Here is a 137,144-nt window from a genome sequence, read left to right as displayed (position 1 = left end):
CATATGGGAATGCTGAATAGGGCTTTTAGGATGAAAAATCTCCTTTTTTTTTTTCTAGAGATTACAACATATGGCATTGAAAAAAAGAAAGAAAGAAAGAAAGAACATTAATTATTGTCTTTTTAAAAGTCTTCTTTTCCATCTAATCTAACTAGAGGAGAAAAAAAAAAAAAAAGATCTAAAGACTTCATTAAATGGAAAAATCCGAGATCAAACCATGAGATAGAGTCCAGAGTAATCAATTAATAATGAAAGACTTAGCTCACCATACACTCAGGAGGGGCCCTTAGTAAAATCTTCCACTAGTTGGAAAGTTTCACACATTTTCCATGACAATGACAATGGATTTATTAGGGACCACGTTCCGGTCTTAGTTCACAAAGGGAATAATTTAATCACTAAACGGAAAAACAAATAATCTAATCCAAGATTGATTAAGCTTAATTGACCCGCAATCCATCCCATCTGTGAAAGTTTTTAAGATTTGGGATTGGTAAGCTGATAATGACAAGTGCTCTTATATCTATCATACCAACATTGTAAATCGTCATTAAGTAATGCTGCTAAAAATTGAATACCACTACAACCACTTTTTTTAATATCTGGGACATCCCACAATGAGTCAAGATGATACCGCATTTTCTTGATGATTTTACAATGAATGGCTGTGGTGGCGATCTCTTTTTTTGTTTTTTGTTTTTTGGTCTCTTTAATTTCAATACGAGGGAATTCATCTTGTCTTTTAATTATTTAATATGAGAATTTTTTTTTATAACATATAGTGCATAGATATTTCAACCTATCATTTTCAATTACGAAAAAGAACCAGACCCTGCTTTATTTATGATTCCTGAATCGTGGAAAGAGTTTCATCTTTCCAACTAAGGCAAAAAAAAAAAATAGAGGAAAAAAGAATCCAAAAAAAGTAGAGTTTGGTAAGCATATGGCTCAGATTAATTAAATCCCACTATAAAACAAGAATAGTAAATGAAAAATTAAGTGGCAAAAAAGTAGAAACCATCGGAATCTGCATAAATGCTCCCGCCACATGAGAACAAGTTTGATGGGGAAATATGGATACCTAATGTTGTGACATGTGATAGGTAATAACACCAAAATGCCGGTCCATTTTCTAGAGTTTCCAAGCCAGTCGCCAGATGGACACAATTAGGAGGAAAGGAAAAAAATTGAAATTCTACCCATGATTTTCCAATACCAACTGCTGTCACAACAGAGACTGCTTGACTATTTGATTGTCAAATTCTGCGGTAATCCGAAGGCCTTGTTTGAACCACCGAGCTTTGAAGCCTGTCTTTCGACCGTAGGTCGTCGAGGATTCGAATCTCACCTACAATAAAAAAAATTTAAAATAGTTGTCATAACACCTCTTTGATTTAATCGAATTCATAAACCTAGTTGAATTGGTAAACCTGATAGCCCCTTATACAGCATTTTTAGGCTCCCCTCATTGTAGAATACGATAAATTAGGTTATACAAATGTTATTGTTGCACTTTTTAAAAAAAAAAAGAAAAAAAAAAGAAGGCCTTGTTTGGATTATCATTTTCCTTCAAAAAAACTTATTTTTTTATCTCATATATACCAAATCGTTAGAGTATTTTTCTTTTTACAAAAACCTTAGAAAATATCAATCCAAACGGGTTCAAATCTCTATAATCAACGGAAAGCATGGTCTAGAAGGCAGATCTTTTCTTTTTTCTAAAGTGACTTTTGATTTATGATCTTTTAAATTTTCTCGACATACACGAAGAGATTTAGTAATTCAACCCATTGTACAGGCATTGTTTACAATAAAAATAATATAATGATGAATTAAAAAAGAATAATAATATTCGTTAGTCAATTAGAGGTTTCACACAAACTCCATGTTATTATCGGCATTGACCGTGTTTGTTACATCTTTGAAAATGTGAAAATTACACTTTTAAGAAAGTCTTAGCTCCAAAGCAAAAAAATCAAACCAGTTTGGCCCATCAGACATATGCACTCCCTTTCCAGTATTCCCCAGAATCTTTTAGTCAATCATTCAGAGTTGCACAAGTCACCTAGTAAATAGTTTGGAAAATGGGCACAATTGACCGCGGGTAAATTTAATTTGCGCAACCAATTGGGCCAAGTATTTATTTATTTTTAAATTTTTTTCACGTGACACCATATACATAAGCAGGTTCGGTTTAGATGCGTGCCACGTATATAATATTTAGAGTTCAAATTCAAAATTTATACATATATCTCACAGGCTCGATAGTATATACATTATGACTGTACGAAAGATTGCTTTATTTTCTGTCGTCAATAAATAAACTTCATTGGCTTATAAACTCATACCGCATTCAATTCATACGCACAAAGCAAGAATATTACATTTACTTCTTTCACAGGCCCATCCAAAGAAACCCCCCCTTTTTTTTTTTTCTACATTTCCCCTGTGAAATTAATGCGCCAAAACTTTTCTTTCTTCCCCAGAAAAGTAATTAATTTAGGTTAAATACTTTTGCAATAGTCCGTCTCCTTTGTGCAGCAGGTTGTATTTGGAGATGAATTGTGGTTTGGGTTAAATTCCCTCTCACTTGGTACCCGACCCGTTTCCCCATATCACTGTCTGGACACAGCTAGACTGGCCCAGGCCCCAAGCCAAATATCATAAGCAGTTTCCCCATCTGTTCCTCGAAAAATAAAAAGAGATAGGGAGTAAATCATTGCCTAAAAGAAGCAAATTGGACAAAAGCCAATTGAATCAAAACACTTGTTACCCCAATAAAGTGCAATTATTGGAGCAAACATATGAAGGTCTGCCATAAATTAATGAAAAAAGCAGTTACTTTTTTGGCGTAATTTGTAAATTTTGAGTTCTTAACATTTTTTAATTTCCTCACGAGACAAGTTAAAGTTAAAGACGTTATGTACACCTGCCCTACTTTTTGTCAGCTGTTGTGGGAATATCTTCTATCTATCTCTAATTAGGTAAAGGCATCAAAGAAAAACTTGAATTATGGCCAACGTTTTTATAGCAATCTCTATATGTGGAAAACAAACAAACTTAACTATTCAAATAATTTGTGGCAGAGACATGCGAATTATTGACACAAATTTATCTGCTTGCATTATAAACACAATTTTCAACTATTTTTTTTATCTCACGTACATCACATAAAAAAAAATGTTTTTCATAGTGTACGCAAGGAATGAGGGAGACAAGGGTTGTTGGTTGGGTGAATGATGAAGTCATTGGCTGAAGCAACAATGGAAGCGCCTTTTGGAGAGATAATTCTCGTTGGAGCTGAAATTTAAGGAACAAACAACCTTGTTAGATCTTTCCATACAGGAGCTTCAGTTCCTGTTACTTGACCAAAAATATCAAGATCTAATTTAATCGCCACAATTTTCCATTCTTGACCTTTTGTAAGCTTCCTCTTTTCGGTCTTGGATTTCATGAGAATTTAGAAAGGGAATTTGAACTTATAGGGATTCAATTAAAAAAAAGAAGAAGAAGAAGCATTTGTTGAGATGTATTCACATATGAGTTTCTTTTGCCCATCATTTGTTTGCAAATTTCTAGAAGATGACCCCAAAAGTAAAATGTGTTTGAGCTTGATTAATGTTGATAGATAGCTACTATAAATGAAATTCTCTCTTTGTAGTTAGAAGATAAAGGTGGCAAATAAAACCGGAGAGAGAGAGCATGGTGGATAAGTGTTTGAAATAGGACAAAACAGTAGAGCTAATTATCGATGCAAGAAGTTTTTTTTAGTGTATTTCCTAGTTCCTATCATAACTGCACAAATTCCAGATTTATCTACCCCACACTCGCACGCGATCATCCGTCCCACGAATTTCGACCAAGGAATTTCGAGATCCAAATGTTGAATATCCTTTCCCACGCCCGGCGGGACACTTGCTAAGATAGATTTAGGAATTAATTTTTTTTCTTAAAAATGTGAAAACCACTTAGGGACGGTTTTCAAATACAAGGGACGAATAAATGCGAACGTGCATTCACATAATAATAAGTTAAGTATAATTTAAACAGTTTATGTATTAGGCACGTCATTCACACGCGCTGCCGCGATAAGACAGAGATGGCTCATGTGTTCATTTTTTTAGAAAGAGTTTTTTTAATGGGTGCTCTTAGGACACTCACTCGTAAAACATAATTAATAATAATAAAATATTCACCTAATCTACTATATATAGTAACAATTATTATTGTTTCATGTATTTATATACTTTCCTTATTTAATCTTGCCTATCGTCCATTATATTTATTTCCTTTTCCTAATTAACCTGATATTTTCAAAACTATACTTAACACCTAAAATATATTTTAACTTGTGCCTTACAGACACCTACAATTAAATTAATATGAGTACCTGTGTATATTTATATATATATATGGTAATTTAGGTGTGATTTACTCTTTCACTAACTAAACATATTATTAATGATGTGTGATAGTACTAATAAAAAGAAATGTGATTGCAATGAATCGGTTGTCCCATGTAAAAGTTGGAGAGTGGTACTAATTGGAAGTCATACGTACTGCAGAACTGATACAAAGGGGAAAGGATGCAAAGTTTTAATGAGCCGCACTAACACTAAAAACGTATGTGGTGTTGATGCGCTGCAGAGGAAGCCACGTGTACCCTAGAGTCTATCTGATGATAATAGGTAAGTAAGTAAGTGAGTAAGTAGGAGGGAGTATCTCATACTATTATGCTTTTTGCACAGTTGTGTACAAACATCAAATCTGCACAAATTACACACTTTTTCCTCTGTACGAAACAGAGCCATTAGCCAATCCCAAATTGGGCAATCAACAATGGAGTCAGAAGCGGCATCTTTCCGGTCCCATTCTTGTAAATTTAACCAACTCAAAGACTTGTCCCGTAAGCCTAACAACCCTAAAATTTCGACCAAAATAAACCTCATCATCATCCTTCATTACACATGCGGGGCCAACATTTTTTCTGTCTGAGGTATTTTTAGCCAGTAAAACACACACACATGTAAGTAAGCCCGTATGATAGACTTTTTTTTTTTTTTTTTTTGTCGAAACGATAGATGTCCTATAATCTAATCTAGCCTAGTCTAAGGGGAAGGGAAGGGGGTTCGATGTGAGTACAGACTCCATCGATGAAGGTCAATTAAGACCGCCACAATTTGTGACAAATTTGTGGGAGGCAGGGATTGAACTCCTGACCTTCAGCATCACCTTTAATGGTGATGACCACTGGACCAAATGGCCAGTGGCAGCCCGTATGATAGACTTGATAGTGCTACATTTTTATTACTGTACTTATTATCTATCTATTATTATTGTATTTTCACTACTACAGTCTAGTTTTCAAGATCAACAAGAAAAAAAGAAGAAAATATTTAGGTAAGATTCGTCTATTATTTATCCATAAGACTTGTAGGAGTAGTATCCCAAAACAGGAAAAAGAAAGGCCATTTACGCGGTACTCCATAAAAACAGAAGGCTGCAAGAAGTTTTTCCTTTTTTTTTTTTCTTCTTATCTAGAAAGGAAAGGACAAAGAGGGAAACTCGAGAAATGTCATGAGTATCAACCGTTGATTCTGAAAAAGCATACAGTAGTGATAGCAGTAGTGGTGTATTCTGCCTATATTTAGCAAAAGTTAGAAGGCATTGAAAACAATTATTATTGCTTTTCAGGTTATAAAAAATTCGCAAGTGAAAAAAAAAAAAGATTCTGCTTAAGTGAAAAAAATTCTTGTGGATAAACAGCTAAATGCTGGGAAGATTGCCAAGTTGGTTGCTAACAGAGGGAGGGATGCAGGCGTGTTGCCACTTGCTGCCAGTGGAGTGAATGAATTTCCATTTAGATACATATAATTATACTATAATACTAGTATATTAGTTGGAGGGGACAGTTTTATGTTAAGATAATAAATTATCATTAATATCCTGAGTACAAAAAGCAAGGAAGGTGGAGAGAATCTAGAAATGCCCCCATCTCTTTGCGAGTTTTTCCATTTTCCTCAAAAACCCAGAAAAGAAAATGAATTTAATATCCAGCAAAGAAATCATCACAGTAAGAGAGAGAAAGACGGAGGGGGGAGAGAGAGAGAGAGAGTAGTGTGTGTGTGAGGAGTGAAGAAGTGAAGAAAAAGCAGAGAATAAAAAGAGACCGGATGTTGACAAATTTCATGTCACTGTTCTTAGAAGGTCGTTTGTTTGTGTGAAGATTTCTTATCTGGGATCTCTCTCTTTCTCTCTCTTTCTTTCTCGTAAAAAAATAACACCAATAAATTATATTGCACTTGCTGCTAAAATCTTTTCTTTTTCATTCATTCTTTCTTTCTCTTTCTATCTCTATTAGGACTAGTAGGACTGGGAGGAGAGGAAAAAAAGTTTCTTTCTTTTCTTTCTTTGCTTTCTTTCTTTCTTTCTTTGAGGAAGGTCTGGGGAGAGTGGCCCAGCAGATCGAAATCTGCAATCTTTTGTTGAGTTTGATGAGGATCTGAGCTGCTTCTTCAATGGAGTCACTTAATAACCCCCACTTTTTAGTTTATTTATTTTGACTTAATTATTGTTAGTTTTGTTATTGGGTTTTGTTGTTTCTATTTTTTTTTCCCTTTTTGGGTCTTGCTAGTGCCAGCCTGAATTTCCCATGATTCTGAGATTTTGAGGTTGGTACTTGAGAGAAGAAAGCAGTAATAGTTGTACTAATTCAATGATTCAATCCTAGAGGGCTGCTTGAAAGGTGGTTCCAGGATGTGGGTCTGAGGTAAACTCTACATCTTTTTCTTTTTTTATTTAACCTCTACTATTTGGGAATTGGGATTTATTAGTATTTGACCAAGACCCTTCTCAAAACTAGGAAACAGAAATGGAAAATAAAAAGTTCTTGTTTTCGTGAATTTAGTAACTTATAATTGACTTATCTTTGTAATAGAATTTGAGTTGTTTGTTTGGTTTTTTGGGTGATTTATATTGAATTTCTGCATTGGCTATTGTATGCATATTAGGCCAATTACTTAAAGTTTTTTCTTTTGTCTTAATGGGATGATTTGATTATTGCCTGGATTTAGTATGTGATCCTTTTTGTACAGGATCTATTATGGCTTCTGGTTGTTTTGAGTTTTCCCTTGTTAACTCTTGAAAAAAGGTAAAGATTGTAACTTTCTGTGTTTGCTCTTTTTGTTCTCTCATTTACTCTTTAAATGCAAAATTAAATTCTTGTTTTGGCTTGTAGATATTTATTTATACTCTGCTGCCGGTCAACTGAATCTGTATTTGGATATTGCATCTAAATTTAAATAATTAGTCAATTGCATTTGTTAAAATCAGTAAGTTGTTCAATCACAACCCGATGTTTTTCTTGTCAAATGCATGTTGTTTTAGTGTCCAACAGCTGAACTTGGAAGAGCAATTTTTCTTCTTGTGCCTTTCAAAACTTTTTGGAATTCAATTTTTGAATCTAGTGTATACGTGATTTCTCTCTGCCGTTCTTTCAGTTTTACCTACACTGCAGCATCAAACTTCTTATTAACAATTTTTATGGGATAGTTTTTTCTTTTGAAAATCAACATAATTTTGCCAAGGGGACAATGAAAAGGAGTTTTCTTGATATCTTTAAGAATGGCATGGAGTTTTAGCAGAAAAATATGCAGTGTGACTGAAACGGGTAAGGTTGTGACCAACTTTATGTTCAGCATAGAAATCAATCAGCTTCATGGGTCAATATGACATTCTAGAAGTCAGTGATCACAAATTTGACATGATGACCAATATTTCCTTTGGTGGTACTGTGAGACTTCATTTTCACTATCGAGCATGGTAATGCTATGCTGATAACATTTTAATTTGGTGAAAGAGTACCTATTTGAATTATTTATGCAGAACAAGTTGCCTCTACCTGACCTAGATGATATTTCTCCTCCTTATTTTTCTGTGCTGCTTTCAGAGTTTCATTTGAAAAAATTTTTATTTTGCTTGTTACTTTACAAAGCCATGTGCGTGTGTTTTCCTTTACAGTGCCAAACTATTTTAGTTTTGTCTTGTTGATTACTTGAATTGTTTGTATGACTCTGAATTTGTGTCTTCAATGCGGTGAATGTATATGATTCATGGCACTTCTTCGCATAATTGATTTGGGTTTCTTGGAGAGTACATTATTGCAGTATTTTTATGTAAAGCAAGCGGTTGTGTATTTATTGTTGCAAAAAGATCAGAAAGAACCAGCAGGAAATCTGGGTGTCTTCTTGTATTGTTTTGTTGTTATCAAGGGACTGGTAACATTCTATATTGGGTGGAAAGTGGTAAATGCTGGTCTTAGCTTTCTTGTAGGAACCATTCAAGAGTGGCCTTCAATTTTGTCTTTTCTTACTCCAAGTTTGCATATACATACATGTCCATCAACAGAAATCTCACCGTTGAATTTCAATGAACTCCTGACTTTTGCTTACATATGTTTAGTTCCTTATTTGTTACTGCTAAACTTTCTAATTTCTGGTAATGTCAAGATCAAGTGATCTCATTTTATCCACGTCACCCCATTGAAGGTATTTTAAACCAACACCTTATTTTGAGAAATAGTGTCTTGGGCTCCAAATTTTCTGAAAACCTAATTATGTTACTGATAAACAAAATCGATCTTTGCATTTTTTTCCATTTACCTTTTTGTTTGTGGGTAAGAAAGGGTATCAAGTTCAACTGCTTTGCTGATTGGTTTGATAGATGCATCAAACAACTATGCTGCTAACTTGCGGGAGTATCTCTGTCTATCCTCATTTTGTCACATAAAAATGCAGCCTCGTTGACATGAGTTTAGTATTCTGATATGACATGAGTTTAGTATTCTTATGGTCTACACTCCCATAACATGTAATCAGATGCTACTTTAACATATTTTACTGTTTGCATGGTCTTTTTGCGGGGTGCATTAGAATTTCCTAATCTAGCAGCTGGAGCTTCTGCACCAGTATTGCCCTGTTCTGTGGATGGGATGTTCCTGCTTTTGCGTTTCATGTGTTTTTTTATCTGTCTATGGAATTTAATGTGGGGATAGATTACCACTCTCATAGGACAAAGAAGCTTTTGAGCAAAGGTTTCTGGTTCATAAACAAGTAATATGTGACTTTGCCTTCTTATTGTTACATCTGGATTTCCAGGGCTGTAAAATGCATATTGTAAAGTACTGCATCAGTTGCTGTACGTTTACCATACTACTCCACTAATCGTATAGTTATCACTAAAATTGATGCAGAATAAGACTTTTGGCTTTAGGATGAAAAATGTGATTTCATGCTTTATTGTTTGCAGGAATGGGAACGCAAGTACATTGCAAAAGCTACTTGCCAGGTTATTATTCCATGAGGGACCTTAATGACGATTCTAACAGTAGTAGCTGGCCTCTGTTTTATGGAGACAAGACCTTAACAAGTGCACAATACTATAATGGATACATTCCAAGGACTATAACAGATGCATATCTAGGGTATGATAAGGATCAATTAAAACAGAAAATGCTTGAGCATGAGGCCGTATTCAAGAAGCAGGTAAACTGCTTTGGTTTACATGTTGGAGTATGTGTACCTCTTCTATTTCATTTGGCTGTTTAGTCACTTATGACCTTCAAATTGAATATCCACAATTCTTTGTTGATGTATTTTGGAATGATGTCAGACACTGGAAAAACGATTCTCATTTTTTATCAACATAAAAGTTTTTGGGTCCAACTATTTTAACTTTACTATGTATAGAAAACAAGAAGTAGATTAGGTTCCTAGCTGGTCCTTATTTCACTCAGTTTGTACACTATCTTGCATATTTCTTTCTCAAATAACTCTCTCCCTTTAATTTGGAAAATAAGATGACTTGTTGTTATTGTGCTTAAGTGATGGATTTCGCAGATGCCTGATTATTGCTTTCTCTTTCTGTTTTTCTTTTCCCTAGGTTTATGAGCTCCACCGGCTTTACAGAATTCAAAGGGACATGATGGATGAATTCAGAAGGAAGGAACTAAATAAGCGTCAGATGTCTATGGAACCGTCATCTTCATCAAGCCTCCTAGGTTCCCAAAGGCCATCTGAAGATGCTGGGAAATGGCATATAGCTAGTTTTCCTTTGGCAAATTCTGGCTATCCAAGACCTTCTGTGTCAGGTGCTGAAATCGTTAATTCACCTTTGAGTTGTACAAAAGGGAACACCGTGCCAGCTGGTCGAGTTAATGGTTGTGCGTCAAAGGACTGCGAAGTGCTAGAGGCTAGGCCCTCCAAGGTGAGGAAAAAGTTGTTTGATCTTCAACTCCCTGCTGATGAATATATTGATACTGAAGATGGGGAACAGTTAAATGACGGTAAGATAATTGAGGTGTCAAGTTCTCTACCTAATGGGAATCACAGAAAAGCCCCTGAGAATCATGACAAATTTTTTCCTAATGGTGGTGTTGGTGAGAAATTGGGTTATCAAAGCAATGCTTCAGCATCGGACTCATGTACTAGAGGCACCGTCAGATTGGCTGATCTGAATGAGCCTGTTCAGCTCGAAGACATAGCTGTTGCCTCTTCTGTTGAATTTCTTGGTAAATCTGCTAATCATGGAGAGAGCAGAGGCCTAAATCTGTCTGCTAAACCAAGTTCAGGAATTCATGGCCTGCAAAAAGAAATAATGAATAATGCGTATTCTGGAAATCATAATGTAACTATGACTTCTGTTGGAAGTAGAGGCAATGAGAGAGACTGGCTTTCTGGAGTGTATGAATCAGGTAGTGTTTTCATAAATATTTGTTAAATTTAGACTTAAAGGTCTTCTTTCTCTCAACCTCTTTCTTCTTTGATATTCTTGCAAATTCCAAGATTGTGTGATGATGCAATTCTTCTCAAGCTCATGCAGTGCTTCATCTTATATATTAAGCACTAGATAAGCATAAGATTTCTGAGATTATTGGCAGGAAAATCAACAGTTACAATTATGTCAATAAAAACTTTAGCATCTTGTTGATTTTCTGTCCTTATCTTCAATATTAATGCTTATTTTTAGTGTCTTGTTGGTTACTTGTGAGGCCAATCTTCCTTATTATTTTTGGACTTAATAATTTTTATCACCTCTTTTGTATAATAAATGATATGGTCAAACCATATTTTTTGTTCAAATGTAGTTTATGAGTTGTTGGTTGTCATATTTTCAGGTGATGGTTGCTATTCTGTTGCAGGTCAGAGAAAGAATAACTCGATACCTCAAGGGTTCCAGAAAGATAAGTTGCCCATGCCTTCCCAACCAGCACAATTGAGGGTTAACAACACTTGCCAACCTGTGGGAATTCTTCCAATTGACTGTGAAAGGGAAGAAAGGTGGAAAGAGAGAGCTACCTGTGGTTTGGAAAACCTTGACAGGGTTCACAATAACTCGGATTATAACCATCTTGAATCAGTTATGACTTCCCAGGTGCCCAAACCATACACCTTTGGTAATTCCTCAGATTTTGCCAGTTCCTGGTCGCACTCTGCATTATCATGGGGAAAGCCAACAAGTAGCTTCCCTCAGAAGCTAAATTCTTTTCATCCATACCCATCAATACAGGCATCGTCAATTTTGAGTAAGAGTTCACAGTCATCTGCTCAAAGTCATGGTGGTTTGGTGGACAAGTGGCACAATAATGAGCGTTCTTGTTTGACTCCAGGCATGAGAAGTGATGTACCGACCATAAATGGGTTTTATCACGGGTCTTCCTCAGGGTCTAAGGAGGTGCTGGCTCGTTACCCTTCAGTTAACATTAGTCATCTGGACTGCAATAAAAGTGATAACATGGCATCTATATGCTGCTTAGATCATGGACCTGGGGAGTTATCAAACGGCTGTACAAAGCCTGCAAAAGACATGGACTTGAATGCGGTCCAAACAAAGTGTTCTTCCAGTGAAGATGTTGTGATTATAAATGATAAAAGTAAGCCTGGAGACCATCTAGCAGCATTGCCTTGGCTTCGAGCTAAGCCATGTGGCAAGAGTGAGACTGCCAATGTCAGGAGAGATTCAAACTCAGAGAGCTTCAGCTTCTTTCAGTCTTCTCCAAGTATATTATTTTGTGAGGGTGAACCATTAAAAGATCTCAATGAAATGTTGACTCAGAAAGAGAGAGCAAATTCAAGTGACTGTGAGGTCGGTATAAAGAAAGAGAGTAGGGAGACCCAGGGTATAAAAAAGATTCTTGGGGTTCCCATTTTTGAAAAACCTTCAAATTTGAAAAATGAGTCATCCTCATCTCTCTCAACTTCAGTTAGCCTTCCTCGCACTCTTTCAGGAGAAAAAGTGGAAATGGAAGCGAAAAATAGACTGATTGATATTAATTTGGCTTTTGATGAGCAGCTTGCTTCAGAAGATTTGGCTGTTGAGAAGGTAATGGACACAAAGGTTGCTCGTGTTAGGAATGTCATTGATTTGAACTCCTGTGTCACTGAGGATGAAGAGCTATTGGCACCCTCTGGCGTGAGCAACAGTGAGAGTGTGAAGATTGCTGTGGAGATAGATCTGGAAGCTCCAGTTCTGGAGACTGAGGATGATGTTCTGGCTGGGGAAGACGATAAGCTGTGCGAGGCATCTCTTCAACCACCAGAACCAGAAGTGGAGGAAGCAAATGATGAAGTTATCAGGATAGCTGCAGAAGCTATAGTTTCTCTTTCTTCTTCTAATCATCTGCTTCCTATTGAAGAGAACACGTGCCAACCAACTGAAGATCCTTTGGCAGAATGCCTGTTATGGTTCGCTGATGCAGTGTCTTCTTGTGCAGATAAACACAATGGCCCTGTGAGCAAAGAAATAAGAGGCCCTGATAGTTTAGTAATTGGCAATTACTCTTCTGATGAGATGGATGATTTTGAGGTCATGACTTTGCAGCTGCAGGAAACTAAAGAAGAAGATTACATGCCTAAACCTTTTGTTCCAGAAGTTCAAAAAATTGAAGAATCTGGACCAAATTCAGTACCAAATCGATCTAGGAAGGGACAGACAAGGAGAGGCAGGCAGCGGAGGGACTTTCAAAGGGATATCCTTCCTGGCCTGGCTTCTTTGTCGAGGCATGAGGTAACTGAAGACCTTCAGACATTTGGAGGGCTAATGAGAGCTACAGGCCATCCTTGGAGTTCGGGGTTGACAAGGAGGAACGGTACAAGGAATGGAGGTGGCAGGGGAAGACGACGAGCAGTGGTTGTTGAAGCTGTATCCACTGTTGTTGCGACTGCAACCTGCACTCCTCTGATGCAGCAGCTTAACAATATTGAAGCTGGTTTGGAGGACCGAAGTCTAACAGGGTGGGGCAAGACAACCAGACGCCCCCGCCGTCAAAGATGCCCTGCTGGTAATCCTACTCCTGCGACGTTAACGTAATAATGGCAAGAGGCTCTATTACGAATTAAAGAAATTATACAGAGAAGCCATACGAAGGCATCTGTTTGATGACTCTCCTGGGTTGAGGTTGTTCTAGCTGGGGATTTGTCTTTGTACATGTCTTGTAGCCCATAATTTGGACCCCCCTGGTTATTGTGTCTTTGAGCTACCAACTTTGTAATGTTAAAAAATAATGGCACCTGATTTCTTGGCTATATAAGTCATTCCTTCAAATCAGATCAATATTTTTGTTAAATCCCGCATTTGAATCTTGGAACCTTTACTGGTAATGAGCATGATAGGCTACCTTTTGTGAGGCTAGTGGAGCAAGGGTACTTTTCTCTGTTGACTCTAGAATATGGTAAAAATTTCTCATTTTCCATGAAAGAAAGGAAATTAGTTTATCCGGCTGTTCTCAAGAAAGGTGGAAACTAATCTCAATAATCGTCCAACGGGTGAATAGCTAATTATCTAGACATCTAGCTCTGCAAATCCCTGGAAGCATGTTAAATCACCAGAAACAAAGGAAAAAGGAAGAGAGAAAGAAGAAAGGTCATCTGTCAGTGTCAAACGCAAACTAATATCCCCAAAGGCGGCTAATTGTTGAACTTCTTCTCAAAGGTAATTATGGGAGTAATAATTCTCACAATTGTCGAGTCAAAATATAAAACATTTCTACTAGTTAAAATAAGTGAAATTTATACCAGTGCACGCCCAAAAAAGTTGCTATGTGGAGTATTATTTTTATGGTTGGGTTCGTTTAATCTACTGTCTATCTATTACTACATTATATTATATTATTACCCTGCTAAAAGTATGATGAGTCTTGGCATTTTAGAGTGTAAGCACTTTTTTTTTGTCTTAATTTTGTTGTGCCTATATTATTCTCTTGTCTTTCAATTAGAGCTATTGCACTTTAATTGTGGTAGTAATTAAAAATATAAAACATTTCAAATGATTAAATTTCAATAATCTTGGTAATTAAAATGAAAAACTCCCTATTAAAACTATTTAGTGACCCTTGCACTCTATCTCCAATTCTTATGTGTGTCAAAGTTAATCACCCAAATCAATTTGTTACTGACAATAGTGTGACCAATTGCATTAGCCATTAGTTTTAAGATAGTAAAAAATATTAGTATCGAAAAATAGATGCTCTTAGAACAAAAGAGAAATATATAAAAAGAAAAGAACCCATATTCATTTAGACAATCTTGATAACTGAGTAGCCAATTTAAGATAATTGAGCGGTATAAATCATTTACATTCTTTATTAGCCTTAACAACACTTAGAAAAGATATGAAAACTCAATAATGATTCATAAAAAGAATTTTGAAAAGTTCAACTGGAATGATATAAAGTAGAATAATTAAATGTTCATGCGAAATTTGATACGAGTATGGTTCATATATTTTATTGTTAAATAAATAATTCATTCTAATTGTACAATTGCATTTTGTTTTTCTTAGCAAGAAAAAAAAAACACTCAAAACGTTGTGGCAATTGTAAAGAAGAATTTCTGGGTTAGCCATACAAAGAAAAAGTATACTTATTTACAATTCTTTTAACTTCAAAGCCTAAAAAAAAAAAAAAAAGAACTGACTAACTAGAAAATTAAAAATTAGTCCTACCCTGCAATGAGAATAAAAAAACGATAAGAAACTTGTACGACTTCCCGGAAAGCCGTGAAGTTTTACTTTTATTCGTAGCAATCTGTGCCTCGAAAGATAACTTATTATGTGGAGGCTTGCATGGTTGAAGATGCACTTTTGAGCCTGCTATGCTGGGGATTGGTGGTCCTCGTATTTATTTATTTATATTCATTGGGGAAAACATGACCTCTAACTCTAATGCTCTAACACTAGAGAACGGTAAAAGTTACTACTGCAATATTATATTCAAGCCATTCTTATCGCCAAGAGAAAAGAAAATGAAGGAAAAACCTTTGTGAATATAAATTTACTTGTTGGTTTTGTGCCATTATTGGTTCTTGAAAAACAATGGAATCCAGATTAAGCTATTAGATTGCAGTTTTACCTTTTTTTAATAACTTGAAATATTGCTTGCCCTTCTAAAAGAAATGATTAATTGTGGACAGAATGAAAGAATTTATCCTCTTGAAAAATAATGCAAAAGAGATTTTATAAATTACATGAGCATTAGTCACGTAATCGTGAAGTTGCTGATTCGAATTTCGAACTTTCCCCTTTTCCTTCCTTCTCTCCGCTCATAAGGCTTGGAGTCCCCTCTTGGTCAAAAAATAAAATAGTTAACCATTATGTTGAAGCTGAAATTTCATATAATTTGATACTATAATGTGTTTGGAGGAAGTAAGATGAGAGGGATTACTGAACAATATAATGGAAAAAAAAAAAAAAAAGAGGAAAAGAGTAGGGGAGAGGCACGCACGCGGTTAGAAGGCGCGTGGGAGAGTGAGGAATTGGGACAAGTGACTTAAGAATGAGAGAAAAGATACCGAGTGAGTGTCCTTGATGAGTACGCCTGTCTGGATGATGACATGCGTCTGCTGTCGGTTGTCTCTCTGACTTTGGATCTTCTTTATTTTGTGTACAATATTCGGCTCGCCTTAGATACTGAACCCACCAATCACAGCCCCGGGAAGCTACACCCAACAAAAAAGGCTTCTTAGGAAGGGAACCTTAGGACATTTTTTATTTTTGTTTTTGTTTTTTGAGGTTTGTTTGTTTTTCTTACTATTTTAAATAAAAATAAAAAGCAGAACTAGAGCAGTACCTTTTTTTTTCGCTTTTTTTCCTTGTGCTATTAGTCAATCATGGAGGGCCACATCGGGCAGCACAGTGCAGTACCTAAGTGTTTCATCCAACTTTTGTGTGCACTGTCTTTTTCCCCATCATTCGACATTTTGGACTGGTGGCCCCTTTTCACTTTTCACTATCTTTTCCCCTCTTGACTTCTTTATCTTTTCACCACTGTTCTTGCGAAGAAATTTTTTTTTTTGATGAGCAAAAAAGACCTCCATTTACGGTGCTAAAAAAAAAAAAAAATCTATTATGCATTGAGATTGAGAGAGGGATAAATCTTTTATACATATTGACAATGTATATATTAGCGACTCTAATGTATGATATATATGCAAAATTTAGTATCTAAATTCAAAATAAAATGATAGACATGCTTCAAGGTCGATTGGTGTATGCATTTGATAGCGTAGAAAAGATTAATTTTTGAGGGAGAGATCATTTTTTTTTAAATCTATTTTTATCCTAACTGTATGGTAGAAGTAAGTTTCCAGGGAATGAACTTTGCTACTCATAAATCACATAATTCATTTCATTATTCTCTAAATATATTTTCTATTTTATCTTTTCATATTTTCAATTCACACGTATCTATACTAACTGTTAAAATGAATAACACCAAAGTTTGTTTCCAAATAATTCAATTTGGATTGCAAATTTCTAAAGAAAAATTGCTATATTTTTCATGAATATATTTTTCAATCACCTTTTTACCTCACGTTTATCAAATCACTACAATAACTTTTCGACAAAAAATCCAGAAAAATGCAATCCAAGCACTACTGATCGAATGGATAATTTTGACTGTATTTCTTCAGCAACATTTTATGATTTTTTCAGCAAGGTTTTATCCCACGTACATAAATATCATACTATTTGATTACTTCTTGAATCCTAAATATGTAGCTTTTTTTTTTTTAAGAAAAAAAAAAAAAGATTCATCAAAAGGCTGTGAGAGAGTGGTCAATTCAAATGTATAGTAGCATTTGGAGTACTACTTTTGTGTTGGTTGGAGAACGGAGGTCACGTCAACATAAGTCTGAAAGTTGGTCCAAAATTGCTTTTGTTGATAATTGATAAAGCTACCTCACAAGAAATTTGTTAAATAAGCACAATATACTGATATACTACGGTAATTGTGTATTTCTCCCAAAAAATATATAAATTATTAGTACCATAGTCCAATTTTAATTTTTTTTAATTTAGTGTGTGTGTGTATATATATATGTATGTAAGTATGTATATTCCCGTTTCCCTTTTTACCCCTACAGCAACTTCCTTAACGGTCAACAAACCACCTCCCTGGCTCCTTCACATCAATTTGGCGGGAGCCATTTTCCTTGGATTTCTCTCCAGCAATGGCAAATTTATAACAACCCAGATGAAGGAAACAGAATGAAACTTTTCTCTTTACCAAACTTAAACATCAAATCCTCTCGTTTACTTATCTCAAAAACCCATCTAAAAGCCAGAACCGTAACGTCAACACCAACCTACAGACAGATTGAATCAAATTTTGCTTCTTTAAATTCCATCTATTCAGATCCTTTTTTTCCTCTTCTGGGCTTCTGCAAAACCATCTCTTCACTCAAAAAAATCCATGCCCTCGTGATAACTTACGGCCAAACCAATAATATTTTGGTTAAAACCAAATTACTTGGTTTATATGGCTTATTTGGGCAGGTGACAACCGCCCGTGTACTGTTCGATGATATTCCCAACCCGGATCTTTCTTCCTGTAAAGTGATGATTAGATGGTACTTTATGAATGATAAGTATGCGGATGTTATTGGGTTCTTTAATTGTTTTAGGAAAACTGTAAATATATTTGACAATGTTGTGTTCTCGATAGTGTTGAAGGCGTGTAGTGGACTGCACGATTTTGTTGAAGGCAGGAAAGTGCATTGTCATATAGTTAAGGTTGGTAATGCTGATAGCTTTGTTCTAACTGGACTCGTGGATATGTATGCTAAGTGTGGGGAGGTTGAATCTTCATGTGAAGTGTTTGAGGGGATTGCCCAGAGGAATGTAGTTTGCTGGACCTCGATGATTGTTGGGTACATGCAGAATGGTTGTGCTGAAGAAGCGCTCGTTTTGTTTAATAGGATGAGAGATGGAGCAGTTGAAGGCAATGAGTACACTTTGGGGAGTATAGTGACTGCATGTGCTAAATTGGCGGCTTTGCATCAGGGGAAATGGATTCATGGATATATCATCAAGAAGCAGGGAGAATTTAACTCCTACTTGGTTTCCGCTCTTGTGGATATGTATGTAAAGTGCGGGGATTTGACCGATGCTCGTTCAATTTTATTTGAGTTCTCCGAAGCGGATCTTGTGTCATGGACAGCAATGATTGTTGGGTATACACAGAATGGCTACCCAGATGAGGCATTAGATTTATTTGTACACAAGAAATGGGAAGCTGTTTTGCCCAATTCAGTTACTGTTTCAAGTGTGGTTTCTGCATGTGCTCAATTGGATAATTTGAACTTGGGTACATCAATTCATGGGCTTGGTATTAAACTTAGATTAGATGATGCTGCTGTGATAAATGCTCTGGTACATATGTATGGAAAGTGTGGTATGAAGAGAGATGCCCGTTATCTATTTGAGAATGTTTCACATAAGGATGTGATTGCTTGGAATTCAATTATATCTGGATATTCTTCGAATGATTCTGCACATGATGCAATTGCATTATTTCACCAAATGAGATCAGAATGTTTGCAGCCAGATGCAACTACAATGGTGTCTGTGCTCACAGCTTGTGCATCCCATGGAGCTCTGATAATTGGTTATTCCCTTCATGCTTACTGTATCAAAGGAGGACTCTTGTCATCTACCTATATTGGCACTGCACTCCTAAATTTTTATGCTAAATGTGGCGATGCAAAATCTGCACGTGCAATTTTTGACAGGATGGTAGAAAAGAGCAGAGTTACATGGAGCGCGATGATCGGTGGTTATGGAATGCAGGGCGACTTCAACAATTCGTTGGCAATTTTGAATGATATGATGGGAGAAAATCTGGAACCAAATGACATAATATTCACAGCAATATTGTCAGCTTGCAGCCATACTGGGATGATACTTGAAGGGTGGAGCTTTTTTGCTAATATGTGTGAGAATTATAAGTTTGTTCCCACAATTAAGCATTATGCATGCATGATTGACCTGTTGGCTCGTGCAGGCAGGCTTGAGGAAGCCTTTGATTTCATGAACAAAATGCCTATTCAACCTGATGTTTCTCTGTTTGGAGCTTTTCTCAATGGATGTAGTATTTACTCTAGGTTTGATCTGGGGGAGTTGGCAGTAAGGAGAATGCTAGAGTTGCATCCTCGTGATGCTTGCTACTATGTACTTATGGCCAATCTGTATGCTTCTGATGGGAGGTGGAATCAGGCTCATCAGATGAGAAACATGATGAGGATAAAGGGTGTGAAGAAATCCCCTGGGTTTAGCAACTTCAATGTGAATTTTGATAGTGACTTCTATACTCCGCAGGTGGCATCTCTTCCTTAGTTGCAGATTTGAAGGAACATTAATAGTATTCCCGGAACCCCCAGATAAATGACATTCTTTTTCTTTGAGTATTACCTAGAATGGTACAGTTTGTGGTGAAAGACTACATGAGAGTCTCTTGGTACAGCTTCATCTGAGTCCTTCAAGATGGCAAAGCACTTGATTTGAGTGAAGGGTTTAGACAAATATACGCTGCGACTTTGAAGTACAAAAGATTTCAGGATAACGATTTGCTGACTTAGGTAGACATTTGACAAAGTTGTTTAGTATCAAATGTTGTCTGCTATTTTATGGCTTTAGATTTAAAATCCACATTCAAGATAAGTAGAATGCTGACCCTAGCCTTTTTAGTCTTCTGCAGGCATCTATGGAGCGGAAGTCAATTTCCTAGGGAATGATATTCAGTGAGCAGGCAGAAACTAGAAAGAGATGACAGGTCCAACTCTACAGACTCCGTTTGAATTGGATGGCCAAAACTCTCGGGGTTTGCTCTCAAGCCTTGAAAGTACCTGAAATTATGCAGGATCTAATGTGAACATAGTTGGGATAAATCTTCATCATTGTTCGAATTTGGGAACATTTAGCAGAAATTTTGGCATGAAACAAACTCGCATGTATTGAAAAGTACTTGTACAATGTGATGAATGTACATCACTCATTTTGATAATGAAGATGTTTATCAGCCCGCAAGGTTTCTGCAAGACCCAGGACTTAGCTATTCAGAACTTGTGACGTCATTCCTTTGCGCCTTGTACTTTCTAATTTCTCCAATTAATAAACATGATATATGGCTTACCTTGCTCAGAGCAGGTGCAATCAATCTTTGCAGCACATTTACAACTTACGAAAATCTTATTGGGTCGTTGATTTGTCATGATATGGCATGCAAGTGATGGTATCCCAAGTCTACTTCCATCTGCACATGCTAACATGCACAGTATAAGAGATGCACTGATAAACAGAGTTTAACTTTGGTGTCCAACTCGATTACTTACAGATTGTCAATCATCTCTGTCACTGTCTCAGCTCACGGAGATTGTAGCTCACACACAATTTATTGTATCTCCACCTCCTATTGATGATACCCTTATTCAAACAGGCCCCAGGTACAAGTGCACTATATCCAGTTATCCGCGGAGGGCTGGATGACTAATCAAGAAGGCTAAACCAAAGACATTAAAGCAGTCAATGATTATCAGCCAGTTTCCCCTGAATTTGTTGACCACGCCAATTATGTAGTTGTCTGGACAGCATCAAAGTTCCCAGAACTGAGAACCAGATTTCAAATCTTGCTGGTGATTCATTTAGTATTATACTTGCTGCACCCTGCTTGAATCAAGTAACAGAAGCATCTAATTCAACAATCTTACTGAAACCCGAACTTAGAAAATTGGCTAACAAGTTGCAACCCTTTATCTGCAAATGCGACTTGTCATTTGCTCCAAATTTATGTATTTTCTTATCAATCTCAATCATACTGCAACCTTGGACCTTTTCTAGACCTATCCTTTTCATGGTTGACCTTATCATCCTAAATTTACCCCATTCTCCTCCTTCTGCATATAAGTTGGACAATAAAGTATAGTATCCAGTATCATCTGTCCTTATATTTAAAAGACTTTCTCTGATACTATTTATGACATCCATTCGTTGGTGGATTCTACAGCCATTCACTAGTGCAGCCCAAATACTTGCATCTACAGGGGATGGCATTGAAAGGATGACACTGTATGCTCCATTTAGATCACCAGCGCGACTTAGAAGATCAACTAGACAAGCATAGTGTTCAGAGTTAGGTTCAATGCCAAAATCATTTCTCATTGAATTAAAGAACTTCTTCCCTTCTTCCAAATTACCAGCATGGCTGCAAGCAGACAAGATATTCATGAATGTAATAGTATTTGGTCTTATTCCTGATTCTACCATTTCTTTGAATACTAAAATGGCCGCATCAACTTGACCATGCATCCCATAAGCTCCTAGTAAGGTACTCCATGACACCACACTCCTTTCCAGCATGCTATCAAAAACTTTTCTGGCTATCTGAAGGTCTCCACATTTTGCATACATGTCTATTAGAGCTGTATCAATATACATATCCTTTCTCATACCAGATGTAATCATCTTATGGTGAATCCATTTTCCTTTCCTTATATATCCTAGATTTGAGCAGGCTTGGATTGTACTCAGGAAGGTGACTTCATCCATTTCAAGAGCATATGCATACATTTCACTAAAAAGAGCTATGGCTTCTTCAGATTTACCATTTTGCAAAAGTCCAGTTATAAGAGTATTCCATGTTACAACACCTCTTTGTTTGGTGTCATCAAATGTCATGTGTGCTGAACCAAGCAGTCCACATTTACCGTACATGTCAATTAGTGAATTCTGGACAAACTCACTTGAGAATCCTGTCTTTAGAATACTACTATGTATCTGACATCCAAGCAGAGAAAATCCTATATCACCACATGCTGATATTACAGTTGATAGAGTAAATGAATCTGGCTGAATTCCTTCTACAAGCATTTGCTTAAAGAGCTTAATAGCCTCAATAGTCATTCCTTCCTGAGCATAATTTGATATGAGCAGGTTCCATGACACTACACGCCTGTCTTGAGTTACTTCAAAAACCTTGTGGCATTCCTTTAACTTTCCACAATTAGCATATAGATCTATCAATGCTGGTCCCATAAGATCATTCTCAGTGTCAACAGCAGTTCTAATGACAAAACCATGAATTGATTTTCCTTCTTTTAGCCGACCTAACCTAGAACAGGAACATACAGTAGACATCAAAGTGACTGCATTGGGTTCCACATTTGATCCTTGCATCTCAATAAACGTTCTTAAAGCCTCATGGTAGCATCTATTTTGATGATAGCACGAAATCATTGCTGTCCATAGAGATGTATTCTTGAAAGCAGCCTGGGTAAAAAGTCCCTCTGAACTACACATATCACCACATTTTCCATACATTGCAACAAGAGAAGTACCCAACGCCCCAACAATTTGAATATTTCTTCTAAGAACAAAACCATGAAGTGACCTTGCCAGTCTCCACAAACCCAACTCACCACAAGCCTCAGCTGCACTGAGCATGGTGACTTCATCAATTTCTGAACTTTCCATCATCATTTGACCAAAAATATGCAGCCCTTGACTAGCCCTTCCATTCTGCACGTAGCTAGATATGATCGAACTCCAGGAAACAACATCTCTCACAGACATATAATCAAACACTTTCCTTGCACTATCTAAACGTCCCATTTCACCATACATGTTCAACAAAGAGGTGTCAGTGACAAAATCAGACACAAACCCACTTTTAATAATCCTCCCGTGAACCTTTTGGCCAAAACCCAAATCACCAATTGCAGAGCAAGCCCTTAAAACTGATGGATATATAAAGCTGCTAATTTGTGCCGATTTGTATATCATGCGGTGATACAAAGAAATAGATTCTTGAAAGAAGCCATTCCAAACATGGCATTTGACAATTACCCCCCACATGAAAGAATCTGGATTTTGAAAGTGATCAAAGACAAGTCTTGAAGATTCAAAAGGGCCCATTTGTGCATAGGACTCTATAAGCTTGGTGGAAGCAAGAGGGTCCATGTACAGTCCAGTGACTATGAGGTGTGCATGTATTTGGGTGAGCGTCGTGGAGGTTGAGCAAGCTCTAAACAGTCTCATGTACAATGTCATCTTTTTTAATACTGTATATGAACTGCCTAAAAATCCCAGCCTAAGTCATATATACAAGTTTCAATCTCTCATTGTGGTACCCAAGCTAGAGGATAGAGCAGAGGCAAGGTTTCTTGTTTTAAACTAGACTCGAAGGGGTAAAGCAATCGGGATTCAAGAGCACAGAGCGTCTTGCTATGAAGAACAACTTTCACCGCTCTGCAGTTTTTATATGAAGCAAGAATTACAAGCTTTCATCAGGAAGGTGATTAACCATATTAAACTCAGAGCTTTTGGAGCCATGTTTTGCGTTCATCAAAATTGGGATCACATATAAGTTATGTTTGATAAAATTCAATAATCCAGTTTTTAGAGAATCATGTTTGACAAAAGTTGGAACTAACCTGATAAAAGTTAAGAGCTACGTTGTATAGATTAACATAAAAGATAGGAAATGGCTAAATACATGTTCTTCAATCCTGAAATTCACACTCCAAATATCAATATGTTATTGAAGCCCTTGTCATTTATGTGTTTCCCTCTAATTTTTCTTTATTCCAAATTTATGCTTTCGCTCAATAGAAATAATTTCCAATTTTATACTCCCGTAATTCATAAACGCCATTTAATGACAGTAAACTTCATAGAAAAAAAAAAGTTTAATGTGATTAAAAATTTTTAGGCCAATCTAATGCGTGGTGTACGCGATTTGATTTTTCATTATGTAATGATAAACTTTTTCCAAACTATGAAAATGTTTTGACATCCGCATAAATCCTACTCAGGTCTTGATTATTACTACATAGTATTAGTACTATATACAAAAGAAAGAAGTAGGGAAAAGAAAAGAAAAGAAGTAGGTCTTGATTATTTCTATTCTTTTAGAAAAGAAAGAAGTAGGGAATAATTGAAAGAATAAGTAAAATGATTGCTTTTGTGTGAAAGAATAAGTTGAAAACATGCTAGAAATGACTAATTCGTTGATTACATATTAGGGACTTTAATCTCGTATTGGTGCCCAAGATGTTACGTCAAATGGGGTGAATCAAACCCATCAATAAATTTTGCTATACAATTAAAATAAGAGGTGTGGTTCGCTACCTAGTCCCAAGTGATGGACATTCTTGCACAACGAAAAATTTAAGGGAGCATTCCCTAAGAAGCTGTACAACCTTCTTGATTTGGATGTCTTGAGCATAAAACTGGAACATGTTAGCAGCGACAGTACATTTACCACGAGCATCTCCTTTGCGGCCTCAATTTTTTCAGGGGCGGTTTCAGGATGCTCTGCCTTTAAGCTTGCGTTAGTTTTTTCATGATTTATAGGATAACATATCCGCATACTAAATCTCTGAACAAAGCCAACATGCTAAATTATTCCAGTAGCAAATCCTACAGTCCAACAAAGAATCAGGACATCTGTTTCTGTACAGTAAAACAAACTACTCGAGTTTACAAAAGCAGCATTGAATTTGGCCCTCAAGATCTCCACTGACTACTTTTCCTTGTGTTACACGCATTAATCAGAGGTAATGTACAACTCATGGTTAAAGATGCTCCAGACGAGCTGCTCAAGAGCGTTTCATACTGAAGAAGTTGTGTCAATATCTATTGCAAAATGGTACAAAAAAATGGTTTCTGCCTCTCCTGAAGCTCCTTGACTCCCATCTAGCACTATGCCATTCAGATGTCATCTCCATTCTGCTCATTGTCCGGATCATAGGGAATCTCATGCCGTGGCCTGTTGCATTTTTCCCTCAGCTGCTTGATTGGGATGAAGTCTCCAGCAGCATCCGTCCCATAAAACAAGAACGACGCATAGGGATGGTCAAATCTTTCCTACACATAGGCAAGCAGGATTTTATCAAAGCAAGTTACAAGATGAACATAACCCTCTTTTATTAGGAGGTGATTATTATCCTCACCATGTCTGGTTTATCTGGAGCACATAAATTCTCCTCCGGAACTGCAGAATAAGACAAAATATGCAAAATCAATTAGAGAAACAGAAATTGGACATAAAAGAGATAGAAACCTAAGAAGTGGACTAGTAAGATTTTGTTGAACGATAAACAGGAAAAAAGTCAACCGTCAGGGATGAGAACTTACCATATGCAACTAACAGATTGGGGTCCATGTACACATCAACCAAAACCTGTGGAACAATAGACGAGCTTGAATAGAAAATCTCATGTTCGTAAAAGCAAATCTTGCTATCATACACAAATAAAGACTGCCAAATCAACTAGAACTCTGATCTTTGTGTGCCATTTAATATGATAAAAGAACTCTGCCACGTTTCTTCAATAAGGGAACTTTTCTGATTATCAGGTACAAGTTTCTCAACTCTTGGAATGAGAAAGATATCCCCATGAGCCATTAATAAAACTACATTCAGAAAATCTCATGTTTTTCAACAACATAGTCAGTTAGGATGTGAGAAAAAAGATATGGCAACCTCCGGTGGAAGAAGAAAGTATTCTGTAGAAATTTCCCACAGCATGCTATACAGCTAAAAGTCCAATCAATTGTAAAACCTGGTAAAATGGTTGATCTGGACCACGAGTCAACTTATAAACATTTGCGGTCTCCATCCATGATTTTGTTTCACAGCAGACTGGATCCATACCACAGATTACTGCTCGATATTCTGTCATTTGTAAAGCAGGTTCAAAACAGAAAAGATCAATTTCCCATCTAAAACCAAATGAACCACAGATTCCTGAGAAGCTAAACACGTGCATTTTTTCCTTCATGCCAAACAGAAAATTTAATTCCCAGTTCGATATAGCTTACAACTAGCATAAAAGACAATTACTACACACTCCCCCACCAAATGCATCACCCTATCGTCTTGTTTACCATGTCAACATGTTTTCTCCACACTTATCAATAGTCCAGCCTAGCTCCCTGCTTTAGTTGACAAAAGTTTTTGGACAAATTATGCTACAAGATACTGTATTAGGCTGACATGAATACATATCATTATAATAATTTTTTAGCTATATCAAGTAGAGAAATTAGATAAATTTGTCTCTACATCCTGATATTTTGTAAAGCCATCTCGCTGGTGGATAACCTATGATAGTTTGCTCCTGAACTAAACCGTCTGCTTTTTGGAATGTGTTGTGTCATCAAAACCCAGCATTTTGTTGAAGTTGCTGATAAGATGAAGAGAGTGATATCGATTTCTTGAGATTGTCAAATATCTAAGGAAGAAAGAATGAAATGAATAAAAAAGCCAGGTCACATTTTTACCAAATGTCTTATGCCTGACTTTCTGCCCCAAACGAAATGCATACTGAGCATTCTGATATGCTTGCGCTTTCACCGATGCAGCTAAGGACTCTGACTCAAATTTTGAAATTTCATCTCTTAATTCAGCTGCCAAACTGTAGTTTTCACTTTCAATTGCATTCTGCAGATCTGCTCTGGAGGAACAAGAGAGACAGATTGACATATGAAATAAAGAATATTAGAAATTAGCAAATTAGGAAGGCAAAGCACAAGATTCATAACTGGACTTGAAGGCGCAGTTATGAAAAGCATAAGCCTATAACAGGGAAACACTATAAGAGACGCACTTTAGGCGTAAGATGCTTATAGCCATGTCTTGAACTTCACTTTTTGAGGTTGTACCCTTTCTTGTTTCTTGCTGTCTGATGACCTCTTCTTCAACCTTCAGAAAATCAGATGGAGATGCAGAGGTTTCAGTTACCACACCAATTTTCAAATTCATACATGGTCAAAAGAAATGCTTGCACTAAAGATTTTCTTTTTTTCCCTTTCACTGTTGTAATGGTTGCAGCCTGCAGGAATCAGGTACACTGGCAAGAGAACTTGCTTTCACAGTATTAAATTCCATAATTAGGTGTTGCAAAGTTGTGACGTCCTTGTTTGCAATCCAAGAAGAAGTCAACAGCAGAGATGTAAAATTTACCTCATTAAGCTTGTCTCTCAATTGTTTCGCAATGTCATACTGCTCCAAGTTCAAAGCATACTGCAGATACATACAACAAGAAATTCATTTGTGCAATTTTTCTTAGTCAGATGGGAGTACAATAAATGAACTATAAATATCAGCTGGAGAAAAGAGGCGTTAAAAACCTGTACTCGAGTTGCCAAGTCCAGTTGGAAAAAGAACATCAATATATCCTCATTGGCGCTATCACTACGCTCAGAAGCTGCATTCAGCCCCTGATTATTTCCTTTAAACGGCCACCCAACATTAACCCTCACATTTCGGCACCCTCCTAAGTCTGACTGACCAATAAACAGTAAGCTTTGGCTGAAATGATGCCAAAGATTCTGTTTTTCAACACCAAAACTCATCTGGGATTCTTTCATTAGCCCAAAAGGTTTCCTCCAAACAGGGAAGGAACCAAAACAACCACCATATCTGGAGGTAGCCAAGGTGTTTGCCGGCATACTTTGCACCATTGCTTGAAAAAGTAAACACACAGCAGCTACACAAATACGGCCCTTTTGTTAGTCTTCCCTCCATAAATATTACATAAAAGATATCGCCAAAAAAAAAGCACTTAAAAATCATGTTTTTTTTGGGGTAATTTGTACGCATTTCATTTAATTCATCTGTCCACCATAATTTTCTACAACTATATTGAACACTTGCTGAAATCATTATCAGTAATCTGGCCCAAGAGAACCCCCGAAGTAAAATGAAGCAGAAATTCACCAAACCAAAAACACAAAAATTCACAGCTGATCCAGCAAAAACACAAGACAAGAAAGAAACAAAATATAGCTTCTGTGTTGGGCCTTACCTTAATTGATAATTGAGCAAAGTCGTAAATGAATGCAGCCCTTTTCAAGTTCACTTTGATATTTCTCTTTCTGGGACTTTCTTCGATACTCGAAACATATTGGATTTAAAAAGTCATGAACAAATACACTTCAGTTATCAGAGTCCCAGAAAAAAATGATTTTTTTTTCTTTTTACCCTCCGTAGATTAATACATTTGATAGTGATAGTAGAATAGGGGTGATTTAGGATATTTGAAAACTCTAGTGTTAAAGATTCAAAACAATTGTGCCTACAAGAGGTGCAAAGTGAAAATGACTATTGGCAAAGTGCAAAGTGAAATTGTGGAGGACATGGCTATTGGCAGTTGTAAAATTTGTTATTGACACTCCAATTATTGTTTAGTTAATTAATTCACCCTAAAAGGCTAACAGGCTAAAAGATACCCCCTGCTCATTATTTAGACACCCCGTACACTGCAAAGATGGGCAATAGGATTAGATTTATGGGTAAAAGATTATTGTTACTGCGATTATTTAATAAACGGTGTTACCATATTGTTAATAAATTATAATTTATTGTTAACTACTTGTACAGCAGTGAATTACAAGTGTTGTTATACCACATAAACAAAATTACTTTTTACACTTACGATCGTTTTTTGCCACTTTCCCTTATATATGTATGACCATTTCTGTTAGCAAGAATAGGAAGAATGACAATAAAAGTATCAATAATAATATTCACCCTTTTCAAAATAAACTTTTACAATTCTAGAATAAAAGTTCAAATTCAGGTAAAAGCGTTCCACTAGATAAGATTGGCTGTGCATGTAGAATGGATAGAGGTGAGCGTATTTTAAGAAATTGTGGACATGTTTCGATAGCAATTAAATGATGAGTGAAAAATATATTAACGACACAGGCAGATAAATTTTTGCAAGTAAGTAACTAAAGCCTTCCTTGGTCATCTTCTCAATAACAAAAGGCAGTTAGGCAGATATAAATTTCTGGCCAAGTGCTTCTAGCGTGGGTTGATTATTGGACGGTGTGAATTCACGAGCGATTTAAGCGTATTTTGACCACCCCATTTTAGATTTTTCCGAGTCTGCATATTCAATGGTACGATGGATTTGGAATTGGATGTTTTGAGAAGGACTCGCTACAAACATACAAGCAGAAAAACTCTTTTGAGTAGCAGCAGCAGAAGTGGCCCAAAACCAGGCAGGATGAAAGGCAAACTTCCAAGGGGGCAAATTGAGCGTTTTTACAAATGTGGTATCCACAGAATATCAAATTACAACACGACAAGAAAAATTGTCAGTGTTTGCATACACAAAGAACTCTCAATTTTCTCAAAAAGGATAAATACATGGATATGGGACAAGAAGTGAATTTGAAACAAAAAAAAAAAAGGTACACTCAAAATCTGAAAAAATGAAAAAGAATACAGATTCACAGACTTTCTGGACACTTGATCAAAAACTGTATATGACGGAAGTGTGCAAGTACAATGCTCATGGACGCTGATATACATATTTGGTGCGTGGATCGACAATGACGCCCTTCCCACCATTCACTTCTAGATCGTGCCTGCATCAGCAAAGTGATTGAAAAGTTAAAAGAAAGGCTGAAAACTTTTGCCTCTGATAAAACTATAAAGCATGGCCACTAAAAGAGGGGAAATGACTAATGGAATGCCTCCGTGATAAAAATCACTTGCTTCTCTAGCACCTATCCCAACTTCATGAAAACAATGAACAAGATATCAAAAGGGTATCAAAACTCAACTGGAACACAAAATCCGGAATTGTAAGCTGCTCTCGGGGGACATATCTAAATAGCTGAAGAAGCCGATCTACATATACCACCTTTTTCCACACCTGAGATGATTTCCGCAGAGTAATCAGCTCTCTAATGTTACAAAACAAGATCGAGGAGCTGAGGATTTAGCTCCTTTTGATGACATATTTCCTCAATAACTACAATGAAAAAGCTTTCACACTCAACCTTGAGAGACCCACTTCGTTATAATAGCTAACTAGGGCCATCATGGAGTATACATCCTTAAAGAAACTGAGCAAGCAAGCGGAATAAAAATAACCAATTATTGAAGAAAGAATAATAGAGTAGATACCAGATTGATTAGTCCTTGTTCCTGGGCTAGTGGGATGGGGTATAAAGAGCATCAGTTCTTAGTAATACATACCACATTATCAACAAATAATTGCATTGCGAAAATAGCTGCTTTCAAGCCAAAGGTGGGGTGTAGGACATATATAGCCTGCAAAATGAAAATTTCAAACCAAATGTCTTCTCATGGATAAGAGAACAGTAAATATCACCTATGGTGGCTGCTCAAACGAAAATGCCAAGAGGGGAACAACACATACATGAAGATTACGCTGGTGTTTTCGACCAAGTATTTGCTGTAGTCTTCTCATCCATCCCAGGTCTGGTTGCCTATTTGTACAATAATACAGTTCCACATGTGAGAAACCACAAGCCAGTTTGAGCGGGTGCATTTCATGTAAAACCTACTAACTCAACCATCATAAAACTTCCAACTTTTTGTTTTGACACTGTAGTCTTACTCGTTTCCAGTTGGGTATCTAAGCTTCAATAAATAAAATAAAATAAAATTCGAGCATACGTTGTACCTCTAACTGGACAACATTGAAATGGGCCAAATTCAGCAACAAGCTAGGCCCCTTGAAAACAGACTTTTGCATCTTTCTCTAAGGTGTACTAGTGCCTTGATGCAAAGTACACACTGCTAAAGTACAATAAGGACTCATAAACACGTTCTTTTTGTTTTCTTAAAGACATTTTACCCACTTGCACAAGTCAACAGAAAGAAGATCAACTAAGTTGATGACAGGTTGATAAAGGAATACTCACGCTTGTAAAGATGCAGCAGAATGGAAGTAAACAATGGAGTAAGGCTTCTGTATCAAGGGCTCAAACTCCTGAAATGCATATAAATTCTCTTACAGTCAAGTTATTACTAGAAATTTGGAAATATTACATTTGAAAAGTCCAGAAGGATCAAATACCCAGGAACAGTGAGTCATATTGCAAACATGATGCAGGAGTTAATTTATCATATACCTGAGGAAAATATAATGAAGAAAGCAAGCAATAATTATTTACCTTAACCACATAAAGTATAAAACGCTCTAGATCAAGACAGCGTAAAAGGAAATGTGCACCCACAATGACCATAACTGGTCTACCCTCACTATCAACCCCACCTCGATAGCTGAAATATAAGCAATAAATCAGATGTCAGTTTGCAATTATCGCAATAACCCACTCCAATAGCAGAACTCAAGTCCATTTTCCCATAAAGTTGATCAATAGTGGCAAGCACAACAGTGGTTTATCTCTCTCTCTCTCTCTCTCTCTCTCTCTCACACACACACACAAAACCAATGCTGAGACAGAGTCACTAACATATGAAAGTATGAAATGACACTTTCAATCTGTATATTAGAAAGTATGAAATGCGAAATGGGAGAAAAGGAAGAAAGCAAAACACTAAAAATAAAAAAGAAACAGCTTCACAAAAGACTACAGCAAGATGAGCATTGTGAGACTTTCCGGGTGTGTGTGTGATTAATATTTGTTGAAAGACGAACATTGTGAGACTTGGTAAATGGTACGAACCAAAAGGGGTAAAAAGAAGAAATATCATGTAGTTTGCAGTCAAATGCCTCCATTACTTTAAATGAAACAAACTTCAACAGCAAATCTTGGTATGTACCAAAGGCATTAGGATCCATTACCAGCATGAATGGGACTTTGTGGAACATGAGGCACTCTAGAAGACTATACAAAAATGAACTGAATGCAATAATGACAATACGAAAGTGATGGAAAAAGTGAATGGACTGTTAACACCCCCAACAAAAGCCAATAATTGCTTACACAATTTTCATTTCTGCAATTTCAGAAAGATTGAGAGAATTTGCTTTTGCAAGGTATCGGGAATGGAGAGAATATTCTTCTGCAGCAGATAAAGGAGGTCCCCCGAGGTCACCATATCCAAGCATTTTACAACAGTTCCAACCACTCTGAGCTTGAGCAGTTTTTTCCCACTGTTCTTTACGTCGCTGGTCTGGGTCCTTTATCAACGACATAAAGGCAGGATCCAAGTATGAATCCAAATATGAAGAACTCCTATTGAAGGAACAGCAAAAAGGAGTATTAGATAAGACAGATAAATGCAGCATCCACACCAAGGTACCAGGAGTGAGAAAATTCAAAATGCAAATACAGTATTATCCTGCCAGCACAAGATGTTCATTGAGCTCATCTTAGCTTAGAGACTGACATGGGGGGAAAAAGTAAAGAAAAAGAAGAGCAAGGAGAAGAAGAAGAATGACATAGTAAGCCAACCTCCTTGTCAACCCAAGATCACTGACAGGGAGATCATTGGAAGGTTGTGGAGGTTTTGGAATACTCTTCTTCACATTGGGCAGAGACTTTATTCTGATTTTTCGCTCATCTATAACTGTCTCACCATTTTCATCGCCAACATCTGCAGGTAGTTTTGAAATAGCTATCTCCTCTTCCTGTTTGTCACGTGGAAAATAAAGTGGAAGCAATCTGCGTGCAAATGGTAGAAGGGTTTAAAATTCCCAATATTCGGAACATGAATAGGACATGCCAATTGACCACAGCAAGCATTGCCAGTACACTGCATTACACAATGTCAACAAAGTTAGTAACAACACTATCTAAAGACAGGTCTCTAAGAATACCTTTTATATATCTCAGTATCAGTTGATGTAGCTGTACAGAATACAACGGCGTTGATTTTATCTTTCTGCTTCTCAAGAAACCGTCTCACAGTTCCTAATGAAAAAAGCAAACAAAAAATTGAAGGAACAGTAATAAGTTCATCCCAATCACCCTGACGTCAAGCAAATTCAGTAATACGATCCGTAAACAAATTTATTAATTTCATTTGTTTTCCAGCTGCTGAGGAATGAGGATAGAACTCTTAAAACATGGGGTATTCCACGCATGTGATTCAAATGCCACTCCAAGAAAATCTCTGCACTTAAGGTATTAAAATGCCTGAATAATGAAATCTGAATGGTGTAAAAAGTATCTTACTTATTGCAACATGTGCAGCTGGTTCTCGTGGATAATTTTTGGCTTCTGTATATATACAGCCCACAGCAATACTGCACTCACATTTTAATGCAGATAGATAAGTTCCACATAAATGAATAACACCCAATAGATAAGCTAGAAAAGAAAGTGAAAATAACTATGCTACCAACCTTTGCAGTCCATTTTCAATGAGAAGTTCAAGACAAGACCTGTAGCAGTGACTCAGCGCATTCTCTGCAGCAGTGTGATACTTTACTGCATACTTGGGACCAACAGTATGTATAATCCTCCTGTGAAGTGTCACAATAAAAACAATTAGCGACTGAAGCATTAGTGGCACAAGGCTTTCCTCTTTGCAGCTATACAGAAGTACATTGATTTGTTCTAGTGAAACAACTGATAACCCCACCTTGCAGGAAGATCGTATGCATTGGTAACTTTTGCCATTCCTGTTCGACAGCCACCCTAGAATGAGGCAGATAAATTTATTTACAAAAAATGAAAAAAATTTGTACTAAAAGATCTGCATAATAGACCATCAAAAAGAACCAATAACATGCTTATGCAGCACAAAAAATTAATGCACACAGAGACATGTATACAAGTAAAACTCACCAAAGTTGCACATTCTTCTGCAAGACCAGGTCCAGCTGCAGCATGCAACCCTGGGCTGCTATGTGCTTCATCCAAGTTCTGCCAACCACATATGAGCACATGATGTCAGATGCAACATAACCATAGTAATGTGCTTAAGTAGTTACTCTCAAATGTTGCAATGAATAATTTTCACATCTTCTTTGATGCAATATAACATGACAAGAGCAATAATGGATTCGCACTCCCCAGGTTACAGCAGCAGAATAGCCTTGGGTATCCATTCCAGAGGAAACAAAATCACATTGCCCAAGGTTTTACTTGAATGATGGATACATGAGTCCAAGATGTATCTTGAATCATTACTTTGTAAATTAATATACGTGTTATGAGTTTTGGCAGGTATGAATTCAACAGCATGTGTGGGGTCAAAGATCTCGTTAACAGAAACTCCAACAACAATGCAAAAGCCATGGCAATAGTACCCAGAAGAATATCCATTCTTGCAACATCTAGTAAAAAGAAACCAGCAAAATTTATACACAAGCTAATAGTAAGAGACAACAAATTTCCAAAATTTATTTATGTGAGAAAATTAAATTTCCAAAACCCAATTCAAACTTCAGCAACAAAAACAGAAACAAGCGAGTGCAACATTTTCGATCAGATAAAGGATTAATAAAGCTGGAAAATGAAGGAGACATTCACAATATGCTTTAGGTACAAAAAAAAGCCAGGACTCAAACCTAAAAATTGGATTGATAATTTCCTGGTCCCTATATGATGAGAATGAACAGTGTTTTTTCCATCCTTTAATTGATAGATCATACAAAGCAATATGCACCAAAAATCTTTTATCATAACACAATGATAGGAATCATTCATCGTGCCACAGAAAAAGTACCTGGGCAAGTAATCAAAGTTTACCTCGTTAGTCGAGTTTACAACTGCATCCACCTCAAGATTCCAAGGATTCCCTCTCCACAAATATATCTTTGAGTTAATTTCATGATCGACAGGAAACCTAGAAACCATTCCATTTCCACTACTCCCAGCCTCAGATGCAGATGTCAAAGGGTCAGCAAAATAAGAATTTGGAAAAGGCCCATCTTCATTCTCATATGCATATCTATACTCCCCATCACTCCAACGGGGAACTTGATCCAATGTCACCACAGAATCTCCACTATCCATAGGCAGTCCACCACGATTTGGGGTTGCAGCCCCAGGCCTATACATACTTTACAGCTCCCCAACAAACTTCTTCCTTTTGTATCCCACAAGTTACACCTAAATTCTCACCAACACACAAAACACATAAGGAAGCTTCAAAATTCCCACATGAATTTTCACCAGGAGAAAAAAAGATCCTCCTGCAAAAACCAGGAAATAAGAGAAGCTATACATCAAAATTAAACTAATCTTTTACCATCTAATAAACGTACTTGACCTCATACATATAGGTATACCAACAACAACATCAACATAAAGATTGAAACTTTCATGCAAAAAAAAAAAATCTTAAAGTAACTGATTAATCAATGGGCCTGAAAAACGCAAAAGAATATTAAAAAAAATCCTTAGCTTAATTAGGATTGAACAAAATAATGCAGGCATCGACTAGTAATTTCATGCGTGTAAACCTCTATTGGAGACTTTATATGAATGAAATCAAATTTAAGGTTTCTGCAAACAAGAAATTTACCTTGTTCTCCGTAAAATTGTCAAACATATGACAGGGAAGCATGTTAATAACAATGATTTGCTTATGTACCTGAATAATATGGACTTCAGATTTGGGAAGCGAGGCAATTGACTTGCATGATTGAGAGAAATAGCAGAAAACAATAATATAATTAAATATTTCGGAAATCTTTTAAAAGTTTACCTGATGAGGTCGGGGCGGGTCGGGTGACGAAACGGAGCTCAGTTGGACAAGCTGAAGACGTTGAGAAGGTTGAGGCTGGGCAGTACCGTTATCTGTTGTTTTGGCTGCTGCGCCTGCGGGATCTTACGGAAATTTTCTTTTCTTTTCCCATTTTTTCTTCCTGCTTTTGGGGTTAAATGATTACGGTTGGATTTTGTAATTTTTTTCTGTGGTTTAGGAAGAGTTGAAGACTCGTTGACACATTCACGCCTTTAGGGACACAGAAGAACAGATTTCTCGTCCCATCCTTCCTTCAGTCATAGACGGTGCGGACAAAATTCTAAGTACTATCTGACAATTTTTTGGCTTTAGACAACGATTTTGCCCTTTGCAAATTCAATATATTGTTTGGTGCCGTCCTTATAAAGCAAGAGATCCCGTTGAACCACGGATTCTTTCAACCAATAATTCTGTTTGTTTGGATTGTTAATTTTAAGAGTTTTTGTAATTTAAAAAAATATTGTGACGATTTGATGAGGTAAAAAAATGATTGAAAAATGTATTTACGAAAAACGTAAAAATTTTTCATCGAAAAGCACATTCCAAACAAGTTAGGGTAAACGAATATAATCAAGTCGAACACTTTAATGTTCAAATTTGTTTGATTATTTTAACGAATTTGAAATTTTGTTCAAACTTAACTTGTTTATCTATCGAACTGAGGTTGAACGAGTTTTTTTTTTTTTTTTTTTTATCGAATTTGAATGTTATTGAATATAAAATACTGTTCAAATTCGACTCAACTAGCTGGCGAACCACCAAGGTTGAAGGAGTTCTTATCGATCCGAACTCGATTCGAGTATCAAGTACTTTGATTTATCTTTTAGCTCGAAATATATTGTCTACCTAAACTAGCCAAAAAAAGAAAAAGAAAAATGATAGACAGTCTAATACTATATTAAGTTTTCTACTGCATGTGGTATAAAACTATAAGTTTTCAATGCCGCAATCAACTACTATTATAAAAAGGATATATATTTTAGTAGTGAAGCCAATGATGAATACGTCATTTGCTAAATGTGCATTAGCATTTAGCAACATCTGTTTGTATCATGTTCTGATAAAAGGTAAAGAAACTGCACTCAGGGAGAATGCAGCTTGATCCATGACCACAGGTGAGCATTTTTTTCTTACTAGTTTCAAGAGAAACTACTCGTAGATAATACATTTTACGACTAATAAAGAAGTTTCTTGAAGCATTATTAAACTTCATCATGAAGACGTATACAATCTGAGCCCTTGTGTTCCAGTCTCCAGATCGAAAACTAGTAGTAGTTTCTTTTGCATACCTTTTCTAAAATCTGTTTTTTTTTTTTTTTAAAAAAAAGAAAATAAAAAGCCAAATATCATATTAATTAGGACAGAAACAAAAATCTCATTCTTACTGTCATGTGCATTGGGCTTTGAAAAATGAAGTATGAAGGATCTCTTACGACAACAACCTGGCTCCAGAAGCATAACGTGCTGCAAGCACAAGCACCTGAATCAAAGGAAGAAATCTAGTTGATGTACTAATTAAGGATTAGAAAGTAGAGCCAATTCACCACCACTAATGACTCTGCAACCACCATCTGTCTGCCTAAAGATTGCTTTATCAGCATTTTTCAGGTTCCAGAATCTAATCTTCATTTTAAGATAGGAGGAGCTCATGGGCTTCTCTATTTATTGCTCTCCTCTAGCTCTAAGTCTCTAACCAAGTGGATCTTCATGCTGCTCAATTATTGAACTTACCAGCCCGCTTTCGATCCTAACATCATTGTTTACCTTCAGGAAAGAGCAAAGGAGATATCAAATGTGTCAAAACATGCAAAGCAATTGTTACTACTAGGAATCAAGACAGTGTTTTTTGCCATCAGGACCACATCTGATCCAAGAAAAAGGTACGTACCGTCCCAGGTAGGTTAACGTACGTACCTGATTATAAATCTTCTTACAGACTTGATCGAACCAGAAGGTCTCTCTGGCTCCTTTCTTCATTCTTCTATCCCAGCCTTTTTCTTCAGCATGGAGATGAAGTTATCCCTGTCTTGAGGTGACATTCCATCCGCTGAACAATCTCCTACACCCCATTCAGCTCCTCGGATGCAATACTTGTCTAAAGTAGCTTGTCGATTTCTGAAGGTGCACATGAATGAATATACTGTAAGCGGTGGCAAGTTGTTTGTCTTGGGGAAAGTAGTTGTCATATTTTGTTCTGGAGCTCATATTTTTTACAACACAGCCTCCACATTAATAGACGTACGAACTAACAGTCAATTACTTGGAACAAGTAAAGAAAGGCAGGCAAAGTCACAAATAAAATGTCACTGCATCTTGACGTCTGGTCCCTGGTAAGCCCAAATTCTAATTACTTCTCATCTTTCATTTTTTTTTTCTGTTAAATAAGCAGGTTATCAAGACATTTTAAGAACAAATAGTTTATGCAAAGCCTCCAAATCTGATCAAGATGATCAATTTGACTCCACTTTGATAGATATATAGCAAGGAAAGTCATAAAAAGCTCAATTCACTTTTCTGACGCCCAGGGCGTTGAATGGCAACTCTTCCTACAAGACTATGAATAGTTAGAGAAGGAAAAACGTACTTCTCTTTGTTTAACCTAGTTTGCTCAAGCAACTTTTTGAGCAGGGGGGACTCCTTGAATTTTGCATCAGCTTCAGCATACTTCTTCTGGTTTTCTTCTGAAAATTCCAACATGTATCATTTCTTTTTTTTTCCTTAGACTTTTGACGTTAGTTAATTAAACCTAATCCCAGATTTAACCCTAAAAGCCGGCAACATGTATCATTTCTGAGTTAACAAATTTTAAGGAGAGATCAGCAGAATTATATAATTCAGTTGCTAACATACCATTCCAGCGTGACAGAAAGTCAATCTGAGGTAACTCAGGACCAGGAACTGACTCTATCCCAGAGAAGCCCGAGAAAAATCCAGCATTAGCTACCCCAAAGGAAAAAAAAAAAGGGATTCAGATATTTTACCCAAAAATAACACCTCGTATCAAATCTGTAAATGCGTATTTCATTACTGATTAGCACTAGTAATTACTACAAGAATTCAGAAAATAAAAACATTTCAGAAGCAACCACCAAAATACACTGAGATGATAAGGTGCTTAGTCAATTACCGGGACTGGAGCATAGCAAGAGGGCAGCAGAGGCAGCGAAAGAAACTAGTTGAACTTTTCTGATGGAAGCCGCAGCAGCTTCTTTTACTCTATTATTCCTAAAACCAACTACTGCTTCTGATTGCTGAAACTGTTTGGAAGGTAGAGATGGAACTTTAGAAGGAAAAAGTGATCTTGGCTTGATGGCAGATGGGTCCAGTGAAGCCCAGATTAAAGATGAGGCCATGATGATTGGTTATGTTTCTATCTCGTACTTCCTCTCTATCTTTCTGCCAAGCTCAACCAGAACTAGAACAAGACTTGCCCTTGCAGCATGTGTAAAGGTAGACGATGATGGGATCCTAGGAACCAGGCAGTCGCCAGTTACAAGAATTAACGGTTGTTATTTATTTCTACCAAGCAAACCCCCATCCTCTCCTCAGTCCTGCCTCTGCAGTGTTTTGCTGACTTCAGTGTGTCGTGGCAATCAGGTAGACAAGTACTCGGATTTCAGGGTCCTATGGTTAATAATTAAACATCAATTTTTTTCGGCAAATTGTTAATCCTTCAGCTCCATTGATTATTGATTTCCGTTATCTTGCAGAAGACAAACATGTATTTTCACATTTTTTTTCTCTCTCTTGAAAGGGAAGAAGATTAGGAAGCCCGTAATAGATGAAAGACAAATGAGAACCAATTTTTAGTTTCACAAGTCCAAGCACAAGCACACTTATAGCTAGTTTGGGAGTTGAGGATAGAAAAGAAAAGAAGAGAAGTTAAGTTATGAGAGAAAAGAAATGAGGAGATTTTAATGTTGTTTGGAAGTTTATGAAAGGAAAGAAATTATTTTGGATATATTGGTTAATAAAAATTTTATTCAATAACTTTTTAAGGATAAGATAGAATGGATAATTTTTAAATTTTTTGTAGACCCTCCTCAACTTTCCTTTGCTTTCTGCCCAATTTGGGATGGAAAATTTTTTTAACGGTGTATTTTTTTTCAAATCAGTTGCTTTCTTTTCTTTTCTATTTCACTAATAGCTAGTTTGGGAGTTTAGGAAAGAAAAGAAAAGAACAGAAACCTTAAGTTAGAAAAGAAAAGAAAAGATTATAATATCTTTTCATGTTATTTGGGAGTTTTGGAGAAGAAAGGAGATGAAATAACTTTCCTTTGTTTGGAAGGGAGAGAATTGAAAAGACAAGATTCAATTTTACGTAAAAACCCTTAAATCTTAAGATACCATGAGAATTTTATTAGGTTATATAGTTATATTTTAATCTTTTAAGGGTAAAAATGACATATGGTATAATTCATTTAACTCACTCCACTTTCTCACGTTTTCCGCCGATTTTGGGCAGAAAGTTTTTCTGACGTGGAAGGGAGCTGACATCCTTCCGTTTCTTTTCAATTCTTTCCTATCCAAAGTCCCAAATGTGAGAAAGATTCAACTTTCCTTTGTAATCTTTTCTTTTCTCACCAAATCTGCTCTTCCAAACTAGCTATAAATCTCCCAAACATTGGAAACATCTATCTTTCTCTTCCCTTTTTTTCTTTTCTGCTCAAATCTTATGTCCCAAACTAGCTATTAGTTTCTGAGTTTTGATAGGAACTAATTATTAGGTTTAAAGTTCTGATAGGATCCGATGCATTAGTATTGATATGATCGCACTTATGTCTAGGTTTTATTATGTCACTCATGCCTAGAAAATCCAATCCCTATGTTCTCTCTCTTTTTTTTTCCCCTTTCTCAATTCCTCTCATTTATGAACATATTTTTTTTGCCCAACAGACGCTTTCTTTGTAAGGAGTACGGACAGTCTCGAGCTAGAGCGGATGCGGTTGGGAGATCTTCTATACCAAGTAGTTAGTTTAATTTCAATTTAATCTGTATTGCCACGATAACCCCGTTCTAGGGCTCTCGATTGACAGCGAGATCAATGAGGCACCCAAAGTTAAAAGTCATCTGTTTTCACCATTTACAAAAACAAACTAATACATGTTGGAAGACAATTGGGGCCCGAATAAATAAATTCTCATATGCCATCGAATTCTTTTCATCTAAGAGAGATCCTATCACAGTTAAGGACTTTAAAACCCTGCACTAAGACCGTAAGGCGATCGAGTCCTCCAACATCTTATCCCCATCTGCTAATGCAAAAAGTTGGAGGGGAAAAATGCTCGAGCGTTACCATCCCAAATCCAGGAATCAAACAAACTGAGAAAAATAAGCAATTTAAATGAAACTGATCAAAATCTGGGCTTTCCAGTTGACTTGATGATCCAACAGATGAACCCGAAAAGAAAAACAAAACATAGCTAGAGTAGTGCCGTTCTACCCCTTAAACTTTCACTGGCATAGATCCTAGTGTGTTACCCCAAATGCATCAAACTAGCCCCAGCCATTTAAAGAAATTTCCTTTCCTCTGTATAATCTATCTTATTCTTCCAGCATGGCTATCTTATTCTTCCAGCATGGCCTTCGCTGCATCAACTAGTGCTGGTCGAAGATCATTAGAAGCTCGACCGAGTACAGTGTATCCTTCATTGTCCTCAACATCTACATTTGCTCCGTGTCTTATTAGTAGGAGAGCAACCTGTCAACAAAATATTTAGATCGGAATGAGATTACCTATGGATTGGCAAAGACATTCCCCAATTAACAGGATCAGACAGAGTATAAGAGAATTCTCTTATTCCCTTGCATGGTTATCATAAACTTCAAACATACATATTTTTTCATTTATTTCCGCAAAATATATTAGGCAGATGAATTGCAAGAGAAAAAAATCTGAAAAACCAGGATACTTGATACTTTGTAAGCACATCTAAACAGAATTCCCGTCACTGGTAATTACTCTGTCACACTTCCAATCACAAGTGAATAAATTTGTTGTATAAATACTTATTTTCTGAAGCTATGAAAATAAATAACAGCTAAAAAAGATACATATACATGGCATGTGCGTGAGTAATTAGGTGCATCTACAGTGAAATGGTTGGAGCACACAAAGGACATTGTAGAAACTTTACTTCTTTGTTGCCGCATATCACTGCATTCATAAGAGGAGTTTGACCCGCCTTATCAATATCATCAACCTCAGCTCCTTCCTCAATTAAGAGTTCAGACACTTCTGAGTTCCCTGTGCTGGCTGCACGATGTAATGGGGTACAACCAACCTGAATGATAATGATAAAAGATCATCAGAAAAGAATTTGCATGTTCTGAAAATATGCTGAGTGCTGATGCATTCATTCAAGAGCTATGCCCACATGTTGCATAACATGGTGCAACAAAATCTTTGAATAAGGGATAAAAAGGTTAAGGTGTAAGCACAAGCCTTGTCCTTCGCGTTGAGCTTTGCACCATGAGAGAGTAAAAGTTCAGCTATTTTAAACCGACCCTTGCTAGCAGCATAGTGGAGAGCTGTGCGACCACCATCATTCTTCTGATTAACATCAGCTCCTGCTGACAAGAACTGAAAACATTCAGGGCAAGCAATTTTAGAAGCACACAACATTTCTAACTGTTGCTTTATTTTCTTTTAAAGGAAGAAATTTACTGATGAAGAGACATGACATATAATAATATTCAGCATCCTATCAGATGTGCAGTTTGCCCCCAAAAAGTAAAATGCCATTTCCCCCTAAAAAAATCAATAACCATCTAGACCTCACATCAATCAACTACTGTGAATCCTCCGTTAGCCTGTAAATCTGTAAATCTCCATGACATCCAGTAGATAATCCCATCAAACTTAAAACTAAAAACCAACCATTTCATGGTATGCCCGTTAATTTATTCCAATATTTAATCAATACAAGAGCCCTATTCACAAATAGATATTATCCCTTGTTGCCTTGAAATTTCCTTCAGCATTCTAGCTCAAACCAGAGTACATTCTCTTGCAATAAAAACATTAGGCACGAAATCACTTTCGATAACTAACTAAGCAGAACAGAACACCACAAAAATGCATTAATGATTTAATGCAAGGATAAAGCGTGAGAGAAGCTCGATCATCACCTCTGCTCAGCAACATCTCCACAATCTCGACACTCCCGCTGCTTGCTGCAGAATGGAGAGGAGCCCAGCCTTCCTCATCGGTACTATTTACACCACTTACAGACGGTTCTGCTGCTGATAGAATCTTCACCACCTGAACCATTCACCAACACATACTTAGCTTTAAGATCAAAACAAATAGTCCACTCCTACAACTTGCAAATTTAACCTCCCCCCAACTCCGGCCACCAAAAAAAAAAAGAGGGGGTAATGCGGACAAGATTAACAAAGCTGGAACCTAGCTGAGGAACTCATAAAAATGGCGCTGAGAATCTAGTTGGTTTCACCATTTTTATGAGCTTGAACCAAAAATGTGCTCGGGCTGTGAGCAAACTGAGCTTTTATCTAGCCAAGCTTAAGTCGGCAGTTGATTGTATGACAAAAACAAAACAAACTCTACACTTTCAATAGCTATTAAACGCATTAAGCTTATTCAAATGGAACTAATGAACTTATGCGTAGAATCATCATAAATAAATATTAAAAACTACAGAAATTCAAAAAAAGATGAACAATGAAAGAACGAGGTGAAAAGGTAACATTAGAAGGACGAAACATCAATGTGCACCTGGGTTTGGGCAAAGGAGACGGCAACGTGAAGGAGAGAACGGCCATCTTCGTTGCGGAGAGAGAGGGCTTTGAGGAGCTGTCCGTCGGAGAGGGATTCGAAGACGGAAACGTCGCCGTTCTCAGCGGCTTTGAAGAGGTCTTCGTCTTTGATTTGGGTGTTGTTAGCTTTGAAATTGGGCTTTGGATTGTCGATTTCCATCTCCATATGTCCAGTGCTATTTTGCTATACTATTCGAGTTTCGAATTTCAGTCTGGTTCGGTAGTAAACTTAGGGTTTTGCAGTCGGTCAGTCCTAAAGGCCGGAATCCGTTAAGGAAGAAAGGGTATCTTGGTAGTCTACCGAAGAAGAAAGGGTAGAAGAGTACTTTGGCAATTACAGATCATATGGTAGCGTGTGTGTGTGTGTGTTTTTTTTTGGGGTCGTCTACAATAATAATTATAATATGGTAGTGTGTTTGTCATTATTGCGTCATAAACAAGTTCTTTGTTTTTAATTATCACATCAAGAGTCATCTTGAGACTCACTTAACCAAGGATGAAGAATGTGTGTACAATTCTCAACACTTTTTAAGAGAATAAACATAAATAATAGATCCAAAAACTATGGTTCTGTTCTGTGGTTGTAGTCCCAGTTGGGGGAGAGCCACGTCCAGGGATCGAGTCTCCGGGTTTACCTGATCGGTGATGTTGAGCAGCCTCTCCCGATCACGCAGTGAAATTTGTTGGATCGTACGATAACCAGTTCACGGATCTAGATACCCACTGTGCTGACAAAAAAAAATAAAAAAATAAAAAATACAAATAATAGATCCAAAACTAGTCATGAGGAGAAATCATTTTGCGAACAAATCTTCAAAGTTGGGATGAAATTAAACTGAGACTTAGAAACCCATTAAAGTCATCATCTGCAGTTTGAATTGCTGCCATGTAATTAAACAAGAAAATTGTAAAAAAAAAAAAAGGAAGAAGACAAATAAGTAAAAAAGAAAGAAATAATGAAATATAAAAAGGGGAATTAGTGCTGAATTTGATTACTACATACAGATGAATTTCACAGTAGCAAAACGGGGTTGCCCCAAAGGGGTGACCTGAGAACACAAGTGCAGCATATTGATGCTTGCATGGAATCTATAAGCAACCTGCAGCACCCAATGTCCACCGGTGTTCTCAGGTTCCATCCCTTTAGGGATATGCCGTTGTTGGTCAAAAGAAAGAAAGAAGCGAGGATCTTCGTTTGGACGATGAAGGAGAGAAAGGAAGCTCAATCTTCCAGAAAAGTGCATGCCTCGATTCCCCTTTTATATTCTGTGTGATGTTGTCATCTTATTGACATTAAGATGAAGATGTTGTCATCGCTCCGACATATACTACAACTCATTTCTCTGACGCTTTTGTCTCCTAAATCCGCCCCTTCCAACTAGTACTAGCGTCTCTTTTTAACTTCTTAGGGAAACTAATTGAATGGTGAGTTTTTTTTTGGTGTTTATATAAATTTTACTGTAAAAATTGTAGAAAAACTGTTGTGTATTTGAGACATTGAAGAAAAAGTTTCTTGTTTTTATTTTTATTGTTTCCTTTTCCTTCCTCCCTCTTCACCGCCGGCCTCTAGCCGCTCCCACCAAGGTGTGTATATTAAAAGCTTTGGAATATATTTAAAGGATTACTGTAGATAAAGTTATATATATATAGGGAGAACTGCACCAATCGTCCCTCACATATTACAGATGTGAAAATTTAGTCCCTCAAAACAAAAATGATCAGATTTAGTGCCTAACAAATAAAAAATGATTACCATTAATCCTTTTTCACTTTTCCGAACAAATTTTGGCCGGAATTCATTGGGTCCACTTGCAATGCCCAATTTTTAAAGGGTAAATTTGACAAATCACCGTTGACCAATTATGCGAAGGACCAACTTTGCAAAACTTTAGTTAAACATTCATTAAAAAAAACATAAAAATTAACCCACCATTATTTGCAATTCATCTCAACCCAAAATCTTAATACCAAGCAATTCAAACAGTATAGCATTGGCCTTAATAAATCTCACCATTGTGCTCAAGTAAATAAGTAATTTACTAAAATCAATCTCTGATAAAAAAGCATGTACTGATACTAGCACTAGTATAAAGTCCTTGCCGTTCAAATTTATCCACCGCTTTCATTTCTTAATGGCCGCCTGAGCTTCTTCCCAGAAGCCATTATCACAAATGCAAAGCCCTTGTTTTTATCATCTTTTTGCTTTATAATTTGCCACATCCAAGAAAAACAAAAACCACCCCTCAAAATCACTTCTTCAACAAATTCATCCAAGAAAAAAAAATAGAAAACATGATTCAAAATGACTCCTTTAACAAATTCATCGAGATAAACAAGACCCACCATTTAAAAATCACTTCATTAACAAATTATGTAGGACAAACAAAACCCACGATTTAATGTCACTTCAATAACAAATTCAGACCCAAAAGAAAAAAGAACAACCAACTAAAATCATTTCTTCAACTTCAACAAAAGTATCCAAAGTAAATTCTTTAATAGAAATACCAAACTCATGGAAGTACCTCAACATCAGTAACAGTGCCGCATTCAGCAAAGAGGTTCTTGATATTTGCAACGGTGAAAGACCATGGCAAATTTAGCACAAAAAGCTTTCTTTTCTGATTGGTTTGTGGGATTGACTCTATTTTTCCTTCGGTTGGCTCTGTTTTTTCTTCTACTGTAACAACTTCTTCAACTGTAGAGGTTGAGTATATTTGGAATCTTGGTTTTATCGTGAGTGCAGTGGAGGGAGGGGAAATAGTGAACGTTTTAAGAAAAAAGAAAAGGCACAGGTGAAAATGGGAAGTTTAAGGAAGTGTAAAGAGCATTTAGGGGAAGTTGACGGGAAGGAAGAGGAAGAAGAAAGTATGAAAAATGTTGCTGCTTCAATTACAACCATTGCTGCAAATTCTTTGGTTTAGGATTAAAAAATACATATCGTAATCTGGAATTCTGGTGTTGTCTTCTTCATTCATTAGCTTGGTTAGCCTTTCTCTTACAAGTCTTCAATCATCAATTTCCTTCAGATGAATTTCAATCAGTTGGGAGTTTGCAATTCGGGTTTGTTTTGGGTTGAGATGAATTGCAAATAATGGTGGGTTAGTTTTTATGTTTTTTTTTTTTAATGAATGTTTTAACTAAAAGTTTGCAAAATTGGTCCTTCGCATAATTGGTCAGTGATTTGTCATTTTTACCCTTTAAAAATTGGGCATTGCATGTGGATCCAATGAGTTCCGGCCAAAATTTGTTCGGAAAAGTGAAAAAGGATTAAAGATGATCATTTTTTATTTGTTAGGCACTAAATCTGATCATTTTTGTTCTGAGGGACTAAATTTTCACATCTATAATATGTGAGGGACGATTGATGCAGTTCTCCCTATATATATATATATATATATATATATACCCATCTATTAAAAGCATGACAAAATTTTGGAGTGCTAATTAGGGCCATTATTAATTATAGTAAGGTTGGAGGTATTCTTAGTATCCTTGTATACTCATTTACGTTAGTAAAGCAGGATTAACAAATAAAATGTATGTTTCCATGAATAGTCATACAAGTTGATAATTTCAACTTTCTTACCTAGGTTAAAACTTAAAACATTTAAGTTTGAGTAAAAGATATGGGGAGTCCCTAAACTATTATCATTGTACTCTTTTAACCCCTAAATCTAAATTTTGTCTTCATTGGCCCCTAAATAATTAAAAGTACATATAGTTGAAGGACTTCTGGCTATTTTAGACATAAGTCTGCCTTGAATCGAAGGGCATTTTTGTCCAAGTATTGGAAACTTAATCCAAAGTATTAAGAGATGGAGTAGAAATCTAAGGGTTCGTTTGATAAATTTGAAATTTGAAAATCGATGTCTGAAATTTGAATCTATTAATATTGAATTGTTAAATATTAAGTCTAATATATTTGAGTGCGTATTACATTTAGTGATACGTGAATAGCTTATCATTTAATTTTGAGAGTAAGTTTTGTCTAGAAAATTCAGTGCCACTTAATTAATTCATATGTTCAATTTGTAATTATCAAACGGTATGAATATGTTAAGATCTGAATCTATTAAAATTAAGTGCTGAATTGAGTTATCAAACAGAGTCTAAAGAAGAGAAAATCCTTCATTTTTCTTAAACGCACTATTAGATTTCTCTACAAATCTTTGAAAAATTTTCGATTCTCTAAGACTCCCAACACTTTTTGATTATGATTGGTCAACAATGCCCTTCAATTGCGCATCGACTTACATCTAAAATAGTTAGAAATCCTTAAACTATGCACCTTTAATTGTTCAGAAATCAATCAAAAACAAAATCTAGATCAAGACCTAAAAGTGGATAAGAGTGATAGTTTAAGGGCTCTTCAAAATTTTTACTCTTTTAAGTTTATTATTCTCGTTTAGTCACCGCATCATACTTGACTATACATGTATTAGAGTAATAATTAACGACCAACTAGTTTTTATGGTCTTCAAAAAAAAATTATTTATGCTCATAATGTACTCGAAGTTGAATTTATCACAATTGGACATTAAATTAAGAAAAAAAAGGATAAAGAAAAATCTAAGAATTGAAGAGCCAATCCACCACTGAAAGTCTTAGACGTGTTTGCCTGTACGAGGACGCGATATGACCGCTTAAACGAGTGCTGCTTCCTTATCCACAAACTTCCTTTCTATGGTTATAGCCCATCCCCAATCCCCAATCCCCACCACCGCGTCGACAGCGACAGTTGACATTCATTAACAAGCACGAACCTTCACAGTTGCTCCATTCATTATTCTTCAATCTTCAACCCCCTCACCAAATCCAACATCCATCACAGCCCTTTAAATTTCCCACAAATTAATCCGCTCCTCAGCTTCCATCTGTTTCTTTCCACTCCACTTCAGATCCAATTTTCAATCGTGTCCCAAAAATTCACTCGACTCAAGAATCAATCGAGATGGATTATTCTTATGATAAAGAAGAACATCACAAATCCAGCAAGCCCACAAGTGATAGGACTGGTGATCACCGTGGTCATGAATCCCATAACCAGCATCATTCCACCCCATCCAGCTCTGAATTATTGTCAAGTGCCAAAATTGTAGCCAACGCAGCCAAGGCCAAATTCCAAAACGACCCAAATTACAAGTTTGACAAGGATGAGGTTGCCGACGCAGCTGAAAACATTATGCACGCAGCCTCACATTACGGGAAGCTAGATGAAAAGGGCGGTGCCATGGGGAAAATTGTGGGACAAGCTGAGAATTATCTCCACCAATATCACTCCTCTCAGTCCCCCACCACCACAACTACCAAGCCTGGGAAGGATCATTCAAGTTCAACCACCACCACCACCACTACTGAGACCTTCCATACCAAGCCTGGGAAGGATCATCATGGCCATTCCGGTGGTGGATATGGGGATTATATCAAAATGGCTGAAGGGCTTATGAATAAGCATTCCTCCGGTGGCGGTGGCGGTGATCATGAGGGCCAGTCTGGGGGCAAGTATGGAGAGTATATCAAAATGGCCGAGGGGATGTTGAAGAATCACTCAGGAAGTGGTGGTTCGGTTGGGGAAGGGGGTGGACATGGTCATGGTCATGGTCATAGTTCTGGAAGTGGTGGCTATGGAGATTATATGAAGATGGCTGGAGATTTCTTGAAGAAATAGATCACTGACCTTCAACATTAGGTCCATCCGAGTTTCAATAAAATTAGAAGGTTGAACTTCTAATGTACTGATTTTTTTTTCTTGTTTTGTTGTTCATAGCTTTTTTTTTTTTAAAAAAAAAAATCAATCTGTCTATGTAAGTGAGAAGTTATTAGCAATAAATTACTTGAATTTATATCAGTTAATGGTGGTTGGTATCTTAGATTTATTTGTCTGCCTGGGTACATTGCAACTGCATATCTTGCATAATGTGACGATTGAGGTCCAAAAAGAAGTAAAGAATTCATTTATGACAGACAGTTTGACAGCAGTGACAAATTTATTCCCACGGGCTCCTACAGCTGTTTGCAGATGGATCAAATTTACCTTTTGACTTTTCCATGAAAAATTACAATTGCCTTTTCTCATCTTTAGTGGGAATAGTATATAATTGATTGGATTTTATGTACAGTAATATGAAATTTATTTCTTGACAAATCAAAATCAAGGGATGGTTTTCAAATGAATTACAATTTTGATCAAGAAAAGAAAAGCCAGAAAGAAAAAAAAAAACCCTCTACGAGTTACTCGTAAATGACTAAACGAGTGTAAAATATTGGACAAATGTCTCCTTTTTCTTTATATGCTCATTCTTACCCGAAAGTTAAACAATACATCCATTGGGAACAAAAGAAGCAAGGGTGCTGCTTGGTTCTTGCTTTGGAATTTGAAAGGGAAATGGAATAATTTCTAGAGGATCCACTAACGACGATTCTGGTCAAATCCTCCTAATTTGGTTGGGAATCATGATTCCAATATTTCAATATCCATTGCACTCGATCAAACGCACAATATTGTAATTATTGTAATGTCAAGTATCCAAACCTCTAAACCAAGCCGCCCCTAAATATTTTAACTGATATGACAAACTATTGAAGTAGATATCCTATGTCATAATGTGAGCATCTAAAACTGATATCCACCTTACAAAGGCCCAGCTTTATTGGATTCCCGGAACCCCCACGTCTGGGTCAGCCTAATTTTCTTTTCCTTCTTTTGACTTTTAAAGAGAATTTTCCTACCCAAAAGAGAGTGAGAGAGAGAATATGCCTAATGGTCCGGTCCAAGAACCGAACGCTGCCTGGTTCAGTCGTAAAAAAATATGATATTGTCGAGAGAGGGGTCAATGCGCTTGGAGCTTGGTGCAGTTCAGTTCGATTGTTATACTTTTTTATATTAGTTAATGTGTAATTACATTATATTATATTCGAACTAAAAGCAATGTATATAGATAAAATATTTGACATATATTTAGTATAATATTATGATGCATTTGCATGTCAAAAATTTTAATATATATAATGACGGAACGAAATCATTCAAATGTAATTGTACTAAATCCTTGTCGACGTTGTCGTATTACAATTTGCATGACTTTAATCGATTTAGTACTTTCTCCTTTTTTATTAGTGGTAGATTTCGAATCTAGAATCTTACTTATAATCCCTCATACGTTGTTATCCAATCCAACCGTCCCTGATCTAATTACTTTTTTCATTCTATTAACAAATACGTGAAAGAATTTCCTCTTACTGCCAAACAAATGGCAAAAGAAAAACAAATCCGATCTTTACAATTTGCCTAGTGGCCCAGTCCAAGGACATAAAACTGCCTTGGGTTCAGTTGTAAAAAATGTGATATTTTTGGTCGTCACATTACAATTTGCCCGGCTTTAATCGCTCTAATCACTTTTCCCATTAGTAATTCAATTCGCCATGCATAAACTATACCAACAATTAACATAAGTACAAGTGTTTGGATTGCAGATTTTCAAAGAAAAATAACTACGTTTTCCGTAAACATATCTTTCAATTATCTTTTTATTTCATATATATCAAATCACTACAGTAGTTTTTCTACAAAAAGTCCAGAAAAATGCAATCCAAACACACCAGAATCTGCTGAATATCATCTCTTCATTCTAAAAAAGAATTTCCAATCTTTCTCTGCACCGTTTTCTCTTCAGAGTTAACAAGCAGAATTGGAAAACAATTAACCTTAATAATTTCTTTGTGTTTGCTCAAATCTCTTTTATATATTTTCTCAAATTTCTCTTGGGGATGAAATGTGGCACTAGTGAAGGAGGTGGGTTATGGTGTCCTGAGATGTCCATGCAGATACAGAGGTCATCATCGATCAAAGTCGTGGCACTTTGATACAATCATGGTGTCTTTTTTCTCTTGGCAGCATGCTTACTGAAATTCTGATGTGTCATCACTATGATCTGGACCGAATTAACAAGTAATAACACGTCCAAATACACAGCGAACTTGGCCGTCCATTTCAGGTCTGTTCTTTTCTTTGTGAGTTTCTTGAGACAATAATGCACCTGTTGATCTTCAGCACCAAATCAGAGGAAAGAAACAAAAGTGACTAGAATAGGAAAATACCACTTCAAAAAATTGAACTGATAAAAGTCAAGGGAATCGCGATCATATAAAATATGGAGATCTGGTGTGGGAAAATGAAACAATTAAATGATCTTGAGAATTCATGGATGGAAGGAGAACACATCAGAAGTAGAAACAGCAAGGAGGGCTCCACTGCTTTTGCTGCAACTAGCTTTTGGACAACTTGGCTTCCCTTCCCTTCACAAGTGGGCAATAATCGAACCACACCTTTTCTTTTGCCGACAGAACATCTTCTCTTGATTAATGTCATGGACCCAAAAAAAAAAAAGTAGTAGAAATCAGAAATAAAAGAAAGGCTACTGATCCAACAAATATCTCAGAACTAATATTGATTGTAGCAGAGACTGCAGGAACACGTATTCATATCTAATAATCTAAACCCGTTTGGCAACACTGACACCAGTACACGTACTGAACACTGATTCACTAAAACTGAACCATCATCTTGATTGGTAGCCCTCTATATAAACCCCAATAATACTTACAGATTCCCATACGAAGCAACTAACTTTGAATAGTTCTATTTCTGTCCATCATTCTGTTCCTTCGCCAAAAAAAAAAAAGCCAACTCTCCCTTTTTGGGCAAATTAAGCTCATCTTCTGTGCACCATCACCCGAAAAACAAGCCATCCCAAGATGGATTTTTTGAAGAAATTTACTGACTCGGCCACCCCCCAAACCAAGGCTGAAACTACTGACAAATCAGCCCCAGCATCCGAAGAAAACAGCAGTCTGCTTTCAAGTGCTAAGGTGGTGGCTGATGCAGCAAGATCCACCGTTCAGAATGAACCTGCAGAGAAAAAACATGATAATGCTGAGGTTGCTGGGGCAGCTGCTGATCTTCTTGATGCTGCCCAAAATTATGGGAAGCTTGACAAGACTAGTGGAGTTGGAAGCTACGTTGACAAAGCTGGGAATTATCTTCATGAATATGAAACTTCTCATTCTACAAAGCCAAAAGCTTCTGAACAACCTAAACCCTCATCTGAGAAAGAAGAAGAGCCGGTTGAATCAGCCAAGCCCACTTCTGACGAGCCTAAGGCTGAGAAACTAGAAGAAGAGCCTAAAGCTACACCTGAGAAAGAAGAAACTAAAGAGCCAGTTACTTCTGAAGAGCCTAAGCCTACAGCTGAGAAAGAAGAAGTTGAAGAGCCGGCTAGTGAATCAGCTCCCGCGCGCACTACTACTGAAGAGCCTAAAAAGGAAGAAGAGCCGAGTGAGTCAGCAAAGCCCACCACTGATTCAGAGGAGAAGACGGGTGGGTTAGGAGACTATGCTAAGGCTGCTGGGGGATTCTTGAAGAAAGAGGGAGAATCAGCTGAAGGTGAGAAAGGAGAATCTGGAGGGATTGGGCAGTATGCTAAATTGGCTGAGGGATACTTGAGCAAACCATCTGATTCTGAAGGCAGCAAAACTGATGGAGGAGATTTACTGAAGATGGCTGGAGGTTTCTTGGGGAAAAACTGATGATTTCAGCCAGTTATATATCACCTGATCAAAGCCATCTGTTTATAGTAGCAAGCATGCCAGCTTTTGTCCTTGGATTTTTATCTTTCAAGTTTGATGGTGGTGTCATATATGTTTATTATGTGTGCGTGTTTTTCTTTGCAATTCTCATGAGTGTATTGAAACCAAAGTAAAATCAATTGGTGTGATGTGTAATGTATGTGTGTAAATGCGATTTGTGAAGCAGATGGCCTGTTGTTGTAATTGTTTTACTAAATTTGTAGTATTTTCCATGCATCTTCCAGATTTAGAATTTGTGTAGTGATGAAGGGCCTTGACGCTGCACAGCTGCATGCTAGCTATCCTATTTAGCTAGCTTGATGTTTCGTTTCTCTTCACTTCCAGCCTTATCTTCTTTTGGTAATGATCGAAAAGGAGGCAACTAAAATCAATCAATCAGGTAGATGGTCCAAAGAATCTCTTAATTCAGACAACCTGGCAAGGTTTGAAACTTGTGATCATAAACAAGGAAGAAATGGATTATAGGAGATGCTTCCCCCCTTAAGCTAAACTACAAATTGGATTCATTTTCCATCTCTGGGATTTTTCCGACAGATCTTCCATCTAAGCCAATCTTCAATGGTAACTTGTAATATATCGTGCAACTTTCCTCCCCAACCTTTTGGTTATCTGTTTCTTGGTTTTTTCAATTTGCAAGTCTAATAATCTTTGCAGTAGTTGCAACTTCATCTGTTGAGACCAGTAAGACTAGCGCACAAGAAGACTTCCCTACCTAGTAGTTTTTGGTAATCTACTTAATGCAAAGCCTAGCTTTTATTTAGTGTAAAATTTTTCCAAGAAGTTAACCAAAAGCATCATGTTTGTTAAGCATCAAAGAAGTAACAATTCCAAAGTAATCAGGGGGATTTTGAGGCCCTAAAATTATTTTCTTTTTTTTTTTTGGCTAAATTTTTCTATTAATCCTCGTTTGGATTATAGTTTTTTGCAGAAAAAATTTTACATTTTTTACTAATATATTTCTTGATCATTTTTTTGATTCTCACATATATTAAATTGTTATACTACAATTTTTTTTTAAAAAAAATCTTAAAAATAGTAATATAAATGGGTAGCTTCCAATTCTGGTACATATTCAACGTATCTAACGTTAGTAAAAAATTCTTATCAAAGACAGAAATAAATTAGAGATTAGTGAAATCCTTTAACTATACCAAACGGAGTAACTACTGGCTCATAAAGTCATCATGGGCCCAGGTGGGCAGCGGGCAGGACCGGACCCCTGATTCACCGCTCTTTTACCATCGTTGACTTCACACGGACCAAACGACATCGTTAGCAAATGACAACACTGTGAAAACATCACTTAACGACGCCGTCCGGAGCTTCTACAATTAATCCCTCGACTAAATAATTCCGCAAAAATAAAAATCTCTCCCGGTTCGCATACGACAGCGACAGAGAGAGGGAGAGAGGGGAGGAGAGAAGAGACGAAGAGAGTTGCTTTCTCTTCTGATCTCTCTTCTCTTTTTTCAGTTTTTCCTCGAGATCGTCGCATCCCAGTAAGTTTTTGTTCATTTTTCACCTTTTTATTCACATACGGATAGCTATTGTTGCGGTGCTCATTTGTCAGCGATGATTACAATTTCTCATAGCTTTTACCCAAGTGAGGATTTTTCTGCTTGGCCATTAGCCCATTTTTTCATCTGCATTTTTTGCTCCTTTGTGTTATTTTAATCTGGGACACTAGATGATTCCCCAAAAAAGACAAAGGGTCTTGACCTATAGGATTTTCTCTGTTATATGCGTACATGCAGGTTGATTATTGTTTTATTTTGTGTCTTTTTTTCTTTTTGCCCATGAGGTGAAAGGTAAAGAAATTATCAAGTTGGGGAGAAGAAAGAATGTGAGATAGCAGAAATGTGTTTCAAGCTAGGACAGTTGTAAGGGTTGCTCTTTTGGGTGATGGAGTTCATATAATGCTAAGGGCTTTTTGCTTGAGAAATTCTGCGTTTTACTGTATTTTTGCTTAAGACGTATGTTTTGGTTTTGCATTGTCTTCTGGGGTTTCCTTGGAATGTTAATTTGAGCTTTCGCTTGATAACTGACTGTTCATTCCCTTAAGCTTTCGGATGGAAATGTCAGTATTGTGTATAAGGGACATTTGGATTGATTATTGTAAGCCTACGAAGACATAGTACGGAGAGAAAACAGTACCTCGAATTATGAATCTTTAGCAGAGCCCATGTTTGAAGCCATTGACATAATTAAGATGCATTTGGACATTACGAGTCGAGTATCGGTATGGCTATAGATTTTTGTTGCACAATCATAATTCATTAGTTCTGTCACAGCGAAGAAATACTTTGAGTTATTAAAACAAGTTTATCCTTTGGCCTTCCCATGATGGTTTACTAATATTTTTACATGTCAAATTGCCTTGTGAAGGTATTATTTGACCTTGAGTTGTATTGTTTTGATTTAAGTTTTAGGCCTTAGTTTCATTTATCTTACCTTAAGATACGAAAGAAGAAGTTGTAGACTAGCTTGTTCTACTTGCAAGCTCTGATAGGTTTATTTTATTGTGTATCACAAGTGTGTGAAAGTAAAATTAGTAGGTTTGTATTCTATGTTATCTGAAAATTGTACAAGATGTATGGTAGCAAAATCATGGAAGTCTTTTTACGTTGACTTTTAACTCAAAAAACTTGTCTTTCCTTGTAAATGTGCTCATTATTTACCATCTTAGTGATCAACTCGTAAATGATGTTGCATTTGCTGTTTTGCAGTCAATTTCCGGTCATTTGTGCAGGCTTTTTCCTACTTGTAAAATTTGTTTTTTATATTACGAGAAACTTTTTAGTAGTCACTCTTTGCTCTGGCATTTGTTGCATGTTTGCTTGAAGAAGCATGGGGAGAGCCACTCTTGTCTACGTAATAAGTGGTTGACTTTGTGGTGCAGGTCTATTGCTAGGATCTGATCCATATTTTCTACTTAGAAATTATGGATTTTGCCTCATTTTACAGTAGAAGCCTTTGATAGTAATTACTTATCATCTGTCAGGGTTGCGTTTTGCCATTATGTGGAAATCTCTTGCAAATGCCTTTGGAAGCTTTGGGCAGAAGAAGGTTACTTCGAGTGAGAGTCTGGTATGCATAGAAGATTCCTCAGATGATGAGGTCTGTTCCAATTCCAGTGCTGAAGAAGGGCTGGAATGTCCAATATGCTGGGAGTCTTTTAACATTGTGGAGAATGTTCCTTATGTCTTATGGTGTGGCCACACGCTATGCAAGAATTGTGTCCTAGGACTTAAGTGGGCTGCTTTGAAATTCTCCACTCAACAGATTCAGATTCCATTGTTCATTTCCTGCCCGTGGTGCAATCTGTTGACATTTCGACTGATTTATAAGGGGAATCTGAAATTTCCCAGCAAAAATTTCTTTCTCCTTTGGATGGTTGAAAGCAGAAATGGTGACAGGGTGAAGACCTCTTCCTCCATTTGTGCAGATCCTCAGGTATGGTCTCCAAGATGTACTTCAGTGATGGGAAATCCCACATCCAATATTGTGCATAGAAGGTTCCACCGTCTGGGCATTTCAGGGTCTAACAGCAATGATGATCCTGTGGGCAACACCAACAATCTGGAAAGGCCCCAGTTTTCCTTTCAAAAATCTCTAGATTACTTCCTTCAGTTTTCGGCAAAGTTTCCATTGGTCATCGTTTTCCTTCTGATTGTTCTATTTGCATTACCCTCTAGTGCTGCCATCCTGATGCTTTACCTGCTGATCACAATTGTCTTCGCTCTTCCAGCTTTTCTAGTGTTATATTTTGCGTATCCTGCTTTGGATTGGCTGGCAAGAGAAATTACCTCATGATTTTTATTTATCAATCCTTCTGTTGTTTATGGAACTCTTTTGCTTAGTTTGTTTCTTTGATTGTGTAATTCCATACTGCCATGGCTGTTTGTTAATGTGTCTTCTGCCCATTATGTGTAGGCTTATCAGAGTCTTTGCTTGGATTTGAGTTTAGTGTTGGGTGCTGGAAATATCTGTTGTTTGTGTAATGAAGGGATTTTCTGAAGAGTTTTTATTGTGTAATTTTAGATATGATATTGGTTGGTTCCTGTTTAAAAGGAAAGTGAGGAACCCGTTTCTTGACTCGATATTTCTATTCCTATAATGAGTTGGACAACAGTGGGTTGAGGCCGATTTTTCTGTTGAACATTTGAACCGACTGATTTAATTCAAGGACTTCTTCCCCATTGCCCCCACTATAATGGTGGGTAGTGATCAGAAAAAGAGTTTTTCATAAGAGGACATATGCAAAAGACATTTCTGATGTAATATACTAGGGATGGAGTTGCGAAAACTTTCTTTCTGCCATTCTTACAGAAGATATTTAGTCGGATAGCATAGTGGATATTGATCACATGAAGGATTATTGATCAGAGGACATACGCAAAAGACATTTCGGATGCAGCTGCTTGGTAAGGAGTTAAACACCCCCCCCCCCCCAAAAGTTTCTTTCTGTTGGTTCGTAGTGGATGTGCTTGAGATTTATAATACCAAATGTCTCCTTGGTTATCAAAAAATAACTCAGCATTTGGTAGATGATCTTTTCTGGATTGGACAGCCATTCCTTGTGGACCTTTTACCTTCATCCAAGCATTTGCCATATCTTGCTGTTCTTACCCCATAATGGTGATCCCGTAGTGTTGGTAAAGTACATTGTATATATATGTGTATATATATATATGTATATATTTTAAGTTATACATCCAGAGTTTCCTTATTTTCTTTGACAGACAGGACACTTGTGTAATGCTGATAACAAATTTTAGAGTTTTCCATTCTCGAACTAAGTTATCGCTATAATTGCCAACAAAGAAACGAATCAGTATTCAGCGTTCATATACATTGCCACTGTAAATTCCATGTCTTTGAAGTTTTGTATATGACCAAAAACGAATATACTCACTGATGAACAGGTAAACATAAGAATCCAAGCCCAGGATTCACACAATTTCATAAGAAAATAAAAGGATGTGAAATATAGATCAATCGTTAGAAACTTTGTCCAAAGAATATTCAGTTGCTGTGTTAAATTTTTAGTGCTAAATCTTTAGAAGCACCAAAATGCTGCCGGAAGTTTTCCTGTCATTCTGAACTTGCTTGCTTTTTCTTTCACCTTGGACTCTTCATATCTTTGATTTTCTGTAGCATGAGACCTTGCTCCTCTGGCAATGCTTTCAATTCTCTCAAGTTCACTACGGTAGTGGTGCGTTGCTCTCGCTCTTCTTTTGTCCAATTCAGCCTGAAACATTTTAGTTCATAGCTTAGATCCATTTCATCAGTATTACTTGTTTTCTGGCAAAATAGGTGTTGGACTGAAATTAGAACCTCTGTTCTTTCTAATCGACGTTTTGCCGCCTTCTTCTCCTCCTCCTCCAACTCGAGAATTTTGACCCTCTTCTTCTCATACCTGAAAAGGTTTATTAGCTGACAAACTGATACCTATCTAAATGGATACCTATTAAAGGAACTTCCCAAGGTACTCTAAAGATGGAGTTAATTTCTTTTTCTTCTTTTTTTTTTTCCTTTTCTTTTCCTATTAATTAGAAGAAATGATTTACATACTTTTCATTTATCCTAGCCATTTCGTCCTCCTCCCAAACATCTGCCCGAGTATCTCCTTTTCCTGGCTTCTTTGGACTCTGCCTAATGGTGGTGTCACCAGGTAGAAATGGTGGCAGAACAGGTGCAGGAACTTCCAGCTTTGGCTCTTTGATCTCTGGCTTTCTACTGAATGTTCTGTCGAAACTTGAAGCTTTTTTAGTGGGTTTAATGGCCTCCCTGCCAGGCAATGCAGCTTCAGGTTGAGTATCCGCAAAGGACAGCTTCTTCTTGATTGGTGGGACAGGGACAACTGCTTTTTCGGGCATTTTTTCACTTGCTTCTGTGCTTATCTGAACCCTCCTGTCAGGATCATCCAAGTTTGGCATTGCAACTTCACCTGTTGCACAAGACATAGTTAAGGAATGGTAGGAGATACTCTTTCCCCTTAAATTCACACAAATTTAGTCCTGAATCTTGCCTCCGTAAGTAAAAACATTCTTGGTACTCAAATCTTTTACGTTGCAAATATTGTACCCTTTAGTTTTCCCCTAATGTCTTCCAACCCACCTGAGAATTTTATGGATTTTGTGCGACTGTCAGGCACAGGAGCTTTGTCTTCTGTGCTGCTCTTGATCTGAGGAAGGGCTGCATCTCGAATGCTAAGTCCCCTTCTCTCATCTCTTGTTCTTGATTCTTCATGAGATTTAACAGCAAAGGCAGCTGCTGCAACTGCAGTATGATACTCCTCTTCGTTGGCTGACTCATTGCCTCTGCTCATCGATCGAGAAAACTGCCTCCGCAACCAGCTCTGACTTCTTTTTCTCTCTGCAAGACTCGGTTGGTTGAGTTATTACTGTAGCATAATACACCAGCGATTCCTTTCCCTCTAATTTTGCTTTCAAAATTCCCAGATGGGTCATTTTTGTCTTCACAACAGAAAGGAGTCATTTTCAACTCAAATAGTTTTCTTATTTTTCAAGTTCCAAAACTATTGAACAGAAAGCAAAAGAGGGAAAAGAAAGAACTGAATATAAAATAGGAACTCTCATAATTGAGAAAAATACGGACGGATTTGATTTCAAGATATACCTCCTTTGAACGATTGAGTTTTCTGGGGTGGCGTTGTGCCATCTTTTGCTGTCGAGCTGCTGCCTTCTTTGCTTCCCCGGGGTAAATTAGGATATTTCGTCCTAGTCAAGAAGTTCCAAGTCAGCAACGCCAGGAGAGATGGCTAATACACGTAAGGTGCAATACATGATCGTAGAGTTCAGAAACAGACAGATCATTTAAATACAAGAGAAGATCAAGTTATCAAGTCTTGATAGTTTGCTCTCTTATTTAACAACTCTGTTTAAAAACAACACTTTCTCAAAGAACATGCCGATACATGAGTGCTTGCATGCATGATCGTATACTCAAAGTTACCTCAACTGCTTGAACAAGATATCCATTCTTTGCAACAGCACCAAATCTGAAGCGAGTTACGGGAGAAATGAATTTGATCGTTTCATGCCTTGGCGCTTATTTGAAGGACAAGCAAAAGAAAGAGAAAAGTATTCTTATTCGAACAGCTGAATGTAGGCTTCGGAGGGGTGCAAAGTTGGATGCCTTTCCACTGAAAGTCTGGCTTTGGATGTTAAACTATCAAGAAAGGCATTCCTTACTTCTAATAGTAAATAATCGAACTTTTTTCTAGCCTGCAGAAGATTGTATGGTTTCCATTTAGGTATTTCACGTCTCAAGTCTCAACCCAAGAATCTAAAAGATAGACACCTATGCTATTGTCTAGCAATTCTGATGATTTGTTCGGTGGCCAAATGTGCTTTATATACAGCCAATGGGCAGCAACAGTTGTCTATATACGACTGATCCTGAACAGTATAACATCGTTTGAATAAGTTATAATAATTTGTACAATTTTAAAGTAAGTTTTATTAATATTTTGTACGATTTTACAATACCTATTCTGTTGCTGTTCATATGAGACCTATGTATAATAATTGTGCTTATATTACGAAATTATACAGCTTAACAAAGAGTTACAAATCATTCGAAAAAGACTTATTTCGTACTATATGATATACTGGATGATATTGAACCTTGTACATGCTTAACCAAATTACAACCATGGCTTGAACTGAAAAACTCAAAACATTTGAAAGATACCTGTCCAGTGCAAAATTAGTTGACTCGGTGCAACTTTAACTATTATTGCGTGAGAATTCAGATATGGCATGTTGTAACCTTAAATTATACTATTTGGGAATTTAAATAAGTCGATTATGCCCATTGCAACTTTTGTATCAAGAAAAGGTCTGTAGAATCATGGGCTGACAGTAAAATATTCAATAAATTGTCGGTAATTCTGTCGAGTGCTGATAGTTTTTGCTTCGACTTTGGATGCTATAAGTGATAGAAAGTTTTTGCTTCAGCTTTTCTTGAAACTGAAACTTTTAATCCATGTTCCTTGGATAGGATCGTCATCATCCCATACTTCACAACGTGCCCTGGCACCAGTTCGAATCTGTAGAATCCGCATAAGATGGCCAGTGCCAACTTCATCTGTAAATATGCTGAATCCTTCCCAAGGCATATATATTCTCGGCTTAGCCTGCAGGTGACAGGTAACAATCAAATGATATAAGAGACTAAAAGGATTTTTTGAACTCTTATTGTTTATGCTTATAAATGTTTAGGGATAAGCCATGATGAATGTAAAGCTTTTGGTTAATTTTTGTCAGCGAAAATAGTCATAGACTATAGAAGTAAATTGCGCCCTTACCATTCCTCCTGCATTTAGTTTGGCTCCATTTAGTAAAATTTCATCTTCCAGGATGCCCTTGGGATCCTGCATATATTGATAAGGAAAATAGACCATGATTTTCTCGGTCTACACTGACCAAATTTAGAAGTGGGCTAAGCTTAGGAATAGCTGGATATAATCGACTAGTGTTTCTCTGATCACAGCATGCAAGTAAATTAGCCTGCCTGAGAACTCATAATTGAGGAGTCCTGCAAATTACATTACGCTCTTACTGAATGATTCAGAATCAGAATCAGAATCATCTCTCCTTTGTGCAATGTGATGTTTTCTTCTTTTGCCCTGGATTCCTCTAGTTTTTTTTAGTTCTGTGTAAATCTTTCTCTGCTACATCTTCATGAGTCATTGTCATGTATATAGCCCAAGAAAGAGTTGTGTTTGTGGTGTCGCAACCGGCGATTACAAAATTCAGTACATCTCTGAGACTTTTGTTTGATTGCTTCATGCCTTGGCACTTATTTGAAAGGAGAAGCAAAGGAAAGAGAAAAGTTTTATAAGTTAAAAGAGTTGAATACAGGCTCTTCAGGGGCGAGGAGACGAGCAAAGTTTAATACATTTCCATTCAAAGACTGGTTTTGGATGTTAAACAACGATGGCATGCCTCACCATGAAGGCATTCCTTGCTTCTTGCAATTTTTCAAATCCATTCTAGCTAGACAACTAAATTTTTATCAAACCATTTCTAGCTAGACAATTAAACTTTTATCAAACCCTTTCTAGCTAGACAATTAAAAACTTTTTAAGCCTTTTACCTCTCAAAGTCTCGGGTCAAAAGCTGGAAGAAAAGAATTGCAAAAAAAATTCTTCCAAGAATCTTTTCCATGTCATGTGATTTTGCTTCAAGGGGCCGAGATGCTTCCTTTCCATTTTCAGAGGCACTAGCCATTATCTTCTTTCTTACTCATATTCCTTTTCAGCCAAATTTGGGTGCCAAAACTGAAAGTTGGGGTAAATTCGGATACATGATTTGTTGGGTTCCTATGATATCTCCTCTTAAATGGTGTTATTAGACCCGGACCAGATCGGCCGGTTCAACCGGTCCGATTGTGAATCGATCTTTTTTCAAGTTGGTTTGTAACACAAAATCGCTATGATAAAAAATCGGTTAAATCAGTGATCCAGTTTGATTGGTTGACCCGATTTTCAAACTTTTCTTTCTTCTTTTCCCCAAAAATAATTTGAATTACTTAAATTGTAACACTTTCATTTATTAATAAGAATAAGAAAACGCCATCCACTTAGTGTAAATACTAAAATAACTTGTTTTCTTGAATAATCTCTAAATCAAAATGTTTTCATTCCTATGATTTTATCAATTTAGCATCAGTGATTCCAACTTGCATTAATTTGCTTTAATTTAGTTTTTCAAATAGTTTTGGAGAATAGACATATTTAATCCATGAATTTACATTTTTATATATAATTACTCGGTGTATATTTGATCGCAAGTTTAATATTTTTGAAACATTTTCTATAGTTCGTCGAATGTAACCAAGAACTTAATTTCAATATAAAACATAAAATAATTATGACATCATGCCGACATTAGCGAGTTTTTTAGAACGGTAGGATCGATTGGATCAATTGACTTTTGACCCAGTAATTTAGTCGAGTCGCTATCCGATCGGAGTTTAATAACATTGCTCTTAAGCATAATGTTTGAATAGTACTAGTATGACTAAAAAGAGAAAACCAAGTCGACATCAAAGGTAGGACTGTCAATGGGGTCGAGTCAGTCTGAACTCGACTCGTTCGACTCGAGAAAAAGTTCGATGAGCCTGACCTTTTAGTGAACTAGTCTGAATTTGAGCTTAAAAATTAGGTCTGAATTAAATATGAATCGAACTTGGGTTTCATTAGGTTCAAACCCGATATAGGCCGGACCCTATATATATAATATTTATATTTTGATATTATATATAATTATATATCCAAATATATTATTACTAAATACTAAATATATACAAATTTTAAAACACAAACATACATCTGAAAATTCTTCTACGAGCTTTCTTGAGATATAATGTTAGTAATGCATAACTGAATTTCTAACTTTTTTTATTGGTTGAGTAAATTTTTGTGTTGGTATAATATTGGTTGATTTTTTTTTTGGTCTATAAATACAAATCATCAAGCGTATTTGGATTCAAATCACAAGACTATAAAGAAGTTCCAACTTTGGAAGATGTATTGGTTTATAACCGCATGTTTTATTACTATTTTTCATATATTTTGAACGAATTAGATATAAGTATTATTGAAAATTTTTGGTCTATATTAAGAACTATTACTTGTTCATATTTAGTTTTCATGTTGTAGTCTTGTAAATGTTAAATTAGTTTTACAATTTAATAGTTATAGTAATTATGTTAAGAAAATTATGGAGTAATATATAAGTGAGTTTGGCCTAAATCTGAATAAGGCTCACAACCCGAATGTTATATGAGTTGAGTATAAATTTCACGTTTATTAATCCGAAACTCATAACCCAAACCTGAAAATGTTACAAATTAAATGAATTGAGTTTGAACTTATGAAAGCCCCTGCTCATTAGGTCCGATTGACAGGCCTAATCAAAGGATAGAAAACTGGCTGTAACTTGCATTCTAAATCTGTGATGAATCAGAATGAAAAAGAAGTTAACTAAACAAGAGGAAACTCTGGCTACAACTAGCTTGGATTAGTTCTCCGCACTGGATACTGAACAAACTCATATTTAACGAGATCTTGCATGACCAAAGTGATTAAATCTTTAATAAGGCAAATGCACATCCTCAGTTCTATGCACAAACTGGGGCATTAAAGCCTCGCAAATTGACAAAGACAAATGAATGAGGTACAACAGTAATAGGCTTAGAAGCATCAACTATTTGCGGTTCTAGAGCTGGGATATCAGATGCCTCTGTGAGCTTCAGTGGAGTCCCGTTTAACAGCAATACATCACTCTGGATGTTTCCATCTTTTGGAGTCAAGTGGTACTCTTCTCTTTGTTGTCCAACTTCAAATTTGCCGCCCATATTGTAGTCATTCACAATTGAAACTTCAAAACGGGTCGAATTTGAAATGTTCATTATCAGGACTGCAATGCCAGACTGCAAAAAACAGAAGTAAATGTGAGTAGAAGATGAGAAACAACTGGTGAAGCAAGTAATAGAAACTTGAAATTATGTGAATGCTCTATAAAAAAATATGATGTTGGAATGCTAAGTGCTGAAAGTGAAACATGATCTTACGCTAGTCTTTGAGCAATGAGAATACACACGCAAATAAGGGAAGCCCTCATATGTGGTAGCAAGAACATTTTTCCCCATCAATCGATGCCACAAAAGTGCCCTGAAATTTAGCAGCAAAAGGTTAATCAGATTGTCGATCGCTGTATGGATATGTAAAAAAAAAAAAAAAAAAAAAAAACCACAAGATACTGACCCATAATAATCTGGATTAGGGATGAACGTGGTTGTGTTAAGCAGACCATAATTTCCTCCAATTAAGGCTTGTCTGCAGAAAACCTTATGGTTGAAAGTGGATGTCATGCCTAACTGATCCAAATACCTGTTTGAAGCAATAAAGTCTGTAGCCATCAGTACAAGTTTCCATCAAGAAATTGAAAGAAAAGCAAATGCCTTTCAAATTCACAAGCAGGTGGAGAGTGGGCAGACCAGAATCCATCAGCAAAAGTGTGGGAGACATCTTTGCCACCACTATTATAAGCTCCACCAGCCTCTCCAACCCATGCTCCTGACCATGGCCCAAACAAGTCTACGCTCCTCGAAATATCCTTGTAGGCCTGAGCTATTCGATCAAGATAATATGGATCTTGAATCTTGTTGATGAGATTCTTATCGACACCTACAAAAAAGGAAAGTTCTCAACTTTTACTTCGGGCAAGACAAAAGGGCAACGTCTCTTACGAGCAAGAACTGAGTCAATAGTGGGACAAACCGGCACCAAGATTGTATATATGGTGAGTTAGACCATCAACAACTCCTGCTCCGGATGTCTGAAGGAACTCATTGAACCATTCCTCATCATAAAAGCCACCAGGCCCCAAGACTTTTGGCCGTGTGCTTGGATCTGGATACAATTCTTTAACAAGTTCTTTGAGTACAATCATATCTTTGCCATACTGACTAGCCTCAACTCTTGCCGACACTCCATTTGCACACAGTTCATTTCCTAGGGGAATTCAAGTTCCAATCCATGAGCAAGCAAAAGCAAGAACTAAAAATAATTGACACCAGCCCGTTTCATCGGCTTAATTGGCATCACAATGTAAGTTACCGAGTTCCCAAGAATCGATCTTGTATCCCTTGGAGATCGTATAGTTGATAAAATCACGGGCGTTTTGGGCATTCCAATCTCCTGCCCAAAGAGTATCACCGCCTACTGGGTTTTGCCTTCCAATAAGGGCATTCAAGCTAAATGTTACCAAAGGCCTGTGCAAAACAAATATCAATTAGAATCCGTTTGAGCTTTTCTTTGTTTTGACTGTTTATCATACCAAGAAACAGCGTTAAGATACGTTAAAACAGACAAACATACCCTGTTTTGTTGAACAAAGCATGAAGTTCATCCCATCTTTTCATCGGAAGGCAACCTCTGCTAAATCCAAACAGGCCATCTTTACGTTTCTGAAAACGTGGGCATATCTTCATTGTTCCAACTTTATAGACGACTTGATCTTCTAAGGAACCTCCAATTCTGATCCGAAGAGGATTAAATGCTGCAATTTGCATAATCAAAGGTCTTTAAGCACTTACTTGCTACAGAAACATGGATATTGTCTGCCCTCTACTAATGTACCTAAGCAGTATTCAGGGAACAAATGCCAACAATTTTCCTTCATTTGTTCTCCACGACATCTTCAAATTAATCACATAAATTTACAGCTCCACCATCTTTTCTACGAGTTACTCCCAAAAAAAAAAAAAAACTATGGAGAACAAATAATCATGGAACAGACACAAGAATCTAATTATAGCTTCTCAGTTCTTGTAGAATTGTTTCCTAAACCAACATTAAGCTAGACGGTATTTTATGGAGTAAATTTTCTCATTTCAGACTTCTGCCATCCTTTTTAATTTTTTCTTTCTTTTTTCCAGTTCAATATTTGTCAAGCCAAAGAATTGCAGAAATTTAGACACGGAGTTGATCAGCATCTCAACTTTCATTTGCTCTAGGTATAAGCAGATTCAAAGCAACCCATACCAACCTTTTATTGCATTGGCCAGAATCTTGTTCTTCAAATCCTGCAAACTTGTCATAAACCCATTAGTAAGTGGATTCTTAAAATTTCTTTTGCATTTAAACCATCAAGGAATGATAGCTTAAAACATGATGATTTATACCAAATTGAGGATTCCAGCCTTTCCCCACGGGCATTGATTATAATCACATTTGTCTTCAGGCCACCAATCTAAAGTAGCACAAATGAAGTTGCCATCAGTCTTGGCAATGGAGGTAACTCCTTTCACTTTCACCTTAACTTCTTCTGCTGCTGCTAAAGACAGACAAAGCCACCACGTCAAAAGAACACAACCCAACAAAAACACAGCTCTCGAACAGCCCATGTTGCCAAAATGGGAAAAAGATAAACTTTGCTGCTGAGTGGGTGACAAAGAAGCTGCTTTTGTTTCATATAATATGATAAAAAGTGGTGAAGTTTCTTATGCTTGTAGTAGTAGATCGTTGGACTGATGTAGAATCCCACGTCTGGAGAGACTTCGTTTGCGGCATATCTTAACACATTAGTTAGTAGTACCAGAGTCCGTGAACCTATATATCAACTCATCTTCAACATATGTACCAGTTAACCTGGATTTATGGGAAACAAAACAAATCATTTCTGAGCGTCAAATGTATTAGGAAAATCTTTTACGAGAAGCAAATTGATGGATAACCCACCCACCTCCTTAGCTTAGAAATGTTTGTATCCATCGTTTACGTTTAGAAATGTCGACGAGTCGTTTTTTACTTTATAGGTGTGCTCAACATATTAAACTCCCAATGAAGTCAGAAGATTATAAAAATTAATCATACAAATATAAAGGATAATGTTGGATTGTTTACAAGATTTTAGGGATTAAGTTTGGATTGTGTCCCTAACTAACTAAATAGCCAATTATCTTCCATCGATCACGAAAGAGAAAAACAAAAAACAAAAGGGAAAAAAAAAAGGAGGAAAAATCACTATATTGCTGATAAAATAGAGTGCTGTAATACGATAATCCGCCACATATCCTAGCTAAGAGATAAGTTCTGGTGGCATATATCCATCAATTTTCACTTTGCTCAAAGAAAAAGATAACTCCCTTCCACGTGAAAGTAAAAGATTGGGAGCGCTGCTTGAAATCCAAGTATCCTCACATAATTATTATGTGTCTTCTTTATTCTCAAGGTCTGCAGGACCTTCAGTACCGCTTGGAAATGCATACAAGCTAGTCTAGAATTAGATTATCACCAGCAAAAATGAAAAAGAGAAAATGATAAAAACACCCCAGACCTTGAGTTGTATTACTTAAGTTGTATATAATTTAAGCATAAGATTCTTGGTTTACAAATTATGAGACCATGTCAAAAATTGTAAATTCATGAACTACTTAATATTTTTAGGCGAAATAAACAAACAGAGATTTTGAAATTTAAAAATTAAAATTATGTAAAAACAAAGCCTTGATAATTATTTTTTGAGACCAGCTAATACAACGACTAAAAATCACAACATTCTTAAGTGATATACACAAATAAAGGAATCTTTAAAATCAAGGAGTTTGGCCATCTTTTAATTTTGTGTCTGTCGCTTAAGTCGTATATCGTTTAGAATATAATTATTCTTATTGTTTTTAATTTTTCTTGAAAGAATCCAATACTGTATGGATTTTATGTCAAATGCAATGGATATGTTGATTAAGAAATAAATTAACATTTTGGAAAATACATTTTGAATTATCTGAATGTTGGATATGATGGTTGCGTAATGAATTTAACAAATATATTTTGGTTTTAGATCTATTACTACAATTTAATATGACATGTTTTATGTGTTATGCCACTTTTTTTTTTGGTTGCAATTTATGTTTGTACTAGGTAGACGGTAGCAAAAAATTATTATTATTTTTAATTTTTAAGTAAGAGAAGGGTGGGATTTTTGAAATGGAAAGGTAGAAGAGAGAACTAAAAATTGTTTAATATTTTATAGGTTAAATTATTATTCATTAGTAAATTTCTATGTGTTATGTATTCTCATAATTATTTATTTTTTATAACATTCTTTATAACCATGCATAGCGCGAGTTTTTTGACTTGTTTGAGAGAAATTAAAAATTAATTATATTTTTAATTAAAAATTAGACTATAATTTGGGACTAATTAAAAAAAAAAAAAAAGGATACTAGACTACAATCAAAATGGAACGGATGGAATGATTGAATACTAATCTCCCACGTGCTTTAAGCCATCAATTACCTAAACTGTCAACCTTTCCGCTCAAAGATCAGCAACAACACTTTCCCGTCCCCTCGCCCTGCCTTCGCCTCCCAGGCACCCACCCTCCACCCCTCAAAGCCCCTTCTATTTTGCAAATGTAGTTTGTGATAGAATGGCCAATGCAAATGTCAGCCAGCAGGAGAAGCCTTCAGCTATTGGAAAAATGTAGGAATATGAGACAGCTGAAGCAAGCTCATGGACAGGCCATTACATGTGGGCTTGGAGCTAACAGCTATGCCCTTAGTAGACTCTTGGCCTTCTGCTCTGACCCAGCTCACGGCAGCTTATTTCATGGCTATAAAATCTTTGAACAAATTGAACAGCCTACAATTTGCATCTGCAACACAATGATCAAAGCCCTTTTGCTGAAAAAGGAACTAGAGAAGACTATAGCAATATACAAAGACATGTTGAGATATGGAATGTACCCTGACAATTATACGCTTCCTTACATGTTAAAAGCTTGTGCTAACATGGAAAACTATAATCTTGGGGAGTTAATTCATGGGCATTGCTTCAAATTGGGATTCTTGTTCAACACTTACGTGGTTAATTCTTTGATTTTCATGTACTCTGGCTTTCTTAATATGGAAGCAGCAAGATTGGTTTTCGATGAAATGCCTTGGCCTTGTGTTGTGTCACGGACATTACTGATTAGTGGTTATGCTAAAAAAGGGGATGTATATGGAGCACGATTGGTTTTTGATGAGGCAGAATTGAAGGATAGAGGGATTTGGGGCGCTATGTTGTCTGGTTATGTTCAAAATAACTGCTTTAAGGAAGGCTTGCAGTTGTTTAGGCTGATGCAGTTAGATGGGATTGAACCTGATGAGGCTATACTTGTTAGTGCACTTTGTGCTTGTGCTCATCTGGGTTGTCTTGATATTGGAATTTGGGTGCATAGATATGTTGGAAAGTGTAATCTGCCATTGAGTGTTAAGTTGGGGACTGCTCTAATAGACATGTATGCAAAATGTGGGTACTTGGATGTGGCAGAGAAAGTGTTCTATGAAATGCCAAGAAGAGATGTTATTTGTTGGAATACCATGATTTCAGGGTTTGCAATGAATGGGAATGGCAAAGGGGCTCTTAAATTGTTTAGGGAAATGGAAAAGAATGGAATCAGGCCAGATGATATTACATTCATTTCTTTGTTTACTGCTTGTAGTTATTCCTGCTTGGCTCATGAAGGTTTAATGTTGTTAGATGTTATGTGCAACGTGTATGGACTGGAACCAAGAAGTGAACATTATGGATGTATAATTGACTTCCTCAGCCGTGCCGGGCTTCTTGAAGAAGCGAAGAATATAGTTCACAGGATGCCCAACTCTGATGGTTCCTCAGAGGAAACAATTGCATGGAGGGCATTATTGAGTGCTTGTTGCAGTCATGGAGAAATTCATTTGGCTGAGGCAGCTGCTGAGAGGCTCGTGCAACTTGAACGCCACAGTGGAGCGTATGTGCTGCTATCAAATGTATATTCTGCTGCAGGAAGATACGATTGCGCAAAAAGGATGCGCAAGAAGATGCGAAGCCAAGGTATAGATAAGGCACCAGGTTGCAGCTCAGTGGAGATTAATGGTGTTGCTCACGAGTTTATTGCGGGCGAGAAGACGCATTTGCTCATGGATGAAGTATGTGGACTTCTGGAGATGCTTCATAAGCAGTCAGATTTTTCATGGTGTGACTCGAGATTTTTCTTATCAGACAACATTGCATTATTAGACAATCGACTTATTTGATGCGAATAAGCACTATCAACATTCAGTTATACCACAGTCCACATGCATGCTGGGTTGCATGAGTTTGACGAGTGCTTCACTCATCTAACGCACTGGATAGGAGTTTACCTTGAGGATACATGCTTTATACAGTTATCTCTTCCGAGTCAAGTTGAGTAAATTGAGTAAATTGCTCTATTCTCTTTGAAGGGATATGAAATGTTGTAGCTGCATTGTGATAATTTGTTCGAGAGGTGTTGCACATATATTCAATTTCATTGACGCCATAAGATTTATGCTCCCAAGAGCATTAACTTTGCTTTTATTATTTACAAACTAGAGCTCCTAATGAGATTCATGACTGCAAAATTGTTCGCGTTCTTCTTATGCCCGAAATCCCCTTGCCCAGGAGAATTACTGGTACTGAAAATATTTTAAAACTATATTCCCCTACGATTTATACAGTTTTTCTCAGCATAAAACCTACAGTAATAGAGCATAAAAATGATTTCCATGTCAAGTTGTTTGTTGTAGAAGAAACTAAGGAGACAAAAATTATATGGAAGTTATCCACTCTATGAACAGACATCACATTCCTGATCTGCTCTGATAACCTGTATTCGCCTTTTCTGGGGAAGAATGAAAAGCTACTTGTAATAAAATCAAATCAGGAGGCTTTTAAGTAGGCTAAACTGAGAAATCCGTATCATACAGTTCTAGCACTTTATGAACCCCAATTGGACTAACGCCTTGCCTGAACGAGTTACCTTCAATGTACCTGTGGCAACACTATCAGCGCCTTGAAACACTTTCCAGAATTTGGAAGTCGCAAACAGAAAATGAGCAAAGTCAGACTTACATTTCTTTCACCAAGGGATGCTTATAGAATGCATCAGGGATCCTCCCAGAAAATTGATTGTGATCCAAATACCTAACATAAGATGCAAATCATCACCAGTCAAAATGCAGGACAAAACAGCTTTAGGCCCCAGCATAACTTGTTGTATGTGCAACCAAACAACGTAGAAGTTCTATAAAGGAGTGAAGATGCCTAAGCCGCAACATCAGTACTAATGCTAGTGTATGTTGAAGTTAAAGATGTTTCGCAAAGTCAAAATCACACAAGATGGTTATCTTGAACAGTCTTTTGAACACCGGTGAACTAATTAAGCAACACGTTACCGTCTAAATGAATGCACACGGGCATAAAGAACCTAGTACTCACACTTCGATCCAAGACTTAAAAAGTTCTTCGGTCAAATATTGTGCCTGGACGTATACAACAGGTGACAGACTAGTTCTTTATTTCTGTTCTTTTGCAGGTGTTGAACACAAAGTATCTCAAGTGACACATCCTAGACTAGACCAGAATACCCCCTTTTCCCCGAAACAAGGTTTAATCTTCAGAAATGCACAGAAAATGAAGCATGAATAGCAACTGGGAAGGTGAAAAAATGAGACAAGAAAGTCCTCATTATTGCAAGTTTGATCATTCATCAATGCAACCTTTTAAGAGTCGAATAGCCTATTTCAACACCAATAATAACAAATTCAACTAGGTTTTCAACTTCTTTTGTGAATGTGAAACAATTCAAGAAATTAAAACATGCTAAGGCGAGAACACTATTGCTTGTGTGAACCTAATGAGTTGAACTATTTTTAATCTCTCAGCAAGAATAAAAGGGGAAAAAGGAAACAAGTATAAAGATGCAGACTTGTTTACTTGACAGGACTAGGGCATGCACGTGCAGGTAGTATTAAACCCAACTACTCCTCGCCTACTTATTTACAAGCATATGAAGCACGTTAGAGACATCAAATGTGAGCCAACAGCATCAGATTAAGTAGAATACAACTGACCGCGATGAACACTTACAAGAAAGTCAATTTAGGAATATGAGCAAGGCTAGATGGAATGATTCCAGACATTTTGTTGTAGGATAGATATCTGTTTCAGAAGAAAGGATGAAAACAATAGACTTTAATAATTACAGAGATATAAAGATCAACTGATCCGGAAAATGGGAAGACCACTATACTCATATAAGCATCCAAACTTACAAGATTTCCAAGTTTGTCAAATTTGCCAGCTGTGCCGGAATGCCTCCCGTAAGATAATTATTATTTAAGTAACTGCACAGCAGTTGCATTAACAGTTATCCAACAATATCCCAACAAAATATAGTTGGAATGCAATAAATCCTACTTAAAGAAGCTTACAGGTTACGAAGAGCTGGAAAGCATCCTTCAATCCTTATGAGTTCCCTTATAGTGCCAACCAAATGATTATTACCAACATCCCTGCATTAAGTTCATTTGCACGTGGGATCACCAACAATTTAAAACAAGTCTTGCAGAAGAAAAAAAAGGAAAGGAAAAGAACAGAGGACAAAGTATTGATAGAAAATTACAAGTGTCGCAGATTTTGTAAAGTGCCCAATTCAGGGGGAATCCGTCCAGTAAAACGATTTTCATGCAGTTGGAGATAACGAAGCTCAGGAAGATTAGCAAGCTCCTTCGGGATTTCACCTTTGAAATTATTAAAACTCAGGTAGCTGCAAAATATCATATGAGGTCGTATTTCAGATATGTAGACTGTTATGAGAATTTCTATCATCACAAGCAAGCATGTGGAAGAGAAATACTTACAGATGTGTTAGTTGCCTGAGTTCACCTATTTCAGGAGGAATGACATCTTGAAGCTTATTCCACCTCAAATTGCTAACAGAATAACACAACCAAAAAAGGGAAACAATTACCAAACAATGCGGTTGAGCAAAAAGAAAGGGTAGTAGCATTATAAAATGTGGTCGACTTAATTCTTCTATTTAGAAACAGTTAAACTGAGCAATTTTTCCAATTTGTTAATGCATTTCTTTCAGGAAGATGAGTGAGCACTTAAGTTTTCAATGTTTTTTCAAGGATCTGAGTGTCAACATTTACACATTTTTAGTGTGTAACCCAGTTATCAAATTTCTCGTCTGATGCTGATTATAAACGGAGATCTGAGATGAAATAACCATTGCCATTTTTGCATGAGCTCAAGAGGTACTAATATTTAATCAAATGAGGGAGTGGCTATAAGAGACATACAGGATTTTGAGGCGCTTCAAACGCTCAATTTGAGGAGGAATTGGTCCCGTAAGCTTGTTGTTATGGAGATCCCTGCAACGTGCACAAAAACAAAGCATAATTCATGAGTTCAATCAATAAATACAAGGAACACATTTCCAACAGGTGTAAGCAACACAATGCATGATTGCACTCAACATGTCCCTGAGCCTGGTAGGGGGTTGGGAGGGTACATATTCAGGTATTCTACTCTACCTACGGACTACAGGATCAGATATGATATGTACAACCAGCTTAAGCAATTGTCAAATCTAAAACACTACATATTAGTGAGACTAGAGAAGAAAGGACTACAAGTCTCTGAAACTTCTGGTAGCTTGATGTTTTGAAGGAATCTATCACAGGCAGCAAGTCAACTGAGAAAGTAAAGTGCTAAACTGATTACAACATCAGATGAAAAAAGAAATTCATAATAAGAACAGTAAGAACCATACAGTCTCGTGAGATCCAACAAATTAGTCACAGCAGTAGGAAAAGGGCCGACAATGGAAACTGCATAAACTTCCCTGCACATCCAGAACGAAGAACAAGATATTTTAAAATATACATATTATCTTGCAACTGTATAAAATTCAGACGCACCATCGAAAAATGAGAAAAGTCGACTCTAAAAAAACTGAGTGAAACTCAAGCCTTAACAATAGACCAAGATGTGAAAAATGGCAAAGCAGCAAAACTTACAGTTCAGTGACTACTTTATAATCCCCAACTGTGGACCGCGAGCATGTAACCCCAGACCAGGGCGGCAAATCACCGTCTCCACAGGGATCTTCTCCAACCCATGCATAAACCACCCTCCATCCAAGGGAAGCTTTAATCTCATTTAGAGCTTTAACTGCAATCACATATCAATAATTAAGCTTAGTCCATCCTTGATTCCAGTTAGCAAGAGGGATCTTCAGCTAACAAACAGACCCTAGAAGCTAAAAAAGGCCATCCATAATTCAATAATCGGGTTCACTGAAATGCCTGGTATAGTATCCATAATTCAACAGCTTACAAAGAACTAAGCTAATTAACCAAAATAAGAATCCACAAAGCCTCCTCTAAGCTCAACTTGGGAATGCATTAGCAGCCTGATTATTCCAGTCTTTATCTCTGTCTGGTTGCAGCAAATTACTATAATAGCTGGCAACCAACGTAAATTTTACAAACAGAAGCTCTTGTTCAAGAATCTACTATGCCGCTTGTGCTAAGTATCGGATGATCAATCAAAATTCAACAAGGAAAAAATCAGAAAACTCATAAGCGCTTATTTCTGGTTGGAATTAAACAGATAAATCTGCTTTTGTCTAATCAAATTGATCACCCAGAATAAGCAATAAATGTCAGGCTAAATGATACCACTTCAACTGTATCTTAAATGCATTAATTTACATCAATTATTTGGCTACAACCACTAATTAACAAGATAATACACACGTAAATATGGTTTAAATCAGCAATAATGATGACTTTCTAAATCCGCCTGTAATCGATGACAGTTTCCACTTTATAAAGTAGCGAATTACCCATCCAGAAAGACAATACCAAAGAAGAAACTGAAAAATGATGGGAAAAAAAGGGAATTGATGAAAAGGGGAAAAATTAGAAGAACAGATCGAAGCGAAAATAGAAAGAAGTCAGCGGGGAGAAGTAAATTATTAACAAGTTTACCATCTCGCTTCAGAGTTTTGCCGTAAACGACGACGTTCAAATGCAAAAGCAGAAGGAGAAGAAAAGCCGAGGACCACCGACGATCACTCGCCATTCCGGCCAAATGCCAACGACGTCGTCCCTCTTGGCTTTTTTTTAAAAAAAAAAAAAATCTTAAGCTTCAGACTTCACTATTCAGAATCCAAAGCATCAAATCAGAAGAGTAACCGAGTGATGAGATCTCAGTCCAGCTATCGCCGACGCGGAAGACAGGGGATGACTACTTAACTTCGTCGGTGGATTGCTTCATAAATTTCTTTTCTTCTCGTTTCCCGAATTTTAGGGATAATATCAGAAACCTCCCCTGAGGTTTCTTTTAATATCATCTGGTGCCCCTAAGGTTTTAAAAATATCACTTACTTCACTTACTTTTATTATTTGTGTAATAAAAGTTTTAAAAACCCTATACTACCCTTTTACTTGCTAAATACAAATATTCCTAAATCACTTGGTTTACTTCAAGAGAACTATCACTTAAAAAATAATCTCTAATAGTATTACCACATCATAATGCTATAGTCTATAAAAATATAAATTTGAAAAATAAAAAGATATTTGCAAAGAAATACATTTGCATCATTTAATTGTATATGTTCAAAATCGATTTCTTATGAATTTTATATTTTTTTCCAACTTCTTCTCAACCAGTGTCCAACTTTTAAATTGTACTGATCATTATAAAAATTAACTCAAAATAAGCAAAACTCTATCACAATCACAAAAAGTAAAAGGTAAACAAAATTCAATTTATTATAATTTACAAATAAAATATTGCATGGTCATCCAAAAAATGAGTAAGAGAGAATATTGGAGAAAAAAGAAAGAGAAGAAAGTAACTTTTGTTTCTTTTCTTTTTTGAGCTCTATTTATTTAACATATGAATTATGTGTCAAATGAGCGTTAATATCATCTTTTTACAATTATTAGGGGCGATAAATGATATTTTTAAAACCTTAAAAATGCCAAGTGATATTAGGAGTGAGGTTTCTGATATTACCCTTTTTTTTAATTATTAATTTGTTTTCTCTACCGATTAGGGTTGAGATTTAGAGAGGATGTAGTTTTAGTGTAGAACTGTATATTGTCACCAACTGTAATTTACCAAGACTTTCCTTTTATGTAATTTTTTTAATGTAATTTATGTAACTTTTTTTTTGGTTCTTTTTAGTATAAAGCTGTCCCTAATTTTTAATTCCAATTTCTTTATAAGTAGCTTTTTTTTTTGGGAAGACTTCCCATCTTGACTCACAAACTTCTTCTTTTTGTTCTTTTTAGTATAAAGTTGTCCCTAATTTTTAATTTCAATTTCTTTATAACTAGTGCTCAATTGTATTGACCACCATATTTGCAGAGAACAATAGTTGAGTTAGAAAAAATGATTGAGTGTGTTTGGATACGAGATTATTTGAAATATAAGTACAAATAAACTGCAATTCCAAATATTATTGGAATACTTATTGTAGTATTTTTTGTGATGTAATGCATGTGACATAAAAAAATTATTGAAAAGATAAAAATTCGATTAATAACTGTAATTATAATGCAAGCAAAATAATTTTTGAAATAAGTTCGACTTTCATTGGTTATATTGTTGCTTAAGTTTTACTTCTTTTTTTTCCTAAAAAAAATTTAAATAATAACTAAATAAATAAACGAAAGTCCTCAAAATCAAGAAGAGCAAAAATGTCAAGTTTTAGGGAACCTAGTTTATTGATCGAAATAACTCACTAAGTTGCACTAAAATAATAACCTTAAAGAAAGTGTTTTTTTTCCCCTGGAATTGTTGGTCAATAGAAAGTCTTGTTACTTTTATACATCATATATCCTTTATCTTTTAAGATGTGGATAAACTTTGGTACTTTCTTTTGCTATACATGATTATGGATTTAAGGAATTCTATAATTACTACTTTAAAGAGTTGTAACATGATAGTTATTGGGTAGATCGGAGAAGACATGGTCGTAATTCCAAAATCATTGATTCCGGTTTAAAAATTAACATCTTTCGTTCTCTGAAAAGTGGAACTTGAATCGATGCTTATAAGAATAGTTGTGGTTACAATTCTTAAAATTCTGGTTACAATTTGGTTTCAATTCTAGTTTTGCTTCGATTACGGTTTTGATATCTACGGATTACGGGTTTCAGTTCTTTTAGTTATGCTTGAACACTTATTATTATAAAATTGATTCTAAGAAAATATGATAATAATGTAGAAAAATAAAAACTTTATTGTATTATCATATGCAAGGGAAAAATGATGTAAATTTTATGAAAAAATATCTCATTATTAATTAGATTGGACTGGTTTTGGACTTAGATTAGTTATGTGTGTAGACTTATTAATGGAATGGGACAATGGGTTTGTTCAGTTAAAATTGAGATTGTTGGTGTTAATTGCTGATTATTAATATTGAATTCTAAATTGATCAAATGAATTCAAACACATGGTATGTATTTTTTTTTAAACGATTTGAATGGATTCTAAATTATTGGTTTTGATTCAAAATTTTGATGAACTTGAACTTGAATCTTTTTCATGGTTGTGGTTCTAGTTCCAGTTTCGATTTTCAAAATCTAATTCCGATTTCGGTTCAACAAATCGCAGATCCGATTTCGGTCCAATTCCAATTGAAAAAAGATTGTTAAACTGTATCATTCTAAATCCATAAACACCTAATTTCTTTTAACAAAATCAAAGAATATAAACTACTCTACAACATGAAGTCCATCTTAGTCTGATTATTTCTCTCTTTACTACTGTAACGGTAATTAAGCATCATGTTCCTAGCCAAAGACATTACTTAATTTGTTGTTTTTCCTAAACAATTAAAGAAAAAGGACAAAAAATTAAAGTTGAATAGTATTGAGATATAGAACCATAATGTGAAATGCCTACGGATTCATTTGCATGGAAATTACCCATTTCATTTTTTATATATAACTAGGAATATTTAATATAGTTTGCTAAAATGCTCCTCCAAATTAAATAAGGCCCTGCAAAAGCCCTAAAATCCTGTGGGAGATGGGATCCATATTGTTTTTCCTATTCTTTTTTTTTCTAGCATTTAGCAAACGATTAGGTTTTGGCTGACCTTGAAAAAGGAAAATGTAAAAAAAAATGAAGAAACAACTGATTAAATCAAGTTACTTGCTAAATGAAAGGTGAAAATCAAAACAAAGGGGAATATATCAGATTTAACAAACTAAAAAATCACGCAAAAGGGAAAAGAATGTAAAGGCAAAATTAAAACCTGCAAGAATTTGATCACTCTCATTGATATGAAACTCGAATATACATGACTACGTAAATATCGTCTAATTAGAGATGAAAATCAAGGGCAACACAAAAGGACAAATTTGCCGCCATATTATGGCGAAGCCATTGAATTCCCAATCCCTTAACTAACAGCTTCAGGAATTAATGACACTCATGGGCTTCTCTTGATTAATCTTGGCTCCACCAAAATTTCAACGAAGACCTTCATCATCATATTCATAGTTATGCACCGTCAACTTCTACTACTAGGACTGACCATTTCCACGCTTGTTTTTGCTGCTTCCACTCATTCATCAGGTCTACCATCATCTCCAATTAAAGAATGCCAAATCCAAAAACAAGCGTGGAAATAGTAACTCCAAGAAAACAAGAAAAATGACACCCAAAAAAAAAAAAAAAAAAACTAGGCTATAGCTCAGCAGATTGGTAGTAATTATGAAGAAAGTAACTAGGACGAGATTTTTAGAGTGAGAAAAAAGACTTCAAGAAACGAAAAGAAAAAGGGGTCCAAGAAAGGTATTGGAGTATGTGAAATTCTTGTGAAAATGAAAGGTAATGGATGGAATAGTGAGAGAGGTGGTGCTGTAAACTGTGATGATGATGAAATGGTGGAATTTTAGTTATGAAGAGGGTTGGGCCCAGAAGGGACTAATCTTTTTTCTACACCATATCTTGGGTCAATCTCGTAATCCGATGGTGGCGGTGGCGGTGGAGTTGAGAATGGTGCGCAGTCGCGGATTCTCTGGAACTGATAGCAGTTGATCATATTCATGGCTGCAGGTGGGCTTTGCATGCTGCCTCTTGAGATCGTATTCCAAGATTTTTGGACTCCATTCTTGCCTGCCTGAACCTTCCGGTAATTGTAGAGCTGATGATTCTGGATTGAGCTTGAGGAGACTTCTCCGAACCCTGACCGTGAAATTCTAGTGGATGTGGTGGTGGTGGTGGTGGTGACTGATGAGAAGAACATCAAGAAAATCATGACCATCAAAGCCAGAAAAATTGTTCTTTTTGAAGGGAAAGATGGAGAAGTCTTCATGGTGGTGCAGGTTTTGGGAAATTGGAGATTGAGATTCAGATTGAGAGGGAGAGGTGAGATTGAAAGTAATACACAACGCAAGAAAATGGGCTAATTAAGGAGATTGGGAGAATGCTGTGGTCAGCTATACCGTTTTATATCATCAATGGAGTCACGAAGATATGTTGCGTTGAATCAAATGCTGTCGTAGATGTATTTATGTCTGTTCCTGGCTAGCATTTACTTTGGGGTTGGATATATCTGTGAAATGCAAGAGATTAGTGGGAATGTGGGATGCTTCTATTCATTCAGAATTGCTCTGCAATTAAGTTGTGGGACAATTAAAGATTAGGACTCCTCCCTCAGTCTTAGCCAAGGAAGCTCACCATGAAACGGGATTAGTTTCATAGCTTTGTTAGGGTAGGAACAAAAGCTAACGGAATATGTCAATTTGAATTATTTCACAAAAGCTTTTTCATCTAATTACCGGTGAAAATTATGTCAAGGCGTAAACGAGACTAATCAAACGCTCCAATGTTTAAAATTATTTGATTATTTTAATAAATTTAAAATTTTGTTCAAGTTTGATTTGTTTATTTATCGAACTGAGTTTGAACGAGCTTTTTTCTTTATCGAATTTAAAAATTATTGAATTTAAAATAGTTGTCAAATTTGATTTAATTAGTTGGCAAATCAAATTTAAACGAATTCTGACCGAGTCGAGTTCGACTCGAGCACATGAAAAACTTGATTCATCTTTCGGCTCTAAAATTATGGATTGAAAATTTTGACGGCCAGTTGTACAGTAGATTTGGAGACCTGAAAAAAAAATTTTTTTTTGGTAGTTGAAAAGAAGGGTAACATAAATGTGATTGAACTAATTAATTGTTTGAACGAATCATCCACTGTCATCAACTTCTGTTAATCCACCTTATTTACTATGTTGCCCTTTTTAGCAATGCGTGAGAAAAGTTAGCAGTGTCCCCTTAAACTCCCCCACCCGTTTATATCAACTTGGCCATGCCTTGGGGGATCTATGCATTCAGAAGTTGGCTAAATTTAGCCAGGTTTACCCATTTTACACCATGATGGATGAACACAAAAAAACTCAAATTCTGCCAAATATTGACTGGTGATAGGTGTCTGCTTCCATTTCCTCTGCATGCATTATACCCATGCTTTGACTTCACCCAAAATTCTCAACATACGCCAGATCTTTGCCACTGATATTTGTTCCCAATTCCCAACGATACTTCCATTGATTTAGTGACTCAAAAATAAGAGAATATCAAATGTACAATGATTTTAATGCAATGGGAGTATGAAACTGTCTTCCATTCCTTCACCGTCGTTGAACCAAGTAAGTAGTCGGTGAATAGAAGACCTTAGAATTTAAGTATAATTCTAGATATACACTTAAATTCGGTCTATCCATACTCATAACCAAATTAAACAGAGAAACATGAAGAGATTACGTGAACAGAGAAATATATTCCTCCGTTTGGATTAGTTATTTTTAGGGTGTTTTTGAAAAATTTTGCTGTAGCAGAGTTTTTGGATTGTATTTTAGGATATTTTCAAAAAATATTTTGGGATATTTAAGAGTAGAAGAGTTTCTAGAATATATTTTGAGATATTTTTTAAAATTTTAAAAAAAAAATTAAACTAATTTTTAGATTACCTTTTAGAGTACTTTTTAAAAATTTTATTGTATTTGAAAAACTAGTTTTTAAAAAATACTCCCAGCCTTTATTCTATTGTAACTCTTCCCAAACACTAGCTGTGGTAAACTACTCCAGAGTCTCTAAACTATTACAATCGTCAATTTTTGATCTCTTATCTATTTTAAATTTCAAATTAGTCACTTAATAATAAAAAAAAAAATCAAAAGTTAAATTTTGATCCTACAGTCCATTTTCATTGTTAGAATGCCAAATTTTGCTCTTATATCCATTAGCTTTAATAGTGGAGAGGAACGAAAAAGATCAAAATTTGACACTTTTTATTATTTGAGTGTTAAAATAGATGAAGAGTCCAAAGTTGAAATAGTTTAAGGGCTCTCTAATGAATTTACTGGATGATCAGACTCCCTTTATCACACATTTATCAAGGCAAGAACCTGAAAAAAGAAATATCCAAGAAAAAGTATCTGGAAAATTAATGACAAAATTTTAAGGTATGGAGAGAGGAAAGAGTTAACATTTGGAAGCGGTGACATAACTTTAAGGATGCATTGAACCATAGAGATGTCGCCTTCTTTTGCCAGAGTTAGACATTTAATTTAACACGTACGAAGGCATTTCTGGATTTATTCCTATTTGTACAAACATGCTTGCTTTAATTTGCTGTTGAATAGAGATTTTCAGCTCGCCAAAAACATAAAAAAGGAAAAAATAAAAAGAAAAAAGAAGCCATTCTGTGGTTTGCAATTTAACACTTATCACATCATCCATCCTTTCTTGATTTAAACAGTAACACCACTAATAAATTTAGAATAGAAATCATACACAATATTCCATAAGCAAAAGACTCCAAAAACGAAATAGCTCAATGTTGTGTGGGCTCATAGCAATTAAAGATAACTGCTGATTCATCTCATGATAAACAGCTAAAGCCCAATTATTTGCTTGAACGATTTTTCGTCTTAATATCTGTGCTATAGCTCAATTTGTAGAGAGCTTGGTCAATTGTCATTTCAAGCACATTTATTGAGCCTCAAGAACTGCATCTGCATATGTAAGACTTAGCAAGTGCACAAGTACTAACTACATGGATTTTCTTGTGCTTAAAAGAATTTGACGATGCATGCTCAAAAAGTATTGCCTTTGGATTGTAAAGCAAGAATTGTAACTCGACTCCTATGTATAAGCAAATTCAGCATTGGTCATTTGATCGATCCCACTAATTCTAACTCTCTGATACCCTAGTTTCGAACGCAAATTTTCTCTAAAAAATTTTTACTTTTTTCGTGATCATATTTTTTAATCACGCTTTTGCCTCGGTCAATTATCAAACCAGCGTCTCGCATTCGGCCAATTATCAATCCAACGGCTAAGAAATGCTGGGTTCAGAAAGCCCTGGTAGCTTACAGCTTCCAATGTCTCTCTCAATACGTGTATGTGCATTTGTGGCAGTTAAAAACCTACACAATATTGTGGTTTGCATCTCCTGTGAGGGCATAGTCATAGTTGACCCCGCAGGCTTAGTCATTGGATGTTTAATTTGGACAAGAGAACCGAGCCTTCTGGTCGCGACGATTTCTAGCCAAGCTCGCATTGCCGGAGAATATGACTACTTCTGAATCGATTGTGGCAAGTAAATTCGCCGGTAAATAATGGGTTGACAGAAAGCGCATGAATTCAAGCCGGAGATAAATATATGCAAGAGTTCTGAAGTTATACCGGGTACTGGAATTGGTCAAGGCACAGACTGGGATTTCTGCCTCTTTTCCAAGTGGAAGAAACAAATAATTCTGTTTGGAATGATTTTACTTATTAAATCAAGGGAGTGCTTTGACATAATATTTGAATTTTTTTTCCTGCAGATGAAATTTGAACCCTTACCTACAGCCAAACAGGGTCTTAAGACCCACCTTGGTAGCCTATATAAGCTCAGTGGTTGAATGATTTTACTTTTATGATTAAAAGGATTTAGGAGGAAGATGATTGCATTTTAGAGTTTTGATTGGCTTTGAATAGTGTGATGAGTTAGGTGTTTTACTAGTTAACGTGAACATTGGGCATTTTAGGTTGTTAAAAAAAAAAAAAAAAACTCTCATCGTTTAATTTATTATAACTTATCCTTTTTTTTTTTTTGAAATCATATACTTGCAATCTAGGTTCAATTGAACGAATTTCACCTATCGTGACTGCTAAAGAGCTTAACAAATTATACCCCAATTTGGAAATTTGGTATAAAAGCAATAGAAATTAGGTCAAATTAAAGTTGCTAACTAATGACTTTTCTAACTCTTGAGGAGTATTTGTTATTGAGTCATACATTCAGAATATTCTGAGCATCAAAGCATCAACACAGCCATCCGTTCTATTTGTACAACAAAATAAGCAGTAAAGAAGCCCATAGAAATAAGCAGTGATTGATTTCTCAAGTTGTTCTCGACAATATGCTAATCAATTTGGGTCTTTCTTACAGGACTTTGTAATTTAATAATACTCACAACTGGATAAGTGATAGAGACCAATATGACAACATTAATGAAAGATATTATTATTTGTAGCCAGAACTCACAAATGCGAGACTAATTTACATCAACGTAATTCCTACAAAATATAGCTCTTTACATCTAAGTTTTACACGCTTAGCTTTGAATAATTTTCTACCCTGCAAATTTAAACGCTTGTGCGCCCATAGTAAAAGACGTTACCTTGAACATGTACATATAGGTAGTGAAAGAACTAAATATGGAGCCTAGATTATTTTAGTTGGTTAAAGCATTAAGTTCAAAAATATGGAATTTCTTTATTGTTTACATGAACTAATGTATATTGCTAACAAGTAAGAGTGCACTCGAGTCGAGTCAAACTCATTAGAATGATTGAGTTCGAACTCGAGCTCGTCCACCTTTTAAAAGTCAAACTCAAGCTAGAGTTCGACTTTAATTTACCTTACTCGACCTCGAACTCGAGTTTGAGTTTAATCAAGTTTAATCGAATCTAATTGAGCTCACATAATAAAATTTAATTTGTATATATAATTTTGAACAAAGGATATAATTAACATTTTAGACTAATAAATATAAAAAATTAATATGTACATACATGTGTCTATATATAATATATATTGAAAGCTCAATTAGGTTTGTCAAGTTTATAAGTTTAAGAATATAATACTTGAGTTGGACTCTTACATATTATCAAGCAGTTTGAACTCAATTCGAATTCGATCAACATTAAACTCGAGTCAAGTAATTGATCCACCTCCTCGCGAGTTCGAATTAAATAGTTTGATCAACTCGCAGCCCCACTGAAGACAGCTAGTTGGACCAATGCGAAACATATTTTTGGTTTTCGATATTGAGTAAACAAAGCTCCATCACTTTGACATATGTGTGATGCGATGAAATCTAGTAGTTTTGTTAAAAAATGATTTAGTAGTAATAAATTCTTAAACTTAATTTAGTGGCAGCAATTAATCCCGATTTCTTGTGGTTTCTTTTCTTATGTCTAAAATTCCGTGCACGCATAAAAATAATGTGTCAGGCCAGCAACGTCAACGTGCGACATGGCCTGTTTTACCTCGTCCATTTCAACTTAAGCTGCGCATGGCTGCCTTTTTTATTTCGTCATTTTCACTCAGCTGATTACTCCTCCAGCTCCAGCTCCAGCTCCAGCCTCCACCCATGATCCCTGTAACGCTATCCAATTTCTTCCTTCACCTCATCCTCTTTATTCACTCTTCTTCTTCTTCTCCCGTCTCCATATCTGTCACCCCGAAAACATTAGCCAAGTCCGGCCACCCGGTTACCATCCAATGGTCCGGTATCGACTCCCCCTCCAAACTTGACTGGCTTGGTATTTACTCCCCACCCACCTCCTCCAACGACAACTTCATAGGCTACATCTTTCTCTCCACCTCACCAGGATGGGAATCAGGATCAGGTTCCATTTCAATCCCATTGGTCAACCTAAGATCCGAATACCAGTTCCGGATCTTCCGGTGGATCCAGTCTGAGATAACCAATGCCACGCGCTTTGACAATGACCATAACCCACTTCCAGGGACTGAGCACAAGTTGGTGGAATCGGGAGAAGTCGGGTTTGAACCGGGTCGGGGACCCGAACAGGTGCACCTGGCGTTAACGGGTCGGGTGGGTGAGATGCGTGTTATGTTTGTGACCCATGATGGGAAAGACAATTCGGTGAGATATGGGCTGACCCGGGGAAAGATGGAACAGACTGTGGGTGCTCGGGTCTTGAGGTATGAACGGGAGGATATGTGCCATGCACCTGCTACTGATAGTGTAGGGTGGAGGGATCCCGGCTATATCCATGATGGTGTCATGACTGATCTGAGGAAAGGAAAGAGGTATTATTATCAGGTAATTAGCAAATGCTGGTGTTATTAATTAGTGTTAATTCATGTGGATTAGAACTTTAAACCATGTTCATCAGTCTTTATTTGTTGCTAGTGTTCATCACTCGTATTAGTATTAGCTGTGAGCTATAACTAGATCGATTAAGTATTCTGTTCGGTTAGTCTTAGCTTGGATGATCTCTTTATAGCTACTGGAGCAAAAGTATTCAACTAATCCTGGTTTTGTTCCTTACAATGTACAACTTGCAACTATCGATCTTGTTTAAAGAATTTCTTCTCCAATATAGGGCAGTCATGAATAACCATGTGGTTGTTTATAACCAGCCAATAGTCTAATAATTCTTGAATTCCATCAACAAAGTTCTGCCCTTTAACCGCGCCCAGTTATATATTGCAGGTTGGTAGTGATTCTGGGGGATGGAGTGACATTTTGAGCTTTGTGACCCCAAATGCCCATTTAAAGGAAACAATTGCTTTCTTGTTTGGTGACATGGGGACATCAACACCTTATACAACCTTCGATCGCACGCAGGAGGAAAGCAGTTCAACTCTGAAATGGATTAGTCGCGATATCGAAGCAATAGGCGACAAGCCCGCATTTGTCTCGCATATTGGAGACATCAGCTATGCCAGAGGATACTCATGGTTGTGGGACAATTTTTTCAATCAAATTGAACCTGTTGCCTCCAAAGTCCCCTATCATGTATGCATCGGTAATCATGAGTATGACTGGCCATCACAGCCTTGGAAGCCTGATTGGGCCAGCTCTGTTTATGGGAAAGATGGGGGTGGTGAATGTGGGGTGCCCTATAGTCTCAGGTTTAACATGCCTGGAAACTCTTCTGAACTTACTGGAACAAGGGCACCTGCCACTAAAAATCTCTACTATTCCTTTGATTTTGGGGTAGTGCATTTTGTGTATATGTCGACCGAGACAAACTTTCTTCCAGGGAGTGACCAATATAACTTCTTGAAGCATGATTTAGAATCGGTTGACAGAAAAAAGACCCCTTTTGTGGTTGTTCAAGGGCACAGGCCGATGTACAGCACCTGCCATAGACCTAAAGAGGTCCCTTTGAAGGAGAAACTGGTTGAACACATAGAACCGCTACTGGTGAAGAATAAAGTGAGCCTTGTATTATGGGGTCATGTACATAGATACGAGAGGTTTTGCCCGCTGAATAACTTCACTTGCGGGAACATGGGCAAGAATGGAGATCAGAATTGGGAGGCATACCCTGTCCATGTAGTGATTGGAATGTCTGGACAAGACTGGCAACCTGAGTGGGAACCAAGGGCAGATCATCCTAATGATCCTGTTTTCCCACAGCCAGAGCTGTCGTATTTTCGGGCCGGTCAGTTTGGCTACACTAAAATCGTTGCTACGGAGAAAAAACTTACATTTTCTTTCGTGGGAAATCATGATGGGGAGGTGCATGATGAGGTGGAAATAATGGCACCAGGTCAAGTTCTCAATCATGCTGGAGCAACTAGTGAGGAGGAAGCCACTGAGTCATGGTACTATATGAAGAACATCAGTCTAATGGTCTGTGTGGCTTTTGTTGCATATTTTCTTGGTTTCACATCACACTTTAGAAAGGAAGCTGCCTTAGATAAGAACTGGGCTCGTTTAAAGGAAGAAGATGTTTGATTTTTGTGTTATCTCTTCTGAAACGGGATTTGTGTAACAAATTTTTGCACCATTAGCAACTGGTGACATTGCAACATGTGCTTGCAATTGGATCAATTGAACCTTGAACTGGCATTTTTAGACCTACTTTACCTACTTTCCAGTAGTCTGGTAATTTTCAACCAAGAATCCTTCGTGAGTGATCTGGAATCGTTTTGGGCTTACTTTGCCTAATTGTACATGCTGTCTTTGGGAAAATACTCGAATTTGGATTGCTCTAGCTTTTCTTAATATATTTGAGTGACCATTACAACATTATCGTTCAAAAACTAACCCTTGGCCTCATTACACTTTCAAGTAAATTGATCGGATTAGACTCCCATACTTCTAAATAAACCCAACAAAATTTCAGAAGGGGCTTAAGCGCGATAGATATCAAAGTTAATGATATTCAGATGCATTGTTTGATAGACTATTACGAAATCATTCAGTATGAGTAAAAAGCGTTAGATTTTGCTGCTTATTATTCCTCAATTATCATTTAGAGGTTTCAAATTGATTAATTTTTTGATAGAACGAAACCTTTCTTCTTCCAAACCAAACATAAAAAAGGGAATGACCAAAACCCAAAGCCCCACTCCAAAATATGAGCTAAACGAAAAATGAAGTTGCAGATCACGGATGGATCCATGTTGTTTATTAGCCATCCTTTCACGCTTGAATCTTCAGTCCGACACCGTCGATATGTAGGATCTATTGATGAAGGTTTAGGAAGATCACCATTAATATATCCCAACTTGTCTTTGTCATAGATGTATATCTCAACAAGGGTGCGTTTGGACAGGAGTTTTTGCATTACTCTTTTATGTCACATATATCATATTACAAAATGTGTTACAATAATTATTTTAAATTATATTTCAAATAATCTTCTACCTAAACATGCCCCCTTTTTTTGGGTTAATTATACGCAAACTGTCGCAATTATAATTTTAGGAGCCGTTTGGTTCAAATTCCGTAATTACTATCAATATAGGTATGATAAATTGGGGAATGATAATGGGTTTAATAAATGAGTGAAACCCTATAATTAAGTAGTTAATCATAAAACTCATATAAGTGGTCTATGAAATTCATTAATTGATTTCAATTGACCTTAAGCAAACATGTATATATGAGTATGATATGATTGAATTTAAAACCCACTCACCATACGCCTCCAAAGTTTAGGTTTGTTTTTCACCGGAGATTATTTTTGTAAATTAATCCAAACTGCATACCTCCCTAACATTAGCAAATTCTTAGAAAACCTAACCTAATTTTTTAAAAACAACCAAAATTATCACCATGTATGTTGCTTCATGAATAAGCTGGCACTTGACACAAATCAAAATTTTGTCTGTGGAAGGAATGAATTGAATGGTATGGAAAGAAGAAATGTAAGTGAAAGTTCTCCAAACCTCTCACGTCTTGTTTGATAATTCAATTCAACAGTTAAATTTAATGGATTTAGATCTTAATATGTTCAGACGCGTTTGATGACAAAAAAATGAACATCTGAATTAATTAAGTGGCACTAAATTTTTTAGGTAAACTTGCTCTCAAAAATAAATGATAAGTTATTCACTTATCATTGAATGTGATATATACTCAAATGTATTTAACTTTATACTTAACAATTCAATAACTTAATGAATTCAGATTTTAGACTTCAGATTTATTTTTTTTTTTGTCAATAGAGTTCGAATTTTAGATTTTAGATTTTAGATTTTAGTTTTACCAAATGCACCATTTTTTTTTTTGATCAAATGCACCATTAGACTTAGAAAGAAAAACGGTTATCCAACGGTGTCTCGTTAAAATGTAGTTAAGTGTTAGATTTTTAGAAATATAAGATTAATTAGTGAAAAAGTATAAATGCAATTGGATTATTTAAGAAAATTGTATAAATGCAAGAGAAAGTAGTAATTATTAATGTGTGTGCGCATATATATACAATATATAGGTTGTGCGTAGAAAAATCCAAAGAAAAGAGTCAGTTTCTACCGTAACCTGCAGGTCACGCAATGCCAATTGACAAGCTGCGCGAGAATATCCATCACAGTCTCTTACCAAATATCCCATTTCCCGTCACCTCAGTGGCTAATTGGTAGCCTATATAGACAATCAGCTGCACCGAAACCCCGCTCTTCTTCCCCCATCACAGGCTATAACCCACCTGGCTCCCCTCTTGTCCTTCCCCTGAGCCTGATTCGGACCCTGATCCCCCAGGGAAAAAAGGAAGTATATAGTTTCTGATGCAGCTGAATAGTTAAGAAACCAAGAAATAGGATGATTTTTCTAAATCCAGTATTCATCACCTTCTATCTTTCCTTGATCTTAATAACCCCTTTATCTTCATCCGAAGTCTCAATCTCTGCAACCCCAAAAACAGTTCCCAAATCAGGAGATAATGTCACGATCCAATGGTCCGGAGTTGACTCGCCATCCAAGCTCGATTGGCTCGGCATTTACTCCCCACCCAACTCCTCCCACAGCGACTTCATCGGTTACTTTTTCTTGTCTTCCTCACCCGGATGGAAATCTGGGTCAGGCTCCATTTCCTTTCCGTTGATCAATCTCCGCTCCCAATACCAGTTCAGGATTTTCCGATGGTACGAGTCCGAAGTCAATCCGAAACATAAGGATCACGACCAGAATCCCTTACCCGGGACGAAGCATTTGTTGGCGGAGTCTGAAGGAATCGGGTTTGAACCGGCTCGGGGTCCGGAGCAGATTCACTTGGCTTATACGGGTAAGGAAGATGAGATGCGGGTCATGTTTGTGACCTCGGATGGGAAAGAGAGTACTGTGAAGTACGGGTTGAACCGCGAGAATATGGATCAGGTTGTGGGTACTCGGGTCGTGAGGTATGAGAGGGAAGATATGTGTGATGCTCCAGCTAATGATAGTGTGGGGTGGAGGGACCCCGGATTAATTCATGATGGGGTTATGGTAAATTTGAGGAAGGGAAAGAGATATTTTTATCAGGTAAATCATTTTGTTAATTTGGTAAATAATTTTTTAACACTAGCATGAATCGAGTTCTATGCTTTTGTACTATCTGGATAAGTATTACATCTTCATTAGGCTAGTGGTACTAATTTAGTGCTGTTTAACATTTAGTTGGTTGAATCAGATCATAAAGATGGTTTTTCGTTTTTTTTTTTCAAATTTATTTTGGGCGGGTATCATCAAGATGGTTTCTTTCATGTAGCTTGTCAAATTGATTGCCGGAGGAATGATTTCAGTTAGATTAGTTTTATTCCTTTTCTGATTGAAGTGCAAGGTTTAACCGAAAATGGGATAATCTTAAGCTAGAAATCTAGTTACTTTGGTGCTTCTAATGTCTAAGTTAGTCCAAGTTATCGTATAATTCAACTTCTGAAATGGATTTATACTGGTATGAATGCTATGTGAGATCGAGGTAATTTTATTATAGCAATTGCTTTTAGATTGAGTTAGCATCTGGAGGATGCCATATTATGGTGATTTTAGAATCATAAGTGGCAAGATGATCTTTGGTTTATACTCAAAATTATAGACGAACTGGGCAGTTTTTGGATATAGGCACACACCTGCTGTAATAGTAGCTTTTTTCTGCCAAAGTTCTAAATTTGTGGCAGTTTAAATTGGCCTAAAATATGAAACAATCAAGTTTGTGTAGTTGCAGACATGGAGCCTAGCCTCCAAAGGAGATTATGCTGCAAGAGGATATGCACTTATTGCTAAGTTCACAACAATATGAGTTTTTAGAAGTTGTATGTGCTTGCTGTAGCCATTCTTGAAGAATATTGCATGAATGGAAACTAAGGATATATGATTTTGTGGTCAGATTGTGCTTTAATATGTCTTTTACATTCTAGCTATCTTTTCTTTAGGTGATTGTAAGCGTAATTTGTAGGATTAGCACTTGAGGTGCTGTCTTGCTCTGTGATTAAAATCATAAATATCTTTGCTGGTCCTGCACTCACTTGAAACTTGTATGTATCCCCTTAAAATTATCGTTGCAGTTTCCTTTATGTCGCTATGTGCTGCATATACTGTCCTGTTCTGTATTTTCTCCAGATCCAGAAATTTTGATTTGCTTCTTGATGTTATTGCTTGTATCTTAGCTTATTTAGCTTTCTTTAAGCATCTTCAAATATATGCAAGATGTGATCTTGGTTCTTAAAAGGCGGCACTCCTAACTTCTCTGCTTTGTTGAATGTGGTGATACTGATTGACGTGGAATGATAAGTTCACTATTTCTGAAGCAAAGAATTCACTCCAATTTGTGTAGATAAATTGGTGGACTTGATGTTAGGCATTTAGGATGTATTTTGGTTATATACTTATATTTTGATCGGCAAGACTTTCTAATTATCAGAACAACATAAATTTAACAGGTTGGCAGTGATTCTGGTGGTTGGAGCATGACCAACAGCTTTGTGTCACAAGACGGTGACTCAAATGAAGTTGTAGCTTTCTTATTTGGAGATATGGGAACTGCAACACCATACTCGACTTTTCACCGAACGCAGCAGGAAAGCATATCAACCATCAAGTGGATCAGCCGTGATATTGAAGCTCTTGGAGACAAGCCTGCTTTGATCTCCCATATTGGAGACATCAGCTATGCAAGGGGCTATGCTTGGTTGTGGGACAACTTTTTCACACAGATTGAACCTGTTGCATCTCAACTCCCATATCATGTATGCATTGGTAACCATGAATATGATTGGCCATTACAGCCTTGGAGACCTGACTGGTCCTACTCAATATATGGAAAAGATGGAGGTGGTGAATGTGGGGTACCCTACAGCCTTAGATTTATCATGCCTGGAAATTCTTCAGAGCCAACAGGAACACGTGCACCAGCCACTAGGAATCTTTACTTTTCTTTTGATTTGGGGCCAGTTCATTTTTTATATTTTTCAACCGAAACCAATTTCCTTCAAGGCAGTAAGCAATATGAGTTTTTGAAGCAGGACCTGGAATCGGTTGATAGAAAAAAAACCCCCTTTGTAGTTGTCCAAGGACACAGGCCAATGTATACCACAAGCAATGAAATCAGAGATGCCCCTATAAGGATGAAAATGCTTGAGCACTTGGAACCTCTTTTTGTGAAGAACAAGGTGACTCTTGCATTGTGGGGCCATGTATATAGATATGAGAGATTCTGTCCATTAAACAACTTCACTTGTGGAAGCCTGGGAATGAATGGACAAGGGTGGGAGGCATACCCTGTGCACATTGTGATAGGTATGGCAGGCCAAGATTGGCAACCAATATGGGAACCAAGACCAGAGCACCCCGATGTTCCAGTATTTCCACAGCCAGCACGCTCTTTGTACCGAGGTGGTGAGTTTGGTTACACTAGGCTTGTCGCTACAAAGGAGAAACTTACATTTTCCTATATAGGGAACCATGATGGGGAGGTGCATGACATGGTGGAGATCATGGCTTCAGGTCAAGTTCTCAACGGTGGAGGTGGTAGTGGTGCTGAGTCCAGTAAAGTTCTGGAATCTACATTTTCGTGGTACGTGAAGGTTGGCAGCTTATTGCTTCTAGGAGCTTTTATTGGTTATGTTTTTGGGTTTGTATCACATTATAGGAGAGACACTGCTTCAGGGGCAAATTGGACTCCTGTAAAGAATGAGGAAATCTAATCCAGATATCCTTAGTGCATACAGAAGTTGCTCCAGGTTTACCTGTCTCGACATGGACAACTTTGGCCATAGTCACAGCATGTGCACACTATATTAACAATGCTCCACTGGTAAATCTAACATCTACTGTATCATAGCTGTCTGTTTAGATCATGTCGGATTCTATGGTGAGGCTTGTAAATATACGGTTGTGATGTATGCTTCTGTAGGTAATGTGATATCATGGAAGGTGATTCCGAGAAGGAATCTCTTACTGGTGATGTAAGCTTAAGATTATTGGCCTAAAGTAATCTGCAGTGGTGTATTCATGAAAACTGTTGAGCAAATGCGAGTAAATGTTGTAAAGCACTTTGTACGGGATTCATATCACTATTGTGCAGGACCTACTTTTCTATCTTCCCATATTGATTGTTAGCTTAAGTTGCAAGCGTTTACATTCGTAATGTTCTCCTTTCTAACATTCAGATTGCAATTCAGGGTCTCTATGGTCGAATCTAGAATTGTTTACCAATTGGCTAACAATGTAAACCAACTTGGCTTGATCTTGAATGCTTTTCAATATCAAATACCCGATGTGTGCCAAAGGGGTTGCATGATGGAAGTAAAATTGTGTCCTTCTATTTTAGGTAGCAGAGAGAGATGCAAAATCGCATTTCGAAAACTTAATTTCCTTGATCACTAAAAAAGAATAGATTTTACAAGACGCTAAAATTGACACAAGTTGTTGAACCAAGAAACTATGCAAAATCAAGAATGAAAAAAATGGCGTTGGAGAAAGCTGCTGTCCTGCAATATCGTCTCTCACTTCGCAAGTAACTTGCGGGCACGCTGATTGGCACCTGTCACCCTTGAGTTTAATTCATCCACGTCAACTGACAGATGATCCATAGCTTTGTTTTGCCTGTAAATCCAGGGTCCATTTTTAAGGATACATGGAAAACAAATACTAAGAAAGAATGGGAAGAAGCATAGAACAACCACACATTAGAAAACAAAGAGAAAAAGCACAATTGTACGCGTGCACATTCTTGGCTATGTTCTTCCGTCATTTGTTTTCCCTTCCTAGATTCATCATCATTCGAGTTTTGAAGCAGTGCATAGACATCTTTAATTATGATTTTATCCAAGTCATACACATTAGAAAGGCAACTTACGTATCAAGCTCGGATCCCATTTCAAGAGCCATGCCCTTGAGATCACCCAGTATATTGCTCAGATCGCTAAAGGCATCATCTTGCTTTGCCTTCTCCAGCTGGTTTTAGAGGATCAGTGTAAGATGACAAAAATGAACCAGACCAAAGATTCAAAATATTCTACGTTAAAAGTCACTGGAATTCGGAACACAAGAATGTACCTCAACTTTCTGCAAGGCATTCGTTGGTTCAGGAGGAGGTGTACGAGAGGTTTGCTTTCCTTTGGGAATGGGAGCTAATCCTAGCTTCTCTCTTTGCTCTGCACTAGCTTTCTTTGCTTTCGAATTATTATCTGTGAAATCAATCCATTATATAGTGTGTGATGAGTATAAATGCAGTTATTTTGATATGGAAAGCAGCATCACCATATGACACCATTTTCCTTTCTGATCTTGAACAAACTAGCAAGTTATTAAACACTGAGAACAGATAAGTAGAGAGCACAGAAACCTTGTGTTATCATCGGCCCTGTGATCTCCCTGGTCTTTTTGGGCTTCCAGGGCATCGAGAACATGCCCCCGAGATTGTTCAACAATTTTTCACCCTATAATGTAATAGATTGTCAACAACTAAAATCCTCATAGACAGTGAAAGGGAAAATAAAACGAATGGTGCAGGAAAATGCTAGCAAAAAAGCCAATAACCATAAAACTTCATTCAGTTCATCTTATCATCCATGGAAATTCCGACATGATCATCTTATCATACAATGTAAGATCCTTCCTTACCTTGCTCAAATCACGGTCTAAATCTGCAGCCATCATATGAGTCCGGGTAATTTGCTCGCCCTGCGCGTGCAAGGTTTCAAGAGTACGAGTAGCATCCTGTTTCATGTCCTCTGCAATTTTGAGGCAATTGTTCACAGAATTTGTGGTCTGCCGAGCTTGGTCCACCGCATAATCCTCTAATTGTTGAACAGACATGTTGTCCAGGTCTTTCTTGTCAGCAGGACTATTTTTATTTCTATTCTTATTCCTAGTGGCTGTACCTCTTCCAAAATAATCATCATCATCATCCATATCTGGTGTAATAAGCACTGGTTCAGAAGAAGTTCTTCTTGCAGGTGTCATAGTTGCATTCTTATCCTGTCCAGCAGCATCATAATGAAGAGGGCTAGTACTTGTAGAAGCCGGCTTGCTTTTCATAAAACCAAACATTTTTGTCTATAGGCAAGTGATCTGATAAATGGCAATCTAGCTGCTGGCTGTACCTGGAAGGACATTAAAAGCTAAAAGAATTAGTATCCACCCGTGCTAGCAAAAGTAAATAACTTGCTGCAACTGGAAAAAGGGGTAAAAAACCATCATCAGCCAAGAGAAGATTCTGAAAAACTTAAGAAACAGCTATTACAATATGTTGACATCCCTCTAGATATCAGAGAAGAAATTGAAACATGAAGTAACTGCTTATTTGGGTTTTCCTATAGGCAAGATTTGATTGATGCATAATGGACTAATGCGGAAAAAATGAGGACAAAAATCAGGCATTTAAATTGCCGTGGATCCATCATGCCCTGCATGAGGAACGAAATTGTTGATAATGCAGTTAAGATGGAATACATAATCATGCAACGTATAAAGAAGGGACACTTACAAACTAAAAGAAATCAATAAATGTTGAATTTCAAGAAATAAAGAAAATGACAACGGGGTTCAATTTAACACCTTCAAAGACAGCAGAAGGTGATTTGGAAAGAATGAAGAGCAAATCAGACCTGGTGCAGAATCAGCTAAATGCTTTATATAACAAGCTTTGTATTGCAAATGGCAATGAAGATTCTGAGGCGTAGGAGATGAAGAAAAGTTGGAACGTTGTGAAAGTTCTTCTCTCCTACGCGCAGAATGGCAGAAAAGAAAGACAAGGTCAGAGGAATGGAAATTAGAAACCTTTCTTTAGAAAGTGCGAATTTTTTTGTCCTGTGAAATTTGTGGATTTTAATTGAATGATTCAAAGGACGACTTGAGGAGCCGCGAAAAAAATGGTGTTGAAGTTGTAGGACTTTTAAACACTTGTTTGACTGGAGGTACAAATGGATCAGGCAATACATACATACATATATGTTTATATATATATAGGTGATAAGTAATAATTTAGAAATTGAGAAAAAGGCGATTAAAATTCAAGACATTTAAATTTTGAGATTTTAATTTTAATCACTGGATCAAGACTTTCTGGACACTAAGATAAGTGACAAAATATTATTGACGTTCAATTAATAATCATAGTAAAACATGAAATTAGAATACCATCAAAAGGAAAAAGAAAAGCCATTTTATATAAGCAGCAGCAAAGATTTATGTACCGTCCTCAGGCTTGAATAGTAGAGAGGGCATTGGTGCAATTAGATAGACAATCTAGTTTTGTTTAGTTCAAGCCTTGCTTGCTTGCCAAGGTAAGAGAATCAAAACTTCATGACATTTCTTTTTCCTACCAAAGTTTATTTACATCATCCGATATTCTCGCCTTGGGACAGTTGGAGATCAATGGAGAGCCAGAGGTCAATTCAAATAAAGTTGCGATCGAACCAAACTAATTAACTAATTATCTCTTCTTTTTTTTGGTCGGCAACGATAACATTTTGTATAATCTAATTAATTCTAATCTACAGGGAAGAGGAGCCTAAAAGACGATGTAAGGTAGGTATTCAGACCTGACTATACTAAAGATCAAAAAGGTGCTCTGGTATCAACTTTAAATTTTTTTTGCTGCAGGTGAGATTTGGACCCTCAACCAGTCCAAAGAGGAACTTACCAAAGATCAAAGGGATTCTCTGGTACCACATTTAGATCTTATTCACTGCAGGTGGAGTTTGAACCCTCGACCTACAACTCAAAACTCAGTGATTAATTATCTCGAACACTTAAAAAAGAGTGTACATGACACAAAAATGAGAAATTTGGGATAGTTTTAGACCATGAAGGCAAACATTATTATTATTATTTTCTGAGAATTAAGTAATTAACTGGATTACGAAATTAATTAACTTAGAAATTCACCAATTACCATCATTTAATGGGACAAACTTTTCTGTCAATTTTTCAATTTGATGTGCGGAAAGGGTGGCAAAATGCTGGACCGTCCATTCGCCTCCTTTGTTGAGTTTTGAGTCACTTTATTGTAAAAAAAAAAAAAAAAAAGTCTGCCTTTCGAATCAGTCAATATGATGCTTACTTTTCTGATTTGGTCCCCCCCAATAAAAAGCAAAAATCTAGAAGTCTTTTGTTCAGGGTAATATCTATATATGCACCAAAAAATATCTAAAATTTGGTAAATTTGAGAGAGCTGGACAAGAGAGAGAGAGCTGGACAGAGACAGCGGAACAGAACGCAACAGAAATGGCTGAGTCACACACACACATACTCGGAAAACGACGAATCAAATATTTGCTCGTTTCCAACATGCAAAAAATTCTGTTGATTGATTCCTTCATTCACTCACTCACTCCCCCAAGATAAGACTTAGAAAGAGAGGGCAAGTCCACTGGCGACTGCAAAAACAGGCAATTCTGGCGACCTCTCAAAAGTCTCTGCTGAGCAATCGAATTTAATGGCGGCGACGGCAATGCCTTCCACTAACTCTATTTTTTGTCATTCATGCATATTCACCGACTTCCGTGCAAAATTGAACTCCAGAATTCTGCTGCTGAATCATACTAGTCGTATTAGGAATTCGAGAAGCTTCCGATATTATTCGCCAAGTCGGAGAACAGGCTGCCGTTTCTTCGTGAAGAATGTCGCCAGTCATCAACAACAGCAGCTACAAGATCCTTCCACCAATCGCTCCGATGGTAATGTGCTGCTACTACATTTTATACTAGCTTAGTTTCACGCAGAATTAATTAAGGAAGATTAAGCTAATGACAGCGAGAAGTATTATGGAAGCTAGATGTTTTTGTCGAAGTGGTCGGCTGTTTGAGTATTGAATATTGATTAGCTGGATGTGAAGTCATTTGTCGCAAACATTGTACGTAAAATTTTGCTGGAATGGAATTCTCTGTTTATAATCCGCATGAGTTGAAGAGTTATTATGGTTAATTAATGCTGCTGCATAGTCTGCATGAGTTTGACGACTCTCGATTGAATTACTATACTAATATTATTGCTCCAAATCACACACAATTGTGAAGATAGGTCGAGTTTGCTTGTGTTGCTGTGGACTTTTGAATTAAAATTCCGGTCACAAACGTGAAACTTCAAAAGCAAATTTGTTCGTAAAGGCCATGGTTCTGTATGAACAAGGATATGGTTTATAGAATGTGGAAACTATGTTTGATTTCAACCTAGTATACAGCAAGAAGTTGTGAAACGAATATTTGGCATTTTAAATGGACATCTCTCTAAATTCATCATCACCTTGGAAGTTTTAAGTACTTTATCCTCGGTGAGGTGTCATTTTTAAAATTTGATGTTTTTTCCTACTTGTGGGGTAAAAATAGTTCAGCTTATGCCGCCATATAGATCTTTAGGAATCTGACATTGTTTGTTCCGATTCAGGGATTGCATTGGATGCTTTTCGGCCGGATTCTGCATCTATTGCATCGAGCATAAATTACCATGCAGAGTTCACACCTCTCTTCTCTCCTGAACAGTTTGATCTGCCCAAGGCATATTATGCCACTGCAGAAAGTGTCCGTGATATGCTCATTATAAATTGGAATGCAACTTATGATTTCTATGAAAAAATGAACGTTAAACAGGCATATTATCTGTCCATGGAGTTTCTTCAGGTTTGCTTTTATATTGGGAAGTTGCTTTTCATCAAGTACCGATGTATGCGAATGTTGCATCAATGTACAATCTCAGATTGCATTATTTGTGTTTCGTTGCAGGGCAGAGCATTACTAAATGCAATTGGAAATTTAGAGCTAATAGGGCCTTATGCGGAAGCTCTGAAAAAGCTAGGCTACAGATTAGAGGATATAATTGAGCAGGTTGGTTAGTTTATTTATTCAGCTCAATAGGTACATAGGTGAATCAGTTAAAAATGTTTTTCCCACTTGCGTATTCTCGATACTTATTAATTTGAATGCCTACAATACTACTGAACATGCTCGCCCAAATTTAATTTATGCTGCATGGTAACGGCTTGACATTCCTGTACAACCAATTTTCCTCTCGAACCTGAGAGCCTTTGGTGTAACTAGCTAGGGGAAGTTTCACAATCAAATTTGAGTGGACTGACGTTTGTCAGTTGCTGGTTGATTTATATCTATAGTTTCCCTTACTGATAAAAATGGACTTCACTTCTTTTTAAGCTGTCCTTATCATGGCATTTTCAGGATGCGTTTATTGTGACATTAGTACACTATCCCAAGTCTCTTTCTTGACATTGACAGGAACCAGATGCTGCACTTGGCAATGGAGGTTTAGGGAGGCTGGCTTCATGCTTTCTGGACTCAATGGCCACCCTCAATTACCCTGCATGGGGTTATGGTCTTAGATATAAATATGGTCTTTTTAAACAAATTATAACGAATGATGGCCAGGAGGAGGTTGCAGAAAATTGGCTTGAGGTATTATTCTGCTCTATTTTCATTCTAAATTTTGGAAATATCTTGTAAGCTGATACGTTTCATTCCTGAATGCTACTGTTGCAAGCAGTGTCCTTGTTCTAACCAAATTTCTATAAATCAGTCTCTCATTGTTCTTTTGTTGACTGACCATAGTATTCTAACAGATGGGAAACCCCTGGGAAATCGTGAGAAATGATGTGTCTTATCCTGTGAAATTCTATGGTGAAGTTACTGAAGGCCCAGATGGGAGAAAAGAATGGGCTGGAGGAGAGGACATAATTGCTGTAGCCTATGATGTTCCAATTCCAGGATATAAAACTCAAACTACTCTTAACCTTCGTTTGTGGTCCACAAAAGTTGCTGCAGAAAATTTTGATTTAAGGGCTTTCAATGCTGGGGAGCATGCCAAAGCATACGGGGCTTTAAAGAAGGCTGAAAAGGTTTACTTTGACTCATTACTCTTTAGCATCTTAATGAATTTTTCTTTGAGGACCTTAAGTGAATACAAATACACTTGCATGCGTTATATTCTATCTGCTGCCCGCTTTTTTGAGTTTAGAGCACCAAGGTTCAGTTGTTTCCTACAGGTATCCAAGCGAAACATATGCACATTTGTTTTCCATTGTCCATCTCTGTGAGGGGCACCCGAACCACTACTTGTTGAATCATTTCCTCCCATATTTTTATTTACTAACTAATGGCTTTTCATGCCTTATGTTCTGATGGCTAATTAATATCTTGATGGAACAGATCTGCTACGTTTTATACCCTGGTGATGAATCTCTCGAGGGAAAGACACTTAGATTGAAGCAACAATACACACTATGCTCTGCCTCTCTCCAGGATATTATTGCACGATTTGAAAGAAGATCAGGGGACTCAGTGAACTGGAACCAGTTCCCTGAAAAGGTTGCACTGCAGATGAATGATACACACCCTACGCTATGCATACCAGAGCTGATAAGGATATTAATGGATGTGAAGGGTTTGAAATGGAATGAAGCATGGGAAATCACTCAAAGGCATGTATGTTTAATTTCTGAACCATTTCAAGTGTTTCTTGAGTCAAGTGCCTTAATTCTGTTAATTTGTGTTCGGGATTTTTACTAGTGATATCTTACCTCTGATCTGAATTTTCCAGTGGTGAGTTCTGAACCTAGTGCATGTTGGCCATCTACATGCGTATACAAAGAAGATAGGTTCAAATAATTGTTGGCCTAGTGTATAGATTTTTTATGCAACTTAGAATACATACCATCTATGATTGTTCTAAGATGGTTCTTGGCATTGTTACTGTTTCACCTTCATCAGAACTGTGGCATACACTAACCACACTGTTCTTCCGGAGGCTCTGGAGAAATGGAGCTTTGAACTACTTCAAGAACTGCTGCCTCGGCATGTTCAAATCATAGAAATGATTGATGAGGAGGTAAGAGAAGTATGTTTGTGAGCAAACTTTGCCAGTTAGGCGAGAAGATTACTCTATTCTGCAACTTTTGCTACTGTTATTTTGCTTTCGTTCTATATTTTTAACAACCTGATGTGCTTCTTGACTTCTTGATGTCCTCATTTATTTTGTCCATGTTTTTGTGAAGCTCGTGAACACTATAATTGCTGAATATGGTACTGAGGATCTTCATCTGTTGGAAGAAAAACTGAGGCAAATGAGAATTTTCGATAATATCGAATTACCTGCTGCCATCTTGGAATCACTTATTAAGTCGCAGGAAAGTGTTATAGAAGTTCCAGCACAAGATGAAAGTCCTGATAAAGAAAAGGAAGCTGAAGATGGCAAAGAGGAAGCTGAAGATGGCAAAGAGGAAACTGAAGCATTGGATAGTGCCAAAGATCCAGAGAGTGAGATTAAGGTGTCGTTTGAACCAGATCCAAAGCAGCCGAAGCGGGTCCGCATGGCTAATCTTTGTGTTGTTGGCGGGCATGCAGTAAATGGGGTTGCCGAGATTCATAGTGAAATTGTTAAAGAAGATGTTTTTAATGAATTTTACAAGGTAAGCAGAATTCACTATGAATTGTATTTGCATTTAAACCACAACTTCATCATTTGAAACTCAAGTCTAATTGGTGATTGATTTTGCCACTGATTGTATATATTGAATCCTGGCAGTTGTGGCCAGAAAAATTTCAAAATAAAACAAATGGAGTGACACCTAGAAGATGGATTCAGTTCTGTAATCCAGAGCTAATCAGAATTATAACCAAGTGGACAGGAACACCAGACTGGTTGACGAACACTGAAAAGTTGGTTGAACTTCGAAAGGTAGAGTCTCCCATTCTATTTTATCTTGAATGTTCAGAGTTCAAGGCTAAATCAACATCATGCTTTGACATTTTGGAAAGACTTCCTTTAATTATCTCACCAAATAGTGTCTATAATTGCAAAGCAGTTAAGTAGGATCCGCTCCATACGTGCATGGATCATGGAGAAGGTACATGGCTTCTGTTGAGTAATTTGTTAGGATGCACTTGGAGCTGCTGTTGACTTTGTGTTTTGCTATTTTTCCCCCCTTGGTTGTGGCAAGAAATGGGGAGGCATCTCCAAGATGCTTTCTTACTAGATAGCGTGTTAGGTGAAAAGCCAAATGTATTTTGCTACATCTGTAAATTTTATGTGCAATAATACACCCATAACATTCAGTAAAGAGCAGCTCTGGACCTTTTGTTCCTTTGATCTTCTGTTCAGGCCTAAATTTGCAAATTTAGTTCCATATTACATTTCCAAACTCTATGAAAATCTACATAAATGTATTATTACCGGTGGTAGCTGGTAGGTTAATAATTTCAGTGTCCCATACCCTAGATTTAATTCCCCTGTTCTCAAGTTCCAACTTCATTGGGCTCAAGCAAGATTATTCTAATAAAGTTCTTAATTAGGTAGAAAGAAGACAATAGGATTTGTGTATTTGATAGCTCGTTATTCTTGGTTTCTTAGTTGTTATTCTTCTACTTGTACAGTTTTGACGTGCATCCAAATGAAATGAGAATCTGACTATCTTGATTTGTCCACAGTTTGCAGATAATGATGAACTCCAGTCTGAATGGAGGGAAGCAAAAAGGAGAAACAAGATGAAAGTTGTATCTTTTCTCAAGGAGAAAACTGGATATGTGGTCAGCCCTGATGCAATGTTTGATATCCAGGTGTTTCCCTAAATGAGATAGTTTCCATTCTAATAAGCCCCATATCATATTTTTAAAAGGGTCATGTAGGACTATTAGTAATTACCAGATGGATGGTCTCTGCAGGCTATGTTTGTAGAACACTTTGCTGATACGTGCAAAAGGATGTTAAACATTCTGCTTATAGCTTCTTAACAAAAAATTCTGAATAATCCACACTTTTTGCCGATTTCTACATGATTATGCTTATTTACAAATAGCATCCATCCATTGTATGCTAATCTGTTGCCTGCGAAACATTTTCCAGTGCCCATTCTAGCTACTTTTCTACAAACTTTTTAACTACAAGATGATAACCAGACTTAGCATGCTTTCAGGTGAAGCGTATCCATGAATACAAACGTCAACTGTTAAACATCATGGGTATTGTGTATCGATATAAAAAGATGAAAGAAATGAGTCCTGAGGAGAGAAAAAGAAAATTTGCTCCTCGTGTTTGCATATTTGGAGGAAAAGCATTCGCAACATATGTTCAAGCCAAGAGGATCGTGAAATTTATCACTGATGTTGGAGCGACAATAAACCATGATCCTGAAATAGGGGATCTTTTGAAGGTATTTTGTGGCGATGATCTTAGATTTCATACTTACATAATAATAAAGCACACAGCATAGAAACTCCTTGTAGAATTTCTCAGATCATGGTATTCTCCTGTGCACATATGTTCCAAGTCAAAACTGCGTAGTGCTAAACAGAAGTACTTTCTGAGCAATCCAGCTCAATGAAAATTAGTCTAATGGTTCTTTATTTACTTAACCAATTTATCGACGACTACAATAAACAGATTAGCGCCGCTAATCAGTAGTTGTGTTCTCTACCACTACTCACAGTGAGGAGATATGTCCTTTACGTTGTTTAGGATGCTATTTGGTTGCTTCTTGGACACTTGAAACTCATCACAAAGCTAGTCAACTTTAGAATTTTTTTTTCCTCCTGAAACTGTAAGCTATTAAATAAAGCAAGATATTAGAACATGTTTCTCAATTTTGCGATCTCATAATTTTAGGTTGTCTTTGTCCCTGATTACAATGTAAGCGTAGCAGAAGTGCTCATTCCTGGCAGTGAGCTGTCCCAACACATCAGGTAATTGATTTGTTTATGATGGAGCATGTTGCATTCTTTTCTACCATCCTGTTAGTGGTACTGTAACCAATAATCAGGCCTCAAGCTGCTATTAATACTAAAGATGCTTGATATACTTTTCTTTTTAGAAACTTTAGTTGCTATTCTTCCTTTGCACTACGCAAGCCATGTATGACCAAATATCTTGTTAACTTTGCAATATTCTGTTGACTGTATATTATTTACATCCTTTGTATAGGTTTACCTTTTTAACTGTAACATTTGGGCGTTTCTTCCCAAATTTTGGCATACTGACAGTTAGCTTTGAGAACAAGTTTCTATCCTACTTCTGACATCAATTATCTAAATTTCAAAGATTATAAGCATATTTCTCCTGTTCTTTTGAGACTTGATAGTGAGACAGAGAAGAAAGAAGACGAAAAAGATTATTGCATTCTAATATGTAACAAGCAGATACCACGATCAGGACTAGATTTTGTCATATAATCTGCCAGAAGCAGACTATTATTTGAAATGAATTAGATAAGAATGGGCTATTATCAACATTTAAAATAATTTAGGTCCCTTACCTTAAAGTTTTCCTGAGACTACGAACAAAATCCTTTGTGTTTCAAATTTGATCACCGCATACTAATATCTCTGCTTCTCTCTCTGTCTCTGTGTCTATCCCTCTCTTCAAATTTGATCTTCTTAGCACTGCTGGAATGGAGGCTAGTGGAACCAGTAATATGAAATTTGCAATGAACGGTTGCATCCTCATTGGAACGTTAGATGGTGCCAATGTTGAAATCAGGGAAGAGGTTGGAGAAAATAATTTCTTTCTTTTTGGTGCTAAAGCTCATGAAATTGCTGGTCTACGCAAAGAAAGAGCCGAGGGAAAGGTAAGTTTGCTAAGCCGAAGTAGATGAATATATTTATTCCTTTGTTAGGTTCTGGCTGATCCACCGAGAGCTATACAACTATTTCTACTTTTAGTATTGGTAAAACCAATTCCAAGAAAAGATAGAGAATCTTAATTTTGAACAAATTGCATCATAATAATAGCATGTGATATTGGTTATCTACGTGTATAAACATGTGCGATTCTGTGTAGTTTGTACCTGATCCCAGATTTGAAGAAGTCAAGAAATTTGTGAGGAGCGGTGTTTTTGGCCCATACAACTATGAAGAGCTGATGGGTTCATTGGAAGGTAACCGCCGTGCTGATTATTTCCTTGTTGGGAAGGACTTTCCAAGTTACATAGAATGCCAAGAGAAGGTTGATGAGGCGTACCAAGATCCAAAGGTATAAATCATTGCCTAACTTGTGCATCAAAAATTACCTCAGCATCTGTCAATCCTGTTATTCTTGAATGCTATTGTAATATATCTGGACAGCAAGGTTTATTGGTCCTTTGGCTTCCTTTTCTTGCTCTGCTGGAGAGATGAAAGTTTTCCTGGCTATATATGGGTAATCTGCATTTGACTGGTTATGTATGTCACTGAATAAGCAAACATGACAAGGAAAATACGCTACCTAAGAAGGCAAGATTGTTTTGGCTGTCTGAGTAACATTATGGCTATTTTTTAACACGCCTAAACAATATGTTAACTTCTTTCTACATGATTTCGGTGGTATGCAAAGGATTCCTTTCATGTTCAAGAAATGAATCTCGTTCTACATTTGCATTTGGTGCATTATACAGTATAGCCTCTGCATCATTGCAACTAATATTATGTATGATGCGTGCAGAGATGGACCAAAATGTCAATCCTAAATACTGCGGGTTCATTCAAATTTAGCAGCGACAGAACAATTCATCAATATGCTAGGGATATATGGATGGTCGAACCTGTTGTGCTACCATAGAATAACGTGTTAGAGGAAAAAAGCCATCCTTCCAAAGGTACCCTCCCTTTCATCTGTTAAATAAAACTCTCGAGTTTCTTTCTCATGTTTTATATTGATATACAGGATTCTCTAGGCAATATTCAATGTCCTCCCTTGAGAGTTTCTTTCTCAATATTGTTGTACACTCGATGTTATTGAAAGCCTCTGTGCCGGAGTAAGTGGAAAACTTGCAATTACAATGCTAAGATTTCCCCGAAATTGGAGGTTGTATTTCCTTGAACTTCATGTTAACGGTCCATGGAGTAGATGCCCGTTTCCTAAATTTCTTTCCCTTTTTGGTGCAAAAATTACATATCTTGCTCTAATATGGAGATAGTTGAAGTTCTATTCTATTCTAAGTCCATAAGACTGGACATAAACCTTTCACAAATGTTTGGGTTAGTTGCGCCATGCTCATGCTGTAGTCTAGCGCAAGCGTTTCATTTTTTAACTCTAATTTGGGGAGTGCGAAAAAATGTGGTACATAGTAGCAGTGAAATTCTCGAATATTAGATTTTAGTTTCCAACCACCTTATCAACCCAACTTTGGTTAGGAATGTTTCCTTAGCATGTTTTCGGTGACTTGCCTCCCGGGTTAGGACTCCTACGTTGTTGTCACCAAAGACAGAGAGTTGCTTGAAGCGACTCTCATCTTTTAGCGCTAAGGGACATCTGTTGTGATTTTTGCTTCGTGTCCTCGTGAGCTTTCTTTTGCTTTTGTTGAGGACGTTAGGGGGTATGCTATCCCCGCAGCATTAGGATGCCTTTTAATAGCAAAGTGACATCTGTTGTGCTTTCTTCTATCATATGCGACTCGCCGATTAACCAAAAAAAAAAACTTTTAGCGCTACGGTCCTCAGGTTGGCGCACGATACAAAATTTATAATTGTGTCGGACCCAGACTTAAAGACTATATATAATTCCCAAAAAAAACTTTAAGTCTGGGTCCAATTGACAAAATCAATTGTGCACCCCTCAACAAGTAGAACAGCAGCCAATTGGAACTTGGAAGCCTTACTAGCTAAATAATTTCCTTATTCCAAATAAAATAATTCCCAAAATTTTCAATGTGTTATCCTTTTTTTTAAGTGGAAAATTTTGAATATAAAATTTTCAACTTATTTACTTTCTATCTAACTAAAAATGGCAATTGAAATGGGCACTCGCCTTGCGAGGCTGATTGGGAGGGGGAGGGGGCATTTTTCCTCTATTAAAAAATGGGGTGGGGTGAGGGCAAGGGAGTATATCTCCGCCCCTCCACTTGTTAAATTATTTATATATATAATTTAATTTAATTTAATTTAATTAATTATAAATTTATACTAATGATATTATTAATTATAAGTATTATATAATATAATTAATATTATTAGTTATACTACTAATTATACATGCATATTAATAGAAATTATTAATTAATTATACTAAATTTATTAATATATTTATACTAAATCTATAATTATACTTAATACAACAACACTTTTTCTCAAAAAAAAAAATTAGTGGGAGGAAAGGGGCCGGGGCAAGGGTACTAGTAGGCACGGCGTGGAGGGCCGCCCCCACCTGTCCGTTGCCATTCCTACATCTGACCACCCAGCCGTACAGCCTACTTTCGCTAGCTTGAACATTTATGTTAATGGTTGTCTATAATGTGATTTGCTCATTTGAAGGCAAAAATATGTGATTCCCGTGTCTAGAGAATTTTGATATTTAAATAGTGGAAAATAAGATCTGTAACATTTGTGTCATTTTATTTTTTGTATATCCCGTATAAATTTAAGAATTTAATAGTTTTCACTCCACACGTTTATGCGAACAAATGGATATAAAATAAAACGAGGATGGTTTGAATATTTCGTTGGAACTCTGATATAATATATTATCAAGCACCTCAGGTAGCTTTTCATTCCTGCCAGATGCTGGAGGTACGAGTGGGTAGAATTATCCACTAATCCAAAAATCCTCTATGTCCGATCTAATTCGATGTAAAAATTAGGATACCTAATTTGTATTATTTGATCGGATCAAAAGAAGGTCGAGTACCTGCTACGATGCGAGACGGATTAAGGTCATATAATTAAAAACTCGCAAATATCCGACCCACCCTACACATATATTTTTTTTATTTTTATACACATTATGAAATAATATTTTTAGAGCTAAATAAGCAATTTTATTGAACAAATTGCATTACAAATATGAGAGACTATAGTTCATTTACAAGATTCATTAGTAGAAGTCATGATCTTATGTTTTGTAGAAAAGAATTTAATTAATGTGGAACATATATCTAAAAAAATGTGCTACTTATTTCAAACTTTATTGATTTTGAATTCTTTAATTTTTTTCCTTTTTCTTGTATTCTCTTCGCATGCTTGTTTTTTGGTGGGAGACTTTTTTGAGAAAAAAAAGCTTTATTAAATCTTTGATGAATGTGTAAAATACAAAATTAAATTAGTATAAATTATTTTTTAAAAAAATTAAATGATAAGTAAGGCGGATCGGATACTCGTTGACTCGACCCTATCTCAACAACTACACTATAATCGGGTACCTGCTAATATGCGGGGCGGATAAGGATCAAAAAATGGCTAACCCATAAGGTGTGAGTTGGGTCAGTTAAATAGTGGACGAGACGGGTACCTGATCCACGCCCACCCTAGCTGGAGGAGCAAGCGTACCGGAAGCGCCGTACATTGACATTCACTAGTACTGGTTGTACTTGGATATCAAATTTTTTTCAAATAATATTTCACTTACATTATAAACACACTTCCCAATCCACCTTTTTATATTTTCAACTATTTTTTTGTCTCACATACATCATATCATAAAATACGCTGTAGTAATTATTCTAAATAATATTTCAATTAATACTCTATCCAAGCAAACCACCATCACTTAATCAAAGTAATGCGTAAGCAATAGCACCATAGTAAGAGAAAAATCTACACAGCACAATTGCAAACATGTTCAATAGTCTAAAGGGAAAGGATATGGCCATCTTCTGCAATATTTTGTTCTCCTTGCATTACCAGACTGAAAATTGCATGATTGCACAACCGACGATTGGATGCATTACCTTCGAAGCGATGCTTTCTTGCTCTCAAGATTTGGCATACTTTAATTCACGGCCTTAAGAAGCCTAGATTGGGCCTTTGGGCAGAATTTGAGCTAGCCAAAAATTGACTGTGAGAACCGATTCGGGTTGTAATAGCGAAATTCTTCACACAAACTATCAACTCACCTTTTTTTTTTTTAAATTTTAAATTATCCACTCACCTTAAAGTACGCTTTTTTCGAAACGAAAAAAACTCACAAACACACACACAATTAGATTAGAAACACTCGAAAGTTATGCCCATTAAACCGAAACGAGACCCATAGAGAATTCACGTCCAGCCAATTGGTACTCACCTTAAACTACGTAGTACGTACTGCCTAAAATTCCAACCAAAGGACACCCACCTGTGCAAGAGGCTACATTTAGTTTAGCATAGAATGAAGCTTTTAGATCCAAATATTTGTTAAATTAAACCAACCTTTTAACAACAATTCCCGGAATTGTATCCAAGTGACAGGTGCCCTGCCATGATACCTATCAGTGCTAAAATTAGTCATGTCCAAATCAACTCTAATTCAAACAACAAGAGTTTCATGATTACAACTAACGCGTTGTAGGTAATCAGTTTTCATCACATCAAAAAACCTGATCAAGTCTTTGTCCTTATAATTACAATCATTACTATTTTTAACTAAGTAGAAAAAAAATTAGAACTCCTGAAATTGCAAACTAGAACTCGGTACCACTTCTGTAATTACTTTAACCCAGGGCAAAAGCTATTCAAACTTCAAAGCTTTCATTCAACTAGGCCTATGACTTTGTCATCTGGGGACACAAAAGCTCAGACGTGCGTGCGACATTCACCTATTTCAGAAGAAAGAAAGAAAGAAAGGTGAATGATTCATTAACCCACTAACAAGTCCTGGTTTAGTTGATGAGATGATGGACGTTTAACACTACTAGCTTTGGTTTTGACCCTCTCCTCATTGGTAAGCATGAATTTAGGTTAGTTACGCCGCTTACTTTTTCTTTCTATACATCTGGGGTTGATCCACCAGACACGCATAAAGCGAAATGATTGGTCTTTTGGAACTCTTTCCAAGAAAGAATCAGAGCGGACTGTGGAGACGCTACTAGAGAAAGTGTGCTCTTTTTACTTTTTGGCTAAGGTTCAAATGCATGCATCGCATTCAACCAACAGTGACCGAGTCCATGGTAGCTTCTATTCACAAGTTTTTCCATGCATACGTGGTTGCATCAAGTGGCAAGGAGCAATCCAAAACCATCAACGGTTATACATGCATCCCCATCGTTTATAAATGCCCAAAAAAAAAAAAAGTTCCACAGCTCTTTTCTTCTTTTATATATATATATATATATATCTATGGAGGGGATATTCAATTTGCTTTATGCAGTAGTACTATACTATTATCTAATAATTAAGTAGCAAACCCAAAAAATTTAGAAGAAGGGTCGATAGTGCGAGGGAGGAATAGGGCTGGGAGATGGCCAAATAATGTGGTTGTTTTAGTTGGAGTCTGACCTATAGCAGCAAGCACGATGCTTGGGAGGAAGTTCACTAATGAAGTCTGGGCATCTTCCTATATATTTTGAACGGCAAAACATGGTTACATGTAGTTTGGTACTTTAGATGAAAGAAACCGGTGGATTATGCATAGTTTTGATACAATGACCACCTTTAAAACCCATGTGACTTTTCCACCGAATTCTTGTCCAGATCAACAATTTAGGTAAGTAAAGAGACTGAACCCCTCCTGTTTCCCCGACCAAGAAAAACCAAGGAGAAAAAAGGGACTTGCGGCTCTTTTTCACTTTTGGTTTCCTCATACTTCTTTAATTAATCCTATTACACATATCTGCTGAGTATATATATAAGTTTGCGTCTATAAAGTAAATGGTCGGTCACCTCTAGTTAGTAAAACGCCCTTAGCCTACATATGATCCGTCTTTGATAAAAGAGACATCAAGAATAATATATAGTATGTTGCAAAGTGAATAAACACAAGTTAGGGAACAGGTAGTTTAGGGTAGATTCTATTAATGGTTCATGCATGAATGTTTGATCAATATCACTCGGTCCCATGAATGAGTCTGATCATGAGCAGTAGTTAAGATTCTACTTATCATTCGAAATCTCAAGTACTACTAACCAGAGCTATTCCTTATTAAAATTTTCTCTAACTCAAGTAGTCAAGTGGTTGTAAAGATGTCATTTTCGTGGCTTCCCAAAGGGAACATAAGATGGTTGTGCAAGCATCATGACCCTATCCACCACTTACCCATTTCTAATGATGAAATATAACTAATACAAGGAAAATTTTTTTGGTGGTTTTTAGGAATTATGATGATTTTATCATCAAGATTCAGTGCTCCTGTAAATGAACCACTATGCTTTTTTTTGCCCCACTTGTGAGCAATCTCTGACTCTTGCATCTATTCAATTCTTTGTCGGCAGAAGCTTCTCAGCCATTGGATTTTCATCCTGCCTCATTAATTGTTGCACTAACACTTGCTCAATTCGATCAAGTGACGGTAGTAATTAATATATGTCTCTCTCTTTGTGGTGAATATTTTTTTTTTGACATCCCATGGCTAGCTTGTTATCGGTTTACTTCGACCTCATGATCTAGAAAGGTGGTTTCATTCGGGTCAACAATGTATGGTTTTTTTTTTTTAAAACCATCCATCTTATTACAAATAAAGAATGATTTACCGAAAGCTATATGATGATAATGCTTTTGATTCTTCAAACCACAACATGCGATTCATTAGGTTGTTTGGCATCATGAGCATTGAAGTTGGTCGATCGATCGTGATTTCATCTGGCCATTTTCAACTTGACACTCAATTTGGAAGATTACAACACATCCCACTTCTAGAAAATGTCATGGTAGACTATCTTAACGACAATATTCAATTGCAATCATTCATTTACCTTTTCTGCTACTCAAGCAAATATATACCCTAGGGTAACGTTAAGTTCCTTAGTTTTTGTTGCTTCGCATTCTTTTTCACATATCAAAATGGTGTCGTGAACTATTTCAACCAACAAAAATTATATATATATACACACACACAGAAAGATCGTGTCGTGAAAAGATCACGACGGATAACAAAGCAATCACCTTAATAGCTTGTTGTCCACAAGATTTTTTTTAAACAGTTTGTCCATTACATGTTGAGGACTGATTTGATGTAAATTCCATATATAATTAATTCGTCAAGGCGCGCAACTGCTTCATATATAATTCCCTTCTCTCTGTCTCCCTACATTAACCAAATTAATGAGATTAGCCCTGCTTAAGCCGATTGATAGGGCATAGGGCATATCCATCTGTTCTAGATATATACCTTAATTGGTTGACAAAGAGGTGTTCCACTTTTCTAGGTCTGTCCCTTTATATCCTAAAGTTGGAATATTGCCGTAGGATATATATATATTGCAACCCCTGCAACTACAAAGGAGATTAGCAGCCAAGTACATATGTATATTTCACATCTTAGATATCACTTCCTTAACAGAGCAGAGGTTGTATGTTTGGATCTCACTGCTGATACGATACGAGGATTGTCTTGTTATGTAATCAATAATTGTTTCTATACGTGATATATAGTCTCGGAGGCATATATCTTGGCTCACAGTGATGATTAAAACGACTCATAATAACTTTGCTTTCCAAAAATGTAAAAAAAAAAAACCATAAAACATCCCAGATGCCACTGTCCCATATATTGTAGCACACAATGAACACACGCAGATTAATTTCATGTCAAAGACTGAGACTAGAAAATACTACAATCACATAGCATTGGCCCAGCCACCAACCTAAAATAGAGCTTCTGCTTGAGTGGTTGGTTTACTTACAGTAGTCAGCACAAAGTGATTGTGTGGACCTTCCATTCTCATTCCTACTAGTGCAGTATTTAGTTTCAGAGGCCCTACTTCCTCCCTCACCAGAGCCATTTTTGCCAAGATATGTCAAAGAGGACCAGCTTTGACTTCCAATGCGATTTCCACTTATCATATGGTGCCCAAATTATGACAATTATTATTTATTGATGAAGTAGTGCTCGATAATTACGCAAGACCACAAAAACGTGTAAATTTCTTCAAGGGGGTCGAGTTATTCACTCAAATGTAAGCTTTGCTTTCCTTTTCATTTGCATTTTTTGTATTTTTTGTTTTATTAGGCAGATGTAAACTTAATTTGCTGATCAAACATGGCTGTATTGTCTTCGGTTCCTCTGTAATTTTGTGGGGTAATTATGTTGTTATCAACAAGCTAGAGTCCATTAATGGCAGACAAATTGTGGGAAAAATATGACAAGACGAAAGGTTTTGAGCTTCAACTCTGCCTTATAATTAAGCTGTAGCTCATATAAGAAGCCCAACAAGGACTTCCCTTCCTGAAGGAGAATAACAAAAACAAGAGTTTGAAGCCATAAAACTTTTTAATTAGCTCATACAACATTCATCTAATTATGTTGTATAACAACCACCACAGCTAATTAAGGTACTGAGATTAGCTGAGCAATACGTGTCACCCGGTCAGGATTTAGGTACAAGGATTACTTCAAAAAGATATCAACAAAATAGTACTAATCAGAGAAATAAAATCAGGATCAAGTTAATTGGCTTAGTAGTATGACGCATAAGCACTCAAATCACATTCTTATCAGTTTCAGTGAGCGTAAATAACTGCTGAACATCAATGATGAAAATGACAGAGATAATAATATTCGTTAAGTAGAAGAAGATCGTAACACAAATGCAAATAGGAAAATCTGATCCAGAATTAAGGGATTGATGCTGGAGGTCCACACCATTGAAAGCATGACGTAGAAAGAACATATACTAAAATAAAATCGAATTGACCCACCAAAATTCATATGATTCAAATGGGTTCCTTCCTCAGATCCTTAACCTAATTTTTAATCTGAATAAAAAAATTTCTGGATTAGATTTTGGTTGGTTCCCTCATCAAACTACATATCTTCCTTAATTTGTCCTATCAAAGCAAACACAAAAGGTTGCTTAAATTTTTCTTTCCTTTTGCTTGTAAAATATACACTTGTGCCCATATTTGCTTTCACGAACGTCCTTATAAATCTACATGCTATCAATTTCAACAACTCCTATTATTTTCCCTCAATTTTGTCTTCCTTTTTGGGTCTTGGCATATGGATACCAAAAAGTGATCCCTTTACTTGATGGTACATGATTTTCATTTCGTAGCCACAACACCTTGCACCTTTTTAAAGGGTGTTCTACAATACATGAATTTTTCTTTTTCCTTTTTTTGGCTCAAGAATACAAGAAGCTCTTAGACATGTATATATTTTGACTTCTTCCAGAGCTTAGCGTAAATAAGGTGTTAAATAAATAACAAAAGTGCCAACTAGACTAGTGCTGCAAATGAGTCAAGTCGAATCGAGTTTTTACGTAATTGAGTCACATGGACTCAATTTTATCAAGTTCAAACTCGAGATCAAGCCTAATCAAGCTTAAAAAATAAAAAAATATTTATTTTATTTTTAAAAAATAAATAAAATAGTAATTTTTTCTCAACAAATAATAAAATACTAGAAATATTTATGTAATTTCACTATTAAAATAAAAAATAATATATTTATATATATAATCGAGTGGCTCGCGAGTTAACGAGTTGAGTTTTTCGATACTTGAACTTGGGCTCGAGCTCAACTTCGAACTCGGCTCGAGTTTGATATTAATCGAGCTCGAGTCAAATTTTGATCAAACTAACTCACAAGCGCTGACGACCGATTTGACTCATTTGCAACCCTAGTGCCAACACAAATTGATTCAATTAATAAAAATGAATCACTTTCTCACAAAATATTGATATTGCGAGGAAAATCTGTTAAATCCTATAAGAACTCCTATAAGTAACTTATGGTTTCAAAAGCATGCATTGACCCGTGCCCGTGAACGAAACTGAATTCATCAAACTTTTTTTTATTGAAAAGAAAAAAAAAAGACAACAAAGGGTGGACCACAGAAAACTATGGTGTAATGTTAGAGAATCCCATTTTTCTCTCAGATGTGATCTTGATCTTATGATAACAGTAGTAGTATGCTGAATAAAAGAAAAGAAGGCTTTGCAAGAGGGGCGCTGAAAGGGACGTGGCTTGCTTGGGACCTAAGTTAACTTATTGGGGAAAAGATTCGTATCGCTTCCCCACTCACGTATACGCTCACGTGTACGCCACCCGTGACTTTTCTTTGTACTTTTTTTTTTTTTTTTTTGTCAATAATCATCCATACTTCTACTCTATTCTAATCTAATTATGAGGAGATCCAACTGGACTTATGAGGGACTGATGGAGATAGAATCACCACCGAACCAGACGGGTGCACCACGCACCTGCCTAAATTTTTTGAAAAAATCACAATTGTGACAAATTGGTGGGAGGCAAGGTTCGCCACCAGCCTAGGGCTAATGGTTTGACTTTTCTTTGTACTCATTGGACTACTATATATGCATGTATATATGTAGCTTATTACTATCATAGGACACTTTTTATTTTGTTGGTTTTTTCTACCGAGATGTATATATATAATTCATTAGATGGAAGTTTTATTTCAGAAGGTATTTTCTTGTGTCAAAAGGCACACCATAAAGTACACACACCAAAAACCCAAAAGAAAAAAAACGAATATGCTTCTCATAATAACTTTATTTATAGTTACCCATCCATCCTATGGCATATGCAATTGCTAAAACAATTATATGGTGCAATTAATAATCCAAATGCGTATAATTTTAAATTTGGACAAAGTGGGTTGGTTATTGGATACAACTTTCGGGCGAAAAAACTTCTTGTATTAATATTTTTGCTCTTTTTTAAAAAAAAAAAAAATTTGTTATCTCGGTGAGATCTACTATTGCGTCAATGTATACATTGCAATTGTATGGTGCAATTGAAACAGATAATTATAGAAATTTCAGATCCACGGAAAAAATGACATCCGACCGACTTATTATCTTCTGCCCATTAATGCATGCCCTTAGTACAGATTAAGGTACCCTAATTTGTAGAGGAATTCAATGCTTGCGCCAAACCCCGTCACTAGGGTAGATTGTTCAATTAACTTTTTGGCAGAGTATAATCTGCTCAAGTGTGATATACTTTACTAGTAGAATCTATAACCATCATTTCTTCCTTTTTGCCTATTGGACCAAAGACTAATGGATATTGCATCAATGCGATGCCTCTTTTGTGCTAATTGTCCATGATAACCGATGGGGATGCTTCATTTTACTTTGTCCCAGACTATTTCTTGATCATCATAAACATCTGTCTTTTTGGGTAGTAATCTTTTTTTAAAAAAAAATTATTTGTAGTATAACTCAGAGGTTTCAAACCCGAAACCTCTCATTTACACTTCTTTCTCTCGTACCATCTAATATATCTCTCCTCGGATGGTAGTAATAAGTAAGAACACTAGTGAGTAATCAAAACTGAACAAGTGGAGAGGATCCAAACCCAATAAAATTTTTAATACCTACCATTCGAGAATGTATAGCAACCGAATGAGTGGAGAGGATTCAAATCCAATAAAATTTTCAAAGCCTACCAGTTGAGAATGTATAGCTTTGCTATCACTAATATGACAAGAATATGTAACCAGTCCGTAGATCTTTTTTTTTTAATTCAATGCTTGTGAAATTTTCTGTGGTTTAAATTATTTATACAACATTACAACTATGTCTGAAGTGGGGTTTAAGATGATTTTTTTTTTTAATTCTTCCACCCCTCCCAACATCATTTCTATCCCTAACAATTAGGTTCAGAATTTGAATCCTGAATCTAATAGTGGGGAGAAACTCTAAGAGCCCTCCCATAACAACAGAGTTTAAGTTTAATTACACTAGTATATGTGATATATCTCCATAATGCATCATAAACTACATTTGTTACTAAATTTGGGTATAGCCCGCTAGATTAGAAGGGGCAAAATGAGGAAATTGAGGAATTCCTGAATCATAAAGGATGAGTATTAATGGATCACTTGGTGGTACCCAAATTAGTGGAGAGTTAATATTTCTTGCTTATCATCGTGTGGAAGAAATGTGGCATCATCATCTAGCATAATCCAATAGAATACGGTATCCTAATTGCCTTGAACCTTCACTTGCTTTTTATATATTATCCAGTTCTAGAATATATATGGACCAATCTCTCTCTCTACTTTTACTTTAGAGATTCGGATTATTGACTGCAATTAAGGTGCAAGTTTTTTTTTTTTCCCTTTTATAACAGTCCATTTGAATTGAGAAACACCAAAAAAATTTTTAAAAAAAAAATTCACAAGGTCTTCTAAGTTGAGATGCAATTTTGATCTTGTCAGCATGGATGCAGGACTCCCACGTTGGTGATTAATTATGCATGGACCATACTAAAGGTGAATCTTAGCATCTTATCCGAACATGTACAACACTGCGTAGTGAACCACAAAAAAGAAAAAAAGGGACTATTAAAATAACCATGAATGTAATTGGCTGTTAATTTCTTTCGTACAAGTCTTGGAAAAGTACAAGAAACATGGCTGGAAGAATTTTATTTTGTTTTTATAGATAAGATCACCTACAATATGCCATCAACTAGTTGAATGTGAATTTTACAATATAAAGACAATTTATGTTGTAGTTATCGATTTTAGTATTTGGGGAAAACTCATCCGATGGATGCACTTAAAACAGTTTTTCTTCCAAAAAAAAAAAAAAAAAAGCATTTACTGTGTATTTTTTTTAGCAGAAGAACGGGGAATTGAACCCAAAACTTAACCTGGGGCCTCAATATTTCTCATTTCATCAATTTTCTTGTTTATTGAGTGGGGTTGGGAGCATTTAATGCATCCTATGGTTGATTAAGCTTGATTTCTGGTATATTTCTCTTGCCATTAAATTTCTTGTTTATTGTGTGGGGTTGGGAGGCAAGTTGTGTGGTACCTTGTCTTTCTTGAATTCTCATCGCAGAAAACTCTTCTACTCTTTCTTTTGGCAGAAAGTATACATGACCACCAAGAAACAAGAATAATAGTACTTAGTATCATTAACAGCAAAAAATCATAGGCAGCTGGGCTACTAACAAGGGAGATGCTCAAAGCTGGATGGCACTCAAAACGGATGGAACAAGTTGAATAGCCACCCCGTACACGACTTTCTGGGCAACAAGAAGCCACAACTTAACAAGAATTACAGCAAAATTTCACTCTAGGGTGACAATGAGAATACGTAAGACCTTTAGGTTTCAAGTAATTAATCGCCGGATTCAGGAAAATGTACAGAAACAATACCCCATGAGAAAAAATAATGTTTATGTTAGCTAGTATCATACTTTGTGAATATATTTCTTTGAAAACTGATTAAGTGATCAAGGAATGATTAGACATAGATTCCAAAGCTTGCTGCCTCCCAGAAAAGGAAAAACTATTGTGGATTTCCTCTTCAGCATGGGGTACATCCACCTCAATGCATTCATATTATCTGTAGCCTTTTTTATTCTACTTCCTAGGGTGTATTTTGCAGCATCTCCTTTTCTAGAAGATGGAATAATTTCATAAACCTCCCATAAGAATTGTAATGATTGCAATCACGTCTCTTAAGGTTTGAAAAATTACAGAAACCTCCCTGAAAAGTGTATTTTGGCAACAAATGGTAATGTAAACAAAAAAAGTCTAATAAATATCCTATATTGTCCCTATTTGATTTACAAAACAAATTAAATGACAAAAGAAATCAGATATCAACATTACTTACTAAGTAAAAAGTTTTAAGGTAGTTCTTTGCAGAAAAATTTAGGCCATATTTCAAGGTATCACTTTTTAAATGTGGACCTCTTTTTTTTTCTTTGCTAAGTAAGTTGTGAAGAAACTGTTTTTAACAAATGCATCTCTATTAGTCCACTATTTATTAAAAGTAAGCAAGAAGTTCATTTAAATGACCTAAGAATTGAATATAATGTATTAGGCGAGATGAGGTTAAAACTTTTGGATAAAGAAATATTTGCAAAATACGGTGTTTTTTTTTTTACACCTATTTTTCACTTAAGAGTCATAGAATTGTCAAGATTATTATAATATTTCATAATACCAAGGGCGGTAAAATGTAATTTTTCAAATCTCAAGAGAAGTGGTTGTAATTGTCAGAAACCTCAGGGGAGGTTTATGAAATTATTTCCTAGAAGATTTATCTGTCTTCTACATCTGATTAGGCAAAAAAAAAAAAAAAAAAAAAGAGAAGAGAGAAAGAGAGAGAGAGTAGATAATTGGTGATCCATAGCACTATAGCAGCATATAAAACCTGATGTAGTTTTTTCTTTCTTCTTATGGTAAATTATCCATGGTAATAGTAGAAAGGTATCGGCCGTAAGATCGACTTTCACTCTAGGGAACAAGGAAAATTGAGTTGGTACTCATCAATAATGATTCTTGAAAATGTAAGTTTTGTGATATAAGGACTCTTTTGTTTGCCATCTAATAATAGGTGCTGACATTTCCAATAGAATGGAAGTATGGAAGATGGAACCAACCTTAATTTGTTAAGTTATCAACATCAATGCTACAGCTTGTGGGCTCAAACCAAATGTTACATTGAAGCTTAGCTAGAACCAAACTAAGAAAAAGCAAGATAATTAATTACGCCTCTCATGTCATAATTTTGATGAAAATCAAAGGCATATAAATCCAACCCGCTCTGTTGTCTACATGTGTGGAGTCTTTTCTTTCTCCTTTACACGTTATGCTTATAATTTTCTAGCTATTGAACTTGATCAAAGAACCCTGCAGAAGGGTTTAAAAAATTCTCTAATATTTTTCCTTTTGCATATGCTATCAAAATCTACATCAGCAATATATGTAATTTGTATATTCACGTAAGATTGTTGTTCTTAATAAGACGTGAACAGTGTGCATCATCGTTTTTCTGTTTCGACTCTCAAATTCTCCTCTTTTCCTCTTCTTCAATTCCTCGTAAGATTTGGAGTTTTTCATAGAACCAAAAAGGAAAAAAATTAGTAGTATACCCCATCCTTTGTTAACCTTATTCTGTGCATTAGCTGAGATTGAGCGTAAGTTTTCAGTTCATTATTACCAAGTCATGAATGAATAACTAAGGGGTTTTCTTTTCTGGGCAGTGGTGATTTTTTTTTTTTGTCGACACGGGGGTGATTGAATGGGACAAAACGTGCAACATTATTGTTCAAGAAAGCAGAGTGCCAACGCAATTCCTGCCGCTGCTTTTCACTGAAAACACAGATGGTCGAGATTTATTTAATGACCAGTGCATTGAAAAAACAAATTATCTTCAAATTATCACCAATAAAAAAAAAAGGTTTAGAGATTCTCAATTTGCTTATAGATCGAATGGACTAGGCTTTCTCCATGCTTTTTTTTCTTTAGGAAGAAATGCATAAACTTCGGGTTTTGGGCCTAAAAGCTACCAACAAGAAAAAAGAAAAGAAAAACCCAAAAAGGAGGGTAGTTCAAAGCATAAAGCAAAAAAATTATTACTAAAAGTTTAAAGCATGCATGATCAAAATATTGATGCTCTTGGAAATTTTTAAATTTGCCAAAAAGAGTAGGAAGAGAAAAGATTAATTAACAAAAAAAAAAGAAAAAGAAAGTGGCTTTTCATCTGTAGGAGGGAGGGCTCTTAATTACTACATAGAAGAAGAGAAGCTGCTGATAGCAACTTGGAACAGCGACTCGCTTGAAAAGTAGAGGATACTCTCCGGATCGGCTTGGCTGACTGACCTGGCCAACCTAAAAGCGTTAGTATTTAGAAATTGAGAAATTCAAAGACAAGGCACTTGAGCTGTGATCATCCAATTGAAGTAAGGAAGAAAGAAACCAGTAAGAAAGCTCAGTCATACATAAGACGATTAGCTAACTGGTAGACTTTTCACCAAGTCAATCGAGTCAATGATGCTTTCTCATCAGTTCACTCCACCAATCAGAGTTGTCCTGCAATCTTTGACCTTTTCCCCTGCAATCTTTGACGCCTCACCTATAAATTATGATAATCCATTTTGCATTATTGTGATAAAATTTCCCTTTTCTTTTCACCTTTTTTCTTCCTCTATTTTCTTTTTCTTAATTCGGGAACAAGTAGCACGCAATGATGGAATTAATTAAGCATGAACTAATAATAATAAATCATGTAATCCGCGCCTCAACGGCTTTACAACTAATAATAATGCACACACACGTAGTGGAATAAAAACTAACATCTAATTTAGAATAAATCTCTATACAGTGAAACTTGAACCAAAAAAATTTTAATTCTTAGGGTTTTGATATTGATTAGTACATCAAATTCTTATTATCTTTTGCACTAACAAAGAAAAAGTTAAACCGAATTACATAAACATGTTCATTAATGTTGGTCAATTCTTAAATCCTTTTTGTACCACAATCAACATTGCAATCTATATCATAAAGCTAATATACAAGGATTAGTACTTTCCATTAAAGGATCTACTCTTCTTTCAACATCCCCAAAAAAAAAAAAAAAAAGTGCATTGAGCTTCTTTTAGCTAGCCTTCTCCTCCTTTTCTTTCCTTCTCATTTAGGAGTATAATCAAGTTGGGTTCAAGCTCGAACTTAATTTTGTTTTGCTTTATTCGAGTTTGAATTCAAGCTTATGCAAATTAAACCCAATCGACTTTTAGAAATATAAAATTATATTTTATAAAATTTTAAATAAGGGACAAAATAAACATTTCATACTAGTTAATAAAACAATATATATGTGAATATCGATTAAGCTCGATGAACTTTCGAATTTCACATATTAGGCTAGAACTCAAACTCATCAAGCAATTCGAGCAGCTTTCCTCGAACTCAATCAACACAAGTTCGAGTTCGACCTTTGATTGAACAAGTTCGCGATTGGGTTCGAGTCTTTATAGTTCTCTTCTTCCTACTTTTAGTCCTTTCCCTACTCTTTGTCATTGTCTCTTCAATTTTAGGTCAAATTACAATCGAAAAGGAAAATCTAACGGTGTGTTTGATAAAATTGAAATCTAAATTTTAAAATTTAAATACATTAAGTTATTGATTTGTTTAAGTACCAAATCTGATATATTTCAGCCTATATCACATTAAGTGATAATAAATGAATAACTTATTATTATCTTTTGGTCCAAGTTTTGTCAAGAAAATTTAGTGCTATTTAATTAATTCAGATGTTTTATTTTTTGTTATCAATGTTTCTGAAAATGCTAAAATTTGAATTTATTAAATTTAAGTGTCAAATTGGGTTATAAACCTAAAATTTGAACGAGTGGCCAAATGACTTACTATTTAGAAACAAGAAAAGAAATGGAGGGAAAGTGAAGCGTAAACCACGGTGAGAGTAGATGCGCGTGGATACATCTCGATCGTGACTTGTGATTGTACTACAAATATCAGCCTTCCTCACCTCCATATCTCTCCATATCTCCTCGCTCCCGCAACACTACTCTACTGTATTATTATTTCAGAAATTAAAGGTTGACGGCGATTTTTCTAACTTATCTTTTTATCTTCTCTCTCTTTATTATTATTTTTTTTTTATTTTTTCGGACATCACCTTTTTCGTATTCACACCTTCTTCAGTCCTCTCAAGGCTCAACCCCTCTGCATTCGACGCGACGAACCCTCTTCAGAAAAAATCAACCAATCACAAACATCGAAAATCCAAAAAAAAAAAGAAAGAAAACAGAAAAAAAGGCAAAGCAACAAAACTCCGAATCTTATTCACTACGCGTTCTCTCCTCCTCAGTCCTTTCCCTCTCCCAAGCTGCGAAACCCTAGCTCCCATTTCTCCCTCCCTCTCTTCATCTCCTCCACCTGAACAATTTGCCCTCGATTGCCATAGCTATAGATATATATATATGGACGATGGCGGGGGGAAAGGGGATGTGGATCCAGCAGTAACTACTGAGTCCAGCTGCTGGAGGTCGGTACTGGGTGATGCCACCGACTCTATGGTCGATAACGTTTACTTCTTCGGCACCGCCACGACCAGTATTAATGATGACAGAGACACCTCCATACTCTCGGAGTTCGGCTGGAATCTTCCTCCTCCTCCTCCTCACTCAGGTACCTCTGCTGGTCTTCTTCACAGTGGTTTCGATCGAATAATCACCGACTCGGATTTGGCGGGAAATGATACCCATACCACTTTGTTTGCTCGTGAAAATGAAAATACCAGTGCTGCTGATGATGCTGCTACTCCTGCCACTGCTGCTGCTTCTGCTTCGGTTGATGTGGAAGCTGCTGAACCGCAACCCATGACCATGTCATCCAGTTCGTCTGATGATCTGCCGGAGAAGTCCACTGCCTCCGGTGGCTCCTCGGCTGACAAGCAGCCGTCGGATACAGCGTGAGTGGTGTAGTGTAGCTGACCAGTAGTATTTGGATTAGTTTAGTAATTAATTCTGATTTTTGTGGGCAAACAATTGTATTTCAAAAAAATTAAAAAAAAATTTGAAAAAAATAAAAAAACGAGGGGTACTTTTTTAGTTTTTCTAGGAAGATGTAGAGGAGCTAGCACGCTACTGAGTGGAAAAAAAGAAAAAAGAAAAAAATGCCATTCCGCGTCCGTACAAAAAGCATCGTCACCACGCAGTTTCACACCTGCACAAAAACCGGTTGACGATGCAATTTCACACATCAAAACAAACTGTGGCTGGGGCTTACTTGTGGATATTCCAACTGATATATTCTGCTTTTTTAGCACAGCCGTTATTGCGGCGGGAATGGCGTGTTTTAACCTTTTTTCTTATTTTTTTCCTTTCTGGGTTCTTGAACGAGAACCGTGGAGTGTGCAAAAGGTAGTTAAGGCTAAAACAAAGAATAAATAAAGGAAAAAAAAAACGAATCTCCTGATACACATATCTCACCCAATGCTATCACTTATATCTCTATAGCTTTTTTCTATGTTAAATTCTATGTACTACTTGCATCTTTATAGCTTTTTTCTGTTTTAAATTGTATGTCTAATCAGTACGTGAGTTGCTTGAAATATATAGTATAATGCTTGTACTAAGTGTCTTCTGCACTTGATCAGTCTATTATAGTGCAGATTTTGAGCCCAAAAAAGGGGACTTTTAGATTAATAAGACAGAGAATATTGATGCACTTGGGTCGAAGTTTTTTGACATGTTCATAAGGATCTTCATGGGCAGGATTAGAAGCTAGGGTCTAGTCTGTATTCCATAACGATGACTGTCCCAAGTAGGTATCTATTATATGATCCCAGGCACAAATAGAAATAGTCATATGACCACTTTTGACGTGTGCTCAATAACGGGGCTGCAAAAACCTTTTGTCATTCCTGCATTACATAGTCCTTAATACTATATCCGAACAACAGAAAGGGTTTCATTTTGTCATGTACAAGCATGGCAGAAAGCCTTTAGTCCAAAATGTCATCTTGCCTTGACAATCACATAACCATGACACTGCAGTAGATGTTGGAAATTTATTATACATTTCTTTCAAATTATGTTCTTTAATATACATGCATGTCTGGTTAAACATGGATTGTTTCTTATGAACAAAGTGTCTATTTATTGGCTTACAATCATTCTCGGTCAAAATTGTTTATTTATCCCTTTCTGCTCACTGGAATCATGCAATTCATGTGAAAATTGGATCTCGATTTGATAATTGAAGCATTTGACAATTAGTATCAACACTTGAGTCTAGACATCATAACATAACTAATTATCAACACTTGAATCTAGACATCATAACATAACTAAGTATTTACTTGGCAGATAATCACGCTTCATGTTAGTTTCCTACTTTCCCATGCTTTTTACCACAACTATCAACTTAATGAGCAAAATGTGCAATGTAAAAGTGAACAGTCACTGTACATATGTCTACCAAAGATAAGGATAAAAAAATTTAGTGGGTTTGGTTCCTCGAATTTTGCTTGAAAATGCGTTTTTCTTAATAAAAAAAAATCTCTTATATGTGGTTACTAGAGGGTTCCACAGTTATTGACTGTTCCAGTACATTTTACAGAAGCAAGGCTAAGAAAAAGGGCCAAAAGAGAATCAGGCAGCCCCGTTTTGCATTCATGACTAAAAGTGAAGTTGATCACCTGGAAGATGGCTATAGATGGCGCAAATATGGACAAAAAGCTGTTAAAAATAGTCCATATCCAAGGTGAGTGGTCCAGTTTTTGCAATTTTTGAAGTCATTTAAATCCATCCTGCCTTTATTTTGACTCAACTAATTTGATGGCATCTGAGAGTGAATATTGATTGTTGAAGAATTACATTAGATATATATTTTGCAAATTGAAATTAGAGGAAATTTAATATGCCTGCCCAGTTTGATTAATGCATATTGAATAATGTGCCTTCATTTGGTGGCACTACAATGGAGTTTCAACATTTACCTATTCTTCATCCTCATGTGGCTTGAAAATAAGCAACAAAATGGTTTGGTGAATGGCAAGAAATCTCCAGGTGGCTTGCTAGTTAGAGAAAAAATAGCAAAATATCTTAATCTTGGGCATGTTGGTAGCACATCAAGTTCAAGACTACAAATTTATTTGGTAAATTGTTAGGCCAGTGCATAGACCTCAAGCACAGCTTTGTGTACATAGGTTACATTTACTTGGCAAGTATACGTAGTTACAGTTGTAGAGCATTGAAGAATCACTGAGTAAACCGAATTAATGCGTGTGTAGCATACGAGTGTGGCACATAACAAGGATGTCCACTGTCATTTGCAGGAGCTACTACCGTTGTACTAACAGCAAATGCACCGTAAAGAAAAGAGTTGAACGCTCCTCTGAAGATCCCACGATCGTTATCACTACGTATGAAGGACAACACTGTCACCATACTGTTGGATTCCCAAGAGGTGGTCTCATCAGCCATGAAGTACCATTTGGCAGCCAATTGACACCTTCGAACTCTCAATTTTATTATCCGGGAGTCCAATTTCCTCAAGGTTCCGTTGGAATCCGAGAATCATTCAACGTCTCGTGTGAAGGTGGACATTCTCATGCACCATCAGATCCAAGTGGACGTATATTCACGGATGAAGGGTTACTTGGGGATATGGTGCCTCCTGGAATGCGAAAGTCCTAAAATCAAGGTACACCATATGATCCTCTAAAAACAGATTTTTTATTTCAAAAGATTGAAGGGCTCATTTCTCTTTCCAAATTGTTCCTTTCAAAAACCATGCTCTAACTCTATATATTTTAAACAATTCTTTAGCTTAATCATAGATAGTGCAAGATAAGGAGGGATAATATCACTTGAACCATACCTTAGAGAAAATTGAGGATGATAAGACTTAGTGATGGATCCCATCTAGTTGCAGTGTCTTGATCCACTAGAGACACTTGACTTAAATGTGATCCCGCTAGTATTCCTAGTATCACAAAAGCTTTGCAGTTTCCTCCTTTTGATGGCCAAAGACAATCTATCTGGTCTTACTCTGGTAATTTTGCTAAAATGAGGGCTTTTCAGAAGTTTAGAGCTGGGCCAATTTATGGTGCACTTTAGAACTTCAAAAGTCAAGCATTTCTATTCAAACAAATGAATGTGGATTCTAATATCTCTATGCGTAGACAATTTTATGTGCAACTTTAGTCGTAGCTCATTCTTTTCTGGAATCTATGATTGGAAAGCTTGCCGCAAGCATATTCTTTAGGACTGCCAAATTCCACGGGCGTCGGGCTCCAAGTTTTAGTTGGTAGTATCGCATCTTTCAGCTTGTTTTAGTAGAAGGATCACATCTGCTCTCGATAGCGTGAAAGAATAGCATAGATGTTGTCAAAGTGGCGTAATTATAGTGGCCTTGCACCGTTGCACGTGAAAATAAGCGTACAGGTTAAAGATATATGTAGGGCCAACTTTGAGATTTGATGTTTATAAGCTTGATTCTTTGCATCCGTGAATTGAGATCGGCATATACTAGTTTTTAACTAATTTAGGTCTAATCAACGAGTAGGGTTGCCATCTATCGCTTGGAGCTTTATATTGAGTCGTGGTTTGCCTTATCCTCTCGTTTGTTTAGTCATTTTGCCTTTGACCATCTATAAAATGTATTGTGCTGGTAGGAATTATGTCAAGGAAATCTTAGGTAAATCTTTTGCCGGTGTTTTCGTTTGGGGTAGAAAACGCTTAAAGTTGGCATCTAATAGATCTTTTTTTTTTTTTTTTCTGTGTTGGTATCTAGTAGATTGCTTGCTCTACTATGGAAGTCTCTTAAAAAAAAAAAGGTAAATAAATAAATAAATGAAAACATGATAAGGAATCGTTAAGTTGGTAAAGTGTTTGGGTCAGGTCATATGTTTGAAGATCTAGGATTAAAAAACTTTCTTTAAAGTTCCGTCGTAAAGGTTTAACTTAAGTAGCTTTGCCATAAATTGCTCTAAAACCTTGAATAGTTTCCAGCAACAACGTTAGGTGGGCTTTTTCTCTTCCCGAATATGTCTGGGTATAAATTAGGTACGTGATGTCTACCACATTAGCAATTAGCATATGCTGTAGCCGCTGGGCAAGTTTGTCTACCATGTTCATAATTTTTGCTTTTGGTTTTCTTTACTGCATCAGAGGTTCTCTAGTGCTCTGAATGGCACTAATTCTTTACCTTTAAAAAGATCAAAAAACTGGTAATAACAAGCTGTCTAATATACTTGGGCTAGTCAATTGTAGTTTGGGGTAGCCGCAAACAATTGCATGCCACGCCCAAATCACCTGATACTTCCCTTTCTTAAACCTTTTGACTGGCTCTACTTGCAAGCTAGACCACTTGGCCGCCTACAACAACAAGCATTCACGCCATTGGATTTAACAATTCCACCCACATACCCTCTAACATAAGTAAATCCTTAGCTTCGTGTCGAGGCACAGCCTTAAATGACTCCGAACTATCAGACGTGCTAGCTTGTTGGGCTTAAAAATTATATATGTTACCATTTTTAGCTCAATTTACAGGAATAAAACAACTTAAAATACTTTTAATCAAACTGGAACTTTGAATCAGTTATCTGCATTTCACCATTTCCTTTGCTCTCTGTTTAAATTATTTAAACATCCTATATGAGAAAGAAAAATAAAATGAGAATAGGGCTACAAAATTGAGCCACTTGGATGAGGTACACTGACAAAGAAATGGCAGTGCGCCTGCGCTTTTCAACTGGCCAAAGGTAAATCAATTCTTTCCGGATATACTGCATGCAAAACATGCAAATCTTATAGAATAAAGCACACGCCTGCCAGCATGAAGTAAAGCATATGCATTGTAGGTCCCCCTACGATCATGCCTTTGATTTTATTACTTAGGTCATATATGACTGACTACTTTTTAAGCTTCAACAGCATGAAATGAAAAGATCTTACTTTATACACTTCCGCTGTCTTGAATATTTACTCTATGCTATTTCGCTACTTTTCTTAGACCATGTGATAGTACTGTACAGGGCAAGCCATGCATGATTCATGCAAGTAGATGATGATGGTATAAGGCAGATTACTCCATTTTAACTGTGATCAGGTGTTATTTAACGGAGTACAAATGCTTGCTGTTTTTTCATCTCAGATATGTAAGTTTTTCTCATTCCAGAAAACCCTCTTCTCTTTTTTCTTTTCAAGTGGCCTAAACTGATGAATCCACTACCTCCTGCCATTCACTCTTTCAGGTATCGCATGGACGCCATTCTTGATGAGTTATATGTGGAGTTGTACCTTTAACGTCAATATTGCCCATTTGATTCAAGGCACATGTATCACGGTCTGTATCTACTATGTAGTAGTGTAACTGTGTAAGCAAAAGCATATATAATTTTCTTCAGCTTTAGGTTGCAGCTCTTTTCAAGAGGCTCACCGTTGTGTGTATATTTCGGATACTCCTATTAATTAATTAATATGGCTTAATCTCGGCTAATGCATAACTACAGTCTGACAATAGCCAGATTAGTGCCGTCCTTTTTGTGTTTGTTCTACTGGACTAGTTGAGCTGTTCAGCTTCACGAATCCCCCGTCAAATTGAAGGGCCGCAAACAACAGTAATATATTCCATGTTGATGCCCCTAATATACACCCCTTACTCCAGACAGACAAGTTCACGATTGCGTGGATTTCTATGTTGCTTCTCTGTCTCATTCTACCTTGCTTTTTTCGACAATCTTCTTCAACCTTTGTCACCTTTGATCGCTCTTTTTTGACTTTTCTTCTTTGCAAGTGTCCTTTTTAAACTTTTCCTCTTCTTTCTCTTCTGGGCGCGAATTCATTACTCATGAGTGGTATGACTACGAATCGACCTTTCTTTTGCCACAATTGTCCGCCGCGTGAACGCAAACGCCATATGACTGACTGTTTGAAGTTCGGCTCCAACTTCTCTCTTCTTCTCTGAATCCCTTCCTTTTCCTTTTCGGTCCTTCCTATGGGTTTTGTTTTTGCTATTTTCCTAATAAACTCTTCCCTAAATTTTTTTAAGGGAAAAGTACACTTTTCATCCCCAATGTTTAAGGTGTTCACTAATTTCGTCCCTAAAGTTTCATAGAAAACACATTTCATCCTCATAATTTTGTGATTTTGACCAATTTTGTCCCTAAAGTTTATGTAGAACACATTTCATCCTCATAGTTTTACAATTCCTACCAATTAAGGACAATTAAAGGATTGTTAACAAATTTAGGCATAATATCATCACATGTCCCATTAATAATTGTATTATTAATATTTAATTCAATTATTGATTAATGTATCGAAATAACAACAAGTGTTTTTGGATAGGAGACTATCTCTTTTTTTTCCCTTTAAATTGTGATATGATATATTTGAAACTAAATAAATAGATTGAAAGATAAATAGATGATTGAAAAACAAGTATATGATGCAACAAAACAAAATTTTGCAAATAAATGACAATCCAAACCATTCATTCTTTTGCATTAATATTTTTCTCCAATTAGTTGTATTGGGTCTGTTTGACATTTTTCTTCAATTGGCTATAGTGGGACTGTTTCTTTCCCGCTGACTTCATTTTCTTTGGATTTTCTTGTTCGATTGTGATTAAAAAGAAAGTAATCGTGGCTAAAAATTTCTTAGTCCTTTTTGTATTAAAATGAGAAAGTGAATTAAGAAAAGATTTTTGAGCTTTTTATTGATCCAATTTTTTTTTTTTACCTAATAGGCATGCCGTGATCAAGTGACGCTATCCCATTCAAATTGCTTGACAATCTACCAATTGTCCTCAATTAGCCAAATTTAGGAAATTATGAGGATGAAATGTGTTTGCGTAAAACTTGAAGGATGCAATTAATCAAAATTATAAAATTACAAGGATAAAATGTGTTTTGCATGAAACTTTAGGGATGAAATTGGTTAACACCTTAAACATTAGGGATGAAATTGGTTAACACCTTAAACATTAGGGATGAAAAGTGCATTTTTCCCTTTTTTAAATGGAAGATCTCTGTTTCTCCTAGGATTCCTAATGAGAATTTTTGTTCCCCTAAGAGTTCCAATTGAGATTTTATGTTATTTTTCCTTGTTTTGTTGTTTAAATTTGAACTTACTTCAGATTTGGGTCTATATTGGCAAATCTCATCATCTTTATTGGAACTCACAACTGTTGATTAATATATGTGACAATTGTAGCATGCACAGAATGGGCTGCAGCGATTTATTCTATGAGAAGATGATTTTAAAATTGATAGTATTTTTTAAATCTTTTCTTAATTTCTCAAGTCTTTTGTGTCTGTTAAATTGCAGATCTATAATTTTAGTGCATGTTTTATCTGCCATTAAGGCAAAGGTGTATATCAATCGTGCTGGACGATTTCCAACAATCCGTTAATGAAATATATTTTGTTATTTAAAAAAAAAAAAACTGTTTGAAGTTCGGACTCTGGCGGGGAATCAGGGATTTTGCTTTTTTAGCCCTTCTCAAGATAAAGAATTTGTTTTTAGTGGTTCAAACAGGATATCATTGTCCTCTATTAACCCCTTGAAAGATAATTCAGTAATTCACCCAAAAAAGAAAAGATCATAAAATGTAATTCAAGATCTTTGGAATCTATATTCACACTTGAAATATTTTGCTTGCTGCTATAATTTTTTTTCCCTTCAAAATTTGCTTTAAAGTGCTCAGTTGTAGTACTCTCGAAAAAGTGTTCACCGGTATTGGCAAGTGAATTGGGTGTAGATTTTGTCCAATTATTTTATTACGAAGAGTGAATATGTTGTTAATTTTTCGGAATCGTATGCACTTTGTCTTTTGAATGAAAGTTCAAACCAATAAGCTTATGCTGTTAAAAAAAGTTTTACATTTCCCGCATCTTTAACTTGAACAATTGCATATCACTAATTCCGATATATATTTCGAATAAAAATTCTTTTATCATTTATTTCAAAGTTCAAAATATATTTTTCTCATTCTCTTTCACCTCGCATTCCATCGGTTTCCATTGGTGCCTTAATAACAAAGATCATTTCAGACAAATGTTCTAAAATTTTATCTTCAGTTGAACAACTGGTGAAGTATATTAGCGTTGTCCATGCTCATGCCAAGTTAACTAGTTTGATTGACATACTTCAATTGTTTTTTTTTTTTTTTACCCCTCTTCACACTCTTTCTAACCCCAATTGCCAATCCCAAAATTCAAATCCTAAATCCAACCACAAGACGAACGCTAAAAGTTCTCTCCTGATCACTAATTAACGTACTTCAAGTCAATTTAACAATATTATATTTTAGAAAAAATAAAGTTAATTAAGAAAAGTGTATAAATAGAAAGGAAGATAATATTTATTAGTGTGCGTAGGGTAGGTTATGTGTAATTTAAGTGTATTAATAAATTCTTATAAGATTAGACAGCCAATAAAAAAAAAAAATCTATTGTTAAAATACAAGTGCCAAATAAAATGTATCTACTTTATTGCATCAAAAGGTAAGTTTATTAATCTACTTATGGAAGTATAACTTACACAAAACACAAATTAATATGTAAAATGATTGATACCAACAGAGGATCCTGTTATGAAAGTGATGGAAGTATAGGATTCATGTGTAATCTTGGAATTGAATGTGAATTAAAAATTGGTCACACACACCAACGCGCAAAAGTGGAAATAGCAAAGCAAGTAGGGGCAATCATGTGCTTCCAAAACTGTGACCCAAAAGAGAAGGCCCACATTAAATGTTGTCCATGTTTACGCGGTTCTCTTTCCAGTGGGTCCATGATTGAGACCGCTTGATTAGCCCAGTAGCTGATCCGTCAGACCAACGAAGTAGTCTATGGGCCCCCCAATCTCTTTCTGGTACAACGGCCTAACTAACTTCGCAGAAGGACGTGGTACTGTAGCGACAGAAGCAGTAATGTTAAAATTGTCCAAAAAAAAAAGTAAAAAAAAAAAAAAGGGAAATTACTGTGCACTAAGTCTCCAGTCCATTTGGCTTTTCCGCCTCTATCAGTTACTGGGCCTAACTTTATAATGAATCCAGGCCTTAATTAGTCCAGTCCAGGCTTGACTCGCCACAACTCAAGAAGCCCATACCCTTGCCTGTGGACGCCCTTTTTTCCCAATCCGCTTGATTTGCTGATATCATCGTCGTCATGCCTTGTTCGGATTGTGATTTTCTGTCAAAAAATTTTTACGTTTTTTGTAAACACATTTGTCAATCAACTTTTTATCTCACATATATTAAATAGTTACAGTGTATTTTCCTACAAAAAAAATCCTCAAAACAGCAATCCAAACGGCGAAATGTACGTGAGATTCTTTAAAAGTTGACACGGCTTTGAAAAGAAAATAAATTTCCATAATGATGTCCACCAATAAAAAAAAAGGGGGGATTGAATGCGAAACAAATCCAAAGAATCACAAATGCCCCACGGGAGCATTGATTTTGAAATAGTGAAACAAACTAGTGTGAAAGGAGAATCTTGTCGAGAACTACATAGTGAAAGAAAATATATCTCATTGACGAGAACATTATACATTATTGGGAAGGAAATACGCCACTGTTTTGAAATAAACTGCAATACAATTCGTTCAAGAAAATGCCAAAAGAAGGGAATGTAATTCTTTGAATGAAAGGGAATAAAACTCGTTGGAAAAAACAATCTTGAAAGGGAAAAAGTAACTTAAAAGATAATACATCATCAATGTGATTAAACAATCGTGAAAAGGAGGGTTGTGATGCCCATCCATATTAGAGTAATGAGGAGTATGTGGAGCTTTGTCCAATAACAATGTGCAAGAAACCTATATTTATAATCGGAAGTAGGAGTGGAAATCAAGAGAACTGTCTATACCAAGTATGGTAGACAATATTAAGGAATTAATTTTTCTGAGTATATTTTATTTTATAAGGGCATTCAATCCTAAATCAAAGATATATAACCACTGTCCGTTAACAATAATCTAACAACAATGGCACCTTCCCTTTTTTTTTTTTTTCTTTTCTTTTTCCAATTTTCACTCTTAGTTTTTTTTTTTCCCCCATTTTAGGTCAAAAAGTCAGCCCAAGTTCCAAAAGTCTTGAAGAAGAAGTGAAACAAGAAGATTGAACAAGGTACAAAAGAATGGTCCAAATGGATCACTTTTGCCTATTGGCCGTACCTTTCTGTTCTTTCCCAAGTCCTCCTTATGCACTATGAAAAGTAAGAGAGTAATTCAAGCACCATGGAATGGACATGTAAGTCTAAAGTTAGCAGCGTGGGAGAAACATCACCAACATTCCCAATGCCCATTCATTGCCCATTGAACTTGACACTTTTAACCTTTACTAACCACCAACCAATCACATTTTAATGCTTTAACGGGTAATAAATCTCATTATATAAGCCTAAATCTTTTTTTTTTGGTTTTAATAGCATAAACCACTACAAGCCTCTGGAAATTATCCTAATTCAAAACAATCTTTAATTTTTTTTTTTTTTTAAAAAAAATATTTGCACGCGCCAGACTCCTTTGCTTGATCCCATTAATAAAAGAATTGGTAGGGGGGAGCAAAAAAAAAAAAAAAAAACTAGTGTGATAGCATCAGGATGGATTAATCTTGTTATGATGGATTTGCGATGTTAAAAGGCTTGAAGGGAAAGCTACAATTTTCATGATTCTCGCAACTGTATAGTATTTTGAACGTGCAAAAGTTGCTCTTCCATTTCCATGTCCCAGTGTCGCTGACACTGAAGTGGATGCTGAGTTGAGTCCCAAAAAAAAAAAAGAAAAAAAGCAGTTGCGGACAGATTAAAAGGGTAGGAAGGATACAACTTCACCTTGTTCTGTCAAGCTAAAGCTGTGAACTTTTTTTTAGATTCACATAGCAGCAAGAAGAAGGATACCCAAATCTGATGTTAGGTGTCCATAGAATTATCATGAGATCTGAGTTTACTCGGTACCAAAATGCTTAACCTGGAACCTTGATCACATTTTCACCTTTCATCATGATTTGGGAAATAATGACGTTCATACATCTTGTAGTGGACACAACTACCAACCCCCTTAACCTCAAAGGCTACTTCTATTTTACTGGAAGGAACCAAATGCCAATAGAGAGCTATTCCATCATAAACCTGTTTTCTTACTTAAGCCCTTCAAAATTTGCTTTTCAAGTTTTGTTCTCTAATCATCAGCTGAATTATATTGACAGAGGAGGAAGCTACAGCACTAGTAATCTGCGGCAGGGGGGAGGGGGGTTGTGTTGCGAGCAACAAGATCCAACTACATTTATTTACTTTTCCCAGGACTACTTTCTGCAGCAACTTAAACAAGTAACAGAAGAACTAGGCAGCCAGTTTTGCATTTCTCTAACTGAATTTTTGTAGTCACAAGTCATAACATGTTTGCTGAGACTGCGAAACCTCATTTATTTGGCGTGTAAATGAGAAGCAATATTGGAATTCCATAATAACGTTAGGTAAGTTCTAGCACTCAAACATCTGTCTTATTCCATTTCAGGTAGGCACCATGGATGTGAAATTGTGAATCTATATCAAGCAAGCAATGAACTTGATATGATTTCAAAACCAGATAGAGGCTAAAGTTTAAGATGAACAAGCCGTTCTGATTTTCTCCAAATAAGTTTGGACACCTGAAGGAATCAAGCCAGAACTTAACCTGCATCTTCAGACGGATGAACTAAAATGACCACATGATATCAGTCAATTGAATCTTATAGCCCAAAAAAAAAAGGTCTATCCAAAAATTACTGATAGAAAATGTTGGTGAAAAGAAAATGCTCGAACCAGACAAAAGAATAGACTAATCTGGAATGGGGAAAAAAAATAGCTGCGTACTTTTGGAACCTGCAAAAAATCGAATGAAATGCGAACACTGGTGGCTTCTTCTAGTTGATGAGGACAAAGGCCACTGCAACCTATAAGACTTCCTTGATATCAGGAAAAGAGCATAATAAAAAATTGTATCCACCAACCTGTCTGTACACTCCTAAACGTCCCCAGGGCAAAGCAAGTAAACCTCTGGTTTTAGAGATCAGTCCACCTGCAGGCGATGCTTTCATATACTACCAACCTACCAGGATATGAACTGGCCATCATTCTCATCCTCTAGCGGAGCAGGAAGATTAAGATCAAGTAATTCAGGGCCATCTGTCTTGAATGTTGGTGTTTGAGTACTACGTTCCACAACTGCACTACCACCACCAATAAAATGTGACCTCTTGTGGCCACCCAGAGCTTGGCCATTTTTAAAAATTCTGTGACAGAAGGGGCACTCAAGCCCTTTGGTTTTCTTGGATTTAACTTTTTTCTCAGCATTGTGATATAAATTTTTAGCACTTGCATTCCTATTGCTGGAAGATTCTCTGAGCTTTGTACTTGGTATATCATTTGGAGTATCGTCACCATCTAAGCTGTTCTCACCAGTTTCATATCTTGACTCGAGGTAGGCATTACATCTTTTGTGGCAGGGTCGATGTCCCCCAAGGGCCTGATATGATTTGAAAGTCTTCTTACAGTTTAAGCACTCATATTTGCTCCGCTTGTACGCATTTTTGGATTGGTCGGCATCTGAAGAACCATGTCTCGCCTTCCTATGGGATTCATTCACAAGTTCAAGATTATCTGAACTATCCTTGCTTTTGTTTCTTGCTTCGTACTTCCCCATCTTTGAAATTACTCCAGAATCATGTTCGTTTTCCCTGCTCATTTCCTTCCTTAGTTCTGCTTTATAACTCTTTATTTTGCTAAAGCCCCTTTTAATTTCAGCAAGAGTCTCCTCGCACCTAGCTCCTACACTCGCTTTAGGCTTACTGCTTTTGAAGAAACCACACTTCCTGTGAAATCCATCGACAGAAGCATCTGATTCAAGCTTCACAACTTCCTCTAAAAAGTAACCAGAATCAGAGTTCTCCTGCTCAAAAACAAGCTCAGCATCCAAACCGCTAGATTTTTTTAAGCTCCTGGGCTTTGTTTGAGGAGTGTCATCCTCTGGACTGTGCACAAACTTCAAACCTTCCATTCTACCAATTCTCATATCAATTGAAGACGATTTAGTTTCCAAAACAACTGAATTGTTGTCAGAAGACTCTACAACTGAATTCACCCCACCCCAATTACCAGAATCCCTAGACAACATCATCAAACACATAGCTACTTCCTCTTGTTCTTGCTCATCAATCTCAGAAACAGAAGATGAACCATTAGCCAAGGAAAAAGAAGACGACTTAATAATTATTCTTTTGTACCTCTTATTCTTCGATCTATTCCTCAGCTGTCTCTCCTCAGCTTCAGTATCTGAATGACTATCCATCACTAGCTTCTGATTCTCACTTGTCCATGAATGATCATCTTTCAAACCCCCCCTGTCTTTATCAGAGTGACAAGCCATGTGTCCACATAATGCTTTCAAAGATTGAAACCCTTTACCACATTGCTTGCAGACCTTCTCTTGAGGCAAAGGGAAGTTAGCATCAACAGCCTT

General features: G+C 36.4%; 20 protein-coding genes and 2 long non-coding RNA genes across 37 annotated transcripts in view; 10 read left to right on the top strand and 12 right to left on the bottom strand.

The window, feature by feature from the left end:
* Positions 1-5,928: 5,928 nt before the first annotated feature.
* On the top strand, positions 5,929-13,602 carry LOC113719078 (uncharacterized). Of its 3 annotated transcripts, XM_072071834.1 has the most exons (5): positions 5,929-6,769; positions 7,095-7,150; positions 9,307-9,542; positions 9,940-10,750; positions 11,174-13,602. In XM_072071834.1, exons 3-5 carry the CDS (start codon positions 9,309-9,311, stop codon positions 13,363-13,365), a joined length of 3,237 nt encoding a protein of 1,078 aa, XP_071927935.1. In that variant the 5' UTR covers positions 5,929-6,769; positions 7,095-7,150; positions 9,307-9,308; the 3' UTR covers positions 13,366-13,602. The 3 variants fall into 3 exon arrangements, with proteins under 3 accessions (XP_071927935.1, XP_027099896.1, XP_027099893.1); XM_027244095.2 differs by lacking the exon at positions 7,095-7,150 and having other exon boundaries at positions 5,930-6,769; positions 11,198-13,602; XM_027244092.2 differs by lacking the exon at positions 7,095-7,150 and having other exon boundaries at positions 5,931-6,769.
* A 3,782-nt stretch (positions 13,603-17,384) lies between these two features.
* On the top strand, positions 17,385-20,484 carry LOC113717882 (pentatricopeptide repeat-containing protein At2g03380, mitochondrial). Of its 2 annotated transcripts, none has more exons than XM_027242724.2 (2): positions 17,385-19,910; positions 20,030-20,484. In XM_027242724.2, exon 1 carries the CDS (start codon positions 17,542-17,544, stop codon positions 19,666-19,668), a length of 2,127 nt encoding a protein of 708 aa, XP_027098525.1. In that variant the 5' UTR covers positions 17,385-17,541; the 3' UTR covers positions 19,669-19,910; positions 20,030-20,484. The 2 variants fall into 2 exon arrangements, with proteins under 2 accessions (XP_027098525.1, XP_027098523.1); XM_027242722.2 differs by having other exon boundaries at positions 20,020-20,484.
* Positions 20,259-23,802, bottom strand: LOC113717881 (putative pentatricopeptide repeat-containing protein At1g69350, mitochondrial). Of its 2 annotated transcripts, none has more exons than XM_027242721.2 (2): positions 20,664-23,802; positions 20,259-20,593 (listed from the first exon to the last, which is right to left on the bottom strand). In XM_027242721.2, exon 1 carries the CDS (start codon positions 23,374-23,376, stop codon positions 21,004-21,006), a length of 2,373 nt encoding a protein of 790 aa, XP_027098522.1. In that variant the 5' UTR covers positions 23,377-23,802; the 3' UTR covers positions 20,259-20,593; positions 20,664-21,003. The 2 variants fall into 2 exon arrangements, with proteins under 2 accessions (XP_027098522.1, XP_027098521.1); XM_027242720.2 differs by having other exon boundaries at positions 20,259-20,584.
* A 905-nt stretch (positions 23,803-24,707) lies between these two features.
* On the bottom strand, positions 24,708-28,280 carry LOC113719633 (clp protease adapter protein ClpF, chloroplastic). The gene is made up of 9 exons (XM_027244882.2): positions 28,140-28,280; positions 27,463-27,821; positions 27,296-27,355; positions 26,940-27,034; positions 26,614-26,786; positions 25,893-26,005; positions 25,465-25,510; positions 25,281-25,321; positions 24,708-25,194 (listed from the first exon to the last, which is right to left on the bottom strand). The coding sequence occupies exons 2-9, from the start codon at positions 27,793-27,795 to the stop codon at positions 25,039-25,041; spliced, it is 1,017 nt and encodes a 338-aa protein (XP_027100683.1). The 5' UTR covers positions 27,796-27,821; positions 28,140-28,280; the 3' UTR covers positions 24,708-25,038.
* Positions 28,281-29,326: 1,046 nt separating this feature from the next.
* Positions 29,327-36,163, bottom strand: LOC113719258 (uncharacterized). Of its 6 annotated transcripts, none has more exons than XM_027244425.2 (16): positions 35,723-36,163; positions 35,540-35,608; positions 34,762-35,124; positions 33,856-33,933; positions 33,650-33,705; positions 33,411-33,530; positions 33,241-33,311; positions 32,883-32,976; positions 32,518-32,727; positions 32,047-32,298; positions 31,270-31,378; positions 31,018-31,085; positions 30,510-30,579; positions 30,326-30,400; positions 29,908-29,999; positions 29,327-29,709 (listed from the first exon to the last, which is right to left on the bottom strand). In XM_027244425.2, exons 3-16 carry the CDS (start codon positions 35,071-35,073, stop codon positions 29,634-29,636), a joined length of 1,683 nt encoding a protein of 560 aa, XP_027100226.1. In that variant the 5' UTR covers positions 35,074-35,124; positions 35,540-35,608; positions 35,723-36,163; the 3' UTR covers positions 29,327-29,633. The 6 variants fall into 6 exon arrangements, with proteins under 6 accessions (XP_027100226.1, XP_027100223.1, XP_027100224.1 ...); XM_027244422.2 differs by having other exon boundaries at positions 34,762-35,207; positions 35,723-36,162; XM_027244423.2 differs by lacking the exon at positions 35,540-35,608 and having other exon boundaries at positions 34,762-35,207; positions 35,723-36,162.
* A 953-nt stretch (positions 36,164-37,116) lies between these two features.
* LOC113719246 (uncharacterized) lies at positions 37,117-39,552 on the bottom strand. Of its 3 annotated transcripts, XR_011824955.1 has the most exons (5): positions 38,889-39,550; positions 38,612-38,701; positions 38,346-38,442; positions 37,676-37,876; positions 37,117-37,525 (listed from the first exon to the last, which is right to left on the bottom strand). XR_011824955.1 is itself a non-coding variant. In XM_072071684.1 (4 exons), exons 1-4 carry the CDS (start codon positions 39,112-39,114, stop codon positions 37,735-37,737), a joined length of 555 nt encoding a protein of 184 aa, XP_071927785.1. In that variant the 5' UTR covers positions 39,115-39,550; the 3' UTR covers positions 37,673-37,734. The 3 variants fall into 3 exon arrangements, 1 of the variants encoding a protein (XP_071927785.1); XR_011824956.1 differs by lacking the exon at positions 38,612-38,701 and having other exon boundaries at positions 38,889-39,552; XM_072071684.1 differs by lacking the exon at positions 37,117-37,525 and having other exon boundaries at positions 37,673-37,876.
* Positions 39,553-41,084: 1,532 nt separating this feature from the next.
* On the bottom strand, positions 41,085-44,763 carry LOC113719245 (uncharacterized). Its single transcript, XM_027244408.2, has 6 exons — positions 44,544-44,763; positions 43,500-44,263; positions 42,893-43,025; positions 42,207-42,331; positions 41,899-42,045; positions 41,085-41,462 (listed from the first exon to the last, which is right to left on the bottom strand). Exons 2-6 carry the CDS (start codon positions 43,704-43,706, stop codon positions 41,328-41,330), a joined length of 747 nt encoding a protein of 248 aa, XP_027100209.1. The 5' UTR covers positions 43,707-44,263; positions 44,544-44,763; the 3' UTR covers positions 41,085-41,327.
* A 3,412-nt stretch (positions 44,764-48,175) lies between these two features.
* Positions 48,176-49,391, top strand: LOC113719517 (nodulin-related protein 1-like). The gene has a single exon (XM_027244733.2). The coding sequence runs from the start codon at positions 48,495-48,497 to the stop codon at positions 49,209-49,211; it is 717 nt and encodes a 238-aa protein (XP_027100534.1). The 5' UTR covers positions 48,176-48,494; the 3' UTR covers positions 49,212-49,391.
* A 2,701-nt stretch (positions 49,392-52,092) lies between these two features.
* LOC113718867 (uncharacterized) lies at positions 52,093-53,371 on the top strand. Its single transcript, XM_027243791.2, has one exon. The coding sequence runs from the start codon at positions 52,298-52,300 to the stop codon at positions 53,126-53,128; it is 831 nt and encodes a 276-aa protein (XP_027099592.1). The 5' UTR covers positions 52,093-52,297; the 3' UTR covers positions 53,129-53,371.
* A 1,160-nt stretch (positions 53,372-54,531) lies between these two features.
* Positions 54,532-57,208, top strand: LOC113719586 (uncharacterized). 3 transcript variants are annotated; one of them, XM_027244813.2, is made up of 2 exons: positions 54,532-54,687; positions 56,190-57,208. In XM_027244813.2, the coding sequence occupies exon 2, from the start codon at positions 56,207-56,209 to the stop codon at positions 56,999-57,001; it is 795 nt and encodes a 264-aa protein (XP_027100614.1). In that variant the 5' UTR covers positions 54,532-54,687; positions 56,190-56,206; the 3' UTR covers positions 57,002-57,208. The 3 variants fall into 3 exon arrangements, with proteins under 3 accessions (XP_027100614.1, XP_027100615.1, XP_027100613.1); XM_027244814.2 differs by having other exon boundaries at positions 54,533-54,687; positions 56,088-57,208; XM_027244812.2 differs by having other exon boundaries at positions 54,537-54,791.
* Positions 57,209-58,011: 803 nt separating this feature from the next.
* LOC113718847 (uncharacterized) lies at positions 58,012-60,448 on the bottom strand. The gene is made up of 6 exons (XM_027243767.2): positions 60,167-60,448; positions 59,831-59,931; positions 59,309-59,566; positions 58,763-59,138; positions 58,526-58,607; positions 58,012-58,439 (listed from the first exon to the last, which is right to left on the bottom strand). Exons 1-6 carry the CDS (start codon positions 60,190-60,192, stop codon positions 58,248-58,250), a joined length of 1,035 nt encoding a protein of 344 aa, XP_027099568.1. The 5' UTR covers positions 60,193-60,448; the 3' UTR covers positions 58,012-58,247.
* A 3,846-nt stretch (positions 60,449-64,294) lies between these two features.
* On the bottom strand, positions 64,295-67,272 carry LOC113717884 (heparanase-like protein 2). Its single transcript, XM_027242727.2, has 9 exons — positions 66,911-67,272; positions 66,775-66,811; positions 66,105-66,285; positions 65,844-65,998; positions 65,505-65,738; positions 65,222-65,411; positions 64,989-65,114; positions 64,796-64,895; positions 64,295-64,654 (listed from the first exon to the last, which is right to left on the bottom strand). The coding sequence occupies exons 1-9, from the start codon at positions 67,130-67,132 to the stop codon at positions 64,343-64,345; spliced, it is 1,557 nt and encodes a 518-aa protein (XP_027098528.1). The 5' UTR covers positions 67,133-67,272; the 3' UTR covers positions 64,295-64,342.
* A 1,752-nt stretch (positions 67,273-69,024) lies between these two features.
* LOC113719368 (pentatricopeptide repeat-containing protein At5g66520-like) lies at positions 69,025-71,032 on the top strand. Its single transcript, XM_027244583.2, has one exon. The coding sequence runs from the start codon at positions 69,167-69,169 to the stop codon at positions 70,787-70,789; it is 1,623 nt and encodes a 540-aa protein (XP_027100384.1). The 5' UTR covers positions 69,025-69,166; the 3' UTR covers positions 70,790-71,032.
* Positions 71,033-71,260: 228 nt separating this feature from the next.
* Positions 71,261-75,813, bottom strand: LOC113719370 (uncharacterized). Its single transcript, XM_027244584.2, has 11 exons — positions 75,557-75,813; positions 74,582-74,735; positions 74,335-74,406; positions 73,862-73,933; positions 73,418-73,489; positions 73,180-73,323; positions 72,989-73,069; positions 72,830-72,901; positions 72,645-72,716; positions 71,628-71,699; positions 71,261-71,546 (listed from the first exon to the last, which is right to left on the bottom strand). The coding sequence occupies exons 1-11, from the start codon at positions 75,648-75,650 to the stop codon at positions 71,456-71,458; spliced, it is 996 nt and encodes a 331-aa protein (XP_027100385.2). The 5' UTR covers positions 75,651-75,813; the 3' UTR covers positions 71,261-71,455.
* A 9,301-nt stretch (positions 75,814-85,114) lies between these two features.
* Positions 85,115-87,721, top strand: LOC113719511 (probable inactive purple acid phosphatase 2). Its single transcript, XM_027244728.2, has 2 exons — positions 85,115-85,948; positions 86,342-87,721. The coding sequence occupies exons 1-2, from the start codon at positions 85,250-85,252 to the stop codon at positions 87,593-87,595; spliced, it is 1,953 nt and encodes a 650-aa protein (XP_027100529.1). The 5' UTR covers positions 85,115-85,249; the 3' UTR covers positions 87,596-87,721.
* A 1,980-nt stretch (positions 87,722-89,701) lies between these two features.
* LOC113719039 (probable inactive purple acid phosphatase 2) lies at positions 89,702-93,658 on the top strand. The gene is made up of 2 exons (XM_027244028.2): positions 89,702-90,604; positions 92,002-93,658. Exons 1-2 carry the CDS (start codon positions 89,906-89,908, stop codon positions 93,262-93,264), a joined length of 1,962 nt encoding a protein of 653 aa, XP_027099829.2. The 5' UTR covers positions 89,702-89,905; the 3' UTR covers positions 93,265-93,658.
* A 204-nt stretch (positions 93,659-93,862) lies between these two features.
* LOC113719038 (putative SNAP25 homologous protein SNAP30) lies at positions 93,863-95,663 on the bottom strand. The gene is made up of 5 exons (XM_027244026.2): positions 95,186-95,663; positions 94,908-95,001; positions 94,619-94,749; positions 94,419-94,516; positions 93,863-94,165 (listed from the first exon to the last, which is right to left on the bottom strand). Exons 1-5 carry the CDS (start codon positions 95,612-95,614, stop codon positions 94,066-94,068), a joined length of 852 nt encoding a protein of 283 aa, XP_027099827.1. The 5' UTR covers positions 95,615-95,663; the 3' UTR covers positions 93,863-94,065.
* Positions 95,664-97,876: 2,213 nt separating this feature from the next.
* On the top strand, positions 97,877-106,400 carry LOC113717885 (alpha-1,4 glucan phosphorylase L-2 isozyme, chloroplastic/amyloplastic). Its single transcript, XM_027242728.2, has 16 exons — positions 97,877-98,244; positions 98,951-99,183; positions 99,286-99,387; positions 99,793-99,969; positions 100,134-100,409; positions 100,720-100,991; positions 101,281-101,398; positions 101,565-101,978; positions 102,095-102,247; positions 102,997-103,125; positions 103,482-103,718; positions 104,171-104,247; positions 104,942-105,128; positions 105,341-105,532; positions 105,980-106,133; positions 106,202-106,400. Exons 1-15 carry the CDS (start codon positions 98,004-98,006, stop codon positions 106,094-106,096), a joined length of 2,925 nt encoding a protein of 974 aa, XP_027098529.1. The 5' UTR covers positions 97,877-98,003; the 3' UTR covers positions 106,097-106,133; positions 106,202-106,400.
* LOC140021548 (uncharacterized) lies at positions 104,659-105,488 on the bottom strand. Its single transcript, XR_011825404.1, has 2 exons — positions 105,348-105,488; positions 104,659-105,101 (listed from the first exon to the last, which is right to left on the bottom strand). It is a non-coding gene; the product is annotated as an uncharacterized lncRNA (long non-coding RNA).
* Positions 106,401-122,707: 16,307 nt separating the features above from the next.
* On the top strand, positions 122,708-129,186 carry LOC113717958 (uncharacterized). Of its 3 annotated transcripts, none has more exons than XM_027242819.2 (5): positions 122,708-123,595; positions 125,248-125,391; positions 125,966-126,333; positions 128,650-128,794; positions 128,891-129,186. In XM_027242819.2, the coding sequence occupies exons 1-3, from the start codon at positions 123,105-123,107 to the stop codon at positions 126,324-126,326; spliced, it is 996 nt and encodes a 331-aa protein (XP_027098620.1). In that variant the 5' UTR covers positions 122,708-123,104; the 3' UTR covers positions 126,327-126,333; positions 128,650-128,794; positions 128,891-129,186. The 3 variants fall into 3 exon arrangements, with proteins under 3 accessions (XP_027098620.1, XP_027098617.1, XP_027098618.1); XM_027242816.2 differs by having other exon boundaries at positions 122,710-123,595; positions 128,662-128,794; XM_027242817.2 differs by having other exon boundaries at positions 122,711-123,595; positions 128,672-128,794.
* LOC140021581 (uncharacterized) lies at positions 125,752-126,975 on the bottom strand. The gene is made up of 2 exons (XR_011825468.1): positions 126,511-126,975; positions 125,752-126,322 (listed from the first exon to the last, which is right to left on the bottom strand). It is a non-coding gene; the product is annotated as an uncharacterized lncRNA (long non-coding RNA).
* Positions 129,187-135,246: 6,060 nt separating the features above from the next.
* The window catches only part of LOC113718761 (uncharacterized), a 2,880-nt gene continuing 982 nt past the window's right edge, over positions 135,247-137,144 (bottom strand). Inside the window, exon 1 of the mRNA XM_027243677.2 lies at positions 135,247-137,144. This exon is cut by the window's right edge and continues 982 nt beyond it. Within this exon, the coding sequence (XP_027099478.1) occupies positions 135,735-137,144 (1,410 nt within the window). The 3' untranslated portion in view covers positions 135,247-135,734.

The sequence above is a fragment of the Coffea arabica genome, chromosome 11e (genome assembly GCF_036785885.1).
Source record: "Coffea arabica cultivar ET-39 chromosome 11e, Coffea Arabica ET-39 HiFi, whole genome shotgun sequence".
Classification (NCBI taxonomy): Eukaryota; Viridiplantae; Streptophyta; class Magnoliopsida; order Gentianales; family Rubiaceae; genus Coffea; species Coffea arabica.
The sequence above is the reverse complement of the archived record's forward strand: the minus strand, read 5'-3'. Positions and strand labels throughout refer to the sequence as shown.

Bases quoted from the DNA above. Each gene is read 5' to 3' on its own strand.
- LOC113719078 (XM_072071834.1), top strand. From the start codon at position 9,309: ATGGGAACGCAAGTACATTGCAAAAGCTACTTGCCAGGTTATTATTCC. The intron at 9,543-9,939 runs GTAAACTGCTTT...TCTTTTCCCTAG, and splicing joins AGGCCGTATTCAAGAAGCAG to GTTTATGAGCTCCACCGGCT. The intron at 10,751-11,173 runs GTAGTGTTTTCA...TCATATTTTCAG, and splicing joins TTCTGGAGTGTATGAATCAG to GTGATGGTTGCTATTCTGTT.
- LOC113717882 (XM_027242724.2), top strand. From the start codon at position 17,542: ATGAAACTTTTCTCTTTACCAAACTTAAACATCAAATCCTCTCGTTTA.
- LOC113717881 (XM_027242721.2), bottom strand. From the start codon at position 23,376: ATGACATTGTACATGAGACTGTTTAGAGCTTGCTCAACCTCCACGACG.
- LOC113719633 (XM_027244882.2), bottom strand. From the start codon at position 27,795: ATGGTGCAAAGTATGCCGGCAAACACCTTGGCTACCTCCAGATATGGT. The intron at 27,356-27,462 runs GTTTTTAACGCC...ATGTATCTGCAG, and splicing joins ACTTGGCAACTCGAGTACAG to TATGCTTTGAACTTGGAGCA. The intron at 26,006-26,613 runs GTAAAAATGTGA...TACAAATGACAG, and splicing joins AGTCAGGCATAAGACATTTG to AATATCGAGCAGTAATCTGT.
- LOC113719258 (XM_027244425.2), bottom strand. From the start codon at position 35,073: ATGTATAGGCCTGGGGCTGCAACCCCAAATCGTGGTGGACTGCCTATG. The intron at 32,728-32,882 runs GTATTCTTAGAG...ATTTGCACGCAG, and splicing joins GATACTGAGATATATAAAAG to ATTGCTTCCACTTTATTTTC. The intron at 32,299-32,517 runs GTTGGCTTACTA...TTCCTTCAATAG, and splicing joins GATCTTGGGTTGACAAGGAG to GAGTTCTTCATATTTGGATT.
- LOC113719246 (XM_072071684.1), bottom strand. From the start codon at position 39,114: ATGGCCTCATCTTTAATCTGGGCTTCACTGGACCCATCTGCCATCAAG. The intron at 38,702-38,888 runs GTAATTGACTAA...CCTTTGGGGTAG, and splicing joins CTTGCTATGCTCCAGTCCCG to CTAATGCTGGATTTTTCTCG. The intron at 37,877-38,345 runs GTACGTTTTTCC...GTGCACCTTCAG, and splicing joins ACTAGGTTAAACAAAGAGAA to AAATCGACAAGCTACTTTAG.
- LOC113719245 (XM_027244408.2), bottom strand. From the start codon at position 43,706: ATGGAGATGGAAATCGACAATCCAAAGCCCAATTTCAAAGCTAACAAC. The intron at 43,026-43,499 runs GTGCACATTGAT...TGAATGGTTCAG, and splicing joins TCTCCTTTGCCCAAACCCAG to GTGGTGAAGATTCTATCAGC. The intron at 42,332-42,892 runs GTGATGATCGAG...TCTTGTCAGCAG, and splicing joins GGAGATGTTGCTGAGCAGAG to GAGCTGATGTTAATCAGAAG.
- LOC113719517 (XM_027244733.2), top strand. From the start codon at position 48,495: ATGGATTATTCTTATGATAAAGAAGAACATCACAAATCCAGCAAGCCC.
- LOC113718867 (XM_027243791.2), top strand. From the start codon at position 52,298: ATGGATTTTTTGAAGAAATTTACTGACTCGGCCACCCCCCAAACCAAG.
- LOC113719586 (XM_027244812.2), top strand. From the start codon at position 54,761: ATGATTACAATTTCTCATAGCTTTTACCCAA. The intron at 54,792-56,189 runs GTGAGGATTTTT...ATCATCTGTCAG, and splicing joins TTCTCATAGCTTTTACCCAA to GGTTGCGTTTTGCCATTATG.
- LOC113718847 (XM_027243767.2), bottom strand. From the start codon at position 60,192: ATGGATATCTTGTTCAAGCAGTTGAG. The intron at 59,567-59,830 runs GTATATCTTGAA...CGAGTCTTGCAG, and splicing joins AACTCAATCGTTCAAAGGAG to AGAGAAAAAGAAGTCAGAGC. The intron at 58,608-58,762 runs GTATGTAAATCA...AAACCTTTTCAG, and splicing joins ATGGCTAGGATAAATGAAAA to GTATGAGAAGAAGAGGGTCA.
- LOC113717884 (XM_027242727.2), bottom strand. From the start codon at position 67,132: ATGGGCTGTTCGAGAGCTGTGTTTTTGTTGGGTTGTGTTCTTTTGACG. The intron at 66,286-66,774 runs GTTGGTATGGGT...TGCAAATTGCAG, and splicing joins TCTGGCCAATGCAATAAAAG to CATTTAATCCTCTTCGGATC. The intron at 65,739-65,843 runs GTAACTTACATT...GAATTCCCCTAG, and splicing joins GATCGATTCTTGGGAACTCG to GAAATGAACTGTGTGCAAAT.
- LOC113719368 (XM_027244583.2), top strand. From the start codon at position 69,167: ATGCAAATGTCAGCCAGCAGGAGAAGCCTTCAGCTATTGGAAAAATGT.
- LOC113719370 (XM_027244584.2), bottom strand. From the start codon at position 75,650: ATGGCGAGTGATCGTCGGTGGTCCTCGGCTTTTCTTCTCCTTCTGCTT. The intron at 74,736-75,556 runs GTAAACTTGTTA...ATGTGATTGCAG, and splicing joins CAAAACTCTGAAGCGAGATG to TTAAAGCTCTAAATGAGATT. The intron at 73,070-73,179 runs GTAATTTTCTAT...AACTTAATGCAG, and splicing joins TTACAAAATCTGCGACACTT to GGATGTTGGTAATAATCATT.
- LOC113719511 (XM_027244728.2), top strand. From the start codon at position 85,250: ATGATCCCTGTAACGCTATCCAATTTCTTCCTTCACCTCATCCTCTTT. The intron at 85,949-86,341 runs GTAATTAGCAAA...TATATATTGCAG, and splicing joins GAAAGAGGTATTATTATCAG to GTTGGTAGTGATTCTGGGGG.
- LOC113719039 (XM_027244028.2), top strand. From the start codon at position 89,906: ATGATTTTTCTAAATCCAGTATTCATCACCTTCTATCTTTCCTTGATC. The intron at 90,605-92,001 runs GTAAATCATTTT...TAAATTTAACAG, and splicing joins GAAAGAGATATTTTTATCAG to GTTGGCAGTGATTCTGGTGG.
- LOC113719038 (XM_027244026.2), bottom strand. From the start codon at position 95,614: ATGTTTGGTTTTATGAAAAGCAAGCCGGCTTCTACAAGTACTAGCCCT. The intron at 95,002-95,185 runs GTAAGGAAGGAT...ATTACATTATAG, and splicing joins TAGACCGTGATTTGAGCAAG to GGTGAAAAATTGTTGAACAA. The intron at 94,750-94,907 runs GTTTCTGTGCTC...TTGATTTCACAG, and splicing joins AGGGCCGATGATAACACAAG to ATAATAATTCGAAAGCAAAG.
- LOC113717885 (XM_027242728.2), top strand. From the start codon at position 98,004: ATGGCGGCGACGGCAATGCCTTCCACTAACTCTATTTTTTGTCATTCA. The intron at 100,410-100,719 runs GTTTACTTTGAC...TTGATGGAACAG, and splicing joins CTTTAAAGAAGGCTGAAAAG to ATCTGCTACGTTTTATACCC. The intron at 104,248-104,941 runs GTAATTGATTTG...TGATCTTCTTAG, and splicing joins GAGCTGTCCCAACACATCAG to CACTGCTGGAATGGAGGCTA.
- LOC113717958 (XM_027242819.2), top strand. From the start codon at position 123,105: ATGGACGATGGCGGGGGGAAAGGGGATGTGGATCCAGCAGTAACTACT. The intron at 123,596-125,247 runs GTGAGTGGTGTA...TACATTTTACAG, and splicing joins AAGCAGCCGTCGGATACAGC to AAGCAAGGCTAAGAAAAAGG. The intron at 125,392-125,965 runs GTGAGTGGTCCA...TGTCATTTGCAG, and splicing joins AAAAATAGTCCATATCCAAG to GAGCTACTACCGTTGTACTA.